A 111599-nucleotide genomic window follows, 5' to 3' on the forward strand; every position below is an offset into this window, starting at 1 on the left:
GTGGAAACCCGCGGTCTAGGGGAACACGTGGAGTCCCGGCCCGCCCCGCGGCGGGGTCCAAAAGCCCCAAGCACTGGGCGCCTCCCCCTGGCAGCTAAGCAGGCTGCCCTTGGGGTGGACCCCTCTCTCTCTTTCTCTCGTCTTGACGGGCAGGACACGGTGACACCCAACACGCTTCCCCGCTATAGAAGAGTATGGAACGGGCAGGAGGTTAGTGCCCAATTTGCCCCTCACCCACTCACCCAAATAGGGATGCAGAGATAGCAGACAGTCCTTTCTCCAGGAAAGCGGACACTTGAACAGGGCCTCCCTTTCAACCCTGCACCCTAAAGAGGAACATTCTGGTAAGCCCATCATTAACTGTAGGCTCACGACCTCGGCACGTAGGAGGAACTAACTTCAGTGGTGGAGCAGGTGCTTTCCCCTAGGATTAGGAGGTCGTTTAATAAGAGGCCACCGCGCATGCCCCAATCCCGACCAGAGATGCACATTTAATATTATGGTCCCTACCTCCTGCCTTGATCTCCCCACCCTGTCTGAAGGGCAGTGAGCGGACTCCAGAAAAGGTACACGCAAAGGAACCCAAAAGCAAGTAAAGAATAAACAGCTATTTGGTTCCACTTAACTCCTTTCTCCAGGGGAATAAAGGGGTGTCCACGCCCACACACCCAAACCCAACTGCCCATGGCTGTCCACGGTCCCCCAAAGGCCCATCGCCTATTCCTTTGGGGTCATTCTCATTTTGCCCACAGCATCTCCTTCCTTCCTTAAAAGGAAATCCCCGTCCCCACTCTTCCTTCATCCTTTCTTTGGAATGTCAAGCAATTACCTTTCCTTTCTTTCCCTCCCTCTGCCTGTCCCACCTCCAACAATTTTTACCGACTAAAACAAAACAAACAAACAAAAAAAACTTGTCACTACCCAGTTTAAAGTTTTCTCTGGTTCCCTATAACCTAAGGCAAAAGTCTAAGCCTTACGCCTTGGCATGGACAGAAGGGCTACTGCACCCTCCCCATCTGTCCCTTTCAACTGAGGCAATACGGAAGTGGACTGTAGTTTCCCGCATATACTACCCTCTTTGTCCCCAAGCCTTTGCACAGATTATCTCCTCAGTTCATTCTTCCCTGCCACCCCTAATTCCTACTTCTCTACATAAGTGTACAGGTATCACTGCTCCCAGGAAGTCTTTCCAAACACCCCAGTACCCTTGCCCATCCCTTCAAGCTCCCAGACCATCTTGCCTACCTGAGTCCTTGCATTCACCATGTGGCTTTCATGACCTATTGACGTGTCTGAGTTCTTAACTGCAAGTACCAAGCAGAGGGCTGACCTAAAATCAGTACGGTTACAGGCTTATTTGGGAACCTGAGGAAGCACCTATTCCACAGGGCCTCTGGATCAGAAAGTAGGGAAGTGAAAAAGCCAATGAGGGCTATTCATGTTGGGGCTCAAAGGGGATGATGCTCCTCCATCTGGGCAGAAGGACTCGGGTCAAGGCTGCTCCTGGGTCTTGAGCAAAAAGAGCAGCTAACAGTTCTTTTCTGGGGATGACTGGACTCCAGTCGGCCAGACACAGAGATCCCCTGGCCTATACACCGACAAGGCTCTCCAGAGACTTAAGCCACAGTGAGAGACCCTAAGAATACTGCTTAAAAGGGACTCATCCCAGGTCTGTCAAATATCCCCTTCCCCTCAAACAGTAACAGGCACATTCTTGGAGCCAGTGGTCAGAAGGAATCATAGCTTTCTCCCACTGTTTTTCAGAAGTGGGAACAAAGGTTGTAAAATCCAAGGCATCCAGGAAAGTTGGGCATCTTGACTCCATAATAGCTGGGACTTAGGAAACCAGGACCTCAGAAGGTCTGCACTATGTGGGTGGGCAAGGGGGACACTGGCGCACAGTGAAGGCAGTGCTAAGACCATTTAGTCAGATGCCTATATGGGTGGTCCGGGGCAGGAAAGACACACAGCAGGCAGGTGATTTCCTTGAGTTAGAGGATCATTCCTCACAACCACTTGAAAGAGGCCTCCTCCCTCCTAGCCTGCTACTCCTGCGGCAAACAAGGGATGTGCACGTGCACTCGTACACGTGCACACAGGCACACGCACACGCACGCACACACACACTCTCCTAAACCAGGGCAGGTATGCAATTCTCCCCACCAGCCAAGCCCCCCAGATTTGCCCCTGCCTTTCCTTTTCTTCCCAGATCTTGCGTCCGTGACCCAAATGTTCACTACCCACTCCACCTTGTCCTCCTTTGTTGCACCCTTAAAAACTGAAAACTGCAAAGCAGTATCAGGGTTTCCCCCTCTGACCTCATCAGGATGCCCATCTTCTTTAACCAAGGAAAAGCCAATACGGGAGAATAGTAAAGAGAGACAGGAGACAGGAGCCCTGACACAGGTTTTTCAGTATGCAAGTGTTTTTGACTCCACAGCCAGTTGCTTAAAATGAAACATAAAGGGCAGCCAGAATACACACCCAAATGCAAAAAATTAAAGGCAAACATAAAATAAACCACAAAATACCATGAACCCCAACAAAACCAAAAAATTAAAACCCAAAACCCCTTGACTATATATATATATATATATATATATATATATATATATATATATATATATATATATATATATGTATAGTATGTTTTAAAAGGGAGAACAACTGTTCAAAACCAACGGGGCAGTATGGTGGGGGTGGGGAGCAGTCCTATGGAAGGGGGCTGAGAACCTCCCCCTGGGAACCAAGAACAAACAATACATAGAAAAGAACCACCAATGCTCCCACATGGGTCAGGAGTCTCCAGAGAACAGATTGTCCTATCCCCAAACTGGCATATTTTTGTCTTTTTTTTTCCATTTTCTTCTTTTGTTGTTGTTTTAGCACCTGTACAATAAAACTGTACCATCTCCAACCAGAGCCGGCCACAGTGAAGCCCTCCCGCCTTTGGATGGCACATACTCTACAAGGATTGTTCGGAAAAATAGCAATTGGTAGAAAAATAAGAACAAGAATGGGAAAGACAATGCCACAGAGCGGGGCGGGGACAAGGAAGCAGCCCAAGCTCCTCCCTCTCTCTCCCTGAACCAGCCCAATGCTGGAGGCCCAAGGCCAAGCTCTCAGCCTGGTTCCCTGCCTGAGACAAGTCTCCTGCCCTCACCTAGGAAACAGCTGAGGCCTGGATTTCACATCTGGCAGTCAACCAAACAGCCCTCTACAGATTCCAAGGAAGAATGGAGGGCAGACGGAGAAGGGGAGAGGAGAGAGAGAAGAGAGAGGAAAGGGGTGCTTCGAGTCTGGTAAGAAGAAATGGGGGGCATGAGCTGGGAGTTGAGAGGCTCAGTATCCAGAGAGGGTGAGGGCAGACCTGTGTGAGGTGGCTGGGGTGCAAGGGGAATAGCTGCAGGAACAAACCCATATTGTGCACTCTGAGGGAGCAGAAGAAAGCATGAGGAGGGGGCAACCTTATCCTTCAGGCCCATTCTCAATTCTCCTTTATTAAAGTAACTCATTAACTCCTCACTCCCACAATCCTCTCCCATCCCCAGTAAACACTAATCTCAAGATATCGGGGCTGCTGCAAAGGGCAGGGGTTGGTGAAATGAGAAAAACTGGGGGTGGGGGAGCACCAAAGCCTCAGGATTTACCCCCAACCCCCAGCCCTTGGCCAGCACCAGCCATCTTCATCAGTCACAAGTCGATGGCCACCCACCCCTTTCTGTCCCCTCCCCAGTGATGGGGGGGAACCTGGGATAAACTCTCGGAGGGAGGAAGGGAGGGAGCAGCTCCAGAGCTTATCAAGAAAAACAAAGAAAGGAGGTGAAGAAAGTCCCTCAATTCGACACGTTGTCTCAAATCATCACAGTGATATAGACTTATCAGAAACCAATGAAACAATACAAATTAAATACTAATAAAATAAATACTATGGAAGACAGAAGAACAAAGGGGAATAGAGGGGGCGCTCAGAGATTTAACTTTTCTCATTTCTCCTCCAGGCAGGCCACAGCCACCCAGGGCCAAGGTTTTATCTTGGTCACACACAAGGAGGCCCGTCTAAGGGAACCCGGTGCCACCTCCCACCACCCCAGAGACCTCTTATCCTCAGACGTGGAGTTCAACTTTCCACCCTCATCACCAACCACACAACAATAACGATGACAGGGAGATGAGAACTAATTGTAACCTGCCCTCCCCCCAAAAAATCCAGTCACTAATGCTGGCATTGATAAGGCGGCTTCTTGTTGGTCCGTATTATTGCCTCATTCTGCAGTCTGGTGCTCGGCGGGGGGTGGGGTGGGGGGGGTGAGGCGGGGGAAACAGGAGGTAGGGAAGGGTGAACTTGGGAGGAGAAAGAAGAAAAGGAAGGGGCTGTTTTCCTGGTCAACTGTTCCAAGGCTGGAACTCCACCTCAGACCCTAGGAGCCGAAGTAGCTCGGGCTCATACCGCACCAGCTCCACAGTCTCAGAGGAGCCTGGGGGGCATTCGTCCATGCCTCCAGGCCTCTCAGCAGGGGTCAGCAGCTGACTGGAGGCCACCTGCCTGTAGAACTCAGCCTTGGGCAAGGTGGTAATTTCAAAGTGCGGGAACCGAGCCTGAAAGATCCTTGAGGAAAGCTTCAGCCTCTTCAGGACATCGGTAAAGAGAAACCAGTTGCTGGGCCTGGAAAAGGCAAGGATGAGAATTAGGGAAGGAGGCGGAGGGGAAGTGGCGGGGGTACTGGGACCACTGTGGAAGACCCAGGAAGCCTGTAAGTCTGGCTACCCGTACTAAACCAGAGGCTTCTTGGGTGTAGCTAAGGCAAAAATTTGCTTCTGCCCCCTCTGTTGGCTGGCCCAGCTTTCAGCTAAATGGCGAGTACTCAACCCATAACTGACCTCTTCCAAAAAGTGGGAGCAGGAGGGAAAGGGGTCTTCCAGAAGCTAAAACTCTTAGCAGGCTTCCTGAGGCCTTACCTACAACCATGACCTGGAATTTATCATCTGCTAGGACCAGTTCCTCCCCCACCAACCTTTGCCAGCCCGGGCTGGTTTCCCTTTCCTGTTCTCACTCCTGCTTCCCTTGCCTCCTTGTTCTCCAAAATCTTCCCCAGCAGAGCGGGGGCCATGGAGAAAGGCCGACACTGCGGGTAATCCAAAAGGCATTTCTTTTTGGCTCTGGAATGCATTAGACAAGATTTTTTTTTTCTCCAGCGGCAGCACCATCGTTTCTGCAGGGCTGGAGCTCACATTACAGAAAGTCTGCCTTTGCTGAGCACACTCGACTGAGTGGCAGGCTAGGGACAGCTGGGAGGGGTGCTGGAGAGGCCAGTCATAGGCCAAACGCTTGTGTTGACTAAACCAGGAAGAAATGCTGCATCCTCATGTCAGTGGTCTCCGTTTCCTGGGCTTTCCCTTCTTGCCATTTACTGTCCCAGGTCTAGTCCTCACCAGTTTTGGCCTGGACTATATTACATCAGCCTCCTAACTGCCAAGAGTCACTCTTCTGCCCTCCCCCGCACCCACACTGGAACCTCTGTTACTATTAGTTTTCTATAAAGAAAATCTGACCTGTTCATTCCCTCCCTAAACAGCTTTCAATGGATCCCCAGTACCTCCAGCAAAAAATAAAAATAAAAAAAAAATCCAAGTTCTTTCACATGGTTTTATGCAAGACCTTCCAAACATGACCCCATTCAACCTTTTCAGCCCAATCTCCACTCAATAAAACACACACACACACACACACACACACTGTATCCCCCACTCTACCAAGTGCTAGCCATTTGAGGAAGGACGAGCCCTGCTTTATGAACGTGTATGTCTTAGTGCCTTTTGCTCACGCCACACCCTCCCTCATCCTCTCCTTTCCAGCCCAGATCAGATGCCATATCACCCATGAAGACTTCCCCCGATGTAACTGGTTGCTCGTCCCATCTTCCACAGTCTCTGGCACCTGGTACACACCCCTATTATACTACTTTTAATGGAGCCCATTTTGGAAAGGATACAAAAGAAACGTAAACTTTGGTTCTCTCTGTGGCATAGGAATGGGGGCTCAGGGTGGACTACAACTGTTATTTTTTACTTGACACTATTCTGAACTGTTTGAGTTGTTAACAATAATAAATTTGCTTAGGACATTTGGCCTTTTATTAGGGTTAATTTTATACTTGTCTGTCTCCTCCACTAGACTGGAGACTCTCTGAAGGCCAGAACTGTATTCTGGTCCTCAGTGTCTGACCTGGTGCAACTGCTTAAGACATGTTTATGGAACTGAAGGTTCTGTACAGCACCTAAAACTTCTACTGCGACCGACAATCCTTATTCCTAAAATGCAACATTTCTTCCAAATGAGCACAAACTCTGTCATCTCACAATCAGGGAATGGAGTGTTCTGGGGTAAGAGAAAGGGACTACAGATACCATACACTTGGATCCTCACCTTCAAAGAATGCAAAAAAAACAACAACCCCCAAAACATTCACACTAAAGACTAGAATTCAGTTTTGCTTTGACGATACAGAAGTCACTTCTGAATGCTACAGGGCCTTAGAGTCATTGTTCTACACCCCCTACTACTTCTTGCAAAACAAAAGTTTCACATCCTGCTGCAGCTGTGGGGACGCACAGATTCAGAAGAGGCGCTGGAGGATGTAACATCAGGAAAAGCAGCTTTGGCAGCACCAAACTCTCAACCGAAAGCCTGCCTGCCACCCGCTTGCTAAGTGGTGCACAGCCCTGGTTGCCTGTGTTCTGTCCGCGTCTAAAGCATACTACCCTGGTCCTTTTAATGCCTGGGGCCCCAGATCCTGTTTCAGAGAGGGAGGTGCTGAATACTTTGGAGGAATTAACTGTGCAATACTATATCTCAGAGGTCTAACCCCGCCCTCAGGATCAGCTTATGTGCAGAAGAATAGGACCAAAAGCCCCTGACACTTAATCTCTACTAGTGTCATCATATAGGCTAGTTTAATTCTTATCAGTTCATGAGGGAAGGTATGCAAAGAAACTGTGGTCAAGTGGTTAGAGTTGTCAACAGAGGGGCTCAGTTGAATGGTTCATAATCCATTGTCCACGCCTTTCTCTATCATGTGCACTTCATGCTCTTTCACTTAACAAAACGTAGGATCTGATATTTTAAGAATAGATATCCAAAAAAAGTATCCTTAAAAGTGTTTGCAAAGGTATTTAAAATATGTGAATAGACCAAGAAGAAGAAAATACTTAATGATGGAGGCTAAGAACAAAAGGACAATTCATCCTGCATCGTCCTAACCAGCACTGCCACTTGTTGCCGTACAGTGAACCCAACAAAAACCACAGCCCTGCAGTCTGTCCAGCTCCCTTCTGAATCATCAAATAAAGATTAAATTGGGTTCAGGCTAATGTTAAGTGTCAGGTATATTCTAGTCTCCAAAAATGGGTGAACACTGTTATAAATACATAGTAATCTGAGATGACAGCGCCGTTGCCATCATCTTGCCAGCATGAAGGCTATGAGAAGCCAGCCTGTGTATTACTTAAGGACCATTGGCCCCATAGTTGTGGCAACCATATGTCCCGACTTTTCCAAGACTCTCAATTTCAGAATTCTTTCTCGCTGTCCCCCGAAACCACAAAAATGTTCCAGAGATTCTAATAGTTCATCAGCCCAAATATCTCCCAGATTATCTCTTACACTCAGGAACAACGCACAAATCCTTTCGAGAGTGAATCTAGATCTGGGGTTTGGGGAATAAATACAGTCAATGTATCTAGAGCTTACAGCTTCTATTGTGAACATAACCAATCTGGGCTAGAAAGTCAGGCTGGCCTTGGTCATATATATTATCTTTCCCATGCTCCAGCATTTGTTCTCCAGGTTTTAGCTTCCTTCTGGAGAACTCTACCCTTCACAGGGAAGCAGGCCAGGGGTTGCCAGGATCCTGGTCCTCAGTTCCCATAGATCTCTTAGACACTTACCCGTGGGACACTGACACTTGGAGGTTGTAGCAAGGGAGAAGAGGCTTGTCTGAGAACTCAAACATAAAATCATCCTCTTCCCCATCATCTCCTTCTTGATCGGAGTTCCCAGGGGGATTATGTAGGAGGTCACAGGCAAACCCGTCTTTTTCCTCTATAAGGAGAGCACACAGGGAATTAAGAATTAGCTACATGCACAAACCGAAGAACAGAAATGCTCCAACGAGACAACGGGTTATAAAGGTGGGTGATTATCTCCTGATAAACAAGTCCACAGCCCCCCTGGCGTGGGCCAAGGTGTGCTAATCCTATAGTTCCCATCCTTGGGAGAGCACATGAATGTTCTAGTCTTGGAAGACAGTATTTTGTGGCCAGAGATTCATTATACTCCTCCACATTTCAATCGGAAAAAAGCAAGGTGATGTGAAGGACGAGCTGCTCAGCTGTTGGAGATGGAAGCCTAAAGATACTACCACAGTCAAAGGAAAGGTAAAAACATCTGTCCTTCAGGGCGCCAGTTTACACAGTGGTTAGAGCGCAGTGCTCATAAAACCAAGGTCGCCGGTTCAATCCCCACATGGGCCAGGGAGCTGCGCCCTCCACAACTAGACTCAAAAAGACTTGACCTGGAGCTGAGCTGCGCCCCCCTCCCCCCACAACCAGGTTGAAAACAATGACTTGACTTGGAGCTGATGGGTCTTGTTTTTACACACTGTTCCCCAATAAAATAAAATAAAGAAAGAAAGAGACAAAGAAACACCTGTCCTTCACTTCTCACAGCTTTCCCAAATCATCCTGATTACTTGCTGGGATCCCTAAAAGCTTGGATGGGGCTCCCACGGTTCCCTTCCCCCAGCCACGTGTCAGCCACGTGTTTGGGTATGGCTTGTTTCACTCCATCCCAACCTCCTGCTCTAGCTTCCTTCAAGCTCAGGGGTGGGTGCCTCCCTCAATCTGCAGTCCTTGGCCTGATGGTGAATGCCAGATGACTGACACAGATAAAGACTGGCTGCTCTTCCAAAAGAAGAAAGCTGAGGGCTCAAGAGACAGCAGCTATCTTAGAAACTGTGTGCATTGTAGGGGCAGAGGCGGGAGAAAATGGCAGCTGCCAGATGAGGAGTTAGGTCCCTCTTGAGTGTGAGAAATGTCACATGAGGTGACAATGTGCATAGGGGCGGGGCTTCTGGCAGGATTAGGAAAAAACAAGGGAGGAAAAAGGGATCTTGGAAGAGAATTAAAAATAAATACCCAAGATGGAGAGCAGTAGAGGGCTAATGAGCAATAGCTTTGTCCAAATCAATGGCATCTCCTGATTTAGGTCAATGAGTTCTGAGTCTGGGGGAAGTATACACTAGGGTTTGGGCTGAAAGGGTCTGTAAGATACTAACAGGGGAAGAAGGGCTACCTCCACAGGGTCACTCCTGCCTTTGAAAAGAATCAGTGAAACCCAAAGGAAATCCTGCATCTCTGAGCCATGGGAGAGGAGGGGGGAACCCCACTGAAAGCTTACCCAATACAGAACTGCTGTAAAAGTCCCAGGATACACCAGGATCACCCTCTGCCCGGCCCTGAAGATCCGAAAGGTGATCTGATGAAAGAAGAGAAGGTAGTGAGACAAGGAGGGTAGGCTGGAGAAAGAATCTGGAAGCAAAGTACGTCCATGTGTGGCTAGGAGAATGGGAGAAGGGAAGGACCACCAGAGGGGCCGGGAGTGACAAGAGAGTGATATGCTTCCAGCTATCAATCAGGGGTTGCAAACCAGCAGCCAGGAGCCAAAGGCAGTCCACTGACCACCTGGGGTTTGGCCCAGTGTTTTAAACAAACAAACAACAACAATAGATTAGCATCCATCATTTTAAAATTGAAAAATTTCACTTAAAAAATCCAGATTTCCAACTTTTCTTGAAAAAAACATCAGATCTGGCAACACTACAGCCACATTCCTGCATGTCAACAGTGGACTAGAGGGAGAGGCGACATGTGCTGCTCTACAATTCAACAGTCCCCACCCAGCCTGCTCCGCTCTCTTACGTGAAGGCGTTTAGGTCTGGGATCCCTGCTTTAAATGGTGTAGGGAATTACTCTCTAAGCAGAATCCTAGACCTACCATAAGATTTTAATTCCCTGCTGGTCACAATGTTCATTTATCCAATAATGATCTCCCCAAATTCAAAGAAAGATAAGGAAGCACAATTCCTCTGTTTCATATTTGAAAAACATGGGGGAGATGGCCAAGTTCATCCTGACAAAAACCTTTTGCTTCCACTCCTAAGTACAGACCCAAAAGAATTGAAAGCAGGTGTTCAAACAGAACCTTATACCCGAATGTTCATAGCAACTCTATTCACAATAGCTCCAAAGTGGACACAACCCAAATGTCATTCAGCTGATAAAAGGATAAATAAAATGTGGTATATCCAGACAATGGAATGTTATTCAGTCAGAAGAAGGAATGAAGTGCCGATATATACTACAATATGGATACAATGTGAAAACATTACACTAAGTGAAAGAAGCCAGACACAAAAGGCTACATATTATATGATTCCATATATATGAAATATCCAGAACAGGAACATCTATAGACTACAAAGCAGATCAGTGGTTGGGAGGGAATAGGAAATGGCTGCCTAATGGGTACAGGGTTTCCTTTTGGGGTGATAGAAAAATTCTGAAACTCAATAGTGGTGATAGTTGCACAACATTCTGAATGTACTTAATATCACTCAATTGTACACTTTAAAATGACTAAAATAGTAAATTTTATGTTATAAGCATTCTCCTACAATAAAAAGATTGAACCACCTTTTGCTTACTTGATCTGAGGACAGATATTAGGTCACCCTTTAGCCTCCTTGTTTCCTAGCTAAGCACCATCTAGTGGAACTGTTTCACCTCTCAAACCTACATGGACAAAAAGCAGATTTTCATGACAAATTCAACTGTGTCATTTGTGGGTACGTGGCCCAGCAGTTGTCAGTATGCCAACTAGTACAGTTGGCAAGCTAATTTAGCTGTGTATGGGTGCCACCAGCCCTCAAGTGATACCTGGGCAACAGAACAAGAAAGAGTCCAAAGGGCACAGGTGAGGTGAGGGTGTCCCCTAAAAAAAAATCCCAGGAGGAAGTAGGCAGCCACTTTTAAAGGAGTGGAGCTAGTTTCCCCCAATGGAAGGTACCACTGAACTCCAACATACCTTCCTATCAGCAAAAGAGGCCTATTAGCTGTTCTGACCTGCTGAAAGAAGTCCTTTTTTAGCAACCTTCTAGGAGATGAAGGCTTTCTTCCAGTAGGAAAAGGCAGCCAGAGAGAAGCTTTCAAAGTAATGTTTGAGCAGCTAGAATGGAAAACCTTCAGTCACGTACATTAGATCTTTTGTGCACTTCATAAAAAAAACTCTGAGGTCATTGCTGCCAGCTTATGTGCTCTTCTGTACCCTGTGCCACTTGAAATTTAGCAGTAGTTTCTTCCTAAATCATTTGTCAGTTACCATGTTTCCCTGAAAATAAGACCTAACTGGAAAATAAGCCCTAGCATGATTTTTCAGGATGACATCCCCTGAACATAAGCCCTAATGCATCTTTTGGGGCAAAAATTAATATAAGACCCGGTCTTATTTTCAGGAAATTCGGTAGGTAGGTGTCTATTCTGTGCCTAGCCCTATGCTATGTGTCCTAGGAGATAAAAGAATAAGATCCTAAGTTCCCAAAAGGCAGGGACCACATCGGTCTTGTTCATCATTGTCTCCTTGGCACCTAAGCCCAGGTGCCTGGCACACAGTGAGAGCGTAATACATGGGGAAGAAAGGAAGGGAGGGAGGGATTACTACAAGGCAAGACTATAAAGTAATGTGCTTGCTTAACCAGCATGCTGAAACCCAGGCATTCCAATGACTGCTGTCCCCCCCGAGAGGTTGCTGGAGAATTCCCTCAAGCACCCTAGCTCATCACATTTCTAGGGCTCCTCTCAAGGAACTGCCTTCAGAGCCCCTGGCTCATTCCTCTCTTTCTCCTCACTAACAGCAAATCTTTGTCATCCGCAGGTGAATTTACCTTTTTGAGACAGCCAAAAGTTAACTGGCGTGAGCAAAGATGCAAAAGTTAGAAGAAGCCTGTGAGCGGTACACAAGAAGAAACGACAAGGTTTGCCTGATGGCACAGCTGCGAGTCATGTTTCCTCACAGTTGTTCACATACAATCAGGAGGAAGAGTGACTTTTCTTTTCCTTAACTCTCCCTTGCCACTTCCCACAATTTTCAGTCTTTTATCCTTTCCCTCAACCCAGCAATCCTGCTCCTAGGTATATACCAAAAAGAACTGAAAACTGGTACCCAAACAAATACTTGTACAAGCACATTCATAGTGTGGCAGTCACAATCACCAAAAGGTGGACACAACCCAAATGCCCGTCAACTGATGAATGAAAAAAAAAATGGACATCCACACAATGGGATGTTATTCAACCTTAACAGGAAGGAAGTACTTACACATACCACATGGATGGACCTTGAAAACATGCTGCAACGTGAAAGAAGTCAGACACAAAAGGCCTCATATTGTGTGATTCTGTTTATATGAAATGTCCAGAATGGGCAAATCCATAGAGAGAAAGTTGATGGGTGGTTGCCAGGGGCTGGGGGGACAGGGAAATGGAAAGCAACTGGTTACTGGGTATGGGGTTTCATTTTGGGGTGATGAAAATGTCTTGGAAGTAGATAGAGGCATTTGTGAACGGACAAATGCCACTGAATTGTTTACTTTTAAATGGTTAATTTTATGTGAATTTCGCCTTGATGAAAAAAAAATAAGTACTCAGTGTGAGTGATCACCCTGGCAATTAGAGTTTCTCTACTTCCCAGGGTCCCATCATACCCTTCCCCATCTCCTTCAATCAAGTTGCCAGCTAAGGGCCATGAAAGGAGAGAAAAACAAAAAACAAGTGGTCTTTGACATGGGGTCATATGGCAGAGGTCTCTGGCAGGAAAAACAAAAACCTGTGATTCAGTGACCTCAAGTGGTAAATTGCTAACCCTTTCATCAGTGGAAGGAAAAGCAGTCCTGATACTTCCTCCCATGCCCCAAACCAAATGGTAACAATGGCCCCCAGCCCCCACATTCTTTCTGACAGAGGAGGAAAAACGAATCTGTTTTCCCTTAGCTAGCTTGGATCTTCAAAGGGTCAAAGGCAAATCAGTCACATGCCTGCCTGTCATTTGGCCGAAGGATAAGGTCTTTCTTCCCAAGGCCTTTGGGATGGTTTGGATGGCTTGGTGCTCCAAGCCCCAGAAGGAAAGAGAAAGGGCTGAGTGTCTGGCCTCCAGTATCCGGCAGTATACGTGAAACCCAACAGGGGCTCCATAAATGCATGGATGAATGAATGGATAAAGGAGTGCTGCTACATCCTTCAAAATCTCAGGAGAAATGGGCCTCACTTTAGGCCAACCCAATATAGGAAAAGCCACATTTACCACCCAGATGAATACCAACATCTTCTGCGTTACAAAAGGATTCACTACAGGGTACCTGTAAATAGTGACATCCCTTTGTGTATTTAAAAGAGGATTTGATTCTCACACTCGTCAAGAACAGCAGCCTTGCACAAAGTGAGGGAAGCTCTACATGAGGCACAACCCTGATGTTCTCACTCACTTTTTCTGCCTGCAGAAAATGGAGCCCTTGGCACCCTATGGGATTCACCTTCATTTTCTGCCCAGTGGGATCTCCACTAGGGGAGGAAGAAGACAATTAATCTATGGAGAGTCTGGTCAGGCAAATGCTTGGGGATGAACAGCAAAAAAGCTTTTTAAATACCTCAGTCAGAAAGGCAAGGTAAAAAAAAAATGCAGCCAGGTGTAGGGGTTGGGGATGTGGGACAGTGGAGGGAACTGCCGCTCCAACCTCATGGTGCTTCCTGCAGCCACTATGCCACTCTACCCAGGGGCTCCTTGAGATCTGAGGGGAGGGGTACCACGATGAGAGAGAGAGAGAGAGAGAGAGAGAGAGAGAGAGAGAGAGAGAGAGAGAGAGAGAGAGAGAGAAATATTCAGTTCAAGGAAACAAAAAAAAGCCCCTGATGATGGTTGCACAACATTGTGAATATACTAAGTATCACTGAATTGTTCACTTCCAAACAGCTATTAGGTGAATTTCACCTAAATTTTTAAAAAAGGCCCTGAGTATTGTCCTCTCGTCCCCCAAAAAACAGTCTTTGGGCCCAAGTCTCACCTCCTGGAAGCCTGCTGACTGCTGTCAATGCCTGCCTCACTGGGGTGTCAGGCCAAGGTCCTACCCAGGCTTGCTAGCACTCTCCATAACAACCAGAAAGAGCTCTACCTTTAACACCAGTTGACATTTGCACAGAAAAGAGGTGGCCCGGTTTTAACACTCCCTTCAGCTTCTGGCCGCCATTATGAAGCTATAGCTCCATCCCACAAAGCTGAGAAACAATAACAAGATTTGAATGAAGGTGTTCAGCCTGGATAGGCTAGGAAGTGCCGGAATTAAGTCTTCTCTTGATTCTGTAACAGGGACTGGCATTCGAGTTAGTTTAAGGAGGTGTCAAAAGGCTGACTAGTAGTTGAGATGAGTTAATAGAAATAAGAAGAGAGAAAAACGTGTTTATTTTTTATTTCTTAATCTAAAATAATTTGAACATTCAAACTCCTTTGGGATTTTGGAGAAGGGGCCTGGGACGTAAAGAGTTCATCTGCTTACTTGAGTAGTCAGAGATAGCTTTACGTGGATGCAGAAGGCCCCAAGACCCTCGTGGGGCAGTCTCTAGTCCACAGAGGCCCTACATTAGAGCTGTTGATCAGAGACAGAGCTTCACGTGATGCTTTTATCAAGCTGAAATGCCCTGAATGGTCATCTGTGTCAGCTTTTCCTGGGAATCTAGTGAACTGCAGACAACCACACACGTGTACATGTGAGAGTACACGTGGAGCACAGTATGTGGGAGGAGGCTACAAAGGGTGCTTTCCCTGAGCCCTGGTTCAGCTAAAAGGAATAGGAGTCATCACTGGCCCAGGACAAATGGCTAAATGAGCACCACAAAGTTGCTCTGCCCCTCAGGGGCCTAGGACCCCACAGCTTGGGGGAAGTAAAAGGAAGTCCTCCTCCTGGGAGCCAGGGAGAGGTTGGGTCCAGCTGTGAGGCCTGACGCCCATACACAGTGACCAGCAACTGCAGGGTTTAGTCTGCTTGACTGGGGACTGGATGGAGATTGGCTGAGAAGAAGCCAAGGCCTCCCTCAGCAGCCTCCCATCGATCCCCCTCCAGCTTTTATTAGTATTTGCTTGCACTTCTCACCTAGTCCCCCTTTCATGGGGACCTTCAGTTCACTTTCCTTTGTTTCTTCCTCCATCATCAGCTACCTAGTTAACCTTTGATTGATAAACAAATGAGCTCCTGATTAGGAGCCCAGAACTGTCTCTCTGTAGGGTGGGGACAAACCAGGGAGTGGCCTTGGGCAAGCCCTCAGTCCCGTGTGCTCCCAGTCCAAGAGAGGAGGGGTTCTACCACAAACATCAATGCCTCCAAGGAGTGTCAGTGATACAACTCCCAACTGCTCCATCTGTCTTTTGCTTAGGCAAGCGGAAGAAGTAACTGTCAGAGCAAGGGCCAAGCTGTGATGTCACTGAGGAGGCGGGGTTCCTTCCTTTGGAGGTCAGGTCTGAAGAGATTCCCAATGAGCATGCCCAAGCTAGGCTTCCCTCCTTATCTTCCTCCTGCTGCCCAACTCAGTAGAGCTATCTAACTGCAGACAAACAGCTGACATCCACTAATGAGAAAATAAATGCTTATTGGCTTGTGGCCCTTGCCATGGGCCTGAACACCAGACACTTTTCCAGAGTGGGCAGGTGAGACAGGAAGAGAAAGGAATCGGGGTGGGGAGGGGGGAGGCACAGAGGGAACATTCACAGTTACCACAGGCAAGGGCTACGAGGAATAAAGCATCAGAAGGGATCCCACGGTTTCCACTGTGATCACCAACAGGAGAAAGTGCAAAAACAGAAGCAAAACACGAAGTGTCACTTCTTTGTAACTGACATCCCATTCAAAGCACAGGTCAATACATTTTGCCCCCAGCTAAATCTATTAATGGGGCTGCTGTTCCACAAGGAGGCCTGTCCCACGTGCCTCACTGGGAAATGTGTCCCCATGGGCTACTAGGGCCCTGAAGAGGATGCATGCAACACGGACACTCACAGCACAGGGACAAGAGGAAGCGGACCTTTGAGCTTTTCAAAGGTCATAGAGATTTCTGAGACCCTTGAAGGTAATCCTGGGAAGAGGGCTGACACCCCTCACGGAAGCTGTTTGAGATGGAGGGAGATGAGTAGCTCCTCAGGAGTTCAGGAATCAGAGGCCAGTCCCCAAAATGATGGCTTCAAGTCTGGTCTGGGCTTACCGCTGAGAAAGCGCTTCATGGTGTCGCTACTGGCCAGCTTCATGGCCGTCTGTCCAGAGTAGGTGGCCAGCGTGGGGTCGGCCCCATAAGACAGCAAGAGCCAGATGGTCTCCAGGTTGTCGTTGACCACTGCATCATGAACTGGCCTGCAGAGGTGATACAGGGTGAGGACAATATGGCCCAAGTGGTAACCTGGGCGTCTAGACCTCAGGCTATGTCACTAGGAGAAAGTATAATGAGATGACCCCAGTATAATGTGGGTAAGATAGGGCAGGGGAACCACTTCTGGCCTGCACCCCTCCACTACATCTCCTCACCTCCTTCTCCTCTCTCTGTGCCTCTTTCTCCTCCCTCCTATCTCTCTCTCTTATGTTCCTCTCACATCTTGAGACAGTCCCTAGGGCACAATGGAGCTCCACTGGCAGCTCTGGAGTTTAGGAGAGAACCATCCCCTGACTGAGGATAAACTTAAAGCAGATGCTTGGGGTATGAACAGAAGGACGCACATGACCTCCCATGAGCAGGGATGAACAGAGTGGCTCCACGAACCAGGTGGCAGCCAAGCAGAGCCTACGTCCTTTGATCCAAGTCTCTCACTTGCTTTGTAGCTCATGTCTCAATTTTGCACAGGAAGTAGAATTTCTGATAGAGCAGAGGAGAATGGGTGCAATTTCTTTAAGACACAGCAGGTATCTTTTAAAAAGTATACAGAGATCACATCAAGAATCAAATCTGGATGTTACCCTAAGGTCAGCCTCCTAGTTCCCAAAGCCCAAGATTCTGCCTGAGACAGGTGCACCACCAGAAAGGACAGTTTCTGGGGAGCCTAAGCAGTCTTCCTGGTGAAGCTGTTATCTGATTGGGAGATCCCTAAACACCCAGCCTCCCCTTGGTAATTGATGTGGACTGGCCAGCCAGGAACACACCCACCCTTGTCCTAACCCGGTTCCCCCTGCAGTCTGCAGATGTCTTCCTGAAACACCTCCTGATAAGGCCTCTCTGCAACTTGCAGCCTGGCATGATGCAAAGGTCCAGAACTGGGGGTGAGCTGGGGGAGGGTGGGAGTGGTGGGAGGAACGGTCTTCTTGCCTTGTGCCGTCTTGTGCACTGCAGTTCACATTGGCCCCGTGCTCCAGCAGGATGTTCAGGATATCGGTCCAGCCCCGAGAGCAGGCCTCATGCAGGGCCGTATAGCCAGCGTTGTCGCGGTGATTCACGTCCTCGCTGTCTTTCTGAAGGCAGTAGAGAACAACATCCTGTGCGGACAGAGATAGCTCCATGAACAAAGAGAGGCCTAATTCTTGAAACTCCCCAGTTAGATTCAAAGCTCTCCAAATGTCCAGAGAGTCTCAAAGCCTGCCCTTTATTCTGAGGACTGACAGGCAAGTCTCAAAATCTTTTGTCAACAAAGTCAGTCTTGAGCTACCATCGCCAGGGACTCAGCTCTGGGATGTTTTCTTGGCAGTGGGGACATTCCTTATGACCAAGAACACTCATCTGGGTGTGGGTTGCTGGGGTGAGGTCCTCAGAGAGGCTCACCTACCCATCCAGAACCCAAACCCTAAGGCCTTTCTGAGCACACGAGTTCCCTAGTCTGGGGATTTATAAAAGAGCAATGAGACTTGTAGCGGCAAGCACAACCTCGGGTAGCTTGAGAATAAGGAAGAAAGAATTGGTTCAAGTACTATCCGTGGGTACTGATTTTCACTGTTTTGAGTACTACCCCCGGATGCTTTTCCCAGCTCTCCCCTCAAATCAGGATTGTTACGAGCATAATACAGTGTAGTCATTCATCCACGTACTAATAATTAGCTTCCCTGGGCTGAAATAATAGGACCAGAGGCAGAACCATGGGCCTAGAAGCACCCCAGCTAGTCTGGGATGAAGCTAGTGAATAAGCTGAGGGGGAGGGGAAAGACAGCTTTTCTGAAGAGGCCACAGCAGCTACTGGGGGGGGCGGGGGCGGCTATCATTAGCGTTCTCAGGCCCTGGTGAAAGGGGCAGCTCAGCTGTCCTGACTGACAGCTACGTCATAGGCTGGCTGGTAGAGCGAGTGAGCAAGGGTGCAAGCAAGCGAACATGTGTGACTACACTGGGGGTACTGCCTCCTGGGTACAGGAGCTGTCACACCACTTATGCCCGGGGGAGCATGAGGCCTTCTACCCTCCTCACCAATGCAGATGTTCACCTCTCCCCTAGGCCACAGACTACCCCTCCTTCCCTCCTGTGACACAGGCTGGCTTCTCCTCCAGCCCTGTCCTGGTGGGTCCTCCTGCGGTTTCCTGTTTGTTGGTTTGGCTCCAGGTTAAAGACAATTAACCTTGAGGGCAGGGGTTGCTCATTCTTTTGCCTTCAGATCTCCCTTGGCAGTCCTCAAGACCCCCACACTACTGGAAGCCGAAATGAGGGGATACTAGATTAGGATATGAAGAGTGAGCAATGATCACCCCTGCTCTCTCCGAGTGGGGGAGCCACTGCACTGGGAAATTCAAGACAACATAAAAAGGCCCAAGTCCTGTTTCTGGTCTAGAAATGTATTGGATGATATTGTGTTTCTATTTCAATTATGTTCGTCCCAAAATTGCCATTCAAATGAGCTTGCATTCACCCACACGTGCCAGAGACACGGAAGCCCCAGAGGCCATCTGGGCGGTAGAAGGCCAGCCTGGGCTCAGGCCCCAAACAAAGCCCTGCCCAGGCTACAGAAGAGCCAATGGGAGAAGTTTCTCCACAGATGCTTGAGCAATGGCATCCCGCAGCCAGGATACTCCTTACCTTATAGCCAAGACGGGCCGCCCGCTGCAGGAGGGTCTCACCCGCATTTTTGTTCACTATGAGGCGCCGTGCCTCTGGGGGGATCTGTCGGGCTGTAGGTGACTCTGAGACCTCCTCTAGGCTGGCACTTCGGGACTTAGAGGGTGTGCACGGTTCCGTGGGTTTCACTGGGGTGGGAGATTTGGGAGGTCGTGCCTTCTGCTGGCTCCAACGCCCTTTGCCCTGGAAGCAGAGATGCAGTCCTGGATGGGCACAGATTCCCATCCACTTGTACCCAGTGAGCAGATGCTAAGGGGCTCAAAGCCTCAACCACACAAACCAAGGAACGATGAAAGGGATGGAAATTAGAGTGAGGGGACATCCCAGCTTCTCTTAAGCACTCTGCATGTGTTATTTATCTGACTCAATCCCCACTTATTGAGGTTTTATAAGTCATCTCTATAAATAAGCAGAAGCAAACTCTGAGAGTAAAGAGCAGCAGAGATAGCTATCTTTGACTAAAGAGGCACAGCTGCAGAAGCCTTCACTCTTGTTGCAAAAACCTCCCCCCCACATCTAAATCTAACCCTCATCAGACTTCCCCCACCTTCCACCACATTGCATCTCTGGGTCACACTCATGCCCACATGGGGCAGTGGACAGCGCCGAGGACCAGGACTCAGACCCGGGTTTGAATCCTGCCTCTGCCATCCACCAGCTGCAAGGCCCAACCTCTTTGAGCCTCACTTTCTCCCTTGCAGGGTCTTTGAGATAATAAACTAGAAAGCCTCCAGAACAATACCCAGGGTGGGTACTCACAAAACATTAGAGTCCTTTCTTCATGTATGACTCCCGTGTGTCTCTTTTTTCCTCCCATTTAAACTGGAATGTCTAGAGTAAGTTCTCATGCCTGTACCACCATGGTATATTGTATCTATGGGGACAAGTAACTCGTCTCCTTAGTTCACAGGTCTTTGTATCAGGAGGAACTGTGCTCCAGGAGCTGTACTCAAGGAACCAGACCCAAGGAGCCTCATCTGAACCTGGATCTAAGTTAGATGATGAGATTCTAAACTTGAAGATGATGTCATAATTGGTTGAGACTTTGCGGGGGGGGGGCTTGGGAGAGGTGCATGTGTGACTTGCTTGTGGGAGGGACACGAATCACTGGGGGCAGAGAAGGCAGACTGTGCCCTCATCAGATTCTAAGATGGACCCTGATGACCCCCACCTCCTGATGTTCATGCTCTTGCATAGCCCCCTCTGGCACTGGGTAGGGCTGATAGGAGATTGCAGGGATGACGGTGTGTGACTTCCAAGGCAAGGTCCTAAAAGACAATGTGGCTTCTGCCTTGCTCTCTGTTAGATCACTCATTCTGGGGGAAGCCAGCTGCCATGTCATGAAGACACTCAAGCAGCCCTTTGGAGAGAACTCCGGGAAAGGACAAGACACCTCCTGCCAACAACCAGCATCAAGTTGCCAGCCATGTGAAGGCACCACCCTGAAAGCCCCAGCCCCAGTCAAGCATTCAGATGAATGTAGCCCTGACTGATCCTTGACTGCAACCTCACGGGAGACCTCAAGCCAGATCCAGCTAAGCCACTCCTGAATTCCTGAACCCTAGAAACTGTGAGATAATACATGTTTATCATTGTGTGAAGCTGCTGAGTTTTAGGGTAATCTGTTATACAATATATAGCTAATACATCCCTTAGTTTATCCAAAGCCTTCAGGGCATCAAGGTCTCACTTAAATCCTATGTCTTCTACATTCTACAACACTCTGGTCCCCACTGCCTTCTTTCTCTGCATACCCAGAACACCTAGTCTGAATCACACAATCCAGTGTCTGGTGCCTGCCTTAATTTCCTTTCATTGTTTCATGGGCAAGTCTGGCCTCCCCTGCTAGGTTTTAAGCTCCTTGGGAGCAGGGTTCATATTGTCATTTTCTCTTTTGTTCCTTACAGTACTTAACTCAGGGCTGGGAACATCATCAAAACAAATATTTGTTGACTTGATTCAAACCAGCCATGTGCAGAGCACTAGGCAGCCAGAAAAACTGCCTAGAAAGACATGAAGCTAGGAAAGGAGGGCCCGTGGTATTTGCTTCCTCTGGTAAATCGCAAGACAAGAGCCACTATCCATCCCCATCCCAAAGGGGCATAGAGGTACAATCACTAGCAGAAAAGTACCAGCTCTCAGCATAGAATGCTGCTCTACCGCCAGGAAGACAGAGGTGTATAATGGCAGTTCTGAAGGATGCTAGGTAAAGTGCGCAGGTTTTTGGTCAGCCTAGCCAGGAGACAAAGAGTGACTCTCCTTCTAGGGGCCAGAGCTGCCAGAGACCAAGGAGACTGAGAAGGGGAGTAACAAGAGCAAATGGGGGCCACCTTCCTCTCCTCACTTCCCTCCTGGTTCGGAGCCCCTGTGGGAAGAATCCTTTGGCCAATGCTCCAGCTTTGGTGTTGCAGGCAAGTTCTCCCCCAACCTACCCTCCCCTTGCTTCCCACTATACAGCACCGCACAATGGGGGCAACTGGAGCAGGTAGTGGTGACTGGGAGAGAAAGAAAGTCAGGCAGGAGGGAGAAAGGGAGGCCCTGTGAAGGGAGAAAACCTCTCTGGGAGGAACATTTCAGTGGATACACTGTCAGACAGAATAACCAGACAGAAGCATCAGCGTGTGCTCCTGAATATCAGGTGGCTGGTCATCTTTGTGTGGCATGGGGCCATCTGAGTGTCAGGAGGAGCAGGGGTAAGGGACGGGGGGATACCCATCTTTTGCCAGAACTCAGGGTTGCAGTGTTTCCCTGCCTAGCTGCCCCCTCCCCCAGTATCTCCGGAACACAGGCAGAAGCTACCCATTCACAGGGTGGAGACATATGGAAAGAGTAGGGTGGGTGCAGGGGGTCCCAGGGGGTAGCCAGGCCCACTTCATGACCTAACTGTTACTCATGACCACTGAGCAAGCTTGCACAAGTCCCTTAACCTCCCTGAGCCTCAGTTTCCTCACTATGAAAAGACGACAACAACGCCTAATTCCAAGAGCCACTGTAGGAATTAAGAGCAATCGTGTAAATGGAGCACTCAGCACAGACTTCCTTGCTCCTTCTCCTGTCTCCTCTGGGGGGTCCGAGGAAATGGTCACTGCTACGTTGCCACTCCGTGCCTCATGCCTCTGTCCCCTCATTCTTGTCTTGGCTGAAGCTCAAGCTTCAGGATGTATACCAACCTCGGAGAGCACTTTACAATTATCAAAGCCTTTAACATCATTGCCTCCTTTGTTTCCCTAAGCACCCTTGTGAGATGGAAAGGACATGGAGTATCATCTCCATTATTAAAGATGAAGAAATAGGCTTGAGTACTTTGTCTGAGCTGGAACCAGATTTCAGAATGGGGAAGGGAGAGGGGAGAAGGAAAAGAGCAGGGGGGCGGGGGATGAGCAGCTGAGTGTCCCACCTTTTGTCAGTGTCACTTAGGGATCCCTGCTCTGGAGCTGAAAAGAATTGGAAGAAGCACAACCACCAACACAAGCCCAATATAACCTCTCTTTTTTGTGTTTGTTATCAATGACAAATACATATTACAAGTATGCATTTTTGAACCCAAACCTTCACTTCTCTCAAATACACAGCTTATCCAGGATGAGGACTTTGTGATTTTTTTCACATTGTACAATGTGGAACCCAACACCGATGCCATGAACATCAGACCCAAAGAAGATGTCAATTTTGAACAGGGTTTCTAAAACATTTGCTGGCTACTGATTGGTGAGTGCCCAGTTACCTGCTCCTTTGCTTCCATGAGAAGCAAAGGGACTAGGGAGTGGCTGTGGGGAAGGGTGGCTATAATGGGGCCTACATGGAATTCCTTCAGTCCCACCCTCCAGCAACCTTTGTCTGGACATCAACATCCTTGCTCCTACAAGTGGTTTTCTACCTTGATTGACTCAGAAAGCTCTCTGATTGGTTTCCAGTGAGGTAAGCCAGGACAAAAGTTTCCTGATTGGATGTTAATAAGCTATTCAAGCCAACATACTTCCATACTCTTTAACTCAAAGGAGATCCAAGGATTGTAGAGGAAAAGTCATCATGAGCCAAATGCTCTAGTTTTCAAATGCTTATTGTCAGCTCTAACTTTAGTTCCCACTCTTCAAATCATCCTTGAACCCTTCTAGAACTAATTTAAAATATTTTAATAAATATGGGTTAATTTGATCCTCCCCATCTACTCACTCCCTCCCTCCCTTCCTCCCTCCCTCAGAGAACTGTTGACTGAAAAGCCTGTGGAAAGCCTGCAGCTCTAGCCCACTCCTCTACCTGCCAAGTCCCCTCAGTAGCAACACACCTTTGCCTCTTCTGAGAGGTTCACCATGTGCTTGGTCTTGCACTTTCGTTTTCCTGATGGCTTTTCTGAATTTTCAAGGCAGGCTGGCTCCTCCAGGTTATTTGAGAGTAAACCATTTGGCGAATCCGAGATCCCCTGGGTTTTGTTGGGCAAGAGAAGGTTCCTGTTCCTGAGGTGGTGCTCCGAACTTTGGGAGGAAGTCTTCTGCTTACGGGCCTTTAAATCTGAAGACAAGAAACAGGAAAGAGTGGATGTCAGGGAAATGGAACTCAGAAAAGCAATGCCTTCCTCTAAAATGAATCAGAGGAATTTAGGGATTAGAATCTCAGTACAAAATTGTGTAACTATCAGCCACCTGTATCTAGTGTGGTGCCGACAATTCCACTAAATACTTCTCAAATGGACACTGTGTTTCAACATCAAAGTCCCTCCTCTACACGAAGGCAACTTTTTCCAGCCCTGCCAGGAGGGAAAGCCCATGTGGCTGTGCCCAAAATGAGGGTAACTTTTAAAAGTTTTCCTCATAGTGCAGAGCAAATGAGAACTTTCTTTTTAGCTTTCCCTTTATCCCCTTAGTCTCTTTCTCCGCTTCGATATAAAAACAAATTCAGAAGCTCTGCTGAACTGAAGTATGAAGTATACTGGGTAGAGAGTAAATAGTAGGAGGCTTCCTTTATAGCCTCAAGTTCTATGTACCTGGCCTGGTGGTCACTCTGAGGACACAAAGATCAAAGCCACAGAAACTCCCTGAAACCAGAAGGTGCCATGGGGACTTGGCAGGTGGGCAATCACAGAAACCTGCTGCCTTACCTGGTTGGAAACCCTGGCTGGAAATCAAATTACTGGAACACACTGGGCAACATCTCTAATTCTAGCTCACTGAACAAAGCATTTTCTAATTTCGGAAAGTGTGGTTGTGATTCCTACGGCTCTTTCCAGCTCCAGAGTAGGAATCCCTGAGTAGCACTAGGAATCCCATTACCAAGAGCCTCATCCCCCACGTCAGTTCTAAACCCCATGTGTAAAGGGGATAGACTGAGTTTGCTCTTATCTCTTAGCTAATATTAGCGTTACATGGCTTGGCCACTAGATGTGTGACTGACTGGAGACAAGCCATAATCTCCTTGAGCCTCAGTTTCTATGCCTGTAAAATGGGGAGAATATAATCCAAATCACAGGACTAATATGAGAATTAAATGAGATAACATATGCAAACCCCCTTTATAAAGTGTTATAAAGAGTAAGGCAAAAAAAAAGAGTAAGGCATCATTATCATATTACTTAAGTGTAAGCTCTTTAGGTAGGGTCTTGCCCATGGGTTCTTTATCTCCCCCACAGGACTGACCACCATGTCTAGCACACAGCAGAGGATCAGTATGTCTGAAATGAATAAATGTGGCCTCGGTTTCTCCAGTTTGTAAAACGAGGGGGCGTTGAGCAAGATCCAAGAATTCTCAACTCGCCTCTTCGGACCTTGGCACGTGCTCTCACGTGTGACATTGCCAAGGGCAGATCCAGATATGGGAACCATAATTACAGTACGAGGAATTGGTGTGGGTTATGCAAAGCTCTCAGAAGGCCAACTGTCCTACTACCCTTTGTCCCAACTAGCCTCAACCCACTAGTGGGTCCTCACACTTGTCCAAGAACTGGTGTGCTAGATGGCTTGCAATGGCACTTCCAGGCAGAACATTCTAAACCAGGGCTTTTTTTTTCTTTTTTAATTTTAAGGAGGGTGTAGCTCATAATAGCCCATGCAGAGATTGAACTGGCAACCTTGGTGTTATTAGCAGCATGCTCTAACCAACAGCTAACCGGACACCCTAAACCAGGGCTTTTGATGCAACAAGTTTGGGCTGGGGCAAAAGAGGAAGGAATAGAACCATGCCTTGTGAGGACCTCAGGAAACACAAGGAAGCCATATTACAGCATTCAACACCACAGGAAAAGTAACAGCCCCTACCCTGTTATCCAGGGCAGGGAAAGCTCTGGAGTTTATTCAATTGTGGCAGAACAAGGGCTTCCTAGTAGCACAGAAAGGGACAGAGAGTGGAGGTAGTACTAGGTGTGTGAGTGGGAGTGGCTCTTCCTATTCCCTCTGCAGGTCAAGAAAGGACATATGCAAGCCCAGGACCAAAGGAAAGATCATGAGGCTCAGTTGGGAGTAAGGTGACCCATCTAATTTGGCCTCTGCCTGACTCTCTGGTGTCCACCTGAAAGATGAGTAGTAATAATAGGAGGGATCCAAGCGTTTTGAGAAGAGACATTATTTTCCAGGCAATTCCTTTATGAAGATGTCACCATCAGATCTGCAGGAAGGTAACCAGACTATATGTCAAAGACAACAGCCTCAACTGAAAACCCTTAGACATACACATGCAGGGAGAATGACCTACTTGCCAGCAACAGAAGCTGCCCTCAAGTCAAATAGGAGGCCTTACTAAGCGGTGTTTTCTATGGTCCTAGAGGTATTTAAGTAAAGGCTGCCTGCCAAGAGAAGAGATCTCTGTATTGGGAGGAAAACTGGACCAGGCAACCTCAAAGGTTCTTCTGCTTCCAAAAGCCCATAAGTTCAATGAGAAGCTTCCAAGCTTCTAGGAAACTGGATCTCATTAGAGAAGATTGGTGATACAAAAGCTCCTCTTCATCCTAACACAAGTGGCTGAGGCCAATGGCTTGACAACTCATTCCTGACCAATCAATTAAGACTCTGGCAGAAAAAAGGGAAATTTATCCCTGCTCTCTCACATATTAGGTTGGTGCAAAAGCAACTGTGATTTAAAAGGTTACAAACAATTGCAAAAACCGCAATAACTTTTGCACCAACCTAACAGTTGACGAAAATTAGCTCAAATTCTCTCAAGTATAGGGATTGGTACCATACTGTGTTTCCCCGAAAATAAGACCGGGTCTTATATTAATTTTGCTCCAAAAGACGCATTAGGGCTTAGGTTCAGGGGATGCCATCCTGAAAAATCATGCTAGGGTTTATTTTCCCGTTAGGTCTTATTTTCGGGGAAACACAGTATGTGTCTCTACTTAAACAGTCAGAAATGAGGTTTAGCCTTCTTTGCATTATAGCAAGTCTAGAATCTACTACCCACTCAATATGCAGTTATTCAGTTTTTGCTACTCAAGAGACTGTAGATATTTACCAGCAGCTCAAGATGAATACATTACAAGGGACAATCAATTGTTGCTTCGAGCAGGGATCAGAGAAGGAGAATGAGAGACAGAGGTGTTCTTATCTTATGGAACCCAGAGACGTGCTTTTTGCTCATCTAGAAATCCATTATAGGAATGTTCCTGAACAGTACTTAGTGGAACATACTGATATTAGCTCAGTGACAGGCTGTACCTCCATGATTACAGATTATAATGTAATATGTGGGGAAGACTTCCTGACTTCCCATGTCACTGTCTGCCATTACATCTGACGTGGCCAAAGAAAGCCTGCTTTTCTCCTTGGGCTGCCTGCTTTTCCAATTCAGGTCCAACAAAAATAATGCTACCTCAGGTCACCTCAAAGTTGCACCAAGTCTCTTAATAACCTTTGTGGCTTTAACCAAGAAAGCAAAGTTGTGCCCACTTCTACTTGAAGTTCTTCTGTTGGGCTGAGCAAACCATTGTACTTCTTTTTAGTTTAGGGGCTGGAGGCATCCCAGAAAAGCCAGTGAATGCCCTCTTTCTTCTTGAATACAGGATTCAAGGAGAGAGAGTTCAACCTCCTAAAAGACCCAACTCCCTCAAGCCAACCGGAGCACTCCCTGGTATCGAGTTGTCCCATGCCAAGGATGTCACTGTGGCCTTGCCCACAGGTTCAGACTTTTATAAGAAATCGGAGGGCTCAGGCCCATGTGTCCTCAGTTCACCTGTAGGTCAGTGCAAACTCATTGGATCTCAACCCCAAGCCGAAACCTCAGACTGGCGTTGAGTGACCCCCTCTGGCAGCTGGAGCTCATAGCACCAGATTTCTATGCGTGCAGAGGCCTTTGACAGGCATAGAGGCGGCAAAGGTGGGAACGCCCAAGATGCCCAAGGGCGCTGCTCAGAAGCCAAAGTCACTGTGGTTTGGGGATGGATGACAGCAGCTCACTGGGATAGCACCCCCTGGCCGGCCTTACCTGCTCTCCCTTTCCGCCGCTGCTCTTCTTCTTGCTCGGTCAGGTATTCCCCAGTCTGATATTTTCGGCTCTTCTGCCGTCTCCGTTTCTTCCTCTTCACCAGGCCCTCCTCCTCATCTTCCTCCTCCTCCTCATTGGTGTCCCACATTTGCCGGGCAGCCTCTGTTCTCCAGGGCATTTCTCGGGCTCGCCACAGGTGCCTGCGGCCCTGGCTCAGCAGAGTCTTGTCCTGGGCATGATGACTGCGATACTGGGTATCCTGTTGGGTCTTTCTTACCTTCCGACGTTTAGCCGGAGTGGGGGTTACCTCCTCTTCCTCCTCTGTGGGGAAGACTTCCTGACTTCCCATGTCACTGTCTGCCATTCCAGCAAAGGAGCTACAGATGCTTCCTGTGGACGGGATGTACAGAAGATGGTCAGGTACGTCCTCAAAAGACAGAGTATGGTGTTGAAGCAAGTGCCCTGGAATAGGAGTTTGAAGGTCTGGGTTCAAGTTCAGGCTCCACCAGTTATTAGCTGTATGCTCTGGAAAAGTTCCTTCACTTCTGTTTCCTTATCTATAAAATGGGGATACTGTTTTCTGCCTTACTGACCTCACAGGACTGTTTTGAGACTCAAATGAGACAATCTGCCCTTAAGCACTTTACAGACTACAATATACCGTGTTTCCCCGAAAATAAGATCTAGCCAGACAACCAGCTCTAATGTGTCTTTGGATCAAAAATTAATATAAGATCCGGTCTTATTTTACTATAATATAAAACCCAGTATAGTATGATATAATATAATATAATATAATATAATATAATATAATATAATATAATATAATATAATATAATATAATATATAATAAATATAATAAATGTAATATAATATAATATAATATAATATAATATAATATAATATAATATAATATAATATAATATTAGTATAAGACCGCGTCTTACATTAATTTTTGCTCCAAAAGACGCATTAGAGCTGGTTGTCCGGCTAGGTCTTATTTTCAGGGAAACACGGTATCACACAGCTAACTAATATCCAAATCACATACCCTTCCTCATCCACTTTGCCACTTTAATTAATTCCACAAACTCTTACTGAGTGCTTACAAGGCACCAAGCATTGTGTGAGGGGCAGGAGAGGGCCATAGGTCCCTGCCCTTTGGAAAATCAGGGTTTAACAGAGAGTGAAGGAGGGCAGAGTGGCATGGTGACCCCACCCCTGCTCACTATGTGACCACTAATCTCGCTGACAGAGCCACCCTAGAGAAGCAGAACTGTCACAAAAGAAGAATCTTGGGAAAAGCAAAGCAAGAATGAGCTCCTTTCCTGTGACATGGCCTGGGTTAGTCCCGCCCAAATGCTCCTCAGCCAGGCCCTCTTCCCTTACATTGACCCCACCTCCAATTGATTGGCCAAGAATCCAGGGGTGGAGCTTTCTCCGTGGCACATCCCCCACCCCCACTTCAACTGCTCCTCACTGCTGGCGAAGCATTTCCCCTTCTTCTCCCCACCACCCCAGAATGATGGTACCTTTCCTGCCCTCCTCTACCACCTTGCCAAGAGGCCATTTTTCTCCCTACTCCTTCCTTCAACTCTGCTAACAACCAAAGTACAATTCTAAATTGGCCCAATTTAGCACGACAGGAGATCTGACATCTTCCTCAGAAACTGCTCTAAAAACACCACCCTTTTTTTCCCAAGGCCTGGCTATTAACTCAACAAACTCCAAAGCGAAGTGAGGTCAACAGAAGAAAGAAATGGTTTGAGGCCCTTGACCCAAAGCTTCAAGTCAGTCAGACCACTTAAAGACAGCAAATATCCAGTAAACTTCCCATTATAAGGACCAGGCAGGGAACAAAGTGTTCTGGTTAATCTAATATTCTGGTTAATACAGAATCACCATAGAGATCACACAGGCATCACCAATTTCCAAAGAATCAAATGTGGTACAATGTGTTTAACACTAAAATGGGACTGGCTGTAATGTAATCACTCTTCAATGATTCAGAAGACACTTCAGGATTTTGTGAGGCCTCCAGACTGTCATTATGAGACCCAATAACCACTGAGCTTTCTATGTGCTGAGATGCCAGTTAATAGAATGTCAGATAACTGAGTTTACACTGTGCCCTGCTTCCCTGTTCTACCACTTTGAATGAAAATCTGGGTGAAATGGGGTAACCACTTCTAGTACTACGTACCAACATGGCAGCTAGCAGACAATAGTGGTGGCTGAAAATGGCTATCCTTTTTCAAATCCTGGGGGTTACCAATACAAATTCAGGGGATCAAATATGAATCTGCTGGCCCTGACCACTCAAAGACCATTCCCAATTTTTATGACACCTGTCACATAGGCCAATAAGGCAGAGGCCCAAAGGCTAAATGTCTATTGATGAGATTGGCCCCAATAATCATGAAATGCCAACACTTGGAATAGAGCCAGTTTTCCTGAGTGGCACAGGCCTTTCTTCTTTCCACCACTGGCTGACAACAAGAGATGCCAAATCCTTATTCTTTTTTTTTGGGGGGGTGGGAAGGAGAACAGGACGTTTTTTATTGGGGAACAGTGTGTACTTCCAGGACTTTTTCCAAGTCAAGTTGTTGTCCTTTCAATCTTAGTTGTGGAAGGCGAGATTCAGCTCCAGATCCAGTTGCCGTTGCTAGTTGCAGGGGGCGCAGCCCACCATCCCTTGCGGGAGTCGAACCGGCAACCTTGTGGTTGAGAGGACGCGCTCGAACCAACTGAGCCATCCGGGAGCTCAGCGGCAGCTCAGCTCGAGGTGTCGTGTTCAATCTTAGTTGCCGGGGGTGCTGCCCACCATCCCTCGTGGGACTGGAGGAATTGAACTGGCAGCCTTGTGGTTGAGAGCCCACTGGTCCATGTGGGAATCGAACCGGCAGCCTTGTGGTTGAAAGGACGGGCTCAAACCAACTGAGCCATCCGGGGGCTCAGTGGCAGCTCAGCTCAAGGTGCCGTTTTCAATCTTAGTTGCAGGGGGCGCTGCCCACCATCCCTTGCAGGAGTCGAGTCAAACTGGCAACCTTGTAGTTGAGAGCGGGTGCTACAACCAACTGAGCCATCTGGCACTGGCCCATGTGGGAATAGAACCGGCAGCCTTCGGCGTTAGGAGCACGGAGGTCCTCGGCGTTAGGAGCACGGAGGTCCAACCGCCTGAGCCACCGGGCCGGCCCCCAAATCCCTATTCTGAAAAGCTAAGCAAATAGTCCTAAAATCATGGGCAATGACCCCCCCACCACCACCTTCACCCCAGGCTCTCTCCTCTCCACCAGGAGCTGGGAATCTTGGCACAGTGAATCAAATTTCCAACTCTCCGCCTGGGCCAATGGCAAAATCACTCGACCAGATTGCTACCTCTCTTGGCAGAGAAGTGCCAAGATAGGCCACAGCCTCAGACTCACTCACCAGACTGACTGCGCGTCCGGGTGCTCAGAACCACAGGGATAAAGTCTCGGAAACTGCTCTTTGCTTTCTTCTCCAAGGAACCTGGTGATGAGTGGTTTGGGGGCAGAAGGCAGAAATGTCACAATCAGAGTCTAAGGACACGAAAGCCCCCCGCACCCCAAGAGGGTCAGGTGGAAAAATCAAGGGAGGCTTTGTGTTTTTCCTGGATTTCATTTATCAGCTCCCCTTACGCTGCTATCACCTACATATCTCTTTTAGAGAAGGAGCATTTCCTGGTGGTTTTTGAAAGCTGGGAGTTGGGTCATTTTTGCTGACACCAAAAAAGGCAGTGCACTGAATCAATTCACCAGCAGGCCAGAAAGTAGAAGGCCAGGCTGCCTGTATGACTGTGTGGCTGCCACATCTCCAGAAAGTTCTAACAGCTGGGGCAGGTCCCACAGAAGGGCAACCTCAATGAATCTTAGAGGATTGAGTGAGGCAGGAAGACGGGAGCAGGAATCAGTGAACAGAGGGAAACTGCTATATAAGAACAGACTAGAAAGAGGCAGGTCACGTCAGACGGGCAAGGCCATAAACATAGGCTACTGCAGGCAGAAATACTTGGGCTTGTCTCTCTCTGACTAGGGTGCCAAGGAACTATTAGCAGCAGAGCATACAGGTTAAGTACACACCTTTGCACCTCAAACATCTTGTGTGTCCCTAAATAATAAGGGTTTAGGATTTCTCTAAACCCCTCTAACTAGCTAGCTAGCTATTAATTTTTAGCTTTTTATAAAGCGAGTTTTCAAATACACCAAAGGTAGAGAAAAGAATGTAACTAATCCCATTCTGCTGTTTTAGTCTCAATCCTCATTAAACCTGTTTCTCCTCTGAACCTAGACCCATTGCAGGGTAATGGGTTGGCTACTCTTGTTGTAGGACTAACTTTTGTCTGTCTGAAAACCACATCTTTCCACCTTCAGAGTGCGCCTTATTCTCGTGAATAGGGCAAGCCCAATAAGCCACTTCTCTCTTTTCGCTTGCCTTTGATTTCAGAGGTGTGAATTATATCCTCCTTCCAGAGTGAGGAAGTCTCCCTTTTTTGTCCGTCTCAGACCCCTCCCCTCCAGCCTGCCCTAGGGATCCTTCTGCAGCCCACCCCAGAGGGCCAGGACCTGGGGGCCTACCTTCCTCATGGCCATCAGCTCGTTTTCCTGGAGACTGGGACTCCGGTTTGGTTGGCTTCCGGTGCTTGTGCTTTACCCTGGTTCCATTGTGCTCTTTTCCTGAATCTGAAGCCCCCCTGGGGCTTTTCTTGGTGGGTTCCTGGGGGTCACTAGGTGGCTTCCGGCACTGTGAAGAGGTAGAGAGGGTCAGGTCTGAGGTCAGTTTCTCTTCTTAAGAAAGTTCTCCTAATGCTGAGCCCTGTGTCCTGATTCTGACACATAGACACAAGCTCCCCAGGTGGGGGCCGGGGGAAGGGGCCACCTGCTGCCTTCCACAGTGGGCTACAGAGGCTTTTCTGGACTAAATCCTTTGTGCTAGCTAATCCCCATAGACCTCCACACCCCATCATTTTAAACAGGTCTACAGAATCTGCATTCACAAGCCGAATAAATACCCAAAGCCATTTTTTTTTATTGTTTCCAAAGCCATTTTAAAAGGTGCAAAGTCAGGACCCATGCTCTCTATATCCGAAGAGCAATAGAGATGGGCAGAAAACAAAAATGCCCCTTCTGCAAGTTGGGTGACTACATTGTTCAAACAACTTCACTGTGAATGGTACTCACATCAACAACTGAAAATAATGTGGGGCACTGGCCAACTCAAGAAAAATTGTCTATTTTCAAGTGTAAATTAATACCAGAAAATAGATTCAACTAAGGTAAGAAGAAAGGCAAGACACAGGAGCAATTAAAATCTCCCCACACTTATGAAAGACACAGAAAAGGCATAGGCATTATTAATAATGCCACTTTATACTTTGCAGTACTTTAAACTTTTCAATGTACTCTATTATTTGATTTGATCTTCCCAAAAATTCTGAGAGGAGAAGCTGAAATCATCCCCATTGAACAGACAAGGAAACCAAGACAAGAAGTTAAATGATTTGTCCAGGGCAACGTGCAACCCATGGCATCTGTTCACTCAGGGGCTGCCGCTTCCTAGACAGACCTACAAGTCAGCTCATTTGTGCTTGCAGTGACAAATTGGCAGAGCAGGGACTAAGAACCAGGGCTCCTGGTTTGTAGCCTAGACATCTTCCTATCATCTCTCACTCCTCTATTTCCCTCCTTGTGTCCTTGACTGTTTGGCTCAGCCCCACTCATGCCTACTGCCTGGTGCGTCAGATAGGAACAATGGTTGCACTATACACCGCAAGGACACTCAACCTAACAGTCACATATTCTCACAAGCTTTGAGGTCTCTCCACACCACCAAACAAGAAATAGGGAACGGTAGGGATTTGCAGTATTCTAGTATCCAGGGACTGCAGAATAGGCAAAACGACTCAACGATGAAAGGAGGCTCTAGGAAGAAAGAGCTGTTTTCCTCCTAAGCAGACCCACGTGCCACCTTCTAGAACGTTATCACTGTTTAGCTCCAGCTAAGGGGATGGCAGATATCATATTGATGGAACATTTTCTGGGGGCGTGTGTGTGTGTGTGTGTGTGTGTGTGTGTGTGTGAATTCTCCAGGGAAGTCACCATTCCCCGTCAAATTCCAGGGATTCCTACTATCCCATGAATTCCTCATGCTCCTTATTCAGCAGAGGGTTGAGCTGAAAATTCAAATTCAATTCCCCCCTTTGCTTGCTGCCAGTTCCTATAAACCAAAGTGTTAGGAGAAATAAAGAACTGGGGAGGAAATAGGAAGATGGGAAACTGCTTCTTAAAATTTGACCTTCAGGTATGGCCAGAGAAAAACTATTTTAAGTCAGAGGGACTTCAGTTCCATGAATATGTCCTATTTATTTCTGAATATCATTTTAGCTGGCTCTTTCAAGTACAGATCATTAACTTTTACTTCCTAAGACAGATAAAAACAAGTACAATATCTAGAAGGGATTTCTGTCTGTATCTTCTGCAAAGGCAGCTCTGACAGTAAAAATATTCCAACTTAGGTATAAAGTTGGGAGGATGGGGAGACCATGTAAGATGAATGTTGCAGTGAACATAGTATGGAAGGTTTTCCAAAGGATGAAAAGACAATAATATACACCCAGTGCCAGACGAAGTAGAATTCTTCCTTCTCTGATGATTCAGAAGGTCCTTCAGGATTCTGCGAGGCCTTGGGGCAGGTAGGGTTGGAGACAGGTGACTCTTCTGATTCTTGGCCATGCCCTGAAAGGGGCTGTGTTGAATTAACCCCTGACCATAGTTTGCTTATCAATGGTTTCTTTCTCAGGAAAGTGGAACATAAGAAAAGAAAGACCTAAGTTATTTGCTTTCCTGAAAAAAAGGACATTTATTAAATCATTACAGGCCATCGCTAAGGGCTGCTTGAAGGCCCCTGATATCTCTGCCCTCTGCATGTGTCAGTTGGCCCAGTGAACTGTCCATCCAATATAGGAAGAGGCAGTGCCTGCGTGTCATCCAGTCATCTGCAAGACATACTGGTAAGCTCCATGGGAGCAAGGACCACATCTATTAGGTTGGTGCAAAAGTAATTGTAGTTTTTGCAATTTTTTTTAAATTTTTTATTGGGAAAGGGGAACAGGACTTTATTGGGGAACAGTGTGTACTTCCAGGATTTTTTCCAAGTCAAGTTGTCCTTTCAATCTTAGTTGTGGAAGGCACAGCTTAGCTCCAGGTCCAGTTGCCACTGTTAGTCACAGGGGGCGCAGCCCACCATCCCTTGCAGGAGTCAAACCAGCAACCTTGTGGTTGAGAGGACGCGCTCCAACCAACTGAGCCATCCGGGAGCTCAGCGGGAGCTCAGCTCAAGATGCCCTGTTCAATCTTAGTTGCAGGGGGTGGAGCCCTCCATCCCTTGTGGGAGTCGAGGAGTTGAACCGGCAACCTTGTGGTTGAGAGCCCACTGGCCCATGTGGGAATCGAACCAGCAGCCTTCCGCATTAGGAGCATGGAGCTCCAACTACCTGAGTCACCGGGCCGGCCCCTGCAATTATTTTTAACCTTTTAAACAGCAATTACTTTTGCATCAACCTAATATTTTACTGGCAATGCTAACAATAATAACAGCGGCTGCTACCACTTACTGAGCACTTACTATGTGCCGGTAGGTTGTCAGCATTTACGTATATCACCTCATTGAATCGTTTTTTAACGATAGCTTTGTTGATGTATAATTTATTGAGATACACCATATAATTCATTCATTTAAGTATACAATTCAGTTGTTTTTAATACAGTCACAAAGTTGTGTAATCGTCATCACTATCTAGTTCCAGAACTTCATCACCCCATGTAGAAACCCTATCCCCATGAAGCCATCACTTCCCAGTCCCTATCCCCACCAGCCTTAGGCAGCCACTGATCTACGTTCTATCTCGATTGATTTGCCTATTCTGGACATTTCACATCATCATCTCATTTAATCTTTACATAGTCCTATGAGTAGGTACTATTATTGTCTCATTGTACAGATGAGAAAACTGAGGGCCAGAGAAATTAAGTAATTTGACTGATATCACTCAGGTAAGAAGTAGGAACAAGATTCAAACTCAGACACTGGGCCTGGTTGCAGAGAGCACACTCCTCACCAAAACACTATTCCACCCACCTAATGATGGAGTCCCACTGCCTGGGAAGGACTGGCATGTACGAGCTTCTCAACAAACACTTGCTAAGTGGTCAGTAAAATAGCTATGCATAATAAGAAGAATGGAAGATAGTACGGTATAACTGAAGATGAACATGAACTTTGGAGCCAATGAGTTCCAGCTCTGCCATTCAGTAGCTGTGTAACCTTGGGTAACTTACCCACTCAGTCTGTTTCCTTTATTTTCTTATCTGTAAATTGGGTGTAGTGTTTACCTCATAGGGTTGTTGTAAGGACTAAGTTAGAAGATGTATATAGGAAGCATTTGGTATATAGTAGTTCAACAAATGGGAACAACTATAATGACATGAATTATTATTATTCTTATTACCATCAAGGGCAGATTGTAGTTACCTGAGCAAATGCTATATAGTACATATATTCTACTGTGTTGTGACCTATGTTCCTACTTCGCACATCTCTGCCATACAGAGGTGGTTGTGAGGTCATTGAGTAAACCCCATCTGAATTCTATCCTCGGGGTTCTTAATCTGCAGTCCATGGATGGGCTTTGGGGAGGGAGTGGGTCCATGAACCCCTTGAAATTATTGGCAAAATTCTGAGGTCCGTAGCTCTCATCATTTCTCAAAGCACTCTATAGTGCAAAAAAGACTAAGAGTTTCTGCCTCAAATAAATTCATGGTGCTCTGGCTAGAAATCTATTCATCAGTGTATATCAACATCCAGTTTGAAGGCTTGTTAACAGAACTTCAAATTGCTCCATATTTTGAATAAGCCCTATCCTCAACTGCTTCAAGAATCTCCTTGGATCACCAGTGGCTTTTCGGATCCCCTCTGGAGGACCACCGGATTCAAGTCAAGTCCTTGTGACCCACCTTTCTGCTTAGAACACTGCCACCATCCTTAGCCCATTAAGAACCCAGACCTAGATGCTTACCTGCCTTGCATACCAAATTTCCAATGGGCAGAAACCCCAAAGCTGCCACCCTAAGCATTCCGGGGGTAGGAAACTGGCGGATAAGCCCAGAAGCCAAATTGGCTCTAGCCCCACAAAACTCCAAGCAAATCCTGAGCAGGCTCCCCCAGTGGTACAGAGAACAACCCTGTCAAAGGCCCCTTCCCTCCCTGGGCCCCAAGTTCTCAAGGCCAGCGGTTGTCTTAGAAAAGGAAAAGGAAGAATGGTTATGCAAGGAAGGGCCTGTTATTGATTTCCCTCACCAATACCTTCTTCCGCTTTCCAACCTCATCTGGGACAATGGTTTCCCTTGCTTCAGGGACCAAACCATTTCCTACATCCTACAAAATGCACGCCAGCCTCTCTACATGCTAAAATACCACATATGGAGAATGTGACTTAGAAAGGGGAGAGCAGGTCATTATTCACTTTATATATGCCTTCCAATCAGTTCGGTTCACAGAGCTACCCAACAACACTGCCACAGTTAAACAAGGTTGACATGTGCAGGGCAAAGCAGACTACTGGTGTCTGGGCCCTGTCCTCAACCTCAGTCCAGTACTAACCTTGGGTCCATGGGAACTCCGGCCTATGACCTTGGCTTGTGACTGCTGCTCCTCACCATCCTTCTCTTTGCCACACTTCATTTTCTTGTGTGGCAGAGATTCAGTCACCCCATCGGTCACCCCATCTGGCTGCCACTTGTTCTTGCAAGCAAAGACCCCCACGCTTTCCTGTTTCACTCGGGCCTGCCCAGCCTTATTCCGAACTTCAGCTTGGCCCCTCTGGGGAGCTGCTGGGAGTCCATCGGCCCGGAAGCAGGTGGCTAAATTGAAGACCACATCACCATCCACCTTCTCCATTTTCACCCGTCCCAGGTCCACCTGGCTTCCAAGCTGCGAAAGCTGTGTATTGGAGCCCCTCTTGCCGCTTGGGACAACGTCCAAGGTAAGTTCCTTGGGGCGGCTGTCATGAGGTAGCAATGGCAGCTCGGGCATCTTGCGCAGGTTCTGGGGGGTGGCCAGGACCAGTTCGTGGGACATGTAGGTGGCCAGCACTTGGTTCTTAGGCTTTGTGTCTCCTGCCAGCTTCACGCCACAAGTCCCCTTAGGGCCTTCTGTCTTAGGAGTGCTGTCAGGGCAGAGGTGGCTCTCTGATTCCTCAGGCCCCTGACTTACTCTTATGTCCCCACTGCTAGGCTGAACAGACAGCGCTATGGTCCCTGTCTGAGGGCTGAGAGTCAGAAGGACGGGGTTGACTTGTTCTTCATAAGGCTTGGCAGCAATGCGGCAAGTTTTGTTCTTTGTGCCAGTGTCCTGCTCTGGAGGAAAGGTGCCCCCAGGCCGTGGCTGCCCCTCGGGAAGTCCATGCACAGCTTCAGTGGGGCCGAGAGACGGCACGCCAGAAAACTCAGAAACAACGCTGGTGGGCCTAATGGGCACTCCCTGACTGGGGGTTAGTTGCCCGGCACTGGAAATGCCAATGGAAAGCAGAGATGCTTGGTGGTATGGTGACCAGCCAACAGGCAGGACCTGGGTGCTGGTGGGTTTCCCATTGACTGAACACCGTGGGTAAATATTTGCTGGCCCCGTGGGCTTCCATAGAGAGAGCTCCTTGCTTTGGCAGCCTGGCAGCCCGGGGGCGATGCGGGCTGGGGTGTAACGTTTGACTGTGCTTGGCTGTCCCTCAGTCCCAGCCTGGCTGCCCTTCTTGCCACAAGAGGCACCAGTGCTCTTAGGCTCTCCTTGATCGATGATAGAGATGGGTTCCTGCTTGGGGAGATGGCAGGGGTCTCTGTTGAGGCCCAGGTTGGGCTCCTTGTTCAGCAGCAGGGAGGCAGGCACTGGGTTGGCCACTCCCACGTAGGTGCCAGGAATGGTGCTGATCAGCGCAGTTGAGTTCTTCACCCAGGTGCTCGGGTCCCCATTCCTCACAATCTCAGGAAAGATGACGAAGGGCGAGGCAGTGGAACCCAGGCATGAGGTGACATTGCTGCCAGCAGCCTGGGTTGTGCGCTGAGACCTAGACAGGACTGTGGAGAGGAGGGCCTTGCTGCTGGTGTGCACGGGGGTCAACACAGGCATGGGGGGTGTCTTGCGTTGATTCGGCAATGGAAGCTTCTGGCGGTTGGACTTAGAGGAGAGGTCGAGGGGCATCTCGCTGCACTCTGGTGGAGAGGCCATCTCTCGCTCCAGCTGTGGAGGTGACTTGAGGGGGGAGAAGGTGACGGAAGTTCCTTCTGTTTGCTGTTCGGCACCACCTGGCATCTTGGTGGCGTGGAGTGGGGCTGAGCTTACGCTGGGGGCTGGCAGCAAAGGTTGTGGTGCTGGAAGCACCTTGGCAGAAGCAGTGGAGAGGGAAGTATCTGCCAAAGACCCAGGGACCCCATCGGGCGCAGGCTGGGTGCTGGTGCTGCCAGATGGGGAAGCACATGGGAGCCTGTTCACCTCCAGAGAGACCAGCTTGGAATCTGAAGTCAGAGGCCGGGCCACAGAAAATGCATATGGGTAAGACCGTAGCTCTGGGGAGGCCAGCACACCGGGGAGACACCTGTCCTGCAAGTAGGATGGCAGGACAGGGAGTGTAAGAGTGGAGGAAACTCCCAGGGTGGTTGGCAGTGTGGCCACACTGAGTGGCTGCCCACAGCTCGGAGGTGGGATATATACCAGTGGCTGGCTCGGGGTCAGTACCGTCCCTGGCTGAAAGGACAGAGGGACTTTTTGCATAGCTGGTGCCTGAGCTGCAGGAAAACACACTCGACTCAAACTAAAGGAGGCAGGGATGGGTGCAGATGTAGGAATGGCAGTTGGCGTGGCAGCCGGCATGGGCGTGGGGGCTGGAGTAAAGATTGGGGCTGGGGTGGGTGCCGGCACCGGGGTAGGAGCAAAGGCAGGGATGAGGGTGGGAGTGGAAGGTGGGCCAGACGATGGGGTTGGAGTGGCCATCGGCACTGACGGAGGGCCGGGAGCTGCTGGAGGCGTGGATGCCGGCATGGGAGCCAGGACTGGAGTGGGGACAGGTGCCAGAACAAGGGTTGGAGCCGAAGGGGGCACAGGAGCCTGGATCAAGGCCAAGGGAGGAGCTGAAACTGGGACTGAAAGGGGGGTAGGGGCTGGAGCTGACAGGGGAACGGGGCCCGAGGGCGGAGCAGAAGCTGGCATGGGCACCAAGACCGAGGCTGAAACCGAGAGGGGATTCGAATCAGAGATGAGCGTGGGCACTGATGGTGGTGCAGGAGCCAGAGCCGGGACTGGTGCTAAGGGAGGGGAAGGAGCCGGAGCCGAAGTGGCAACCTGGACAGGAACTAGCCCCGAATGGGGCACTGGGGCGGGGACAGAGAGGGGAACCTGGAATGGATCCGGAACAGACGGGGGGACGGAGGCTGAACTGGGAGCAGGGGGGCAGATGGGAGCTGGCAGCGGACTGAAGTTAGTGGTAACCAGAGGCAGGGTTCCCTCCACGGGAACTCCAGTTCCCAGAGTTGCCAAAATGAAAGTATTCTTCTCCCCAACACCATGCCCGGAGTCCAAAGCCTTTACCCCAGCAGGTGAGCAGTCCACCTGTTTGCTCATTGGGGTGCTGAGGGGAGTCCAGGAGCAGTCCGGCCTGCTGTTGCCTGCTTCGGTGCCGTCAGGAAGCGGAAGCTTTAGCCCGTCTCCCGGGCTGCTCAGGGGTACCAAGAGAGCCTCGGCCTCTGCCACATTGCCAGCATAGTCCATTTTCGGCTGGGGGTTGTCAGGCTTGTCTTCTGACTTGTACCCAAGTTTTTCTGTTGCACTGCCATCTGGCTCTGTCCCCCGGGCATTGCTGCCACTTCCAACTGCTGTGAGCTCCACCTGCAACAACAGAGCAGTGTGCCCATCTTAGTAGCTCTCTGTGGATGGTGTAAGTGTCCCAAGGCCCAGGTGAAGTGACCGCTGGTCCTCTTTGCATCTCAACCAACCAGGTCTCAGCAGAAGCAAAGAGCAGCTGGCCAATTTCTGTCTCACATACAGCAACTCCTGGGAAATACCCTGTCCCTTCCTGTCCCCCGGCTGAGGACAGCAGGCTGGGCACATCACCCAGGCAGTTCAGCTCCATCCTTTGGCAGGTGGCACGTGGCTCCACATAGCCCCTTACCTTGGAAAAACTGCTGCTGACACAAAACTCCTGAGATCCAAAGCGCTGGCAGTCACCTGTCGTGGACTCCTCATCAGAAAGAGGTGCTCTTCTAGCATGGGAGACACAACCAGAGAAGACATGAGGCCTAGTTTTGGGACCACCGCCACCTTCCCCAGAATTCCCCCTGCCTGCCTAGGTTCCCATAAACTTTCCTGTCTTGCTTCCCTTGGTGGCTTGGGGGAAACCACAAGGAATTAGAGGGTCCAAGTCACAAACCAGAGCCTCCATGCCTAGCTTTGCAAGTTCCCACAAAAGAGCCCAGTCTGACTAGACTACCCTCTTTGGGCTGTGTATCCTGTTTTCTAGTGCTCTTGCCAGGAGTATGAAGGACACCCCAGCACTTTTGCCTTGTCTCCTGAGCTTACCCGTCAAAGTGACCATCTACAAGGTACTGGGAATTGCCAAAAGGGGAGAGGTGAATCACAGAAGATCTCAAAAGGCATGCAAACTGCTTTTCTCTTAAATGCCATCTTAAGTCTATAAGGGAAGAGAGCTGTAGGTACCATAAGAATAATCTTCCTAAAACAAATAACCACCTCCACTGTGTTCCATGTTCTAAATCTGAATCATCACCTATTCACATGATGGGCTTGCCTAGAGCACATATACATTTATTAGCACACATGATGATACTGATTCAAGGCCACCAGGTCACTGGGTGCTAGGGACATTTGAAGGGCACCACTTCTTTCCCTCCAGAGTACCTACCTCTTCCCTCTTTCTGGAATACCAGCGAGCTCCAGCCAGCGCCTTCCCTCCTACCTTTATACCCTGCCTGTGTCCCACCCCTGCCATCTCCCCACTCTTCCCTTGGCACCCTAGTACCACCACATTCTTTCCCATCCCAAAGGGAGGCCTTAAAGGCCACAGATCCTAAAATCAAGTTGGTGTATCGCAGAGGGAAGGGCTCAAGACCAGAGAGCTGGGTTACAAAGGAGGGAAACTTAACTGTATCCCCACATGCTCAAAAAGTCTCCTCTAAATTTCAGACAAGAATCTTAGAAAATGGTACATCCGGACAAAAAAGAAAGTCAGACTGGGAGGCTGAAGTTGAAGAGAGGATAACACCCCCTGGAAGTTTGGTAGTTTGAGTAAAGGAAGAGTGTCCAACTGTCTGTCCTAGGGAATACACAGTGGGGCAGCAGCAGTGGTGTGAGTGGCCAACTGGGAGGTTTGGGTGCCAGGATGAAGCTCCAGCAGAAGTGCCACACAGCAGCTCCCAAGGGGGCAAAGCACAGGAATGCTCTGTGCACCACTCGGGCGGTGGACTGCCTTGAGTTTTGCCTCCCTTCTTTGGAGCCTCGCCCTGAGCCCCTGAAGAAGACAGCATCCACCTCACCAGCCATCCTAGCCAGAGGGCAGTGCAGGTGCCCCACAAGACAGGGGAGAGCCCTGATAACTCCCTCCCTCCCACTGTAACAAGGCACCATTGATGGACTCCAAAATCGTACCTGGGGCAAGAGAAGCGAAAAAGGCAAGGGTGATCACCAGAGGACTCTCCCCATCTTTTCAGGTCTAAGTAGGGGGAGTAGGGGGGAGGGGAGGCTTGTTCTCTTTCAAAGGAAGCTAAGCTTGCAGAAGTGGGAGGGTTCTACTGCTAGCACTCACTGTTGGTGACAAACAGAAATGATGGTAAGGAGAGGCAAGAGCTGGAGATGCAGTCATGGGTCTCAAAGATGGGGACAAAGCAGGGCCTGAGGTTAAAGGGAAAACATACCTTGACATCAACTCCTGAGAGACCAGAAAAGCAAGACCTATCCTCAGTCTTGGGCCAGAGAGAAGAGTGTTCCAAGTAGACTTGCCAGGGATGTTTTTTGGGTTTTGTTTTTTTGGGGGGAAGGATGGTGGTGAGGGGAAACAAGCGGCAGTGCCTCCCCTCTTCACCAACCCCACATGAGAGAGTGCAGAGGGAGGATGCTATTTATTTACATTATCTCCCCTCCTGACCATGCAAAGGGGAGCTGGCTGCATACTCAACCACCCGCCTTGCTCTGCTTCCACCTAGCATAAAATCATCTTGAAAGCAGAAACCCTGACCTCCAAGGAAGCCACCAGAGAGTGCAGAGCCAGCCGCCAATCCAGAGACTCTGGAGGTGGCAGCAGCAGTGGCAGCAGTCCTGGCTACTCCAGCCATCCCACACCTGAGTGCCAGCCCCCAAGGCTTTGGGAAAATGTCGTGAGGCCACATTTCAAGTCCTCTGAGAATTGGGGTGTGCAAAGCTAAGAAAACATTAAATTGTTCCATTGAGGAAAAAAACTGGGACAGGAATAACTTGCAGGGGAGGGGTACACCCAGAGAGCTGGTCAACCAGGCAAGGTTAGGAGGGTTCAGGTGGCTGGGAGGAGGGAGCAGGAGTCAAAGCAGGCTTCAATCAGGACTGAAAATCAATCCTGCCATTTTTTCCCAATAGAGGTGACCCTGGGCTGTTATGCTCAATGCTTTGTTGAACTTAAACCAGAACTGACCATAACCTTTCTAGGCCATTTTCCTAATTATTAAGGGCTAGCACCACTGTCAGACCAGACCTTTTACAGTTTCTGTTGAGCCCTGTTTAGAGGTCACATGCCAGGTTCCTTATCTCCCAGCCCTGTAGAATTCCCCTGCTTCAAGTCTCACCACACACCAAGACCACCTTCATTCCAAACAGGGTCTTCCCCAAACACACCGTGTGGGAAATGCCAACCCTCACCTCAAACTCCTACTCATCCCTCAAGCCCTGACTCCAGTGTCACTGCCTCTGGGAAGCTTTCCCTTATTCCCCCAGGAAGTTTGTCATTCTTGAATCTAGACTCCCACAGCATCTGTACATGCCACTCTACAACACTAACCACCAATGTCCAGTGACGACTGGTTTACTCTCAATGGGTTTAATAAACGTTTGTTGAATAAAGGAATGAATGGGTGCAAGAAAGGAAGCAAGCAAGCAAGCAGAGATTTCGCGGGAGGTTTAACTAGAGTCAGCCACCGGGGGCCAGCAGAAAGCCCCTGCCCCTGGTCCCTGCAGTCCTCAACTGCATCTGATGAAGCTGGGCAGGCTTCCCAAACATACCTTTAAGAGTTAAGCCACAGGTACGGCTTTATACCCAAAATGTCAAAGTTCTACAAGTTGTAAAACACTGAGAAAGATGGTTTTTAAATAAGGTAAGATCACATTTTGGAAATCAGCTGTAGCATGGCCTAGACTGTAGCAGGAAGGCGACAATAAAGGGTAGGGAAGATCAGAAGTGACAACGCTTAAAAGGTCATCTTAACCACTAGGCATATTTGGTAATTTAACATCTGCAGAAAGGTCCATAAAGAGGGAAAATCGGGTTTTGTGCCCACTCCCTGCTCCTTTCTGAGCAGGCACTTAGAATGGACAGTGAACCAAGGTAACTTGAGCACTGATTTTTTTTGAAGTCTCTAGTCCAAGATCTCTGTATCAAAGTCTCAACCACTTCTAACTAGTTGCCAATGAATACTTACACAAACCAACACCAATACCCTGCCTTCCCCCAGATCATCCCTTAGTAATTATCTAAGGACATACCTCACATGCAAAGGAAGATACCTTTCTTATTAAGATCTGAAATAATTTTGTCTTGTTTTCCTTGGTCTTGACTTTTGTATTCTAAAATTAAATTCCTTTTAAGTCCACTCTAACTTCTTCCTCAGTATAAACAACATTAAGCAATCAGGTGAAAAATGGCTTTAAAAAATAAAAAAGGTCTATTCTCCTAACCTGAACCTCACACAAGTACGCACTTCTCCAGTTAACAATGGAAAAAGAAAATAGATAGACACAAAGACGTCCACTCCTTTTCCTTTCAAAATTGCCACCATTCCCCCACATGCACACATACCTATGCACACACTTCTAAGATTTACCCAAGGAAATGACATTTCTTGAATCCTAAGAAAAGACATCATTCTGTGTTCTAGGTGACTGATCAGGTGTATTTGAACTCAGAAAATGGATGGACTGAAACAATAGCTAAACACCAGAAAGCATGGGGGAGCCATGCCATCTCTAAAAATGGGAGAGGCATTGCAACCATCACACACAGTTCTTTGGCAAACGGTTACGAAAATCAAATATTAAATCTGAAGGCCATTTTGAGTGCCTTTCATGTGGGGCATGATCAGGAAATGGCATAGCTTGGTCAACCAAATATTTTGGTGAACAGAGAACTGAAAATACACAGATATCAAAGAGGCATCACCAACTCTCAATTTCGTATGAAAACTACAGTAAGCAGTTTGATCTACCTTTGATACTTCATAAGGATCTCACTGCAAATCGCCATTAGCCTCATGAGGCAGGAAGGCACTGATCACCAGAACACCCACTAACAGTACCCAGTACAAAGCTGAATGATAGAATTACCTTTCTTCCAGGCTTAAATCCATGCCAAAAATATCTTATGCATATCTGTGGACACCAAACATGGTTGTAGCAAATAAAAACTGCAATTGCCTGAGCTTCCCCTTACTCTACCATCTGACAGTTTTTAATGAGTAGACAAATACTGGTTGGTGAAAGGTCATCTCTTGGCCTCCTCACCTTCATCTGAACACGGATGGCAAAGCAGAGCAGGCCACTCACACATTCCCAGCCCCATCGCATCTCAAGAAAATTAGAAACGACCAGCAACCCCTTCCCCAGACCCTGCTGTGGCTATCCCTCTGGTGAGTAGGTACCACTCACTGGAGGCCGCCTCACCTCTCCTCGTTGATGCCACACATGCGAATCCGGTCAGAACTGGTCCAGTTGTGCACGCCGCTGTAGAGCGGTGCTGTAGAGATCATGACAGCCACTCACCACCAGATAGGACCTGCTGTGGCCACTCCCCCTGAGGAAAAAGAACCCCAAAAAATCAAAACTCATAACAGGGACAGCTGCTTTAACTACCTTTAACACGGAAACACTTAAATAAAGGTAGTTATAGCACCAAAATGTTAAAGCAGTCTCTCTCACAAACCAGACTGCTATGGGAAATGAAGGGCCAAATTGGGATGAGGGAGCACCAGCTTTCCAGGAATCCATAGGTTTCAGGATGGAAATGAAGATGCTGTTAATCACCTAGAGTGATTTTTAAATTATCGTAAAGACAGATATCCTTGAGTGTTCGAGGAAATTCAATCTATTTCAGACAAATGAGATGACAGTATATTTTTCTACAGACATTTAGCCTAACCAACTACAATTATAGGGTCGTTCTCCTACGTGAACAGTGTATTGAAAGACTACTGGGGATCTTTTTCTCATCAACTCTAGTCCACGGGTACTAAAGTTTTTTGTTTTATTTTATTGTATTGGGGGAATATCGGGGAACAGGGTGTTTCTCCAGGGCCCATCAGCTCCAAGTCGCTGTCCTTCAATCTAATTGTTGAGGATGCAGCTCAGCTCCAAGACGAGTCGCCATTTTCAATCTTTAGTTGCAGGGGGCGCAGCCCACCATCCCATGCAGGAATTGAACCGGCAACCTTGTTGCTGAGAGCTTGCGCTCTAACCAACTGAGCCATCTGGCCGCCCCTCCAGAAGCTCAGCGGCAACTCATTGACTTCATTCTAGTTGTGGAGGGCACAGCTCACTGGCCCATGTGGGAATCGAACCCGCAACCCTGTTGTTCAGAGTTCGTGCTCTAACCAATTGAGCCATCCGGCTGCCCAGGTACTGAAGTAATTGAATGATGTAGCCAATTTAAGCTCTCCAGAGGAAGCACACACTTTCTTTATGAGCCCTTCAAAAATAACTCTATTCTGGTTTCAAGTTGGGAGTTACATAGGTATGATGCTTATATCTAACCTGTTTTAAAGCTTCCTCCAAATCATGCAATGCTCTGACCATAAACAAACAGAAAACAATGCTCCGTCAAGAACCACATATTTCTGTCCTTATCCCGTCCTATCTGCCTGTCATTCCCCTGACCTACCACCTCCTTCACCAGCCAATGTCCAGCGCTTGCTGTTGACAACTGCACAGCCAATTCACGTTCTAGATAAAACGAGGCATCAAGAAAAAAAGATTTCTCCAATGAGCTTGTCTTGAGACCCTTCAACTCTTGAGTTGATTTATCACCTAAAAGCCTCAATCATCAAGGCTCAACTGAACAGAACCCTACATTGATCAGAATTTAATGCTGTTCTCCAGTTTTCAAAGAAGCAAATCACAATAAAATAGTCACACCAGGGATTTGTTTTATTCTTTGAACAATTTTCAGAGATTGTCCATATGCAACACAATATCACTATTCATTCAACCGATATTTACTGAGTTCCTACTATGTGCCAGCATTGTCCTAGGTACTGGGGATTCAACAATTAATAAAAACTCCCTACCTTCATGGAGCTTATATTCTAGTGGGAAGAGACGGACAATAAACACATTAAATGATTCTGTTTACAGTATGTTAGAAGGTGGTATAAAACAGAGGCTAAGGGTCATGGTGATGGTCATGGGTAGGGGGGCAGAATGGGCTACAGTTTGAAAGGGGGTGATCAGCGTAGGTCATGCTGAGGACACATTTCAACATCTTGTAAGGAAGCAAAGGGGTATGCTATGCAGATATTTGGGTGAAGAGCATTGCAGGCAGAGGCAACAATCTATGATACAAAGGTCCTCAGGCAGGACACTGCCTGCTAACATCAAGGAAGAGCCAGGAGGTCAGCGTGGCACAGAGAGAGTGAACAAGGGGGGAGAGGCAGTGAGGGGTGAGCAGAGCCACAACCCCATTCTCTCCTCGGTGCTCACCCTACTCCCTACCTCTGCAGCATAGGTGATTCTGGCCCCGCCCCTTTCCTTATACTTGTCCCTCTCCTGATCCAGTGCCTGCTGGCTTCTCTAGGGTCCTTCTCTCCCTCCACCTGCCCTAGAAACCTGGCCCTCATCATACTCAGTCCCTCCTTGTCTCTGACACCCTCTCCAATCTCTTCCCCCTTTCTTACTCTTTTTCTCCCTATTATTCTCCCAGCTGTCTCCCTCTTCCCCTCTCCCCTGCTTCTCTTCTCCTTATCTCCTATCTCTCTCTGGCACAGTTCCCTTGCCTCCAACTTTCTCCCCTTTCTCACCTCTCTTGCCCCTGTCCTTTCCCTCCTTTATCTCACTTTCTCCTTTTCCCCTCAGGCTCCACTCTCCTGCTCCTCCTCCCCCCACCACTCTCCTTCCTCACATCTCAGCCTTGTCTCCCTCTTTTGTCTTTCTGGTTCCTTCCGTGTCTTTTGCCTTCCTTCTCTGTCTCTTTCGGTCTCACTAGTCAGTGTGGCTCTCGCTGGTTCTCCACTACCCGCCTCTCTGGGTATGTCAACCCTGCCCCCCCTTCTCTTTCAGCTTATGAGGTCCCAGTTTCAACACACCCCCTTCGTGCACTGATGATGCCCAAATTTGTATGTATAGCCTTGATCTCTCTCCTTAGACCCAAACCAGAATTTCCAACTGCCAGCAACTTACTCTTAACTGGATGTCCACTGAGCCCCTCAAACTCAATGTGTCTCAAACTGAACTCATTATGTTTCCATAAACCCCCCACACCCAGTGTGTTACCTATCTCAGTTAATAGCACCACTATCCCTAGTCTGGAAATTTCAGCATTTGTCGTTGTCTCCGACTCCTTCTCTCCCCCACTGCCTGCATCCAATCAGGAGTCAAGCCTTAATAATGCCATCTCCGTCCTCTCCTTCTACCTCCATCCTGACTCAGGCCCTCATCATCTCTCACCCAGAATATTACAATAGCCTCTTAACTGATTCCTCTGCCTCCAATCTCTTGATTCTACAATCAATTCATCTTCTAAAGCACCAGTTCGATCCCATCATCCCCACCCTCCTCAAAGCTTTCAATAGTTTTCCTCCATCAAACTTGTGCTTCTTAGCACAGCATTCGGGGACCTCCATGACCTGGCCTCAAACCTCCTCTCTAGTCTCTTTTTCTGCCACATCCTTTTATTCCTCTGCTGCCCTTGCCATCCCGACCCTTCCCTGAACAGACCATCCAGTTTCATGACTTTGATGTTTCCTCACCCTGAAATGTTCTCTCCTGTTCCCCCTCTTCCTCTCTCTGTCACCGTCAAGGACTAGCTTAAATGTCATCATGTTTTCTCTCCAGCCCCAGCCCATAGTCAGTTACCGTAACCTCCCTCTCTGGTTCTGAAACATTTTATTCCTGTCTCTACCACAGCCCTGATTCTTATTCTCCTCTAGTGTGGTTACCTGGGGATGTGACATGTCTGTCTCTCCCACCAGACAATCAGCTACTTAAGATAAGAAACGTCGTCTTTTTTGTCTCTAGTTCCTCTGCAATGTCTTACATAGAGTAAGCACTCAGTAATTGCATGTTGTATGGAACTGAATCCTGGATGAGAATTGAGGTGATGACCCTGAGAAATTGTCAAGAAGTAAAATCAACCAAAACAAATGTGTCCACCATGCACACTTACTTACTACAGGAAAAGAAATGTTGTACTTCACTGAAAAAAGTATACACTGTCTATAGTACACCCTTTGGAGTTGCCTGATCCTAGCCTGATTCATTGTCTTTAAGCTATTTTGCACCTCTATAAATTACAGGTAACTGATGGGTATGCCAACTCTGTCTTGTCCCATAGAGTTTGGACTGACTTTCCTCCCTACTGTGGAAAAACCAGTTTTGCCTCCATTTGCAACTCAATTCCTTTGCTCCATATAAATTTGTGCTTTTGGACTTTTTCTTTCAACCGGCTATAACATCTGTCTGGTTCCCTTGTTGATTAATGAGTAAAATAAAATCTTTAACACGTGTTCATTTTTATGTCTGTACGACTCATGATTTTACCTTTTTCTGAAAATTATCTTTCATATTACTAAGACAGTAATGTGGGTTAACATAATTTTAGAAAGATTTCAACATGGGGTATGATAAATGGATTGACTGTCTGCTTCACATCATTTCAGCAGGATCCCATTCCCTGAATATCTTGATTAACCAAGTTTTGACTATTTCTTAGAATACCTTGGAATATCTCAGCTTAAGAAACAATGGACCTGCCTGTTGGCTGATACTCCAGGTAATTTTTTCAACTTTTCTCTCTATAAAGCATTAAAAGACTTAGGCCATGGAAGGGGCCGTTCTTGCCATAAGATGAATTTCAACATCTAGTACAAATTATAGTGGCTACCTGAATATTTGTAGGCAGCAGATATAAGTCAGTCACCATGGGCCTTTTCACTCTTAGGTTATTTTTGTTCTGTTTAGAGGGGTTAGTAGTTTGTAGGGCCTGGGACAGACATCAAAGGAGGGGGATCCTGGCATTTGGAAACAGAACAACATATAAAATTATCATCACCTAGACAAAGGAGTTTTTACACAACCCCCAAAACCCAAAATAATAACAACCACAAAAAGAAAACCAAGTGAAAACCAAAATAATTACCACACGATACACATTTTATGACTACCTAGAAAGAAAAACTGATACTGGGCACTCCATTTTCACAAGATCCCAAAGATGGATCATCTGCTTAAATCTGGGCCTCCTACTCTTCAGTTATGATTTTATCAAAGCATCATCCTTTACTATGTGAAGCCCACTGCTGCTAATTAACAACAGCCTTTGCTGCGGAGGGGAGGGGAGGGGTAGAAAGCACAGGCAGGAAAGCATCGAGATAAGTGGTCTATACAAAAAGGCAAGATGTGTCCTCCTGAGCCAGAGTAAGCAAAAGGAACTTCTAAGGAGGCACTGATGGTGTCAGTGCCCATATAGGACAGGAGGACTCAAGATGGCCAACAGACACCAATGTTTCCCACGCCAGGATAACTGAGGAGCTTGTTTAAAATACAGAGCCATATGTCCCAACCCTGGAGATCCTAGATCCAGTAGATCTAGGGTTTTATTATCGTGTCCAATCAAATTATTAACCACTCAACTGTACATTACTTATCAGAAGCGAGCAAAACACAAAAACTTTACAGACACGCCATACTTGGTAGGTTCTGCTGGTGTACACAATTGTATACCACTTGCTTTCACTCGCAGCACCCGCACTTACGTGTGGTGGGCGTTCTCAATCTCTTACTCTCTCTCCCTCTCTGATGGGAACCATCACATCAAAGGCAAAAGGCAAAGTTCCTAAAAGGAACTTGGAAGAAACCTGGTAATCCCATATGACCCAGGAAGCATAGGCACAAGAATATGAAATACCTCAAAGGATTTTCCCAGATGTCACAGCCATGTAATTGTTAAGAAATGAACAGCTGCACAGCCCCAGAATCAAATGCTGGTCACCGACTAGAAGGTAATGGGACCACTGTGAGCTATCCCCACTTTGGGGAGGAAAACTCAAGATACATCCAATTCGTGGTGAGAACAAAGGAGAGCACATGCTCACCAATGCAAAGTGATAAATGTGGCTGAAAAAACAAACAAAACTTTTTGATTTAGGAGGCACACGTACACATTAGTAGAAGGACTGAAAAAGATTCAAGGGAATGAATCCAAAAAGCAGGCAGCAGTGTAGGTAGCTAGACATAAACACCACACTACAAAACAGGGGAAATCCAAACAAAATTGGACTAATAGGAGAGCAATAACTTTAAAATGGGGAAAATAGCAGCTAAGCTGAGGGAGAACAGATAGTAGAAAAGAAACCATAATTAAGCAGAGATCTTCCTTAACCCCCTCCCCACCAAAAAAAACACACAAAAAACCTCTAGAAGTCAAGGGCAGCCATGAAAGGCATAAAAGAGAAACCCATAGGATATAGCAACCAAAAGGGGAAAAAATGAAATAGGGGAACCTGAAATATTTCACCATCATGGGCCAAACTGAAACACTATGGGGAAGCACTGAAGACAGGCATTTTAGAAAAGTTTAGAGAGAATATGCTATCCAAAGGAGAAGAACATCAAAGTATAGCCCAAGTCAGGGTAGAGGGGAGTTGGTAATAGGGGACAGGCAGCACTAAAACTCAAAGAAGATTTTATAAACTCGGTAGAATTTTTTGGTTTTGTTTTGAAGTGAAGATGCCCAAACAAGCAGATTTCACAACAACTACAAGCAAAAGTATTCTAATCACGCATATGAGGAAGAGAAAGACAGGAAAGGAGGTAATAGAGCATCTATCTGACAAATGCTTTTTATCAAGGTAGGCATTGTTTAAAAAGTTAACCTTGAAAATTACCGGAGAGGGTGCTTGTCCAGTGGACAAGTTCCCCAGAATCATGAACAACATAGCATGAAACCTGAACATCTATTAGACTCTACCAGTGAGACAGTAAATTAGAAACTCAAGATTAAGAAGGTCTCAGTTAAACTAAATCTGGTAGTACTCTCCCAAGCTTCTTTGGTTCACATTGCCTGGTGACCTGGAAGCAATTATGACTTTAAAAAATGAAAGAGTTGGAAAATATTCATCTTGAAGCCTGACCCTGAATCTGTCCTCAAGAGGATAGGTGTGGCCAGTAGACAGTTTAAGAAGGAGGGTTGGGTCAGTGATGACTAATGAGTAAAGAAAACCAACTTTGGGACCTATTGCTCCAATAGAAATCCAGAGCTCTGGGTAAAGCTCCAATAAGATAGAGGCATTCACATTAAAACTTCACAGAAGGAAAAGAGAGGCCACCCCATTTCCCCACTTTGGGAAAAGCAGCATCTAAGACACCCCCAAGAAGATCCAAGACACCACTGACATTGAGATCCTAGAGCTAAAGTGAAAAGGCCATGACTTTCACCCAGCCACCACAGTGTCTTTAAAGAAAGGTTTACTAATGTACTAATTTCCCATATAGGTTATGGGAAATTCTAACAATTAATTAAGGTTATTCTAACAATCTCCTCAATATCCTCCCCCCACCCCAGTATCTATATCCCCTCATCTTTCCCTACCATGCATGCCACAATCACTTTACTTTGCTTCCTTTCATGCAAAACAGGTTCCCCTACCACCACACGCAAACATACACACATACAAAATCAACTGTAAATAATCTGCTGGGTAACTGAAAGGCAGAAGGGACCCTTTCCATTGTTCATCCCAACCTTCTGCCTGACAATCTATTCTAGCACTTTCTAGTTTCCCCCCCTTTTTTTCCAATCCAAATATTTCCACCGATTCTACCCCAAGAAATCAGTCTCATGAGGGGCATTGCGGCTTGTTCCCAGATACATTAATTCCAGTAATTTACTGAGAAGGCTAAATCATTGCCTGCACACAACTCTAGCATGGACACCTTCATAGACTCCTTGGGTAGCTCAATGTTTATTAGCCTTGCCTATAAACATTTATGAGACTGGATACAAAGGAATCTCGACTATCTGTTAAACACATGACAGCATATTCATTCAAATGAATGCAGTTACCTCCAAAGTAGTCATCTTGGGAGGCTAGACATTCACCTCAATGGTGTGGCCAGGGCTTGCGACATCCCTGGAGCACTTCTTGGTGAGCATTACCATCCAAACCCTTGTCAACCTAAAACACACCCTTTTCAATCTCCTCACTAGTGTGGGATCCCCATCCATTCAATTGGATGTTTAAAAACTGCCCAAATCCATTTGGGATCATCTAATCACACAGCAGCAATACCCCTGAAGTTTGATATACTCTACTACCCAAAGCCTAAACTGTGGGGGTAAAACTTGGAGAGTATCTTCGGCCCCCACTTCTCAACCATCTCAGACACCTCACTATGTCCATTTACTATGTCATCTGCAAAATGGGAAAAAACTAGTCCCTACTCAAAACTAAGAATAACATGAAAGCACTTGAAAGGACCAAAGGTAATCAATTCCAACAATGAGATGGGCAAAAGCAAAAGTTTTAATCTCTCATTTACACTTTCATACCACCAGATCAGTTTAGCTCTTCTACCCACGACCAGAATACTTTTCCCCTATTAGTCAAATAGTACTCACTTCCATTTCCTGCTATAAAGAAATTATTTTACTCACTTTAAGGAAAACACCTCATCAAATCTTTATACTAGACCTAGGATCTACCTGTAAGATTTTGTACAACTTCTAGATGTCATAGATATCAAGAAAATCTAAGTGATCACCACAAAATCAGTCCTTTTCAAAATGCAAAGCCACCTCAAAATGTCACCCTAAGTAACTAGTCATCTTTTGAGCACTTCTTATTTCTACTAGATCAAAAATAAGACTTGGCTTTCCTCAGTCTCGGTCTTCAGTAGGACAATGTGAATATTTGGTGTGTCTTTCACACTCCAAAGTTGTGTCATTGTAATCTGAAACTTGAATCCTCTTTGCGATGCTTCTGTGTCCTCTCTGCCATGAATTGTGACAGTGGCCCTTGGCTATCTCCATTTCCATATACTGCATTTGTGGTATAGATATTTTTTTTAATCTAAAGAGGATTCCTCCTCACCAAATTTTGGCCTTTCGTTTTTTTAAGTCTCCTGGACCCCTTACACAAATATTTGGAAAGGTCATTATCAGGCTATCTTTTCCATTTTCTCACCCCAGACTATAGGCTCATTATTATAATTATTATATATATATATATATATATATATATATATATATATATATATATATACACACACACACACACACACACACACATACACACACACATACACACACACACAGACAGTAGTTCACAGAATTTTGAGACTCTCAGTATTAGCTCAACCTGCTACCAGTATATAGGTGTATCAGGGCTAGAAAGAATATTTTATACTTCTTTTAATCACCCTCCCAATAGTGTCTAGCATGATACGAGGCACACAATACACACTCAATAAATACTTGCTAAACTACTGGAAAAAAATTGAAATCCTCTCAACATCACACAGAAACCAAGGATGCTGTGGTTTATTTCAAGCTAAAGCATTGTGTCTATGGATTCCTTTTACTTCCCTTACTCTCTCAGAAACTTTCTCTTCTTTCTTTTCCTTACCTCTACAATAAAGACAATTATAGAAATAAAATAAAATTAGATGGGACAAAACAATAAAATCAACTTCCAATTATCTGAGCATGGTTTAGCCAGAGCTAATTTTTAAACCTAGCTTACTTATGGACTGCCTTCCACCACTTACAGTAGATTCGTGCTCAAGGAACGAGTCATTTTAATATTTGCCTAAGCAGAATATAAATAGGAAGGTAAATCTGTTGGGGATGGGGGCAGGTAGAGAATAATAACACATTTCCAAAGTCAAACAGAAATTATTATAGTTGACCCTTGAACAACTCAGGGTTGAAGTGCACGGGTCCACTTACACAAAGATTTTTTTTCAATAAATATACAGTTGGCCTGCCATATCCCTGGATATCATATCTGTGAATTCAACCAAGTGTATATTGAAAACAGTATTTTCAACCCAAGGTGGGAAATCTGCGGATGCAGAGAGTCGACTGTATACATTGTTCTAAGCCATTTTATAGAAGGGGCTTGATCATGCACAGAGTTTGGCATCTGTGAGGGTCCTGGAATCAATCCCCCCGAGGACAACCAGGGATAACTACAGTTAAGTTTTTGGGGAGTCAAAAGTTATACACAAATTTTAAACCGTGGAGGGTCGGTGCCCTTAACCTCCATGTTGTTCCAGGGTCAACTGTAATTCTTAACTGATCTACTGTTTTAAATTGGCCTGCTATCACTGTCTCCCTACGCTGGCATAACTGATTGTTGGCATCAAAGTCCATTCTGGCTGCAGAGACGGTCTCTATCTTACAGCCCATCTTTTTTCTCTTCTCAGAAGTTTGGTTTGATGATACCTGAGCTGTTTGAGATGTTATTCTCTCCCATCCAATCGCTGATGAACATCTTTATCATAGAGCCATACTAAGTCTGGGCTCTATATATCAGCCTTTGTAGAACTTCCAGATGTTAGAGACAGCTGGAAAGCCCAAACAGTCATAATTAAATACAACATCCCTTTTCAGAAAGCAATGCCGTTGTTGTTGTTTTTTTAAATGTCACCCTAGTAAACTAGGCTTGGGTCGTTTTTTAAGCATGGGGCCAAAATGTCCCCTGAAGTTTCAACTAAATATACACTCTTCAGTTCCTGCTCTGAAATATTGAGCAGTATTACAGCACAGCTGTTAAAGAAGCTGCCACTTCAACCTCAAAGGTAGAAGCAATAATGCAGTGATGAGCCAAGCTATTTCTTCCTACTACGTTGTAAATGCTAAATATGTACTAATACAACAGGAATACGGAGAAAGAGCACAGAAGTCAAGATACAAGGAGAGTTCTCAGGAGCTATTAACAGTTTTCATTCTGCCACCTAGTTTCTCACAGTATAATATAAAAGGTACTGTCATAGGACACAACTGAATAAGAAAAAACTAGATAATAATATAATAATAGATGCTATTTATTGGGCACCTGCTATGAACCTCGTGCTACATATATATATATATATATATATATATATATATATATATATATATATATCACCTCACGTAATCCTCACAGTCCTGAGAGATTGGGATTATCATCTCCGTTTTATAGTTGAACAAACTGAAGCTGAAGAAAGTTAAGTGACTTGCTTCCTGCCACCCAGCTAGGAAGTAGAAGAGGAAGGACTCTAACCTAAGGCTGTATGTCTCCAAAGCCTGAGGTAATTCTGATGCATGCTAAAGTTTGAGAACCACCGCAAGATACTAACCTGTGTGTGCTGTGACCGAGTTAAACTGAGTAAAGCCTTGTCATCATAAGACACCTAAGCAGCCCATCGATCCAGGTACAGAGCACCCTGACTCCTCCTGAGGATCAGAGTCACGGATGGTGCACGTCTCTACAGAACTTGGAAAAATGAAAATCTGCTTGTTCTCCTTGTCCCTGGATACCAGCATTATAACAAAAGTTAGCTGTACCCTTAAATGGCACTAACACTAAGATTTCTAGGCATACCTTAGCAATGAGGTAACCAAATTTTGTTTCTTAGCAGACAGTCGGTAAAGAAACCCGAAACACAAAGCTTTGCCTGCTCCTCAGTACTCTCAAGGCTTAGCTTAAGGTCTTCTTAAAATCCAAATAAAGACGTATCCTGGCTCACATACTCTCACAAATAAATCTGAAAATTACCACGTTTCACAAATAAATAATAAATCATCTCTCTTCAAATTCATCACAATTCATTGACCAGGGAAAATATGACCTTGACATGCAGCCAGCAGCCACTTTTTAAATGTTTTATGGGGAAAGGGTGGCTTTTGCTTAAAAAAAAAAAAAAAGAGGGAAACAGAACAACATGTTTGAATTGTGGGGATAGAAACAGAGTTAAATTTTACCCTTTATCAGAATTCAACTTCAGTTCACCAAAGAAAGTTTTCATCATAAAAGACTGCCTTTAAATTACACACAATGGGAAAGTGTAGATTTAGAAAGCGAATAGTGTCTACATTATTTTAGGAATGACCATTAAAAAACTGACATGAATAAAGCCTAGTTTGCATGTGAGATTATATACAATACTGTATGTACTAGAATCCTAGTGGCCAAAAGATAGATTACCTCTTATTACCTTCCTCTTTGGCAGTACTGAAGTTAAACCTTCTGGCAAGCATACTCACACCTAACTGAAACTCAAACATTAAGAAATTTCCTTTCTTTTTAAAAACTCAAAGGTCTAGAGTCTTCCTTCCTTCTACATAATCATTAGTGGCTTCTCCACTTTCCGGTCTATTTTATCCCATCAACAATTTCCACTTTCCCTAGCTTTCTCTCTCTTCCACTTTAGTGTTCACTTTCCCACCCAACTCAACCATGAACTCCTCCTCTCATAATCCCAGATGCTGGTTGGCTCTGGAAAACAGCTCCCTACCCACTGTGGCTGTTCTATTGCATCTCAAACTTAGCACAGCTTAGAATCAATGAACCACTCCAGATGCCCAACCCCTGGATAGTACCTCTCCTCCATGCTCCCACCCCACCCTCCAATTCTGGCCCAAGGCTCTCAGGCCACTGTTCTTTATCCTGTTTCACTCTAGAATTTTCATCATTTACCTCCCTATATCTAGAATTCCTCCCACTTGCAGACTGGAAAAATTGGTGTATTCTTACTTTCTTCTTCTTTCAAAACCATTCTATTTAGGACCATGAATGCCTTCACTCATTTACTATCCTTACTTTGTATAGACTTTCTAATTAATGCTTACTTAGACTTGTAAGCCCTGGATCTCAGTTAACCTCTGCTTCTTGGGCTCTTCCCAGAGAGAGGCAAGTTTTTACCTTCTCCAACACCAGCTCCAGATGACACCTGAGGACACATCTTTCTCCTTTGGCTAGTTATTCCACCCTCTTTCTCTCACATTCTGCCTGTACACTATCTCTATATTCTCTATTTCCTTATGGGTAAATATTTTTATATTTTTTCCTACATGCCAGTTTCTCTCCAACCCTATTTTCCCACAAGATCATCCTTCTCTCTTGCCCCAACTTTAGTGATTCTATCATGAAAGTGTAAAGAGCCTTAAAGGTTCTTCAAACTTTACTATGGAAAACATTATCCTGGAGATTTCAAGGTTCCACTTTCTCCCATGTTAGTTGGCCCTAACATGGGACCAGGGATGATAACCTTTCTTCCCCCTTTACTGCCCAACCAACCCCCTCCTGACTTCTCTTTTTACTTCCCTTCTTTCCAGTATTCAAGTCCTTTTCTCCCATAATTCTGTTCCCCCAAAAGAAGCACCTCTCTAAAACCCATCATCCAGAATCGTCATGTCCTGAGATCATCTGCCACCTGTACAAAACACTTTTTTCCTATGTAGTGAACTGCACCATGATTAAAGCAAAGAGACTTCTGGAGGGACACCCTTTGCTTCCCAAGACAATCTACACCACTAAGAAAGAAAGGGATCCTCCCTCCCTCCCCTCTCCTGGTAAATCAAAAGAGTCAGATCTACAAGTGTTCTTGGTGCAGCCACCGTTTCTCCTGGAACTCACCTCAACTCTGCCCAATCCAGTCTCCAACAGCAGAGCCTGCCAGGTACCTGGCTTTCCTCTGCCCTAGTCCCAGCAATTCACCCTTTTCCTTCTTGGCCTGTTCTAAAGAACTAGTCTTCCTTAACCCAAACATCAGAGTCTCCCTCCCCTTCTTCTATCAATGACTTCTCAGAGCCAGCATGGAAAGAAACCTACGTACCCTTGCTGAAACAGGCTGGTAACAGGGTCACCCCTCTTAAAAGTCAATTTGAGTAAGGCTCTGTGCCTGACGACTTGTTCCTCTTGTCCCCTACATCTCCCCAGAGGTCAGTTGCCTCAGTTGCCCTATCAAAAAATGAGTCTGCCTATCAATATCCACATGGCTTAAGTCAAGATGGCCATGTCCCTCCTAAACTCCATCAACCTTCAAATTCTCTGAATTTGAGTTACCAAGCCCCCTGCTCCTCCTAGCTCCCCCAGTCTTTCCTACTAACTTTGCTTCTTCATCAAAATTTTACAGGCTCCTCCTCCAATCGTTTACTTCTATTTGGAGCCCCTGGGTGATTCTTGGGTTATCCCACTTACTCTCCAGTGGAATTCCCCAAATTTCTTTCCTACATACTATCCTCTTTGGTACCACATGGTGATATCACCATCCAATTGAAGTACTCTGGTACTAAACTAAAATTTCCTTCATTGTCCTGCCTACCATGTCCCTCCAAAATAAACCACCCTCTATCCCAACATTCAAGAATAAGACGGGCAAACAGAGAACTAGATGACCTTTAAAGTTCCTTCAACCTTGGAGGTTTATTATCAACCTAATCCACTCCCAGCCCCAAATGCATCTCCTTCATTTCCAAAAAAAAAAAAAAAAAAAAAAACACACAACAAAACAAAACAAAACAAAACACCACGTTTCAGCAGTGTGACTTTGAGCAATAGTCTTCTAAGTTAAAACAACCATGGGGCTACCAGGGCAATGCTAACCTACAACTGCACCCCCAGAAGTGTCACCAAAGATTTTTGCAAAGGTACTCCACCTCTCTGCCACAGAGACGACCTCCAAATTGCCTTGAGAATATTCAGCTGTCGCACGAAGTTACTGGGCCCCCTTCCCATACTCGCCTAAAGAGGTCCTAAACCCTGTGCTAGATGCGTCCTCTCCAAAGGACGCCTTTCCTTACTAGCCTACTCTAGTAGACACCAAGAATGAACAAGTATCACATCGACAGCTTCGTACAGCCAACGTTGAAAATTTCAAAACAATAAAACAAAAACATAGTGCTTCCACTGGGGGAGGGGGAGGTGCGGGAGGAATAGAAGGGCACCCCCACCGGTTTATGCTGTTGGCCTCCAGGATTTGCAGTGTGCTTCCCTCCCGCCTTTCTCCTCAACCACATCTTTCCCTACAACAATCTCCCGCACCTCCATAACGCGAAATCCCCAGCCGAGGTGCGGTCGGCTCCTCCCAGCCTTGCCCCGGACGTCCCTCTGGCCCAGCCTTCCTCTCGGCGGGACCCTAGCAAGGAGGGCCCGCTCCACCGTCCAGTTCACCAACCTGTCCCTTCCCGGGTTTCTGGGCGCCCCTGCAGGGCTCTGTCCCGAAGCAGAAGCTTGAAAAGCCAAGCCCACGAGGCCCGTCGCGGGACCCACCCCCCTTCCTTCTCCCAGCACCTTGTCCTCCATGCACCGGCCCCCGGGGCTCTTCGTCGTCGTTGTCCGGGCTCGTACCGCCCCCGTCGGGGCTCCACCCCCGGCCTGCCCCCGCCCCCAGGACGGCCCCCTCCCCACCGCGCGCCGCCTGTGCCCTCTGCCCCGGCACGGGACTCCCTTTGGCCTCCGTTCCCCGCCCAGAAGCGGCGGCGGCGGCGGCGGCGGCAACGGCTGCGGCGGCCCCAGCAGGAGCAGCGGCGGCGGCGGCAGCGGCGGCAGCAGCGCCGCCCCGGCCCCGCCCCGCCGCCCGCCGGAGCCCCACGCCCCGCCCGCCCGCCCCGCCGCCGGACTGCTCCCCCCCAAGCCCACCACTAAGCCCCCCCACCCACGCCCCAGCCGCGATCCGCTCGAATCCAGCTCCGCTGGGCCTGCTGTCTGTTCCTCACGCCCCTTAGGACCCAGGTGGGGGAGCCCTGAGGTTCGCGGCCATCCTTCGCCCTCCTTCTCCAGAGACTGGGGGATTGCCCCTGATCCCGAAACCCGGCCCCGTAACCGGAGCCTCCCTCCTTCCAGCCCTCGGCTTCGCTCTCAGACCCCTTGCCTCCAGGCCTGGCGTGGAGAGCTTGCACGCCCGAGCCCCCCCTGGCTTGCCAGGGCTAGTAGGAATTGCCCCCGATCTCATCCTTCTTCAATTTAAGCCCCCTCCCCGCGGTGCCCGGCCCGGCGGCCCCCGCCCCTATAGCAAGGGCAGCGGAGCCAGGGCGCTCCGAAGTCATCCCCCGCCTTTTTTCCAAGGACTAGGATAATTGCCCCTGCCCCCATCACAGCACTCCCACTCCCAAACCCAGGCCCCGCCGCCACCTAGGGGTACCCCTTACCCTAAGGTTCCTGCACCCCAACACCGGAAAGAACGCAGTCCTGAAAAGCACCCGTCGCACCTCCCCTCAGAGGTCGGAGGGTATTTTCTCCCGGTCTCTTCAAGACTTCATCACGGACAGCAACCCCTCACCCCACCCCCCCAAAAAACAAGCCCTTTCTCGCCCTGCCTTGCTGGCCAGCATCCCTTCCGATCGTCGGATCCCTGGATGGGGGGATTGGGGCCAGGTAGTTAACAAGACTGTAGCCTCCACCTCCTTTCCCGAGGAGTGGGGTAATTCCAATGGTTTCCCCCCCAGGATCAACCAGACCCCCCGTTTCCATGGAGACCCCCGCCCAGCCGGGAAGAAGACTACCTCGAATTGTGGCGAACAAGTCTCACCTGGCTGAGGGAGAAGGGGGTGAGGAGAGGGTAAGGTAGGGCAGGGATGGGGTACGAAGGTGGGAAGTGGAGGGGAGCTGTCCCGAAGGGAGGGGCGAGAACAGAGGGAGCTCCAGGGAGCGCTACGTCCGGCGACACGAAGAGGACGGCGCCCCGGGGGGCAAGCAAAGCAGCCGCGGGGCGAAGCTGGGACAGGGTTGAGGAAAGGCTTAAGATAGATAGAAAGGAGCGGGGTGTAGGGGGATACGAGAAAGCCGGGGAGTCAAAAGGGGTGGAGGGGTTGGGGGAGAGAAAAAAAAGACGCACCTGTTCCCGGGTCGGCTCCGCGGGGAGGCTCAGGCCGCCACCCGGGCTCTCTCTTACCCCTTCAGTACCGCCACCCGCTTCATACTGCCCGGATCTGATGCCCCCCTTCGCCCCTAATCGCCACCGACCTCCTTCTCCTCTCAGCGGCGGCGGCGGTCGGACTCTAGGAACTGAGAGGAAGAAGGGAGGGCTCAGCAAAGCGGAGGAGAGACAGAGCCACACACTGGCAGCAGCCGCGGCGAGCGAAAGAGTGAGGGGGAGAGCGGTGTGTGTGTGTGTGTGTGTGTGTGTGTGTGTGTGTGTATGTGTGTCTGTGCGTGTGCGTGTGTGTGTGTGTGTCTGTGTGTGCGAGCGAAGCCTGGTGGAGTGGGTGCCAGTCGCAGGGCTCGACGGGAAGTGGAGTCCGGCTGGGTCCGCGGGCGGCGCCAGCCCCCGTTCCACGGGACTACAACTCCCAGAATGCCGCCTGTCCGGGGGGAGGAATGGGGAGGAGGAGGCGAAGGGAGGGAGCGAGCGAGAGAGGGAGGGACGAAAGCAAGGAGCAAGCGGCAGCGAAGGGGGCAGAGCCAAGCAGCCCCGGTGACACTGGGAGGGGAGCCGAGGAGGAGGGGATCGCTGTGAGGACCCAGCGGATTCCAGAGAGCGAGGCAGCGGCGGCTGCAGCAAGCCGGGCAAAAAGCTAGACTCCCAAGAGAGACGGGGGCGCTCCATCTGAGGGGCTGCAATATCCCCAGCACCCCCCCCTCGACGCCCCTCCAAGGAGGAGGTTGAGGAAGGGAAAAAAATCAGTGCGCCAAGGCCTGGGGGTTCTCTCTTTCTTCCAACGCTCTCCGCCTTTTGCCCCGACCTGACTTTCTCAGGCCACTGGTGCCTGATCCAGTGTGCAAATCCAGGGACCCCAGATGTCCCCTGCTGGGCATCATAGCGCAGACACGTTGAGTCCCCTCTCTCAGGGGCCTGAGGGAGGCTCCCCTTGTTGGCAGGGCGTGACTCCCCTTTTCTTCCTGCCAGCCCCCCCGTCGTCCCCATCCCCTATTCCCCTCCCTGGAACCCCTTCCCTGAAGCTGAAGCTCACGTCTTCCTCCCCACCAAGAAACGGAGTCTCTCCGGGGGTGACTACCCAGCCGTCTCCCTTATGCTGGGCCCCTACCCACCAGTGTCCCTTTCTTAGCGTTGCCCCCCTCACCGAGGTAGTAGAGGGGGCGACCCGAGTTGAACCGGTGGCTACTTTCCTTCCGAGACTAGCCGTTCTTGGACACGCCGACCCTGTGTAGAGATAGAGAAGCACATTAATACTCCCGTTTCCCCCCACCCAAGTTCGAATTCCTGTGGAAATGGCTTACAAGGAAAGGGGTTGGTAGTGGAAGTGAGTTGGGGGTGAGTCCAAATCCTCAAACCTCATCCCAGGTGTGGAAATCCAGGGGTTCGTCCCTGTCCTTAAAATCTATCAAATCGCTTTTTTTTGGGGGGGGGTGAGTAGTGGGTAGTAGATTTTCTAAACCTCAATGTCCACACGACTCGAAGCGACGCTACATGTAGGAATGAGATACGAACTAGGCTGCTGCGGCGGGAGGGAAAGTATACCCCCCTGCCTTCATCCACCCCAAACACGTACCCCTAGAAGGGTCAGATGGCCGAGGGAGGGGTAGGCTGCGAGAGTGCTGGAGAGTCAAAGGGTTGTGGCGAGGAGGTTCAGCGGCCCCCTGGGAACAGAATCCAGATGCTAAGAAGTGGGTGGGGGGTTCAGCATAATTGCAGATGGTGTCTTTACTCGCTTTTCCAGGAATCGCTGCCGAACACCGTCTAACACTCGTAGTTACTTACCAGTCAATCCCCTACCCCATTTGTGCGCATGAGGCGGCCGAAGCCCGGGAAGCCAGGGCACAAACTCCGCGGAAGCTGGCCTTTCCCTCCGCCGCGCTGCCGCGGGCCTCCCTCCCTCCCCTGGCGGCCCCGCCGATCTACCTTCGCCCCCGGCCGAGGCCAGACCCCGCTCCTAACTCCACGCCCCTACTCCACCCCCGGTTCCCCCTCCCCTCACCCTCTCTCCGCGGGTCCAGCCCAGCCCCTAGCGCCGCCCCGCCCTACCGCTCGGTCCGGAGCCCAGCAAGTGCCCCGAACTCGCCCCCCGCCCCCACGCCCAGGCCAGTCGGGCCCGGCCTGGTTTCCCCCTCCTGCCGCGCCCCGCCCCCGAATCCACGTCCTACTTCGCCACCCAACTCAGCTCGGTCCGGGTTCGGCCCGCGCCCAGGCCACCGGAGTCCCGGGTTCGGTCCGGTGTACAGCCACCCACCCCGCCCTTGCCTGGGTGCTGGCCTGGCCCGCTGCCTGCGCCCGCCGATCCGGCCCAGGAGCGCGGTCCAGGTCCGGGTCCCGGTGCCGGCCTTGGTCCCGGCAGCATTGCCGCGTCTCGCCACGAGGGCTCGATCCACGCAAGATCCGAACCCGCGCGGGGTGGGGGCCGCGAAAAGCAAGTTTCTTTATCTTCTCCCCGCCCCCGCCGCAGGGCCGCACCGTACCCCCACCCTCCCCAGAGCCCCCTTCACCTGGGCAGATCCCCCGGCCAGTGTCGCAACTTTGCTCCTCTCCACGCCGCCGGGGAAGCGGGCGAAGCGGGAGGAGGAGGGAGGTGGCGGGGGTGCTGGGATCAGGCCGCTGGGCTCCCGGAGGACACGTGGGGGAGGAGGGGAAGGAGGAGGAGGAGGAAGGGGGGGCGGGCCTGCAGTTCTCGGGGCTCCCCCTGCTAGCCCCAGGGAAGCCGGAACCTCGCCAGGCAGCCGCAGACCCCGCACTGGCAACAGGGGAAGAACGGACCCACCTTCCCTGGACAGCCCCCGGCTTCAGGAAGGGGGGGCGAGCAACGCCACTCGGGGTCGGAAAGCGAGCGTTTTCGCTCATGCTTTACGTGTGATTCTCTCTCTCCGTTTAGACTTAATGTATGTGGGGGCGCAGGGTCTTGTATGAGGGGGCGCCCCCTCCAGAGGCCCCGCCCCGCTCCCGGCCCCCCACTTCCCTAACCCCGGCGACCACGATGCAAGGCTCTGGCGCTCGGGCACCGAGGCAGCCCGCGGGCGAAGCCCCAGCGCCAGCGCCGAAGTGGGACAGGTGCTGGAGGAGGGAAAATGCCGGGGCTCGCTGCCTCGCCTCGCGTCTGCCGGGCGGCCCACCCTTCGTGGCAACCTCCAGGGCTGCAAAACCCCTGGGCCCTCAAAGGCAGCTCCCAGCCTGGGCCGTAGAGGCATCTGGGGGAGGGGGGCGGGGGCAGGAGGCCTGAGGTAGGAAGGAGGAGGAGGGGGGCGAAAGGTCTGTAAAGGGGGATGCCTGCAGGACTTGGGGCCAAAAACCTGATTAGAAGAGGACTGGGCTTTTCTGCCCGTGTTTCCCGGGCTCCTCAGTCATCAAACCGAGCCCCTTGACCCTTACCCTTTACCCTAACGACTCCCCGCCTAGCCAAAGGAATAAATCTTCGTCTATGTTTACATCCCAGGCCATCCCCTGGACGGAAGGGCTGAGAAGTCTGTGGTCCACATTGGAACTCACATGACTCTACATTAGCTCCGAAGAGGAGAGCAGCTTGCGAAAGGAGCTGAAGCTGCCGGCAGACTTGCTTTCAGTCTTAGGGTGGTTCTTAGCAGCTCCAACCCTGAGCCCGTGGTGGGGACTTCAAAGGTATTGCCTTAGCCTAGAGGGCATGAGGGGAGGTGCCCAGCAGTTCCTGGAAGGTTCAGGGCTTTGTAAACGGAATGTGAAATGAATAGCAGGAATTTGAAAAAAGTCTTTATGTGCAGATATATCGATATTATTTATTATATACTTATCTATACTAAGGAAGCCAGAAGGTCATTTGGACTAGAAGGAAGCCCTGCTGGATTAATGTCTTCCTCCTCATCCCTGCCCCCCTCCTCTGTCCTAGGCCAAGAGGTTCCACCTCTAAGTTATGGGGTGTCTTCTCTCCTTTAGAAAGACTTTAGATATGGCAGTTGAGACTTGCCTGGTATGTCTTTCTCACCTAGTTTGAAAGATGTGTGTGAGTATTGCGGAGTATGGCAAAGCCACTAAAGCTGCGGTGGCTTTGCTGCTGTCTGAGACCTGATCTGTGAGCCGTCTTGCTGTCCTCACCAATTTTGGATATATTGCCAGAAGTGTGAATATAACGCTTGTCATTTTACTTTGTTTTGGGAACCTCTGTTTTACTTGACCACTCTCACACTGCCGTGCAAACCCCCACCCCCCCACCCCACACACACACCTTAAAAAGTTTTTCGCCTAAGTTGCACCAAGGAAAAGTGAAGATTTGGAAAGGATTTGTTTAAACTAATCAACATATGAACTCAAAACTGCATTATTAAGGGGAGGGTTGCCTCTATTGAGCCTGAAATGCAGGCCCCACCAATTCTGCTTTGATTTGGGTTGGCTGTCTTCACTGATTTTAATTAATCTGGTAATCACTAAATCTCCATTTCTCTTAAGACGTTTAGGGCCTTAGGGCTACTTTGCTCCTTGGTTTGAGGCTGAAATGGGTTCTGGACCCCTTCATTCCCACTCATCTGTGTCTCACCATTTGGCTGCATCATTTGCCTGGTGAAATGAAAGTTGGGGTAAGATGGTTGTTTCCTGGCTGAGGCTCTAGCTTCTCTGAGCCCTTTCCTGTTGGGGGCCACACTTCCTGCCCTACAGAAGAGGATGGAAAACCAAGGAGCATGGTTGGGAGAGCTGGGGGAAACCTTGTAAAGAATGTAGATATTAATAATTATTTTATTTGAGGCTAGAAGCACAACATAATCATAATAATAATGACTTTCCTTTGTATACCATCAGAGTGTTTACAAAGCCTTTTCACTTGCGTTATTTCATTTTTTTCTGATTATTATTATTATTTTCTGATTATTATTATTATTCTGATTATTATTTTTCTGATTATTTCATTTTTTTCTGATTATAACTCTCAATTTTGTAACTCAAGAAAACTGAGTCTATGAACATCTATGAGTGGCTTGCTCAAGGTCACGTGGCTAGTGAGTTCCAGAGCTAGGACTCAACCACAGTAGTCCTGACTCCACATTCAGAGTTCTTTTCAATACGGTACACCTCCATTTGATGCCAAAATACTCCTTTTCAAGCAGATGTTTTTCTAATTGTTTCTCCCATCAAAATATGGAAGTCAATGTACCTGTCCTACCTCCCTCACAGAAACACCCTTGGGTATCAAATGAGATAATGGATGGGAAAGAATTTTGTACACCGTAAACTACTGGACTCATGCAGAAGTTATTATGATCAGCATCAGCATCACCAGCATCCCTAGGTGCGGCACAGAGACCCATGAGTGACACATGCCTGGGCCCTGCCCTCCTGAAGCTTGAGAGACAAAATGGCATTTGGGGGTCCAAGGGTAATTTAGGCCTCAAACCAACCTCTGACTAAATTCATAGGATAATTCCTTTAATTCTCTGCTTTGTTCTGCAATCAGAGGCCTTGTCTGTCTGATAAAACAGCTCAGCCCTACAAAAACAACAACAACAACAACAACAACAACAAAATTCCTGTGGTTTAGATCTGTAGAATGTCAGAATGAAGTAAATTTGAAGCTTCTGGTTGTCCCTTCATCTCCTGCACCCCACTCAGTTGAAGATGAAGTCAGTTTTGGAACTCAGGTTCTCAGGACTGCCAAAGGGTTCATTCTATGTCACCCCAGTTGAAAGGGGACCAGAGCGAGAGAGAGGTAGAGAAAGAACCTTGCAAACTCTGGGAAGACACTAGGTCAGCAAAGCTGACCATGAGTTATAGACACTACGTACTCTCTAGTGTTTCACTTTATGTCCTGGGAGAGGCCCAAGGGAAGAATTCATTGCCTCTACTTGCTATTCCTAAATCTCAAATGCACAAACCCTACTGCAGCAGGTTGCTGCTGGAGAAGCATTCCAGCAGCCCACTGCGTGCTGTGGAAGGTCTGGTCTCTACGTTCTCAGAGCCCTGGGTCTAGATGGGGAGATAGTATGTCTGGTTAAACTTAAGTCTGTAAACAACCAACAACCTTTCTAGATTTTATAGGCAAAGGAGGGAAAATGAGAAAGGGGGCTAAAATTACTCTAGAGGTCAAGTCCATCTTCCCTAAAACTCCTAGGCACTTAACAAGGTTCTTAATCAAACAGACAGCGTTAGAGGTAAAAGGGACTAGAAGAGATCATCTGCCCTCCTGAAAAACTTGCTGTAGCTGCCCACTGACAAAATCAAGTCCATGAGCCTTCACCTAGCTTTCAGGGCCCTCCCTGATCTGGTTCCAATCTCCTTTCCTTTCGTGTCCCTTACAAGGCCTCTGTTATCAACCCAGCCAGCCCTCTGGCCATTTCTTGGACAAGTGCTTTCTTGACTGCTCCCTCAGCCTTTCCTATGTCCTTCTGGGCTTGTTTAAATCCTACTCAAGCATTACTCCAGCTAGCTCTTTCATGGCACATTCCCTGACCCCTGCTCTCTCCCCAAGGAAGTGAACTGCCCCTTAGGGTACCCCACAATGCAGAGCTTGGCCCGTTATTTAGCACTTCTACGCCCTGCCTGTCTCTCTAACTAGATTTTCACTTCCTTGTATTGAAGGGACCCAGTGTTTCTCATTTGTGTCTCACAGCCTCTTTCCTCTCCCTCCAATGTCCCCCCACCCCCACCCCCACGTGTGTTTGTTAAATCAGTGAATGAATGGATGATCTAATCTACCCTCTTATTTTATAGTGGGAAATCTGAGGCCCACTCTTGGCTTCTCTTCTTGCCTGTTTTAAGTCTTGGTCTCTTTTTGTCTTTTTCTTCCCAGTTAGTGGTTACACACACAGTCTCTGAAGTTAGACAAACTTGGTGATTTGAATTCTGGTTCCGCCACTCCCAGAGATATCACCTCCCAGAGATATCACCTTGGACACTTCTCTCTGAGCCTCAGTTTCCTCATTTATAGAATGGTGACTAATAAACACCCCCTGTAAATGTTACGAGGATCAAATGAGTTCTTGTATGTTAAGCACTGACACCTAATAGAAGCCCCATAGTCGTTTAAAAACAAACAAACAGAACTTGAGGAGTTTTTAAAGCGTTCAGAACTTGGAAGCACCTGCTTAATTCAAGCCCGGGAATAAAAGCCACCATCTGAACATAAAGAAACAAGAGGTGTGTTTTGGGCAAGGGGAATGGGATAATATTTAGCAACATCTTTCAGTAAAATTATTACTTCTTACCCCCAAAAAAAGTCTAAAGAATATTGAGAATAACACCCAGTTCAATGGGTGCTCACCCAATTCCAATTCCTGGAGCGGCCACATTCCTCTGGCTGTGGTGGTGATTCTGTGTAGGCTTAGGGATGTTGGCACGGGACTGAGGTGCCCTCCTGAACCCATGCATACAATTCTCGCTCCTATCTTTGTGCCTATACTTGTGCTCTCCTCCACCTGGCAAAGTCCTTCAAGCCCCACCTCCGCAAAGCTTCCTCTGAATGCTTTTGCCTCTGAACTTTTGGCCGTATGAATAAGTACTGCACGACTTAGCACTTAATACTTTTCTGTGTTCTATGCCTTAATTCTCCTTCCCTGTCTGAGGGCAGGCACCTTGTCATAGAAGGCAGCATCCCCCACAGTGCCTGCAGCAGTTCCTTCAGACAGCGCTCCATGAATACTTTGGGATTGATTGACAGTAGGCATTCAGTGAGGGGTCTGGCACTCCTCATGTCCTGCCCACCCTGCTGTCCCCCCATACACCACACTTCTCAAATTAACCAGTCTTTTCAGTAGCCATCTTGTCTCAGAATCTGTAAGTATCTGGAGGTGAGGGCCATTTTCACTGTGTCCTCCATGCAGCCCAACATAGTGCTTCCCACATGAACAGAATAGAGGAAGCACATAGTTTTGCTCTATAGATAACTGGGTGAAGATACCATTCTTATTTCAGGCGTGTGTGTTTATATGTGTTCTTGTGTGTCTGTTCTTGTTCGTTAAACTGCAAGGGGCTCCAGAGGAAGAATTGTCCATTTTGGGAAGAAAGTCACAAAATGATTTAAAAAGCAAGTTAAAACCTGAGGTTTAGATTTTTAAAAAATTCAGGGAGCCAGTATGCTGCCTTCAGTATACATTCAGTCTAAACTCTCACACTAAATTTTCTCAAACCTTACTATACATAAGAATCATTGAGGGGTGGGGAAGGGGGAGCTTGTTAAAAGTCAGATGCCAAAGGCACCCTCCCACCTAGGGTCTAATTGAATAAGGTCTGGGGTGTGATACCTCATCCTCTGAATTTCTAGCAATCTCTACCGGGAATTCAGTACCAGAGGACTCTTGGACTACACCTTGAAAGACATTTAGTACTTTTCCCATTTTAATCTTCACCAGAGGTCCCCAAAATTTTCACTACTATGGGTTTTATTATTTCTTTCCCGCCATGGACTCCATTTAATACACAGTTATATGTCGCTTAGTATACGCCAGACACTGTCCCAAGGATTTTACAAATAGTAAAATAAACTCATTTAATACTCATAACAACCCTATAAGGTAAGTGCTATTACTTTCCCCTTTTACAGATTAAGACATTGAGGTATAGAGTGTTTCAGTGACTTGCTCAAAGTCACCCAGCTACTACATTTTTTCAACTGAAGTCAAATTCCCATAGCATAAAACTAACCATTTTAAAGTGAACAATTCAGTGGCATTGAGTACATTCACAACATTGTACAGCCACTACCTCTTCTTAGCTCCAAAACATTTTCATCACCCAAAAATGAAACTCCATACCCATTAAACAATTGCTCCAACTTCCCCCCACCCCCAGACTCTGGCAACCACTTATCTGCTTTCTGTTTCTATGAATTTACCTATTCCAAACATTTCATTTAAGTGAAATCATATAATATGTGGCTTTTTGTTTCTGGCTTCTTTCCTTAGCATGTTTTCAAAGATCATCCACATTGTGGTATGTAACAGTACTACATACATTTTTATGGCCGAATAATATTCCATCATATGGATGTACTACAATTTGTTTATCCATTCCCAGCTAGTAAATTTTCAAGTCAGTATCTGAATCCAGGCAGTCTGGTTCTAGAGTATGTGCTCTTAAACTTCTGTGTGCAAAATACTTACCTACCTAAACAGGATATATTTTCAAGTCATAATTTGCCATTTAAAAATGTATCAGATACATATAAAACTGCACCAGAACTTCAGATCAGCCCAAAAAAGCCACACAGAGGTCATTTAATTCCAGCCCAAACCAAAAACATTTGATGTTGTAGTTAACCTCTGCAGCCTCATGTGGGTACATTTCACTAGACTTTATGAAATACAGATGTAATTCATAGACTCTCTCCCAGGCTTTTATGGGCTCAGGAACCCCAGTTTGGGATACACTGATTGCAAATCCTTCCAAGACACCAAGTCAACAAAGACAGGTTCCATCAAGTTGCTCAGTAGACTCTACTGACAATCTAGAAAATGGGTCCACGCATGTTAGAAAGATTTTCCACACCAAGCAGCTAAACAAGAAAGGAGTTGGAGGTGAACCTTCAATAAATTAGAAAATTCCAAAATCCAGGAAGTCATTCTGTGAAATGTTCTAATTAACGAACTAGACTTTCCCCACCAAGGATGTGCAAGGCAACGTACTGGGAACCAACATGACAGCCCTTTAACTGTTCCCCCAAAGGTGACATGCTAAGCTGGACTTTCCAGAGAGGCCTTCCAGACCCAAAGTGTCTGCTCTGACACAACCTGAGGTATGTACATTGTTCCAACACAACGCTGGTCACACGATTTTTCTCCTGACTTTTCAAGGGTGAGGACGAAACAAAACAAAAACAAAAACAAAACAAACAAAACAAAAGCAGGCTTGCTTGCATCCCTTCTGGAGATTTATGATACTTGCTCCCCATATCTGAGAGCCCCATTTGATGTTCTCAGCACTGCCCTCTCCAAAGGGGTCTCTTGTTGCCCTGTCAGAGACCAAACAACCAGGCTGGATTCAAAATCGTTCACACTGGCTTCACCACAGAATGAAATGAACATCAAGGAGAGCCTTGAAGGGGAAGAGATGCCACAAAACATGTTGCTTGAGAGGTGAGAAGTGAATGGTGAGTGAGGAAGGCTTCTTCATTTTTGTAGCCCCGGCGCCTAGCAGAAGGTCTGCCACTGATAGGAAAACACTCAAAATATGTTTGTTGATTGCATGACTGACTGAAAGGGAGCCTTCTTGTTCTGGAGGTCATTATGGAGGCATTGTAGAGCTGTTCTGTAGGGACAGAGAATGGAGGGAAGTTGGCATGAGTCTGGAGCACCCTGCCAGGACCGACACAGACCATGTTTTTCTGTGCCAAATTTCACAGACCAAATTTTCTGTGAAAATTTCTCCCAGGCAAAGTTTTCAGAGCCTGCAAGTCTCAAAAGTAGGTTACTCCAAGCTGACTGTGTGCTTTATTCCATTGAACTCAAGTCAGAGTGACTTAACAGTGCATAGTGTTGTGGGGAGACTGATGAGAGCACCTATATAAAACATTGAAAAAGAGGGCCAGGGACTTCTTGTTCATTTACCAATATTGGCTTTGCATGGTCTAAATGAGTCTTTGTCTGTGCCGTTTGGCCGGGTAGGTTTCTAGTATCTATGGGTCTTATCACTGAACATGTACGTGTGCAGATACTTTCCACACATACTGATTTTATAACACAGTAAATTCCTGCTTGCCAAAATCCCAATAACCACAACCCTCAAAGCATCTGAATCTTTTTGTAATACAATGCAATAATCCCTTGCATTTGTGTGGGGCTTTGCAGGTCACCAAGTGCTTCCCCATCTGTGACCCCATTTGTTTGTAGATTGATGTTCAGAGCTGTCCAGAGGCTTTGCAAGAACCTGGAGGGACTTGTGAAGAATTAAATAGCAGTGACATGTAGGGTGCAAGTGGCCTTGTCTGTGTGCTGGGCCTCTGAACACCAGACGTCTCGTTGTGGGAGAGACATCAGGGGTACAGTGACTTGCTGACACAGACTTGCGGGGACACACCAGCACTTGGGGTACTGGGCACGGAGGACGTGACACCTGCAGCTGCAAGGAGCTGAGACTCATCTGTACATAATCAGCACTGTAGTGGCAGCAGTGGAGACAGTAGCGTTGGAACAGCCCTCCCTCATTTTGTGCCATCAGTCATTCATTGGGCAGACGGACATCAGGAGCTCTCCACCCACCCCAGCTTGTTCTGTGTATTGAGGGTACAGAGAGAATGAGACTTGCCTCCTGGACCTCACTGACCATGAGATTTGTTAGGTCGTCTCCCTTTCAAGTCTCTCCTTGTTCATTATAACCCCATTTTGCCAGGGGACAAATGTTGAGGGAAGGGTTCCACCAAATCAACCCCTCCCATTTATCTCTCTCTCTCTCTCTCTCTCTCTCTCTCTCTCTCTCTTTCTCTCTTTCACACACACACACACACACACACACACACACACACACACACACACGGTGCTTCACTCGGGGCCTCTAAAACTCCAGAGCTAACCTGGCTATGTCATGCTCCTCTATTAAGGAGAATATTGAATAAACCAGATCCATGGAAGCAAAATGAAAATTTGTAATGCACATTAATAATAGCAATCCCTCACATCTGTACAGAACTTAATAGTTTGCAAAACACTTCCATGCCTATTCCTTTATTTGATCCTATGTCCTGTCATCATCTTTCATATTCAAAGACAATCTTCTGATTGTGATCTCCATCATTTAGTGAAGCAAGACTAAGGCAGGGTTAAGAGTCCCTCCAGCCCCCTGGTAACAGACATCATGGTGGGTTTGTCATTTTGCACCTTTTTCTTTTCTTCTTCCCTCTTTCTCTTGCTATGCTGTCTGTGGAGCTCCAAGTTGCCATGACTCAGCTTCCCAGTCTCCCAAGAGCCTGGAACCCCAGGGAAAAGGGCTGCTGATCAGTAACCCCCCCCCCCAGCTGGGTCACAAAGCCTTTGGCTCCTGTCTAGATGAGTGGGTGGGGAGGGGAGACCCTCCTCTTTGGGCAAGCCCTAAAGTGAACTCCAACCCACTTCAGCAGATTGGGCAGGCCTGGCTTAGGAGAAGGTAGGCAGTGTCAATAGGAGAAGGAAAGGAGGGTGATGTGAATCTTTTACGGTAGGATATGAAATGGGACTCTGAAGCTGGGGAGCAACTGCTGAGTGCAGGCTTTGTAGGGTGAAGACATACCCAAGGAACCTGGGGCTTGCAGAAGAAGATGCTGGTGAAGGGCAAAGAGGAACTGCATTGTACCCACTGGGTTCTAGGCCTTTTATGTTAACTTTCCCACTTCACTTATCCCATTCCCTCCTGTACTCCCGTATCATCTTCATTCCTCCACTCTCTTCATTGAGCCCCCTTCTACCTCCATTCCTCCAGCGTAGCCCCCATGTTCCGAGCTAAAGGTGCTTTCAGTGAAAGCCCACTCCAGAGTCCTGAAGCCACTCCAGCCAAACATTCTCAAACTCCCCCATCCCTCTCTGTACAGTACTTAGCCCGTGGCTGTAGCCACATCAGTCACACCCTCAACCTGGCCCAGAGTCAGCCTCCATGGGAATGCCCAAGAAACTAGGGAGGAATGCGGGGTTTAAAGCCACTGTGCCCTGGTAGTTTAGAGTAGCAAAGGATTAAAACCTGTCCTCTCCAGGTAGAAGGGGTCAAGGCCCACTCTCCTGGTAGTTGAAAGCAGGGGGCCCAAACAGCAAGGAAAAGCTGCTTTCAGCTAGTGGCCAGGCTAGCTAAAGAGATGATGGTGCTAAGTGGCTGCCATGCTGGGGTGAGGACTGAGACCCACGACCCCCTCTCTTCATCAGGGAATGTAACTAGCAGTCAACTGAGGCTTCCAGCCTCTCCCAGCCTTGGGAAACTCCCTTCCTTTATAAAAAGGAGCTTTCTTCCAGCCCAGGAGCACGCGGCCGAGTCAGCTTCCAGCCTCTAACCTGGCGTTTGGGGCCGGCCGAGTTAGCATTGTCGCTCTGGCAGTGGCAGCTAGTGCCGGGCGGGAGTGTGTAATTGCAACCACTTCCTGCCCCAGCTTGCCCTAAGGCTGGCCCCGCCCCTGAGGACAGTCGGGGCGGGGCCCAGGTACCTTGAGGGAGTCCGATTGGTGTGTGAGGAGGTGGGGGGGAGCTGCTGAGTGGGGCCGCCCTCAAGGGAAATCAGCTGAGACTCATAAAAGGGGGGGCGCCCTCAGTTCGAGCCAGCCAGCCCGAAAGGGCTGGGGCCTCGGGGCATTCGATTGGCACAATCCGCCCCTGTAAAGAAGTATCCAGACAACAGCCCCTCTCTGACTAGTATAAGACTAGTTCCAATATTCGCTTTATTCATGGGCTCTGAACACTCCGAAGCCCCAAAGGAGAGGGGGAGGAGAGAGCCAGGGTCTACACGGTAGGAATGCTCTCCTCTCTGGCCTTGGAATTGCTTTCTCTGAGCCAGTAAGGACGGAGAAGAGACATAAGGGGTGGGGGCTGCTGGAAAGACTCTGGTGGTACACCACAGCGTTAGTCTGCGAGTGCCTTTTCCTTCCTGGAGCTTTCAGGAATTGCTGGCTGTTTGTATCATCTGTCTGTCTGTCTACCCTGGTTTCAGAATGCCCATTGTGTGCAGAGCCAGTCCTACATCAGGTACTCTGGAGGTACAAAGAAGCAGATAGATAGCTCCCTTCCTTTGGGGAGCTGGACATCAACGGGGCATTAGGGTAGCTGCGTGGACAAAGCCTGCACTTTGTAGTAAAAGATGGAGGTGTGGCTGCCCCATCCCCATGTATTAGCTGTGTGACTTTGGGCAGCTGGCTTATCTTCTCTGAGCTTCAGTCTCCTGGTGTGTAAAATGAAGCTACTGATACTTGCCTCACTAGGTTGTGGTAAAGGTGAAATGAGACACGTGTGGGAAAGTGCTTTGAAAACTATAAAGCACTGTGCAAAGGCAAGGATGGGATGGATGCCCATGCTAAGCAGGGTGGAGGTGGGAGAGAGGACCCTGCTGGGGAAGAATGACTAGGCACCAATGTTTTGTGTGCAAACTAGCCACGGGAGCATTAAAGGAGCATGATGTAATGGGGCGACCGGGGGTGGGTGGGGTGTGAAATCGGCCTCAGCTTCCAGTTAGAGGTGGGTCTGAGAGAGGAGATCCCCAAGGAAAAGTTCAGCAGGCGAAGTGAAGAAAAAGCCATAACTTCTCTCCTTTGGAGAAGAGCTTGCAACAGCCCTGGTTGCCTTAATCATGCCCATGTGAAGAGAGGCCAGCGGTGGGTAGGGAGTTTTGTTTGGGGGGAGGGGGTTGCCTGTCAGCCCTTGAAGTGTAAGGCAGCAGCTGGAAACGCACAGCTTACTTGCATACCATGCCTGCAGCGTGCACAAGGCTCGCTGGAATGAGCCCGGAATGTCTCCTCTCCTCGCCTTCTACAGACAGAGGCAAGCTGAAGGGAGCTGGGCGAACCGAGCACGTTAAATGACAGCTGCAAACCTGTAGGCTTCTCTGTCCCCTTCACACTCGGGCAAGGGCTGCCCAGGCCCAGGTGACCCCTGCCTTCCCTTCCCTGATCAGCAGCCGCATGGGAGTGGGGCCATCCTCATTTGCTAGGGGGTTGTTGGGGGGAGGGTGTGCCCAGGTTTCATGGTGGCACATGTTTTGGGAATGCACCCATGGCTAAGCATGTCAGCAGCCATGTGTGCAGGTCCAGGCAGGTGTCTGCATACAAACATGTGTCATACATGTGCATGCTCCAAGTGGCAAGAATGCAGGACTGACATCTCTGCTCCTGTCTGACTTTGGACCTTCTCATCTGTAAAATGAAGACACCAGAGCATCTCAGAGGGCCCTTTCAGCTCGAATGTTCACTATTTCTACATCTATGGCTGTGACTGCTTTAAAAGTCAGGGCAGAGGGAAAAAAAAATCAGCCAAACCAGTTGTGACGTTAGCTGTCAACACTTCAGATGTTTAAGTTTGGCGATTCAACTTTCAAAAGGCCAGTTACTTGGCATCATGTAACATCTGTTCACTTTCCAAGGAGTGGTCGTACACTGACACTTGGACTATGGACTATGGCGTGATGGTGTTTGTCTTTTTGCTCTGTGTGTTTACATGTATGTGAGTGCATCTATAGGTACATATTTAAATTGCATCACGGAATATTGGAGCTGAATGAGATCCTGTAGGTTATCTAATTGAATCCCTTCTATTTCTACTTCATTTATCCAACAGCCCTTTTGTGATCCAGGATCTGTGCAGGGAGTTGCAGAGATAAATAAGGCACAGTTTCTGCCCTCCAGGAGCTCACTGTCTAGCATGGGAGAGAAGGATGTAAACAAATAATTACAATATAATGTGATAATAGAGGTATAAATCCTATGCTATGGGAGCACACAGGAAAGACCAATTAATTCTGCCTGGGGATGTCTGGGGCAGAAACCAAATCTGTAACAGTCTCACAATCATTCTATAGCCAATGAGTTTTTACCTCCACTTTCCTACTTCCAAAATATTCATTCTTGTTTTGCTCACACCACGACCCCTTCCTCTTGGGAAATCCAGGGGAAGGACACCAGGAGAACTTAGAAACCCTTAGTGAGCTGGAAGTGAGGGGTCCCTGTCTGGGAGTGTAAGACTATGTGAAGAGAATGAGCATTTCCACACAAAGGGCCTGTCTGCACAACCTGAAAAGGATTGGCCAAGCGGCATGCTAGGCTCAACATGGCCCACTGGGATCCACCTTTACCCATGCCTCTCTTAGCCACAGGCCAGGGAGAGGCTCAAGTGGGGATAGTTGCAGTTGCCAGCAGCACTGGTTTAGCTCACCTTGGGGTGAGGATGGAGACTGAGAGAGAGGCCAAGGGAATTGAGACTTCAGTCCTTCCTGCCTAGCCAAAGGGATGTACGGATGGAGAACACCTTCAACAGGGCGTGCCCTTTGCGTTTTTCTGCCCAAGAAGTGGGCATTGGTCATCCCCTCTCCCTTGCTCCGTGCCCCTGGTGAACAGCAGTGCCTGTTAGTGAGATGATTGTTGAGGATAATGGGGCAGGCTTAATCAGTGTGGAGAGCAGATGAGAGCCGCTTACTGGCAGAGAGGAGGGGAGACAATAACTCTGGACTCAGCACCCGGTTCCAACCTGTACCCTACCTGCCCAAGAGGCGCCCCTGGGAGGCTAATCTCTAGCCCTCATCCTCCACCCATTTAGCCTCTTTCTCCCTCTCCGCGGGTAGAAGACGAACTACCCTGGGGCCTACCACCCCACCAGGGCGTGAGCACTCCTCCACTCCCACCCCTCGATCCAGAAAGCCTGGAGATGCTACAGCGAAGGGAACCCTGGGAGTGTGCCTTGAATGACCCTCAAGCACATCTGGATTTTTGGAGTTCAGGCCAGCCCCCCAGGGAAGTCCGCCAGAGTTGGGGGAGGGAGAGGCAGCGCCGATTGCAGGGCCTGCCGTTTAGTGCTCCCGGCCCCAAGACTAGGACCGTCCCAAACTTCCTGTTTCTTTCGGCCGCTCTGACCCCGGGGCTGCAGCTCCGAGATAGCTCTGGGCCTACAAGTGCATGCTGGGTAAGCGCAGACGGCCGAGGTAGGCGAGCTGCTGGCGGTCGCCGCGGCGCGGGACCGGTGTGGGCGCGCGCGGCCGCCTTCCCAGGCGGTCACGCTTTGCATGTCGGATGGGCAGCGGGCAGGTGGCAGGGAGGCCCCCACGCTGAGGGCTTGGGGCGGAGCCTCCGCTGGGGCGGGGCGGAGGGGGAGGGGCGGGGGCGGACCAAGGGGCGGGGGCGGGGGCCCGGAGTTGCTGCAGTTTAAAGCGAAGCCCAGTTGCCTTCGTGGAAGGCCGAAGTTCGAGCAGACCTCGGCGCGCCGAGTGCAGGAAATCCTGGTGGGGCAGCGCCGCCGGTCGGGCCCCGGCCCGGCCCTGAGTTCCCGCGCCCCCCTGAAGCCTTAAGACCTTCTTTACTCAGCGTGGGCAAAATGTAACGGAACTGGTGACTCCCTCTCCAAAGGTGGGCCAGATTTAGAATTTTTAAAAAGTGCGGGCAAGTGATCCACTCCAGAGAGAAACTAAGGGGATCGCAGTCGTTGAGGGGTGGAATTCGGAAAGGACAACCCGTCCCTCAGTGCCTCGGTCCTCAAGATGGATTGCATGGAGGAGAGGGTGGCTGAAGCGCTGCCTTCTCCCCAGCAGAACCACTCTCCTCCCTGACGCTGCGACTTAGGTACATAAAGATGGTTATATCGGTAGAAAGAAGGTTAACCCGCACATCTACCCGCACCTTCCTTTGGGGCCCCACCCCCTGCACGTAACTGCATCTCCTTTCCATTCCCAGTCCCTCTCAATATTCCCTACTTTCCGGCTCTGCCACTGATTAGCATGGCATCTTGAAGAAACTGGAAATTTTACTCTGGGGTCGGTGTTGGGTATAGGACCAGGCAAGATGGAAGGGAGGGCACACAGGACATACAGGGGCGCACTTCCCGGATTATTACTCCCATTTTGAAGATGAAGAAACTGAGGCAGCACAGAGAACATAAACATTTGCTGAGCTCACACAGGGAGTCAGTTATCTTAGAGGTTAAAACGCAGCTTGGAGATGGGGGGTGGGGGAGGCAATGCTTAAGATTCAGATTGAGCAATTGCATCGCCCACCAAGTCTCTCCAGGCTCTGCCCCCAACTAGGTGAATGCTACTTTAGCAATACTCTTATCCTTTCTCTGATGGCACACCGCACTAGGGTTATTTGATTATGTTTCTGTCACCCATGCTAGACTATGAGTGTCTCAATGATGGAGACAGGGTCTTGATATTTATTATGTTATCTCAGAGCCTAGTTAAATGCCTGACACATAGATGACACTCAATAAATGTTTCTTTATTGAACAGTAGAAATCAGGAGTCTAGACTCCCAGGCATTTTCAAGTCAAAATGCTGCCTTATCTTCCCATTCACCCACACAACTGGCTTAGAAGTACCCCTTTAGGGGCAAGATCTTACTATTGCCACATATCCTGGTATTGGACTCTGCACTTAGAAGGGCTTTCAAAAGTAGACATAGAGGGTGAGGGGCCATCGTTGGCTGGCTGGTTAGGTCACCATCCAGGGGCAGGTTTGAGCTGCCCAGTTCCAAATCTGTTATGTATGGTCTGTGCCCTGGTGCCCTTCTCTGGAACCATAATATAGCAAGCAGTGCAAACATTTATGCAAATGAGCCAAGAGCCCTGCTGCTTTCAAAAATAAATGATGGAGCCCATATCAGTAGTTGTAGTGTGTCTTGGCAGCCTTAGGAAGGGGCCCTGCCCGCCTCTTCCTAGTGTTCTCTCGGGGAAGCCCGGCACAGTGAGAAGCAGTGTCCCCTACCCCTATCATTTCCCGTCCCTTCCAAAACTACAACCAGCTTCAAACCACGTGGCCTACAAGCAACAGAGATGTGTGGCCTTTGGGCCCTCCCAGGTCAGGGGTCAGTCGGGAGGTCAAAGGTGGTGTAGGCATCACACAGTCCAGAGTCATTACTCTAATGCCCTCTGGGAGACTTTTGAATCAATGGGCCTATTTGTCCTCCCTCTAGGGAGGACTGGGGGTGGGGTAGTGGGGGTCCATAATCAAGCCTACCCCCACCCCCTATAACATTGCTCCAAGAAACTCACTCATGGCCTGGCATCCTGCAAATCTGGCCACTACCCAGAAACAATAGAAACAGGAAGTGGGATGACTTCTGTGGAAATGGGCAGATAGGACATGTCCTTTGGATTCTAGGATAGGAATTATTTGGGAGTCTGTGGCATTCACAAAGCCAGCAAGATGACTATGGGCCCTTATTGACCCCTCCACAGTTTGGTAAATAGCTCATTTCCAGCAAGACTGTGCCTTGACCCATGATTGTCCTTGTTCCTTCTGGGAGAGTTTTAGAATCACTCCCTGTGGGAAAGAGGTGGGATAACATAAGGGTTGAGGGCCTGGACTTGGGCTGTGGCCAGACCTGGATTCCAAACCCAGATCTGCTACTAACTAGCTTCACCATCTCTTCAAGTTACCTTCTCTGAGCCTTAGTTTCCTTATCTGTTAAAGGGGGATAATAGTAGTACCTACTACATGAGACTTATTGGGATTAAATATGATGTGTACTATGTACTTGGCACTTTGTAAGTGCTCAATAAATTATAGCTGTAGTAACCATTCTTCTTAGGTTTTGTTGCAAACAAGTCTTGTTCTGCCTGGTACCTGTCAAGTCTGGAGCGTTTCTCAGCCCAAGTCCCTCCCTAAGATCCTGGAGAGATGAAATTCTTCTGGCACCCCTCCCCTCCCAGCATTTGGGTAATTTGTAATCGGAATTGGCCTGGGGTATGCCAAAGGTACAGCAAGTGTGGCTCTGGCCACAGGCAATATCCCCCGAGGGAATTTAGTTTTATTGCCAAAAACGGTTTTAAGTGCTCACCTGGGGCGGGGGCACTCAGGGAAGCTGTCCCTCCACAGGCTCTCAAATGCATACCCGTGGTGTCTAGGACCAGGCTAGTACCCTGGCTATAGCCACTAGCTAAGTGTGCATTTACAGTGACGCAGCTTTGAAAATGTTTTGTCTGATTCACTTGATAACTTCTATCTTAAATGGCCTTTGTTGAAAAATTTGCCCTGGTATGGAATTAGTGGAGAGTTCATTTCTAATTCCAAAATTTGGCGTCTGGGGTTGGTAGGCTTGGGAGCAGAAGCTAAGTGCTGGGCAAGATGGGCAGGGAAACAATCTGGTTCTGCCAGAAGTTCATGAACATGTACCCTGCTTTGGCAGGGCACTTTCAGCACACTTTTGGATTCATCTATTTTTTTTTAACTGAGTTTGTACTGCAAAGGGGAGGGTGACTGAATGTCTCCCATCAGACTCAGGCTCCCTGAGGTTAGAGACCTTGTCACCCCACAGGACTGGGAGCTTTCTGACCATGAGCCGAGTCTCCCCCTTAGGCTGACCGGTGCTCAGCCTGGGAACCGAGAGAGCGGCTCAGTCCTTGGAGCGTCTCCCCCACCCGCTCCCGGTGCATTCTTTGGTGTTCCAGGCACCGGGAGGCTCAGCACTGCCGCTGAGCAAATGGCGAACGAGGCCGGGAAAGGTCGAGGCCTCGGGGCCCAAACTCCCCAGACCTCAGGCTGGGGAGGGGCAGCTGCACACCGCCCGCGAAGGGAGGGGACACGTGATGGGAAGCTTCAGAGGGTGCCCCCGAGTTCCTCCAGGCCCTTTTGTCTGCCCCCTCCCCGAAGCCCCCACCCCAAAAAGGGCTGAGAGCAGGGGAGGAGGGAGGAGGGAGGCGGGGTGAGGGGAGGGTAGGGAAAGAAGGGAAAGGGAGGAGAGGGCAGCGAGCGTTGTGGGGGCTGGGAGAGGCCAGACAAGTGGCGGGCCGAGGCCGAGCCCGAGAAGCGGCCAGAGCTGCCCAAGAAGGCGAGGAGGAAAACGCGGAGGAAGGAAGCCCATCCTGCCCCCAGCACCCGAATGTCTCCTGTTACCAACTGAAGGTGCTGCCTCAGGAAGAGGTGATCGGAGCCGTTGAGAGCAGGCGGTCACGTGAGCCGAGGAGAGAGTGAGAGAGAGACGGAGAGAGAGACAGAGAGAGAGAGACACAGACAGAGAGAGAGAGACAGAGAGAGAGAGAGAGAGAGAGAGAGAGAGAGAGAGAGAGAGAGCCGGAGAGCCAGCAGAAAGTCAACAAGACAGTCGACCAACAAAGAGCACAACAGGGAGGCCGGCGGAGACCGGGGACCGCGAGAGAAAAAGAGGGGTGAGAGGGAGGAGGGCAGCGCCCCCCCCCTTTCCGGATACTCCCCAGCCTCAACTCTCCGATCTCACATTAGAGAGGCTCAGTGACCCAATGGGGCTTGGGGACCCCATTCTCCAGCCGGAGGAGCCCTTTATGCTCGCTGGCTCACTCTTGCCCCTGAAGCTAAGCTGGCCACTTCCCCAGTCCTAACCGAGAATGTGAGCTGTAATTGGGCCTGGTAAATACTCCTCTACAGCTTGCAAAGTAAGGGCAACTCCCTGTTATCCACAGGGGGCTTCCCTAGGGTCCTGGGAATCCTGAATCTCGCAGATCTTAGAGCTGTCCCCATCCCAAGTTGGCTGAGAGTTGGGGTCCAGACTGAGTCCATTCCATTGGGCAACAACAAATGAGGCTCAAGTGAATTGTCCACTGTGCCAGGCACGGTGCTAGGTTCATGCAGCTGCAGAGATGGACAACACAGGTGACCAGTTGTGACCTCACTTCTGGGATCTACTTTATAGGGAGAGGTCATAGACAGGCACCAACGGAGCTGACCTTGAAAGGGGCTCTGCCCAGTGCTAGGAAAGTGCTAGAGGGCGCATGGAGGAAGGAGAAATGACTGAGGAACCACAAGACCTCTTGGAGGAAGAAGGATTTGAACAGGGCCTTGAGGGCTGTGGTTCAGTGCAGGTGGAGGGATTATTCTGAGCATAAGGCCTGGAACACGTGCCAGCTCCTTCTAGCAGGAACCTGCACTGCTTGCTGCCCCCTTGTTCCTACTGATTACTGGGAATTGGCTATACTTGTCCAAAGTGCTACCAGTTCAATGAAAATTTTCCTCAGCCCACTTTTTCCTTTGGGGAAGCATGGGCCAAGAGGAAATGAAGTCAGTATCCTGTCCCCTGTCCCCCTGCCTCACAGGGATAGGAGGTGGCCACCCACTCAGTGAGCATGGACCAGGGGCACTAAGAGGTTTGCCTTGGTCCTGCTCTCCCTTCTCATCACAAGCATGGCCTCGCCGTGGACTTCACTAGGCAAGGATTCTAAATCCAGATTGCAGGTCACTGTGAGCAGGTCAGGTGTACTTTGGCCATCCTGGCCCTTTCTTATTGTTTTTTTTAATCATGTGAATTCCTTTATCTGTTATCCTTTTTAGCTCACAAAATATAGTCAACTCCCTGCTATCCACAGGTTCTTACATGGTGCTCTGAGATTCCAGCATCAACTCTTAGACCCCTCCCTCCTCCAGCCACTAAGAGTTGGGATCTGACAAGCACAGGGGTATTTCAGTGGAGGGCAGGACATGGTAGCTACAAGCTTTGGTTGGAAGGCCTAGTATAGAGATTCCCCAAGGCTAGGGATATCACTTGAGATATGGCTGGCTGGGTTACTCAGGGCAAGGGGACCTGAGTCTCATAGGAAGGTCATAGACCTAATGGCACCCTTCTTAACATCCTGGTGAAAAGGCTGTCCCCCTCCTCAAACATCATCACAATTAACTTTTTCGTTACTGTTCTTCATGTATTCCTTTGTTCAGTTCTTTATTCCAAAAACATCTATTTAGCATTACTGTTTGCCCCTCTGTGTTCAGGACTGGGGACTGAGTCTCTCCCCACCAGAAGCTCCTGCTCTACTGAGAAAGTGATCACAAATTCTAAGGAGCAGGAGAGAATGCTTTCCTTTGTTCCTAATTGAAAAATGATTAATTAGACAAAGAAAGGGAGAGTAGGGTAAAGGCAGATAGACCAGGTCCATTGTCAAAAATATGGAAAATAGAAAAAAGCAGAAATATAATTTTTAATCAAGCCACTTCGGAGCTGTGTGGATTTTATTTAGTTAGCCTCCGAGAGCCTCAGTATTCTCATCTGTAAAGTGGGAGTAATTGCCTCACAGGGTCATTGTGCAAACACATATGATAATTTATGTAAGCAAAATGCCAAGCACAGAACCTGGTACCTAATAGGCCCTATTTTCAGGTACCTAGTATTGTTATATAACTACGGTCCAAACCAATCACCTACTGTTAACATTTTGGTACATTTCCTTCCAGTCTTTTTTAAAAAATCATATTTTTTCCATACACTTTGTGATTCAACTCAACATACTATTTTATAGCTAGCCTTTTTTTTAAATTTGCCATTTTAACAATTAAAAAAAATTTTTAATTGGGGAATATTGGGGAACAGTGTGTTTCTCCAGGGACCATCAGCTCCAAGTCGTTGTCCTTCAGTCTAGTTGTGAAGGGCGCAGCTCAGCTCCAAGTCTAATTGCCGTTTTCAATCTTAGGACCAGGGGGCGCAACCCACCATCCCATGCTGGAATCTGGCCACCCCTTCGGAAGCTCAGTGGCAGCTCATTGTCTTCAATCTAATTGTGGAGGGTGTAGCTCACTGGGAATTGAACCGGCAACCCTGTTCTTCAGAGTTCGCACTCTAACCAACTGAGCCATCTGGCCACCCCCATAGCTAGCCTTTTTAATTTTTACTTAAAATTATAACAAGAATTTCCTTATGTTATTAAAAAATGTCCTTGTAAACATCATTTTAATGGCCACATAATAGTCCATTGTGTAGATTCCCATTGCTTTTTAAAGCTCCCAGGTTATATGTCAATGATATCTCAATAAAGCTGGAAAATAAATGAAGAATAAAAGCTCCCAGGCCTACTGTTTCCTTTATCCTTTACCCACGATCACCCCAGCCATACCAGGTCTTTGCAGAAGACAATTGTGGAACCACTTGTACCCTACCCCGCACATTCAAATCCAGTTATTTCCTGAGACATTGGTCCTTTCAATTAGCCATTTCCACAAGTGTCTGCCCTTCTGTACACTCATTGGCAGCCAAGGTAGTTTTAGAACTTGCGGTACCATGTTGTAACTCGACACAACCCCTGCCTCTTACTTTCCCTGGCCATTTTTGCCTCTGCCCACTCCCTGGTGGGCTGTGGGTTCCTCCAGGACTCTATGGATGCCAGTCCCATTTCCAACCTTCCAGTCAGAGATGGCACCTCCATTGCTTTACAAACTCAGTTTTGATGTCACCAAGAAAGTAAACCCGGAGGTAAGCGCTGTAGGCAGGCCTTCGAAAGGCCAGATCAAGCTCCTGTGTCTGGAGGAAGGTTAATAGGTCTGTTTCTCATCTGGGTATTGCCATAGATGAGAATGAGAATTATAGAATAGGGGGCTAGTGAGGGGGGGGTGAAGTGGGAGTGGGTGCTTGTCTTGGGCCATTATTTTTTCCATTAGGTAAATGCCTCTAATCCCCCTGAGATTCTCCAAATTGGGGCTGGAATTGTCAAATAGATGGTTTGCTGTGGGGAAACGTAAAGTCAGCAGAATGTTTTTGAACACAGTCCTTCAGCTTCAAGACAAGGACATCCTTACATGTCCGGAGGGTTTGGTATCAAGCAGGCAGTCTGGGGTTCTAGAACGTGAGACTTTCCTTGGGGAGAAGAGAATAAAAAACCCTCTGGGATCCTAGGAGAGGCCTGGGATTCTAGTCAATGGGACAGTCCCAAGGGCAAGAGCTCATTCAATGGAAAATGTCACTCATTTCAAATCAGTGGGAAAATAATGTATTGTTTAACAAATGGTTTGGGGATACCTGATTATTTGGGGGGAAAACAAGTTAGCACCTCATGCCATCCACCAAAGTAAATTCCAGAATTAAACTGTAGCCTGATCAGTCAGGTTCTCGGTTACAAACTACAGAATCTGATTTTAATTAACTGAAGCAGAAAAGGAGTTTGTTGGAAGGCTAGTGGAGATCTCACTGTGATTGGAAACTTCAAGAAGTAGCTTCAGGAAAAGGGTAGGAACCAAGGGAAGAAGGCACAGTTAGGAATAGGCCACAGGACTGGCTTGCTTGGGATGCCTTGATTGCATGGCCCCCTTCAGAGTCTTGCAGATGCACTTCTGGACACCTGGCTGCTGAGACCTCCAGGAATAATTGCTGCTCTTCCCTACAGTGCTGTAACGTTCAAGTTCCAAAGTCCTGAGAGAGGTAGTTGACGGGCAAACCCTGGGCCTATCTCTGCTACCTAACTGCAGGCTGATATGGAAAGAGAATGTCTGCCTCTGAGTCTCTCGGGATTCACTTCGAATCATCAGGGTATTTGGATACTGAGTAACCCAAACCAAAAATGTCCAACTGCAGTTGTAGACGTTTCTTGAGCGCTCACTATGTACTAGGCCAACTGCTTTACATATTTTATTTAACCCTGCAAGCAACCCTGTAAGTTGGAAACTATTATTATCACCACCTTACAGAGAAGGAAGCTGAAAGGTGCCCTCGGTCACAGAGTTGGTAAGGAAGGGGTGGAACTGAGATTTGGTCCCAGCTCCATCTGGCTCCAGACTGGAAAGTTGAGCTTATCCACTCCGCTTCAGAGTGGTCAAGAATGGCAAACAATAAGGCCATAGGCAACCTAGAAGAAAACAGGTGAGTATTTATTTTGTCTTGAGAATAGGGAATGTTTTTCTAGGTATAAAAGTAAATGAAGAAACAATAAAAGACACGGACATATAGATTCGGCTATATAAAAATGTCAAAATTCTGTATTTTTAACCTCCTTTACCTGTTTCTCTCATTCTCCAACCTTTGGCAATCACCAATCTGTTCTCTATGAGCTTTAAAAAAAAAATCCAGGGTGGCCGGTTAGCTCAGTTGGTTAGAGCGTGGTTACACCAAGGTTGCTGTTTTGATCCCCGCATGCGCCACTGTGAGCTGCACTCCCCTTAAAAATAAATAAATAAATAAAATAAATAAAAAATAAAAAATCCCATATTTAAGAGAGATAATATGGTATTTGTCTGTCTTTGTAACTTCTGTATTTTAAAAATGATAAAGACCTACGGGCAAGGAGTATTTGCAACATATGACAGAGTGTTTAGTATCTCTGATATATACAGAAATCTTACAAATCTACAATAAAAAACAAACACTTCATTAGTAAACTAGGCAAAGGACCTAAATTGGCAATTCAGAAAACAAGAAACACTAATGACCAGTAAACTAGAAAAAAAAATTCAGTATTACTAAAGAAGCACAAATTCAAATATTGACATATCAACGTACAACTTTTTACCCATCAATTGGACCTGAATTGGCAATTCACAAAACAAGAAACACTAATGACCAGTAAACTAGAAAAAAAAATTCGGTATTACTAAAGAAGCACAAATTCAAATATTGACATATCAACATACAACTTTTTACCCATCAAAATGTATACAAATATATGTATACATTTTTACATATTTTAATAATATTTATTTATTTATTTATTTATTTATTTATATAATACTCTGTCAATAAGAGTTTAGGGAAGCAGGTTTTAAAAATCAGCTTTATTAAAGGATAATTTAGCTACAATTACCCGCAGCCATTTACATTTTACAATTTAATGAATTTTGGCATATATATCCACCCATGATACCACTCCCACAATCAAGATACAGAACATATCGGTCACCCCCAAAACTTTGCTCATGCCCCCTATAGTCTATCTCTTCCTCCACCTCTGTCCCCAAGAGGCAACCATAGATCTACTTTCTGTCGCTATAGTTTCATTTGTATTTTCTAGAATTTTATGCTATGGGATTAAACATTACATAGTACTTTGGTCTGGTTTCTCTCACTCAGCATCATGTTTTTGAGGTTCATCCATGTTGTTGCATGTATCAGTTGTCTGTTCCTTTGTATTGCTGAGTAGTATTCCATTGTAATAAATGTACCATTTTTAAATTCATTCAGCTGGTGATAGTCATTTGGATTGTTTCACAGTTTGTGGCAACTGAGATGTGAACAAAGCTGGTGTGAACATTCTGGTAGAAGCGTAAACCAGTAAAATCTTTTAATTACATTTGTTTGGTACCGTGTGTCAAAATATTAAAAAAAAACATGCTTACCAAAATTACATGATGTCCAGGATTTGCTTCAAAAAGAATCCATTGACAGGAAGAAGTAGGTGAGGGTGTAGGTGAAACAAGATTGACCATCAGTTGATAGTTATTGAAACTAGGAGATAGGTGCTTGGGAGGTTGTTATACTATTTTACTTTAGTATATGTTTGAAAGTTTCCATCATAAAATTTTAACACTTCTCGATCCAGTTGTTCCTAAAATCAGATATGCACAAAGGATGTTCATAAGGAATTATAGTTATAATAACGAAAAAAGGGTAAACAATCTAAATACCCAACAAAAGATTGGGTGGATAGATTATGGCACATTTATTCAATGGAATACTATGGAGTCTTCAAAAATCATGTTTTCAAAGAGTATTTAATGACATTGAAAAATGCAATATGTATTTTATGAGAAAATGAAGGTTACAAACCAGCTATATACAGCATGATTCCATTTTTTATTTAGAATATATAATAAATATAAATCAAAGACTGGAATGTTAACAATAGTAAACTATGTGGTAGGATGACAAATGATTTTTATGATGTTTATAGTTTCCTGTATTTTCAAAATTTCTACAATGAGCACGTGATACTTTTTTGAGGCTTTTTTAATTTCAGGTGAACAAAACAATGTAATAATTAGACATTTACACCCCTCACAAAGTGATAACCCCCTTCCCCCAATCTCTTATCCCTCTGACATCATATATAACTGTTTAATTCAATTGACTCTGTTCCCTATGCTGTACTCCACATCTTGTGACTATATATATATATATATATATATATATATATATATATATGTATATATATAAAATATATATAAAATTATAGCTGACATTCAATATTATTCAGCTTCAGCCTCAGGTGTACAGTGCAGTGGTCAGGCACCTACACTGTCCATTAAGTGATCTTCCTAAGAAGACAGTACCCAACTGACACCCTACAAAATTTTTACATTATTGATTATATTCCCCAAACTGTCTTTCGTATCCCTGTGGCAATATTGTGGCTACCAATATGTGCTTTCTAATCCCCTCACCTTCTCTCATCCCCACCCCCTCCCATCTAGCAACCCTCAGTTTTTTTTCTCTATATCTCTGAGACTATTTCTGTTTAGTTTGTTCATTTATGCTATTCTTTAGATTCCACATATAAGTGAGATCATATGGTATTTGTCTTTCTCTGTCTGACTTATTTCACTTAGCACAATGTTCTCTAGGTCCATCCATATCATTGCAAATGGTAAGATTTCATTCTTCTTTATGGTCGAGTTATACTCCATTGTATAAATGTACCACAGTTTCTTAATCCAGTCGTCTATCTATGGGCATTTCAGTTGTTTCCATGTCTTGGCTCAAAAAACTGGAAATGGAGCTACGTAATGACCCAGCAATTCCACTCTTAGCTATCTATCCAGAGAAATCCAAAACACTAATTCAAAAAAATATTGCACCCTATGTTTATTGCAGCACTATTCACAATAGCTAAGATGTGATACATACATATATATATATATATATATATATATATATATATATATATATATATATATAAAGGAGTTTATTTATTTATTTATTTATTTATTTAAAGATTTTTTTTAATTGGGGAAGGGGTACAGGACTTTATTGGGAGAACAGTGTGTACTTCCAGGCCTTTTTTCCAAGTCAAGTTGTTGTCCTTTCAATCTTAGTTGTGGAGGGCGCAGCTCAGCTCCAGGTCCAGTTGCCATTGCTAGTTGCAGGGGGCGCAGCCCACCATCCCTTGTGGGAGTCGAACCGACAACCTTGTGGTTGAGAGGATGCGCTCCAACCAACTGAGCCATCGGGGAGGCAGTTCAGTTCAAGGTGCCGTGTTCAATTTTGGTTGCAGGGGGCAGAGCCCACCATCCCTTGAGGGACTCGAGGAATTGAATTGGCAACCTTGTGGTTGAGAGCCCGCTGGCCCATGTGGGAATCGAACTGGCAGCCTTCGGAGTTAGGAGCATGGAGCTCTATCCATCTGAGCCACCAGGCCGGCCCTTATATATTTTTTTAATGAACGAAAAATAGTATTTCATTTCTCTTTGGTACTTTGCCCCTTTTTAAAGATTCTTCTTCCTTATATATTTTCACCCTAGAAGATAAATAGAGGAGGGTTTTTTGTATTCCCACAGACCAAAGTAGTAGATTCTCAGAGCTAGATGGAACTTGAGAGATTAAGACTGATTACCCACTGTTTAGATGAAGAAACTGAGAGTCAGAGAGGGGAAGTGACTTGCTTAACACCAGACACACAGAAAATGAGTATCACGGCCAGGACTGCTCAAGCCCCCTGAGGCCAACTCTAGCGACCTTTCACTGCCTCTTAGAACAAAGGATCCCAGTTAAACCCAGTTCCTGACAGGGACCGTGACCAGACATTCTTTAATAGGATGGCTCAAAGATGAGACAACTGCCCTGACTTCTACTCCTGGCTCTAACCCGGGCTACAGATTGGACCCCCCACCCCCACTCTATTTTTCCAGGCAGCAATGGACCCCTCAACTCCACACACAGACCAGTCTCCTCAACCCCTGGCCAGAGTCTGAATTCTGATATGTGTTGCACAATGAGCCCTTTCTCCACCTCCACCCCCATCCTCCATCCTCCAAATCTGTATGGTGAAAGGACAGGGGTAGGTTATGGGTGAATCGTACAACCTCTTCCCCTCAAGGGTCAAGGGCAGCACTTTCTCATAGGTAGGCAGGAAGGCAGGTAGGGAGGCATCTTTTAAGTAGAAGGGCAAGGGCAAGGGCAAGTCCACAGAGATAATAGAGGATGCTCAGAACCAGCGTTCTAAATTGGAGAGAGCCTGGCTTTCTTCAGAACATTTCTCTCACTAGTCCATGTGGCTATTTGAGGCTCTCAACCTGCTGGATCAGAAGGGCCAGGCCTAGAGGCCTTTACCTCGGTCCCGGAGTTAGCTGGGGGTGGAGGTGGGGGGAGTGGCCAGGCAGTGGGCGGTTCTTGAAAGGCCTTTGGGAAACAGGGGCGGAGCGCTGGGACCCGGAGTGTTGCGAGCTGCTGGAGGAACGCCAGAAAAGATCGCGGGGGAGAAAAGAAGATGCCACCCGTGAGGCCTGTTGAAAGAAACTGGAGAGACGGAACGGAGCAGATCATCCCTTCTTCACCTCCATTCCCAGAAGCTCTGTCAGAACTCCTTAGTGCTGGGAACCCCAGCGGAGTGACTAGGACTGCCCCAGAGATACGGAGGTCCCTAAAGCTGGAAAGGAATTTCTCTTCCTGAGAGATAGCTGGGCCAGTCTTGTCTCCCTCCGTGCCTCAGTACCCCCATCTATACAATGGGGCAGCAATAGCCTTCCTGGTCCAACCTCTTTGGGGAGAATATGTGAGAATGCATAAGACAGAATCAGGTACAATATTCTTGAAGCATCTCTAGTTTCAGGGTGAGCTGGGAAGGAGGTACACAGAACACAGAGAGTGTGGGGACAGAGCCCCAGAGAGCAGTTTCCAGGCTCTCGGCCTCACATAGAAAGGTGCTCAGGAAGTAGATGGTCATCAGCTGTGACTAGTTGGCCATCAGCTGTTACCGGTTAGCTATTAGCCGTGGCTAAGCTAGCAAAGGGTGGTGTAGTGTGGTGGTGTAGTTGTGGCATGGTGGAGTGTAGATTGCGGATTGCAGAGAGGCGGATTGCAGCTAGCAAGTGAGGTTGGTTGGCAGAGAAGTGGATGGCAGGTTGCAGATAGTGTGGCTCCTGCTTCCTGTGTCTCCAACCCAGCCGCTAGACAGAATATAGTGGTATGACTCCCCTACCTATGGCTCCGTGGGTGTTCGTTTTTTGGCCTAACCATGTCTTATGTGGGGAGCGGGACCAGGGACCCTGCCTGTCACCCTGCATGACAGAGTTAACAATCAATTTTGGTATCTTTACTGACAAGGACTGGAAGGCTGGGCGTTTTGCAATTGGAAAAAATTCCTTTGGTGGTATGAGGTGGCCCCATCTCTCTGAGTCTGTGGAACACTGTTGTCCAACACTTCCCTGCTTGTTGTTCTTGAAATCTGGAAAATGGGCTGTCGCTTCCTAGCTGTAATTGAGTGTGTGGGGGGTGTTTATTTTATTTTATATTATTATTATTATTACTATTTTGTGTGTGTGTTTGTGTGGAGCTGGGGAGAAGTAAAAGGGAAGGGGTGAGGTAGATAAAGGGGAGGGATGTAGGAGGTAGTGTTGCAGACATTAACATGCCCAATAGATTGTTTCCCCTCCCAAAAATGCTTAGACAAAAAGACCTGCAAAGACTGGGAGAGTAACTTCAGGGTGAGTTTTCTTTAAGGTTTTGCAGATCCCAGTTATCCACTTGGGCAAATGAGAGACAAGAACGAAAAAGTAAAAGGGATAGATCAAGGTAAACATGTGACTCTCCTTTTTTACCTCATGATCTCTGTAGAAAAGATGCCAGTGGCTGTAAAGCTAGAAACCCAAGTAACAGTATGGAGGCAGCAAGAGGACCATGGGAAGAAAAAAGGAAGCTGACCACATGTCTTTCTTCAAAGACTTCATTTTCCTGTAGCTGGAACTGAGCTCAAGGGGCTTACAGTGCTCTCCAGGAAACAGCGTACAAGAAACAACTAGAGAACAAGGCGAGAGAGCAGGGCATCAAGATGCAGGTAAAACACAGAAACAAAACCATACCAGATGGAGAGGTTGAGAGGTAGTCAGAATCAAAGAAGGCTTCTGGGAGGTGAGTCTTGAACCTTGACTTGGAGAACTTTGGTATGGAGTGTGGTAGGGAAGGTATCCCAGGATAGAGGAACCCCATGAATCCATGTGGGGTGGGGGTGCTATGAAAGAACAAAGGCTGCAAAGAGCAATGTTTGTTGAGGAAGGCAGCATGACTGAAGAGGGGAGTGCGGGTTGCAAGGTCATTGTGGAGATTTGAAGAGAATGTACTGTACTGGTGGGAGTGAGGAAAGAGACTTTGTTTCTCCATTGAGAATAACGTGGCCTCAAGAGACCATGGGGAAGGTGTCCCCAATTCCCTCAACCCCTGCACCCCCCACAGGCTCAGCCCTCTGCCCCCTTGCACTCCTCCCCTTCAGGCTTGCAGGGCTAAGGGGTGACTTATAGGATGGGGAGACTGATCCCACAGACAAAAATCAGTGCAATGATTTTACAATCCTATTGTGAACCCGAGGGTGGCTGGGTCGGCGTGCATCCCACCCTACACGGGCGCACACAGCATGTCTTGCATTGTTTACAACTGAAGCAGAGCCAGTGGCAGCCTGTTTGGTTCCCTTTGAGGCAGGCTGCACAGCACAGTGAGAAGGGCACAGGGCTTGGATTCAAATCCTGACTCTGCCATTGCCCCTCTGGGTGACCCTTCACCTCTATGAACCTCATTCCCTTGTCTGTGAAATGGGGATAACAGTACCTAACTTATAAAGTGGTGATGATGAAATGAGATAAACTGTAAAGCACCAGGCTCATAATCCTCAGCATGGACTTGTGATGTTGGCTCCCCACTCCACCAGCCCATGTCTCTCCCAGAAGCCTGCCCTGAAAGCCTGAATGCTCACATTTCCTCTCAAGTCCCAGCTCCATTGTTGACAGTGCTGTTTAAGGCAGTGCTAGGCACTGTTTGTGTGGGAGGGGGATACAAACATGAAGCACAAACAAATGTGGCAAAGTCAGTAGTTGTGGAACCTAAGTGATGGGGGTACACTCTGTCACCCACTTCTTTGTGTAGGTTTGGAACCCAAACAAATTATAAAAAGAACCAGAAGCACTTCTTTTCCACAAGAAGGTTACAGGTATCCCTTAGGGGAGAAGCAAGCCTGAAACTAATTTTTATGTCAGGCAGAATGTGCAAGGAGGCCCTCTAAGAGGGACTTCAAAGTGCTGTAAATCTGTGAGGGAGGGGAGGATGACTTCACCTGCAGCACTGTGGGTAGCTTCCTGGAGGCAGAGACAGTTCAGCTGGTCCTTTGAGAAAGATAATTTGATTTGCAGAGAACAGGGTGTGTGGGGGGTGCTGGGTACAGTGGTCCGGGCTCAGAGAACAGTTGTAACAGCACAGACTCTGGAACAGAATGTGACTGGTGTGCTTTGAGACCTTCAGTCCGGTTGTGTGTGGCAGGAGGGAGAACATGTTAACCCCTTAGCATTCAGTAAACAGTTGTGGAAAGGGCTTAACTCATCAGGTTAACCTGCTCTTTACTAGTTAAGTGCAGAGCCAGGAGGTGTCCTATGTCAGGGCTCAGTTAGGAGACATGAATGGAGAATGGAGCTTGATAACTAAGCTGTTTGCTGTGTGTGTGTGTGTACTCCAGGTGTAGAACTGGAGAGGAGAGTGCCTGGTGGGACCCAGTAGGCCTGCTCAGGGCCCTGAGTTCAAGGCAGAGCTTACAAGGAGGCAAAACAGAACATGATGGACAATGAAGGGTAAAACTTTACCTCAGCCTGTTGAAGGCCCAGAAGTCTCCCGCCATCTGTTTTCATTATTTTCTAGGTACCTTGAGGATTTTTTTCAAGTTAAAGAGGTTCCTATGCAATTACAAGATCTGGAGAGGGGGTGGCATGTCAAGCCACTGTTAGCTTAACTCCTTACTTGTGTAGAGGGAATTCTCTAAACCAGTACTTACCAACCTCTCAGATGAGAGCAAGACTCTCTTGGAACAAACAGGAAGGGAGGAGGGGAGAGGGGAACATCAATGGAGGAGAAAGGGCTGGCAAGTCAAGAGAGAGAATCCATTTGGCTGAGGACTGATCTTTTTGGCAGGTGGCAGGGAGGACAGTGGGCTTCAAAAGGAGAGGGCACGGCAAGGAAGCAAAGATCAACAACTTCGTTAGGTCACAGTCATTTCTCCTGGGGATCCTGTGTGTACCTTTCTGCCCCACTTCCTCCTCACTCTGGCCCCTCTCAGTACTGTCATCTCCACATGTCTCCACACACAACAGGAAGAAGGCAGCCAAGAACAGCACAGAATACTCTCTATAGGATGGGTCTGGCTGGCTGGGGAAGGATGCCCAGGATGCTGCCAGGCTGGTCTCCACCTGTGAAAGCCAACTTAACTCAAGCATCTTAGGCAGGTGCCAGGAGAGTAGGTCCCAGAATCCAGCAACCCTGGGACAGTACAGTGATCCTTAAGGGCTGGCGTTAATCCCAGGTTAAAGGGATGGCCTTAAGAAGTTGGAATTAACCAACCCAAAGCATCCCTTTGCCAATTGTATTCGGGAAGGTTTGGGACACCAGGAGTCCATGTTCACTTTTTATGTCTAATATCTAGCGACCATAATAATTTCTTTTTCATTTTTATTACTGACTCTTTTTTTTCAGTGTCTACCATGTGCTAGGTACTTTAAGATCAATAGTAAGTAACAGGAATCAAACACTTATGATATGGCAGGCTCAGTACTAAGAACATGACTTGTATTATCTGTGCTGTAGATACTGTTATTGTCCCCATTTTACAGAATGGAAAACAGAGGCTCAAGGAAATAAGGAGCTTGAAGGCCACACAGCTAATAACTGGTGGAGGCAGGATTCAAACTCAGGTTTGGGTGGCTCTAACAGCCACATACCAGGTGCTTTAGCAATCTGCTCCACAGTCTCCACCATGCTTTGCTGCCTCACTCCAATTCACTAGCAATTCGTTCTACCAATTAGTAGATTAGTCATATGTTGACCCTTCTAGTCTTAGTCTAATGGCTTGCTTATTTAACTGATGGATGCTGCTCCCCATTCGAGGCCATTAGCATTTAAATAAAACAAAACTGTTGAACCTGGCAAAGTGACACTGTATTTACTGCTTTTCTCCTAGTGTCCTGAGCTTTTCCCAAATATGTATTTTGAAATGCTAATGGTCCCTAAAGTGGACTGTGGAACAGTTTAGTGATCTTCTCATGCAGCACCAGCCCCATTCCACTTAATCTCCTTGGTGGTTGGGTGGTACAAATGGCCCAGGGGACCAGCCTTGATTAGGATGGGGAAGAGGCATGGCGACAGTCCCATTCTGAATAATTAGGGGGCAGAAAGGCCACACTAAGCCCGCAACTCTGTCCCTGGGGGCTAAGTCCTGGAGCATACCTCCTCCATGTTTGGGGAGGGAATTTGGTATTTCTTTCCACGACAATAAGAACATCTGTGCCAAGGCAGAGGAGGAGGCCGGGCGCTCCGAGGCATCTCTGTCTGTCTCTTGACACTGTCCGATTGTTAATGTTCAGTTTCTGCTTGGATCATTGACCATGTCCATTTAGAGCAGGCTGGCTTGGGTGAAGACAATGGAGCGCTGAGGAAGGACAGAGAGGACCTATCCAGCTGTGGGTGGGGATGTGAGGTGGGCAGGGAGCTGGACTGACTCTAAAGTGGCCAGGTTACAAATGAATAGCTGCAAAATACAGGGTAATCTTGCATCCACTGATGGGAGGAACTGCTGTTGACTGGATCCTATTTGTTTGCAGCCTCCTTCCTCTGACTCATTGGGATTCAGCTCAACCTTGGGATAAATGGATGAAGACCTACAGGCTTGATCTTTATATGGAAAAGTGTGCTTCACACTGAGAAAAAAAAACTGGCTTCCTTTCTCCCAGCTCCAGTTACCAACTGATGGGAGTTAAAATGGGGGAGTTTAGGGCTCCCTGCAAACCCATTCCCAGTTCTGGAAAGCCACATAATCCAGTGTGTTCAGATGGTGAGTGCAGCCACATCAGGCCCCAGCAAGTTGGCCTCAGACTGGAAAAGAGCTAGGCAGCTCCTTAGTTTCTTCCTCACTCAGGATGCCCAGCTCTGGAACTGCGAGTTCTAGGGACCAAAAGGAGGTAGGCAAGTGCCTCCTGCATAATTAGCTCCATCAGTCTCAGAAAACATACCGTTTCCCCCAAAATAAGACCAGATCTCATATTAATTTTTGCTCCAAAATATGCATTAGGGCATATGTTCAGGGGATGTCATCCTGAAAAATGCTAGGGCTTATTTTCTGGTTAGGTCTTATTTTCCGGGAAACAGTAGATAGCCCATCCCTTTGGGCATCATGCTGTGCCTGGCACGAGCTGGTAATCCCAACCCAGTCCTGGCCCTCCTGATTTTACAACCTTAAGTCACACAATGACACAGATCCCAAAGGCATGCAGTTAACAAATACATCCACTTGTCCACCAATCACAAGGGACCCATTGAGTGAGCCACAGCGACAAACAGGCCCCCCTTCAAAGAGCTTCCAGTCTGGTGGGCAAAAGGTTGAGTGAGGGCTTGGGAGAAGGAGTTCAGGCAAGGAAACATGGTCAACTTGGTCATTCTCTAACAGCCTTTTTAAAAAAGTGCCTATTGGCATGTTTTCTGTCCACTTGAGCTGCGTTCCCCCACCCTGGATTGAGGGTGTAATTCCAGCCCTCCGCACGCTGGGTCCATACAAAGGGCCAGAGGCAACCTCACTGGGCGCAGCTGGTGGGGAGACCTAGGCCAGGAGGCTGGGGCCTGAGGCGCCCAGCGTGGGCTAGCCCTTTCTCCGTGGGTGGCCAGGGCGTGTCATCGGCCCTTGCCTCCACGATCTCTCTTGGCATCTTCAGGGCAGTCCTCCACCCGTCCCGCTAGCTGAGAATCCCAGCTGAGCGCCGCTGGCACAGGTTTGGGGCATAAGCCCGGAGGAGGCTCCGGGGAAGTCATCCCGGGAGGTGGAGTTGCCGCGTCTCCCCAGTGCGTGCCTGCCCGGCCAGGGCTGCAGGAGGCGCAGCCGACGGCAAATCCCCCAAACACTTCCGACGGGCGACTGCATCCCGGGCGGCTTCCGAGGGCCGGTCGGGGGCGGCCTGGGCTGAGTTCGCGCTCCGGGCTGTGTGCCCGCCGGTGAGCTGACTGCGGCCACGGGGCGCCGAGGCTTCCCCGAGGCGGGCTGCGCGCTGCGCCGGGCCGGCAGCTGCAGGGCCTGGGGAGCGGGCTGACCAGCGAGCGAGGGAGCGAGCAGGGCGGAGGGAACGCGTGTTGGTGGGGGGAAACGCGGGAGCGCGACCCACCGGCCAGGGAAGGGCGGGTTGGGGAGCGGCGGCGGCAGCGGCGGCGGGAGGAGCGAGCCGGGAACTCTGACGGTAGGCCAGGCTGGCGGGCCAGAGCCGCGGGGCTGTGGGGGGGTTGGACCGCTGGGGGGTGCGGAGATGGGGCAGGGGGAGGGAGGAGGCTGGCGGGGCGCGGCCAGGGGGCGGGGCGGCCGGACCTGGGGATGATAAGAGCTGGCTCGCGGGGAGTGAGGGCGGGAGTGAGGGAGGGACGGGGGACTCAGAGACCAAAGAGGAGACAAAAGGACGGGGTGGGTGGGAGGGGCCTAGACTAGCGGAGGTAGGGGAGGGGCGCCAAGGGACGCCTCGGAGGGAGGGGTATGTGTGTAGGGGGAGCATTGAGGGAGGGACTTAGGGACGAGGAGGGACAACATAAGGGAGCGCAGGGGAATGGAGAGAGGAGGGGTGGCCTGGAGTGCTCCACCACGCTGGCCATGAAGGGGAGGGGAGGCCGCGAAGGGGAGGCCACTGGGAGGAACGGCCACACACAGGGAGGGGGATCCTGGGGATGGACAGTCCGCAAGGAAGGGGGCTGGGGCTTCGGCGAGCTTGGGAGGGGATGGGTGAGCAGACACCGGGAAAGAGAGTGCAGCGAGGATCCGAGGGCTGAGACAGATGGGCGTGTGTGGAGTGCTGAGGGATGGGATTTGACACTGCTGATCGGGAAAGCTGAAAGACCACGGTGGGGCCCGCACAGACGGGACAGGACTACCAAGGCAGGACGAAAACTTCCCCAGGGAAAGTGGGACCTACGAGGGCTGGAGAAGGGTGGCGGGGGCGGCCTTGGGCTCGGCAGGAAGGCGCCACCACCGCCCTCCACCCGTCCCCAGCGTGCCCCGCCCCGTCCGGGGGCCCTAAGGGCAGCGGCCTGGGCGGTGGGGGGAGCCGAGCCAGGGCGGTACCATTTGGAACAGAGAGGGGGGCTTGGGAGGAAGGGAGGAGCCAGGGGTCAGAACTCTGTTGGGGGCGGGGGGCGGGCGCCACACCCTGGGAAAAAGGCTTGGGCACATCCAGAATGGACCAATCAGCGACCAAGGCCAGGGTGGCGTCAAGGGGCAGCTTTGGCCAATAGGAAGAGAGAACACTTCAGAGGTTCGGAGGAAGAAAAGAAAAAAAAAAGCCCCATGAAACAACAATCGAATCCGTTTGGGGGTTTGGAAGGCTGGGAGTGGGCGTCATTTATAGCACATTCTGGTGCCTGCCCTCCACTTTTAAGGATGGGATCGCTTGCTTCACTCTTGGGGTTGCGGGGAGCACGCGGAGCTGAGGAGGGTCTCGGGAAAGTAGACGCGGATTGGCCGTTTATTGGGGACACTTGATTGGGCGCTTCAATTTGGGGGGTGGGTGGGGCAGAGGTGGCAGCTTTGTGCTCAAAAGAGTGAAGAGGTTACGGTCTCTTAAATAGAGGCAGGTGTGTGCAGGAGTTTCCCGCCCTACCCCCCATCCACTGGCCACTGACTTAGGTGTCAGCCAGCAAGTGGATCACAGATTATCTCAAACCTATGGATAACTTTAAAATACCCCTTGGGCTCTGAACACGATCATCGATCAACGTATTTTCCTTCCCAGCCTCGGGCTGGTTCTTCAGAGGATGAGCAATGGTAGGTAGTAGAGTCCCACAACTACAACGGGGAATTTCATAGAAAATTTATGGCGAGGCTTTTGGCTTCAGAATTAGTCTAGGGACGTAGTGCCTACTCAGCCACTAATTTAATGTGTAACACTGGAGACTTCACTCAACTCTGAAATCTTTTGCCTGTAAAATAAAGGTTATTTGGGACTGGTTACATTGGAGATCTAAACATTTTGGAACTAATTTGGAGAGTGGAGTGCTTAGAAAAAGAGAACTGTTGGTAGAGGGAATTGCAAAAAAAGAAAAGAAAAAAAAAGAAAACCTCGTGGAGTGGCAGAAAGCGTTTGGCCCACGGATTCCAAATGTCTGTAAAGCTCCTCGAACTGTACGTAACATGATGTATATGTGCATTTTTCTGAGGAGGGTTCATAATGTCATCAAATTCTCAGAGGGGTCTGTGACACGAAAATTAACCGTCTTGGTCTGAAACACCTGGGAGCACCAACCTCCAAGGCAGGAGGTGAAATGCAATTGTAGTATGTCCTTTCGCAATCAGGAGGGGTTTCTCCAGTTCCTTGTTAGGAATCTCAGCTGCAGGGACCCTGTCCATATATGTATTTCTTGACCTCCAAAGAAAGGTTCCTCCTCAGAGTTGAGAAGCCCAGGTGAACTGCCGTAGAGCAAAGTAATGAATAAACTATACTTTGAACCAATGGGGAGGAGTTAAGAAGGGAATAGAGCTTTACTTCTGAAAGTCCATCTACATCATCTGTAAAGCACATAGGGCTAAAATCTCACTGTCGTAAGAATGAGAAAATAAGTGTTACCTTCTCTATGACAGCTATCTGTGCAAGCTGGGAGGCTTACACATGCAAAGAAAATGACAGTGACTAGACTTAAAGCTGAACCTACCTTTCACACTGTCCGAGGACCAGCCCAGGACAGAATCCAATTGCATGGTTTATGCGTGCTGTTTCTAGGCTCAGAGGTTAAGAATATACACTGATTAGTCACTATCCCTGAGTCTAATACATTGGTTATTTATAGTCGATCATGTCTGATGTGATGTGTTTAATATCATAAGCTAGGGTAACTTCTCTACAATTTAGCACTAACTAGATAATCCTTGGTAAGAAAATGAGGTCCCCCTGACAAGTGCGTCTGAAGAAATAGAATGGAGAATGTCCAAAGGCATCTTGTGTGATGTGAAAATGATTCAACTGGGAGACAACACAGAACACACTCCAGTTAAATAGATAAAAAAGGCTTTATTTCTAAAATGTGGCTTAACTGTACCCACAATGTGCTAAGCCAGTTTTGGAATTGATCCTGCAGCTTGGAGTAAACCTGGGCCAATGAAGGAGCAGTTGGGGCTCCTGGTTCTAGGCACCAAGATGTCACTCCTTCAGCAACTCAATCTTTAGAGTTTTTTTTCAATTGTTTTTTGTGACGTATGGAGAGTCGTTTTGGATTCCTCTGTATGACAGAGAGGTCTGACCTTGAGGAAGATCGGTAGCCCACATCTTCTGCTTTTATAGGCTTAATGATATGGCCTGGCTTGGTCACAACCTTGGGCGTAGTCAGCTTTTGGAAGGCCCTCTGGGTGTTCCATGTAGATCCTATAGGGATCTGGATGGTCCTTTCAAATTGTTGATGGTGGGTGAATGGATACGGAAGTACCCGCACCTGGAAAGGAAGGCAGAGTGACTAGGTGTGAGCCAGGCAATTGGTCAGGTAGTTTTCGCACACAGGCTAGAGTTACACATGATGGTGGCAGTGAGTGAAGCTACTGAGAAGTCAAGGCATCCCAATGCCGCTATCTAACCTTAGGAGTCCTAACTGGCTTCAGGACATTTGAGAGTAGAGGGGCCTAATTTGGGACTCCTTTTTCCCCAGGTTTATTCAATAATCTAGGCATTGAAAAACCACCCTGACACTGCCCCTGTGACAGTAGGAACACTATAGTAGCTCCTGGGCTGCTGTCCCCAACCTTCTTATTCTTGTGACTGCAATAAACACCCAGGCATTTGTGTATCCCTGTGGATTTTATGACCCTCCTACCTTCTCGTCTTTTCCTTTACTCTCCTTGATAAACAGGATCCATGTTTTAAGGAAACCAAAGGTTGACTCCTGAATACTGAACTCTACCAAGCTGTTACCCTCAGTTAGCTTCATCCTGTTTTGGCACCTCAGACTGTCAGAGCTGGAAGGCCCTAGATAATGGCAAAGGTCGTCTCCCTCGGTCCCAGAATTTGGCTTAGAGAAGTGCTTTATCCAAGAAAATTAGGAGCAGCAAGGGAGAAGAGCCCAGGCTTCTTTCCTTGCCCAGTACTCTTCTCCACTCCAGCACAGCATTACCTTCAGACATGTAAATAATCTTTAAACACTTCCCCAATGGCCAAAGAGGGGGTGGACAGAGTATTCAGCCTCAGGAGGTCTTTTTCCCCTTTCAGCTCAAAGCACACCTTATTCTATTGCATGCTGGGACCTGCACTCTAGCTTATTTTCAAAATGAGGAAAACCAAGGGAGATTCTGGAAAACTATTTGTCAGTTTGTACTGCCTGTATTAAAAACAAACAGATAAGAGCTCTGAAAGGGAAGCGTGATCGTCACTGAGATCCACACTCTGCCGTTCACCTAGAATCCTGGCCTGGTGAAGCACTCCCTTTCTCTATCTCTTATCCCAGTCCTGCCGGTTTATTGCCTGTTTTCTGGTTATATAGCCTCAACTGGGATTACAGTGGTTACAATTCAATTTTTGCATCGACTGGGTCACAAAATGAAATCAATAAAGTATTATTTAAATGTTACTTCCTCACCTCTCTTTTGTACCTATTAAACAGACCTCCTCTTTGTTTCCAGAAGGAAAAATACAACTCATTTCAATATTATCCTGGCTGGGGACAGATCTTAGGGTCACAGACTTTCAGAATTGAAGGGAACATAAAGGTCATCGAGTCTAATCTCATTACTGAGTCCTCTACACATGCTCATACTCCCAGAGCAACCCATTCTCTGGGCCAGCAGGAAGTTTTTGCCTGAATCGAACACTGCCTTTCTTCTGACTTCTACTTTGTGTGACTCCACTTCATACGACAGCCTTCAATATACTTGAAAACCATGATCCTGCTCAAATTTACTGCTCTCTTGGGTAAACATCTCTAGCTCATCATCACATGACATGATGTAAAATACTCTCACTACACTGAACAAGTACCTGTTTGTCTTTGTTTTTCTTAAGATGCAGCTCAAACTTTATAGCCTCTGCATAGTACCCTGACTACAAATACCAGCCCGAAGAACATAATTCTTCATTTGATGAGACCCATTTGCATCAGTGTTATCTGGGGTACTAGTTGAAAACGCAGATTTAAGGGCCTCACCACCGCTGCAAAGATTATCCTGTCTCAACCTTTTTCCTGGTCAGTAATTAAACAGAGTTGATCTGGAATTATTCATCTCAGAGCCAGTCAGCAAAAACAAAAATAGATTTGAGTCTGGTCAAAACCACATGTCCCTCTTAACCACAGAGCACTAGAATATTCCTTCCAAGCAAGAAAGCTGGGCAGCAAAGAGGAGGCTGTTAAAGAGCTCTGCATCCCTCACCTGGTGAGCTGCTGCATGGATGTTTCGCTTCTCGTTGATAATCACATTTGGCAAATTCTTGTCTTTTCTTGGAGGACCTTCAGGGGCTTTAATGAGAAACCTGAAAAGCATAACAGCAGAGCATCTAAGAGCATTAAGGGCTTAGTCAAAAAGGCAGGGAGGGTGTGTGAGGGGGAGGTGGAGAACCTGATGCCCTTCTGACAGGCTTTCTCCCATTCTTACCAGCGTCTCTTCTTGGCACTGGGCTTTAGGCCCACACCACCCCACTCGCCCCAGCCAGGCAGAGTCAGGTCCATGTCCTTTGGCTTACTCGCCTCCACAGCTTCCCTCTTCTCTTTCAAGAAGTCTCTGATGACATCATCCCCAGCAAAAGCTTCCTTTATCACTTGCTTTTGATCTCTCTCCTGTTCATCTTCCTGTGAAGAAACAAGACTGAGAACAGAGAGGCGGGGCTTGGGGGGAAGGAGGAGCTATACAACCTCCTAACTACAGAACCTCCTTCTTTTCTGGCACTTTCTGCACTAGCTCTGATCCCCCACAATGGCCCGAGACCCTGGCTCTGCTCACCAACTCCTCTATTTTCATGGGAACTGCCAAGGACTTCAGGGAAGGAGATTATGTGGTTAGGAGGTTCTGTAGCTATGGCTTGCCTTTGGAACGGTGGTTGGAGGTAAGACCAAGACCGCTTCAATTTTGGGTCGTGACATTTTAGCGCCCCCTAGGGGGAAAGCACTGAACAATGATAGTCTTGCAATACAAACCCATTGGTAGCCAGCCAATTATGCTCCAATTTTCTTCTCTCTAGGGTAAATATCCCCAGCTCATTATCATATGACACAATTTTAAACTTTCAGTAAGGAAACTGCAGGGTGGAGGGATGAATGGTCTGTGTTAGGAGAAACTCCAAGTAGCCTGGCCAGAATGCAGGCATCCTCCAGCTTATAGGTCTGAAAAGACAGGGGCCAGAGCTCCTCACTTGAGCAGTTTCAATGACTTAATCAGGGAGTCCTGGACCATTTGAGATCCCACTAAATAGAGCAAAACCTTGTCAAGAGCTCAATGACTCACCTTCAAGTTGTCCTGTCTGGGATCTCGTCAGAACTTTGAATGCCTCCCTTTTTCCTCTTGAGCGCAGTTTTACAGTCACCCCAAGGAGGGTTTGGTGGCTCAGGATTTTAGGAGGGTTCAGTGGCACTCACAGATTTGCATCTATCAAACTGTCACCAAGACCAGCCTGGCACCATACTATTCTGGGCCTCTCAACTACCAAAATGTGCTCCCAGCACAACAAAACTTCACTGATTCTCCTCCTTGTGCAAGGGCACTTTCTGCACCAGCTTTGATTCCCCACAATGGCCCAAGACCCTGGCTCTGCTCACCAACTCTACTGTCGTGGAGACTGCCAAAGACTTCACAGACAAAGATTTTGTGATTAGGATGTTCTGTAGGTCAATCATTTGCTCCTTCCTTTTCTCCTTGGGGGCACCAGGCTGATTATCTGGATTCATCTCCAACTTCTGCCCTTCTAAAGCAGTTCTGGGAAGCTCCTTATTTTGAAAGCATTCTTCCTTTCCCAGCTCTTCTAGCTCTTCCAGTATCTCTGCTCTCTCCGGCCTCTGCAGCAACAGGGGCTCCTCTTCTTCCCTGGCAGGTTCCTCTCTCTGGACCGGCAGAACTGTCCTCGCTAAACTCACATTTTGCTTCCTGGACTGATGGTTTTCCTTGTTGAATTTATGAGACAGGGCCCTCAATTCGGACAGCACCTCCTGGCTGTTAGAATCTGGAAGAAGAAATGACAGCCGTCAGAAAAGGAGGTTGGAAGTTGCCTTGTCAATGAACCCTTATTGAGCCCTCTCAACAAACATTCATTGGGTGCTAAGCACTATGAAAGGCATTCCAATGAAGAGAAGACTCCATTCGCTAATCTCCTGGAAAGTTCACTAATCATTACCTGTCAAGTAGCAGGCAATGGAGTTGAGTAGTTAAAAGCAGCATGTTGGGAAGCAGATGTCCTGGGTCCTATTCCCAGCTTGGTCAACAACTCACTGTGTAACTGGAACTGTGGCTTAATTTCCCTGTAAACCTTGGTTAGGGAGCTGGCTCCAAGCTCAAAATTCTAAAAAGGCCTTTTTACCGGGGGGACGGGGGAAACACGCGGGGGGTGGGGGTGGGTTTGTTGAATATAACTTCATTGTAATTTATTATTTGTAATTTCTAAAAATTGTGATTTATTATTTGTAATTTCTACTGTAATATCCTATTTGTAACAACCACATCCAGCATTGTTCTGTCTTAAAACAGCATTTCATAATTTGTCATGGCCGAGTCAAGTAGCTCACACTTTCCAGTCACCAGCAACATCTGAGCAGATACCACTAGTCTCTGAGAGCCCTGAGGGAAACATGGCAGTGATACACTTCTCAACTGTCCTCTGCATTGACTCAAGTTGCCTCCATTCCCAAGGTTATCCTGCTCTCTACCTTTGGCTTGAAGCCACTGGGAAGAAGCTACTTGAGATCTGGCCTTTGGACATATGTATGTTTATTCCTCAAGAATCAAGTTTTCTTGCCCATTTTGTTTGGGGTCCATGACCTCCCACTATTTCCCCAAAGGTTTGGGAACCTTTTTTTTTCTTGTTTTTAAATTTATCATGCAAGGAAATCCAAATTCACCTTTCATTCCACAACCAACTGCTCTACACATTTAGCTAGATTACCAGCTTTTGAGGGGGCTCAGGAAGATGCAGCTGGTGACCTGTAGTTGTAGAGAAACTGCCTCACAATCTTGGTCTGCAGTGCTGCCCTCCAAAATCCTCTCAGAAGTGGCTGCTCGTAACTATTAATCCCAGAACTCTGATGAAAACCCCAAGTAAAGGCTCTACAATACACTCTCAATGATAGCTCTTTTAAAGTTATTTTTTGCCAAGGAAAAACAGATTATTGCTGTCATCTAAATGCATTATTCCTATAGGAAATACAATCAGATCTAAGACTGCACAGATAGCCAGGCGATTCTGAATGTAGGTAGTTCTCTAGCCCTGTCTTCTCCCTAGAATGGGAGCTCTCTGACCTGTCTCAAGGGCATTAATGTTGTTAATGTAAAACCTCTTCAAGATAACAGGTAGAAAATATAATATGCAAATTGAGTCTGAGCACAGGGTAACAATTCTAATTTACCATGTACCTTGTGGAGTCATTCATTCTTGTCCAGAAAGTCTCACCCCATATCACATATATCAATCAGCATTTATGAAGTGCTAAAAATGCCACTCCTATTTTACAAACAAAACAGAACACCGCAGCCTAATTTGAAGAAGCTTTATAATGCCTCAGCAGATACCTATGTGCCTGTGGGTGTGAATCGTTTTTGGATTTGCCATCCTGCCAGTGCACCTCTCTCTGGTTTGTGGGTACCAGTAATGTTAACTCTTGCCCTGACTCTAGGCATGGTGTAGTCCTGTCTTTCTGAAGACTGTGAGCCCTCAAGAGCAGAAAGCATGTCAGAACACACAATGTACAGCCATGCAGATGACCACTTATTAAATGCCTTTGAAGAAAAACAGTAATTATTATCGTCTATTTTCTCTTCAGGGACCCATGGCACTCTCTTGAAAGACTACACCCTCATCACTCTGCGGCGTGTGTGGGTGGGCACAGCTTTCCTCTCAGTCAGTCTGTAGCACTTGCACCAAGCAGCTCTCCCTTCTGGTCTACTGTATCTTACCTTTTGTTTCTTGTCTGCCCACCGGCTCAGTGTCCTGGTTGAGCCCAGACATTTCCCTAAGCGATCGCCTTTCCTCAAATTCTTTCAACAAAATTTCTTCCTCTGCCACTTTTCTTTCTTCTCCCTCACTTTCAGAAGCCTCGTCGGCCACGGGCTCTGGAACTTGTTTGGTGTCCTTCTGGATTTGGGCATCTTTCGTGTCATTGGAGTGATTCCTGACCATCCAGGGGTTTGGTCCATCTGTGGTCATCTGTGCTTCATTCACCGCATCGGGGACAAGGAGGTCACTCTCTTCCTCTGTACCATCCTCCTCTTCACTCCCAGAAGCCACCTGGAGTTTCTGCGTCAGTTCTTTGTTCCTGGCCAACTGTTCCTGCATAGCCTGGCGAGCCTGGAGGAAGGAGTCACAGTACGTATGCCCTGTCATTACTGACTACAATAACACCTTTCCCAGTCCATTTCTTAAAGCTGCCTCCTCTGAATTAAGTATTCTTATTGGTGCCTAATGTTTAAACTGCCCATATACCACCATGGTAATAGCTATGAAATATAATGGAAGACAAATCCTTTGTCTTCAAGGAATCAACATGTGAAACACGATTTTAAAAAAAGCTCCTCTCCCTTTTAACTGGACTTGGCTTCAATACTCTTTCCCTCTCACCTCTCCTTTTCCACCTTGCTCTAGTCATTTTCCTCCCAGCCTTAGAGATTTTCTGACGCCTTTTTAGATTCCTGGTTTTCCATTTACCTTCATGACTCTTACCTCACTGTTTCTTTCTTTCCCCCAATTCCATCTCTTTTCTTACCGATGATCTCTTACCTCCAGGTCATATTTGGCCATAATTGCCTTTGACTTTGCCCATTTCCCACTGTTCTGGTGTTTAAGGCTCATTCGCTCCTGGAAAGAAAGGGCAGTGTGAGATCCTTATTGCTTTCTGGAGAAAGCTGGTTCAAGGGGTAGGGCAAGAAACAGCCTTACCATCATTCTGGCTTTTTCGAGTTTTTCCAGTTCTTCCAGGGCTGCAGTAGGATTGACTTCCTGCAGCTTCTCAAACTCTTTTAGGGCTTTCTTGGCCTTTCCTTTCTTCAGAACTTTGTGATACCTATAGGGTAATGAAAGGGTTATGAGGGAAGAGATTTAGCAGGAACACTGATGCCACACACAAAAGTGTCCCCACTCCCCAAGGGGCTTCCCTATGCAGGAGCCAGAATGGATGTCACAGAGCTAGCTGACTAGAGGGAACGAGACCAGAGCAAGCTGACAGGCCTCTCAGTCCCTGCAGCCCCCAGGGGCAGACCTCTGCAGAGCAAAGAGTCCCTCTGCTCCTACAGCACAAGGGAAGAGTAGAACAAGTTCCAAAGAGGCAAAAAAGCAGGAAGAAAGCCCTGCTGGCCCCAATAGCTGTAGAATTCAGAGTTCATTCTGCAGAATCACTCTGACATGCCTTGGAAAGGAGAGAAAGTAATTGAACAGTCCTCTTTTTAGCAAAACTAAGCTGGAAAGCCAAAGCCAGAGGAAAGGGCACTACTGAAGCAAGCAAACCTGTATGAGATTGATGTGAAGGGAAAAAAAGGCTAGTCATTTCTATTTGAGACCTCTTTCATATGACCCCAACTGCCACGTCAAAGGTTCTTTCCTAAGAACTTGTGATTAGCCACTTTTATTTTCTTTTGTGGAACCCAAGGCCAGGTCACCAGGTTTACTTACTTTTTGCTTTTGATTTTCTTTTCTCTTCGAGCCCTGGCTTCATAGTAGGACTGCAGGGCCCGGGCCCTCTGAAGCTCTGCTCGGCGCATCTTAGCCTACAAAGAATGACATTTACAGTGACTCCTGGACTTGAGGGCAAATGCCTGGGTGTATCAAAGGGCCTATCACACTTACCTCTTCCAGGCTCATGGCTTTGAGAGAGGCCTTTTCCACGGGAGTCAGTAAAGGGTCTGTCACTGGTTGCTTGTTTTTATGGAGGAGGTTAAAAATTTCCTGCTCCAGGGGAGTTCTTGCCTTAAGGAGGTAACAGAACAGTCTGAATCTTAAGCCATGCCCCCACAGTCTCCCTCTTTTCAGCCCTATGACCATCTACTTTGACACTATCACTGGAATCACTCACTGGATAGGATTGGCTGTTATAACAAGAGAAGGGGTTCCAAGTTCGCTGCCTAACTGTACAGATAAAGCCTTCTTTTATTCTGATTTAAAACAACTTCAGCAAGGGGATTCTGAGGCGACTCTCTAATATTACTGAGGGGATCACTCTGTGTTCAGATTATCAATATATGTAAAACAGAATGCCATTCTCTTAAGAATCACAGCACGATCATAACCCTTAAGGTAAATGCTGGCAGGACAGAGGAAGAGCAGTACCAAATGTGTTTTGGTAGTCGCGAAACAAAATCAAGTGGTCCCTGTGCTATGTATACTGTACAGTTAGGAATCTCAGATTTATGTGAGCCTCCTTTTAAAAATATTTCTAGAGGAAAGGGGAGACTAGGTCTTAAGGTGAGCACAAAAAGACACGGCCTTTAAATATATGACCTTCATGTAATTAGCCTGTTTCCTGACAGTTTAAATTTGACTCTAGTCATGTTTTAACTTTGGCTCCGACTCCTCAGTTTCCAGTTAACTTTGCAGGCTAGGTAGGGTCTATGTGTGTGAAACACATGGGCTGTGAACCAGTTACTTCACATGTCAACCAAAGACCTCATTTGCTGCATGAGTGATATTGTGAGGATGGCTAAACTAGGCAGATCATGCTAAGATATCATCATGTTGATCATATCTTGTGTGGTAAAGTACAAAGATAGCCCTAAGCAACAGAGCCTGTTTCAAACCTCATACACATTGTATGTTGTTTTCTTCAACAGCCATATACATCACGGTCAGTATCAAACTTACAAATATCTGGACAAATGCATAAACACACATCATCATACATTACATGGTGCTATTGATTTAACCATAAACCTATTCTATTGAATAGTAAAGGTACATGTTCTTCCATTTTTAGTATTTGCAATAGTGATCAGTCAAAGCCTACAGTGATTTATATTACAATGTTGTAATCTCCCTCCAATTCAATTCACAAACATTTCTTGACTGCAGCTGCATTCCAGGTACTTGCGCAGTTGATTAAGTTCATTCCTGTCTTCACAGAGCTCACAGCCTTTCAGAGAAAAGAGACATATGTACCACTAACAACATACTGGGTTAAATGTTAGTCCATAGGTGTAATCACAGAGGAAGGAACAATTCTGATTAGGAGGTGGGTTAGGCTTGAGGAAGGAAGAAACTTGAGTTAAGCTTCGAGGTATAAATACAATTCTGTAAGGAGGGGTCCAGAGAGATGAAGATAAGCAAAAACAGATATATGGAAAGGAGAGGTGTGTAAGGGAACAATGTGTTGTCCAGTACAGCTAAAATGCTAGGTACTTCTGTCTTATCCTGTAAGTGGGGAGCCTTTTGAAGGATTTTAAACAGGAGAGCAACAATTAGTTATGTTTCAGAAAGAAAATCCTGATGCTTGAATAAGGGGATATATGTAAAGTGCCAAATGAGAGGTGAAAATGAAAATGAGAAGAGGAACCAGGGATCTGAGAGCTATTACAGAGACAGAATTCACAAACTAGCGCACTGTCTGGGCTGAGGAGAGGTGGCAGTTAACAGGAGAAGGATAAATCAGATGGCGGAGGTTTCCAACCAAAGTGACTGGAGTATGAAGTTATGTTGTTGAATTACAGAATGAAGGTAGTGGTCCAGGGTTTGGGAGTCTGGGGAAGGAAAATGCCAGGCTTACTTTGTTTATAAAGTTTAAGGTACATTGGGGAGATCCAGGTGAGGCCTGCTAATCATATGGAATCTGGGACTGGAATTCAGAAGAAGGGATTGAGAGGGATCCGTAGCATATACAGCTGATAAAGTAAAAAATCACAGAATTTACAGGGTAACAATGAAACAGACTAAGAAAAATCAGATAGATAAAAATCAGGAGTAAGTCACAGAAGTCAAAGGAGAAGTTTTTAACAATGTGTCAATAGTGTCACGTTGGCTGAAGATAAGGGTTTGGGATGTGGAGAAGTTTCAGTAGGGCAGTAGGTAGGCGAAGGTGA

The 111599-nt window shown here is 47.7% G+C and overlaps 2 protein-coding genes across 3 annotated transcripts in view; both read right to left on the minus strand.

Moving 5' to 3' along the window:
• Positions 1–2884: 2884 nt before the first annotated feature.
• Positions 2885–62088, minus strand: BCORL1 (BCL6 corepressor like 1). 2 transcript variants are annotated; one of them, XM_081042041.1, is made up of 14 exons: positions 62046–62088; positions 45553–45682; positions 40808–40898; positions 37255–40524; positions 32175–32340; positions 31009–31089; positions 27580–27969; positions 23456–23679; positions 19132–19353; positions 17446–17612; positions 16357–16502; positions 9458–9535; positions 7948–8101; positions 2885–4666 (listed from the first exon to the last, which is right to left on the minus strand). In XM_081042041.1, the coding sequence occupies exons 2-14, from the start codon at positions 45636–45638 to the stop codon at positions 4387–4389; spliced, it is 5355 nt and encodes a 1784-aa protein (XP_080898167.1). In that variant the 5' UTR covers positions 45639–45682; positions 62046–62088; the 3' UTR covers positions 2885–4386. The 2 variants fall into 2 exon arrangements, with proteins under 2 accessions (XP_080898167.1, XP_080898166.1); XM_081042040.1 differs by having other exon boundaries at positions 61918–62057.
• A 39327-nt stretch (positions 62089–101415) lies between these two features.
• UTP14A (UTP14A small subunit processome component) overlaps positions 101416–111599 on the minus strand; it is a 17917-nt gene continuing 7733 nt past the window's right edge. Inside the window, exons 7-15 of the mRNA XM_081042921.1 lie at positions 109378–109497; positions 109204–109298; positions 108475–108598; positions 108316–108393; positions 107496–107886; positions 105152–105552; positions 103995–104188; positions 103773–103872; positions 101416–101851 (exon numbers count right to left, since the gene is read on the minus strand). Coding sequence (XP_080899047.1) covers positions 101579–101851; positions 103773–103872; positions 103995–104188; positions 105152–105552; positions 107496–107886; positions 108316–108393; positions 108475–108598; positions 109204–109298; positions 109378–109497 — 1776 coding nt within the window. The 3' untranslated portion in view covers positions 101416–101578. The remainder of the gene's footprint in view (positions 101852–103772; positions 103873–103994; positions 104189–105151; positions 105553–107495; positions 107887–108315; positions 108394–108474; positions 108599–109203; positions 109299–109377; positions 109498–111599) is intronic.

The sequence above is a fragment of the Rhinolophus hipposideros genome (genome assembly GCF_964194185.1).
Source record: "Rhinolophus hipposideros genome assembly, chromosome: X".
NCBI classification, from domain to species: Eukaryota; Metazoa; Chordata; class Mammalia; order Chiroptera; family Rhinolophidae; genus Rhinolophus; species Rhinolophus hipposideros.

What these genes read in the sequence shown, in the direction of transcription:
- BCORL1 (XM_081042041.1), bottom strand. Translation starts at nt 45,638, where the DNA reads ATGATCTCTACAGCACCGCTCTACAGCGGCGTGCACAACTGGACCAGT. An exon ending in GGAGTTCCCATGGACCCAAG is followed by an intron (nt 32,341 to 37,254) that starts GTTAGTACTGGA and finishes ACCTCTTCACAG; the next exon opens with TGCCGGAAGCCACCTAGTGA. An exon ending in CGGCCCGTCTTGGCTATAAG is followed by an intron (nt 17,613 to 19,131) that starts GTAAGGAGTATC and finishes CTGTCCGCACAG; the next exon opens with GATGTTGTTCTCTACTGCCT.